Source organism: Lacerta agilis, chromosome 4, assembly GCF_009819535.1.
Source record: "Lacerta agilis isolate rLacAgi1 chromosome 4, rLacAgi1.pri, whole genome shotgun sequence".
Taxonomy (NCBI): Eukaryota; Metazoa; Chordata; class Lepidosauria; order Squamata; family Lacertidae; genus Lacerta; species Lacerta agilis.
Window position 1 is genome coordinate 21,644,084 of NC_046315.1, and position 144,179 is coordinate 21,788,262.

The window sequence follows — 144,179 nt, forward strand, 5'->3', positions numbered from 1 at the left end:
ATTCCCATAATCTCTGGCCACTGGTCCTGCTAGCTAGGCATGATGAGAGTTGTAGTCCAACATTGAGACTAACAAACTAAAATACATGACAAGAAGAAAATTGGATTGGGAGGGAGAAGGAAAAAGGCAAACGCAGGCAATAGTTCTTATTGGCTAGCTGGAATAGAAACAGTTCAAAGAGGAGAGCAGGCACACAGGTCACCTAGTGGTCACGATGGTATGGTGTATTTTATTTAATTTAGATAATAGCAAGTATTTCTAAATTCACACCTATACATACAAATTTGTATATGCAGATCTGTGTCTGTGATGATGCAGTTCCTTGGGTTTTTTTTGGCTGTGGTTTAATGTCAAGGTGGGTGTAGGGAGCAATTCAGCAATAATTCACAAGGTATCAGTGAAGTTAACTCTTTATTCAGAGAAACAAAATAGCCCAGGCCTAGTGTGCAAAGCAACTCTTCCCAGCAGATCTTGCCCCAATGAGGCAGTTATGAGGACTGAAGATCCCCACCTTCCCACAGCTCTCTAAGTCACCACCTCCCCTGGTTCCTTCCCATGCAATCTGAGGCTCTTTCGTCTTGCTTGTTGCTGTTCCACCATCTTCATACCTCCATAGGTTCTGGGCAACCAGGGTGAGGGGAGCTGGTCATCGCAGGAGAAAGAGACAGCCTTGCTTCCTCACTTGCCTGACTCATTGCTGCCTCTTAGCCCCTCTCCTCTCCAGCCTCTGCTTCTGCCTCTAATTATGGACTGCTACCTGCCACAGCTTCTTCCTGCTCACTTAATCTTCTTATCTCTTCAGCTTTTGACACCTCCTCCCTGTCTGTTCCCTCTTCTCTCCCTCTGACCACACAATACTGTCCCACCACCAATCCCCTGGCTCTGTGCCTTCTTCCCCTGGGGTTACCCAGCTGGAGTCTCCCACAATTTCTTTGCATCCAGCAAGTCCATGTCAGAGGAAGAAGCAAATTTTTTCTTGAGGAGATATCATAAAGCATTAGGAGGGGGAAATTGATGGGACAGCAGAGATACGAGAGAGGAACAAGAGAGTGACAAGGGAGAAACAGAGTAGATACAAGATGTTAATGACAGAGTAGAAATAAGGAGAAACTTTAAAATCATATACAGTGGAACCCCAGGTTACACACATGATCCATTCTGGGTCGCCGTGCGTAATGCAGGCATGTGTAACTCGAACGCACATAAAAAAAAACCCGAAAAGCCGGACGTTGCACGATTTGAGCGCTTCTGCGCATGCGCTCTCACGCAGAAACATTCTGCGCATCTGGCGGTCGCGCACGCTCTTACGCACTCCGGAAAACACTTCCGGGGGTGGGAGTGCATATCCCAAACATACGCAACATGGAGCGTACGCAACATGAGGTATGACTGTACTACATAACATATGGTTTATAATCGAAATAAAGGAATCGGAATCTGATGAGTTATGGATCTCAAAATTATTTCATGGAATGTCAATGGATTAAACAGCAAACTTAAAAGAAATGAGGTGAAAACCTACTCCAAAGAAATAAATGGGATATAATCTGTCTACAAGAGACACATGTTACAAGAAACCACAGAAGGGTGTTAATTAATAGAAATTTAGGTGAAGAATTTATATCCTCAGATATAGCTTTAAAAAGAGGGGTTATTATTTATGTGAATCCCAGACTAAATCCAGAATTTGTATTTAAAGATGAAAAGGGAGGATGATGGCAATCAGGATTAAAACCCAACAAGGAAAGATATTAATGGTAGGAATATATGTACCAAATAATAAGAAAGCTGAATTTTATATTTAAAAATTTGGAACATAAATTGCTAGATCATAGTGATGAAAAACTAATAATCATGGGTGACCTAAATGGAGTTATATCAACAGAAATGGACAGAGCAACACAGGAGAAAGAAAGTAAAGGAGGGAAATTACCAATAAGCTTCATGAATAATAGAAAACCTACATGATACATGGATATTTAAACATTTAAGTGAGAAGCAATACACATACCACTCTGAAGCCAAAAACTCCTTGGCAAGTATAGATGCAATATGGATTTCAAGAATATCATTAACTAATATTAAGAAAGCAGAAATACAAGTAAAAACAATATCCGACCATAATCCAACAACATTAGAAATAAAGGGAGAAGAGAGGAAAACTAGAAGATGGAGAATAAATGAAGCAATTCTAAATGATGATAAAATTCTGGAAAAGGCCAAATCAACGTTAAAAGAATATTTTGATAATAACTTAAATAAAGAGACAGATATAAATATAGTATGGGACACTAGTAAGGCGGAAATAAGAGGATTTTTCATCCAGCAAAATATAATTCGAAGGAAAGAAAGGGGGGGGGCTTAGAGAAACTTTTAAGAGATATAAGAGAAAATGAGAAAGATTTTGCCAAAAACCCAAGAAACAAAGTACCAAAAAACAACATCAAGACACTGCAGATGTAACTCTCCATGATCCTGAATTATGAAGTGGAACAAAAAATCAAGAGGATAAGACAAAATTCTTTTGAATTTGCCAATAAGCCAGGTAGGCTACTAGCATGGAAGCTAAAGAAGAGACAGAAGGAAACAATAATAGAAAAAAATAATGGAGGATGGGAAAATAATAGAAGACCCGAAGGAAATCAAGGGAAAATTTATAAAGTACTATAGTAACTTATATAAAGAAATGAAAGGGAATCAGGAGGATATGGGAAAATACCTAATAGAGAATAAAATCCAGACAATAAGAGCAGAGAAAAGGAAACGATTAAATCAGCCAATTGCAACAATGGAGGCGCACCAAGCAATTACAAAAGCAAAAGTAGGAAAAGCACATGGAACAGATGGTTTGACAGCAGCATATTATATAAGATCAGAGGAAATATTAATAACACCAATGAAATTGGTAATGAACAGAATTTTTAAAATGTGGAATAATACCGGGATCATGGGAAGAAGCCTTTGTTGTGTTGATACCAAAACAAGGACAAGACCTAATGCTACTTAAAAACTATAGGCCCATATCACTGCTGAACAATGATTACAAAATATTAGCTGGCATTCTAGCCAACAGATTAAAAAAATTACTAAATGAAACTATACATAAAGATCAAGCTGGCTTCCTGCCAGGTAGATACATACACAGCAACATGAGGAATATAATAGTTTTACTAGAATGCCTAGAAGAAAGATCAGACAAAAAGGCTGCTATAATATCAATAGATGCGGAAAAGGCATTCGACCAGGTGTCATGGGACTTCATGAAAAGGGTCAAAAAGGAAATGAAACTGGGGGAAGATTATATTAAAGCTATAGAGGCAATATATAGGAAACAAAAAGCCAAACTTATACTTAATAATAAAGTAACAGAAGATTTTAGTATAGAGAGGGGGACAAGACAAGGTTCCCCCTTGTCACCACTCCTTCCCAAGTCATGAGGCACCCTCGTTGCTATGCATTTGTTACCTGATGAAATCTGACCTATTCCCACAAGCTTTTAATGGCACTTAATTGATTTGTATGGCATTGCTTCTCCCCCTGAATTAGAGTAGATGTTATGAAGACTGCTTTTATTTTATTTTTTTAATAGTCTATTGCACGGACAAAGCAATCCAATTCTATAGTTGCAGCTGACATATCCTAAAAGTCTGGTTACTATAATAATTGCCTGTGTTAGCTGCTTCATACATTAAAAATAAATGTCTCAAACAAACTTAAGAATGAAAGGAAATGCAAACAGATACAACTAATTAAAAGCCCATTATTAAATGGCATACAATGCAAAAATCCTAAAATGCTCATTTAGAAATCCAATAACAAAAACAAGTCCTACCTCATCTCAGTAAAAGATGAGTACTGCAGTAGAAGCTAACTTAACCAACTGGGTAAATAGAATATAGTTTTGTGTTTGTTTTTTATCTATAACTGGAACCACTGCAAAACAGGAGGCTTAGCTGGGTCCCCTCCTCTGCTGTATGAGGGAAAACTGCAAAATATAACTTGAAGTAAATAGTATTTGTGAGCTTTACCCCTTGAGTGTGTAAAGAACATGATGATACATGTCAGAATGCAAGGTCTGCTAAACAGATGCTTCCTGAACCTATGGTGAATATGGCATGCTTCCTCTCAACATTTCAGATGGTGGTTATATGGGTCAATAGATTATGCATGATATTATGAGGTATTGACAATGTGTTGAGTGTGTTATACAACCACAACCATTACCTACAACCAATAAGCAGCAGTGTGTTGTCCTCTTTGACTTGGAAAGATTGTAAGTGTTATAGTCTAAGTGTTGTTGTTTTTACATTTTGAAGTAAGAAAGAGATGTAGTTGCAGTGTTCATTGACTACACAGGGGATGAAAAGTACTTTCGTTACTTTGATTGCCAGTATGCCTATTTCCTCTAGATAATATTGTCTGAATGTTCATTCACAGTTATTTTCAAGGACAAAAATGATGTAGACAGCCAACCAGAAAGGGGGAAAAAATAATAGTGACACATTAAAAAGCATCTATCCATTCAAAGATGTACCAATGTGACAACCACTAAGGACATTTAAGCACTCATAAGATGTCAAAGTACTCCCTAAAGACAAAGTAATCCCTAATCATGGATACAGGATACGAAAATACAACCATGTAAGCAGAAGCTTCAGTGATGTAGCTTCTTATGGAATATTGTCCATAAATATTATTATGCTTTGTAAGCCACTCACTAACATGAACCCAAGTTTTTGCAAACTATTATATCAGGGAATCTGGAACTCTGGTTGTCGTTACTGGGCAGACCCAAACTTAGTTCCATTTTATACCAGTTTACCAGTTATGGCTTCTGCAAATAGTCCTGAAAATTATAGTTTAGTGAGGATGCTTCGAATTCTTTTAGACATTCCATAGCTCCCAGAACTGGAGTTCCCGGGATATGTTGGAGAGAGTAAAACTCTTAAACAGTCAGTTGTATACATGCTCCTTTTGAATAACCCTCCACTTTAAAGTCAATGCCAATTTGTTTAGTCTTTGTATTTTATAGATAGCAGTTTCGGCTGCAAAATCATAATGGCCATGAATTATATCTGAGTAAAAGTAAGGTTTTATTTCTGCAGCTTTAAAACTGTTGTAGTTAAGACACCTGCTTTGTTCACTTATCCATGTCCTTGGAAAAGTATAATAGTTACAAAAGTTTCTGTCCTCATTTACTGTTATAACTTCCGATTCATAGTACTGGGAATAAAGAATTAAGACACTAATCTCTTTATTTTTTTAGAAAAGAAAAAGCTGATAGAAATCGTGAGATAATGAATAAACTCTAAATGCTGTCATCCTATATCCCACAATGTATTTTAGTTTAAGGAAATCTTAGCAAACTTGTTAAGTTTTTTGAAATTATTCAAAATAGTTGTCAGTGTTAAGTCTTTCTTGCAACAAACGTAATAGATTGCTAGTTGTACTTTTCATGAGAAATATTTTAATCTTAATACCATTAGTTGAGGTTTGATTAATTTATATTTCCAGGCAATAAATTTGGACATCATACTACACTTCCTGACACCAGGGCGACCCTGGAAAAAGGGTCAGCACATTGAATTGTGCTCAGAAATAAGCTAGTAGCCAGTGGAGTCGTTCTACCAAGGGATTTGTATGCTCCCTGTAACCAGACCCAGTCAACAATCTGGCTGCAACTTTTTGAGCCAGTTGAAGTTTCTGAGCCCTTTTCAAAGGCAGCCCCACGTAGAGCTTATTGCAGTAATCCAAATGGGATGTAAGAAGAAGAGTTTGGATTTGATATCCCGCTTTTCACTACCCGAAGGAGTCTCAAAGCGGCTAACATTCTCCTTTCCCTTCCTCCCCCACAACAAACACTCTGTGAGGTGAGTGGGGCTGAGAGACTTCAGAGAAGTGTGACTAGCCCAAGGTCACCCAGCAGCTGCATGTGGAGGAGCGGAGACGCGAACCCGGTTCCCCAGATTACGAGTCTACCACTCTTAACCACTACACCACTAAGTCATGTGACACTGTGGCCAAATCAGACATCTCAAGGAACGGGTGAAGCTGTTCCACTAGCTTTAACTGTGCAAATACACTCCTGGCTGCTGCAGAGACCTGAACATCCATGCTCACAGCTGAGTCCAGGAGCATGCCCAAACTCTGAGCCTCTATATTCAAGGGGAGTAATGTTACCCCATTCGACACAAGCTGAATGACTATTCCCTGTTCTGCCTTCCAATAGACCTAAAGCACCTCTGCCTTGTGTGGATTAAGTAGCAGTTTGTTCACTTATAATTAGTTGATAAAATTCATTGAAGTCAATTTATTTTAACACCCATAGGTAATGTAGATCCGTTTTAGATATTACTGTGTCTTGGGTGGCTATGTGTTCTACTTTACAGAAGGCAGACTTCCGTTTGTAGGTATCCTGCATTCAAAGGCCATCAAGTCGATGTTTGTTTGAAGATAAAGAGATAATAGAATCATAGAGTTGGAAGGGACCCAAAGTATCATCTGCTCTAACCCCCTGCAATACAGGAATCTCAGCTAAAACATCCATGACAGATGTTTAAAAACCTCCAAGGAAGAGATGGCTTGCACTCCCTATGTAGAAGTGTACTTAAAATGTTTGTTTTTGAGGCTTTCTTCTTCTTTCTTTGTTTTTATTTTATTTTTTTAGTTCTTTGTATATTGGATGTATATATATTTAAGCAATATAAAAACTAAAAAAACAAAAACAAACAACCTCCAAGGAAGGAGAGGCCACAACCTTGTAAGTCCACAACCACAGCTCTTACTATAGAAAGTTCTTCCTGATGTTTTGTTGGATCTCCTTTCTTGTAACATGAAGTGATTGGTTCATATCCTTGTCAGTTTGCATTTCTTGGTACAGAAAGTATTGATCTGATGTGTAGAGATCTTTCCTATTCTAGTTAATTCAAGAGGGTTCTGGAAGCTTCTCTGTGTGAAAGAAACTGGTGCAAGCTGGATTTTATAGCTGACAAGTAAGTTTCTATTCTGCCTAGAAACAAGCAGAAGGTTCACAATGTTTGGGTTATTCCTTCAAAGTAGCTGAGTACAGCTGGGTTAAACTGGTTCTCTTATCTCTTTCTGTCAAGGTCATCCTGACCATAACAATAAGGCCAGAAGGAGCCTGGGTTTCGCTTTCTATCTCTCTTTCCTTCCGGTGTGATAGCCCTTTAGATATTTGAAGATGATTATCATATCTCCTCTCAGTCTCCTCTTTTCTAGGCTAAACATACCCAGCTCTCTCCAGCGCTCCTCAAAAGGCTGTTTCCAGACCCTTGATCATCTTGGTTGCCCTCCTCTGTACATGTTCCAGCTTGTAAACATCCTTCTTAAATTGTGGTGCCCAGAACTGGACACAGTATTCCAGGTGTGGTCTGACCAAAGCAAAAAGAGTGTTACTATTACAGTCATACCTCGGGTTACAGATGCTTCAGGCAGGGGCGTCACTGGGGAGGGGCGGTGGGGGCGGTACGCCCCCTGTGACAGGGTGAGCAGCGGCGGGTGGGGGTGACAAGCGGCGGCCCCTCCCGCCACTCCGTGCTGCTGCTCCCTCCGTCACCCCAGGAGCAGCAGCACACGGATGGGGTGCTTCCGCCGCTTTTTTCGGCGGGGGGGGACCAGCGAGGGGGGGTGTCACGCTTGTCACCCCCTCATCGCTGGTCACCCCCCCCCCGCTGAAAAAAACCGCGGGGGGGGGCGGGAAAGGAAGCAGAGCAGGCGCGTTTAAGCGCCGCTCTGCTTCTTTTTCCCCTTTCCGCCGCTTTTTTCGGCGGGGGGGGTCGACCAGCGAGGGGGGGTGTCACGCTTGTCACCCCCTCCTCGCTGGTCACCCCCCGCCAAAAAAAAACTCGGGGGGGGGGCGGGGAAAGCCTGGAAAGGAAGCAGAGCAGGCGCGTTTAAGCGCCGCTCTGCTTCTTTTTCCCCTTTCCGCCGCTTTTTTTCGGCAGGGGGGGGCCGACCAGCGAGGGGGGGGTGTCACGCTTGTCACCCCCTCCTCGCTGGTCACCACCCCCCGGCGAAAAAACCGCGGGGTGGGGGTGGGGAAAGCCTGGAAAGGAAGCAGAGCAGGCGCGTTTAAGCGCAGCTCTGCTTCTTTTTCCCCTTTCCGCCGCTTTTTTTCGGCGGGGGGGCCCCGACCAGCGAGGGGGGTGTGTCACACTTGTCACCCCCTCCTCGCTGGTCACCACCCCCCGCCGAAAAAAAGCCTTGGAAAGGGGGGAATCCCCCCTTTCTGCATACACGTGCGTCGTGACGTCATGATGACGTCACGGCGCACGTGTCATGCCCCTCCCTCAGGGGGTGCCTCTGCGCTGCCGCCGCCCCCAGCAACGCAGAGGCTAGCGACACCACTGGCTTCAGGTTGCCTGTTTTCAGATTGCACACCGCGCCTAACCCGGAAGTACCGGAACGGGTTACTTCTGGGTTTCAGCAATCGCGCTTTGCGAACATGCCTCCCACACGGATCATGTTTGCAACCCGAGCGTCCACTGTACTTCCTTTAATCTGGACACTATAGTTCTGTTGAAGCAGCCTAGAATAGCATTAGCTTTTTTGCTGCTGCATCACACTGTTGACTCATGTTAAGCTTGTGGTCCAGTATAACCCCTAGATCTTTTTCACATGTACTGTACTACTAAGCCAGGTGTCCCTCATCTTACATTTGTGCATCTGGTTCATCTTGCCTAAGTGCAGAACCTTACATTTGTCTCTACTGAAATTCAGTTTGTTATCCAACTGTTATCCACAGTTCTCCAATCTGTTAAGGTCATTTTAAATCCTGATTCTGTCTTCTGTGGCATTAAGTGTCATCTGTAGCATTAGGTGTCATCTGCAAATTTGATTAGCATACCCTCAATTATTTCATCCAAGTCATTTATAAAGATGTTGAACAACAATGGGCCCAGGACACAACCTTGCAGCACCACACTTGTCATTTTTTCTTGGATGAGTAGTCTTTGGGTTCAGTCAGTCAACCAGCTACAAATCCACCTAACAGTTACCCTTGTTCAACCCACATTTTATCAGCTTCTCACAATAATGTCATGAGGGACTTTGTCAAAAGCCTTACTAAAGTCAATATACACTATGTCCACAGCATCCCCCTGATCCACCAAGCTTGTAACTCCATAAAAAGAGATTCATTTTGCATGACTTGTTTTCGAGGAAACCATGCTGGGTTTTACTAATCACAGCATCCTTTTCTAAGTGCTCACAGTCTGACAGTTGAATTATTTGTTCTAGGGCCGTTCCTTGTATTAATGTCAAGTTCACAGGTAGGTAATTACCTGGGTCTTTCCCCCCCCCCCATTTTTTTGAAGATGGGGATAACATTTGCCCACCTCCAGTCTGGAGAGACCTCCCCTGTCCTCCAAGAATTCTGAAAGATTATAGACAGAGGCTCTGAGATTACATCCACATGTTCCTTTAGTATCTTTGGATGCAGCTCATCAGGCCCTGGAGATTTGAATTCATATATCATAGCTAGGTGTGTAGGGACCTTGAAGTTGCCCATCAACATTCAGCACCTAGATAACAAAATGAGCAGGTACACAGGTCAGCTAGGGCAGTCTTTCCCACTATGTTGAGGTGTATTGTATCTCTATTTAAATTATTATTGGTTTTTTAAATTTGCACCTGGACATATAAATAAGAATATGCAAATTTTATGCAAACCTGTATCTGCTTTTCTGGTGATAATTTCCTCTTTTTTGGGGAGATGCATCTGGCCAACCTATGTCAGAAGTGGACAGAAATGCTTTAAGAAATGTCTGTATTTCTCAAATATACTTTTAGCTATAAGACTGATTTAATACATTTTGGATTTGCAGGCATTTAAGCATATTTACACTGAGTTCAATGGGCTTATGTCCTATGGACTGTCCATAGACTTACAATCTTTCTAAAATATATTTGTTTATTAGTTCATTTTCAAGAGTACAATGAACATAAACAAGAATTAAATTAATACACACTACCACCCAGACAATCCCTTGCCCTTCAGTGTCCAGATTTATTGTTACCTGTGTAAGTAAATATAAATTACTTATTTGTTTGGATGTTCATATAGTGTAACATAACTTATCCTATATCTAGCAAAACAGCGCTAAGAACAAAAGTCCCACTGGCAATGCATGAACAGTTTTTGGTGCATCAGTTAAGACAGGTGCGAGGAACCTTTGACCCTCCAAATGTTGCTGAACTACAACTCCCATCATCCCTGGCCACCTGCCAGACATGCTGGGGCTGATGGGACTGAAGGGCCAAAGGTTCCCCACACTTGCATTAACAAATCCAACCATAATTGTCACTGTGTTGCTGGTGAATCTTCTGTTCTTTCACTGCTTCGAATATACAAAGGAAATAGTACAGTTGTTCAATAAAATAACTGAAATCTGTGTTATTTGTTTTTAGCTGTTCTGTTAATTTTTCCAAAAGTGCTGTTTGCCACACTTTCTGCAGCTGCTGTTTAAGAGTCAATTTAGAATCACAGAACTGTAGAGTTGGACGGGACCACAAGGATCATACAGGAATCTTTTGCCCAATCATGACCCTAAAATTAAGAGCCTTTTGCTCTACTGAATGAACTATCCCTGGCAGTTTTGTGACCCTAACAGATGAACAGAGATGAGCAAAAAACAAAACAAAACAAAAAAAACCCTAATCAAGTCTTTACATAATAAAGCCTTATTTACAAATGGTTGATGTCAACACTCTGAAAGTATATAAAATGGGGAGAAAAAATATTTAAACTTTAAAGAAGCAGTATGTAAAAGAAAATGGTTAAGAATTAATTGCATTTCCATAAATGTAGTCTGGACAACAGAAAAAGATTTTAAATTGTTGAGGCTGTGAAACTATTTTGCTCAACCTAAAACAATTTTGTTATACTAATTCTGGTTGATGACACAGCTTTGGGTTGCATAAGTATTTTAAATGCCTAAATTGGTATGACCCCCTTTTAGTTTTATTTCTTTGGGGGAAGAGTTTTAGCTCAGCAGAAGAGCATTTGCCAATCGTACAGAAGGTCCAAGGTTCAGTCTCCAAGAAGGGGTGGGAATGGCCCTTGTTTGAAACTACCATCAATCAGAGTAGAGACAGTATTGACTTAGGTGGACCAATAGTCTGAATCAATATAAGGCAGCTTTGTATGGCAGTGGGTGATATCCAATATAGTTACAGAAGCCGATTGATTTCATTGGGCCTACCCTGAGTATGACTAACATTGTATAACACTCAATGTATTTATTTATAACTTTCCTCACACTAATTTACATCTTCTGTATGATAAATATAGCTATGGAGTTAATATATAGAATCATAGAGTTGGAAGAGACCACAAGGGCCATCCAGTCCAACCCCCTGCCAAGCAGGAAACACCATCAAAGCATTCCTGACAGATGGCTGTCAAGCCTCCGCTTAAAGACCTCCAAAGAAGGAGACTCCACCACACTCCTTGGTAGCAAATTCCACTGCCGAACAGCTCTCACTGTCAGGAAGTTCTTCCTAATGTTTAGGTGGAATCTTCTTTCTTGTAGTTTGAATCCATTGCTCCGTGTCCGCTTCTCTGGAGCAGCAGAAAACAACATTTCACCCTCCTCTATATGACATCCTTTTATATATTTGAACATGGCTATCATATCACCCTTTAACCTTCTCTTCTCCAGGCTAAACATACCCAGCTCCCTAAGCCGTTCCTCATAAGGCATTGTTTCCAGGCCTTTGACCATTTTGGTTGCCCTCTTCTGGACACGTTCCAGCTTGTCAGTATCCTTCTTGAACTGTGGTGCCCAGAACTGGACACAGTATTCCAGGTGAGGTCTGACCAGAGCAGAATATAGTGGTACTATTACTTCCCTTGATCTAGACGCTATACTCCTATTGATGCAGCCCAGAATTGCATTGGCTTTTTTAGCTGCTGCATCACACTGTTGACTCATGTCAAGTTTGTGGTCTACCAAGACTCCTAGATCCTTTTCACATGTACTGCTCTCAAGCCAGGTGTCACCCATCCTGTATTTGTGCCTTTCATTTTTTTGCCCAAGTGTAGTACTTTACATTTCTCCTTGTTAAAATTCATCTTGTTTGCTTTGGCCCAGTTGTCTAATCTGTTAAGGTCATTTTGAAGTGCGATCCTGTGCTCTGGGGTATTAGCCACCCCTCCCAATTTGGTGTCATCTGCAAATCAGGATGCCCTCAAGCCCATCGTCCAAGTCATTGATAAAGATGTTGAATAAGATGGGGCCCAAGACAGAACCCTGTGGCACCCCACTAGTCACTTCTCTCCAGGATGAAGAGGAGCCATTGATGAGCACCCTTTGGGTTCGGTCAGTCAGCCAGTTACAAATCCACTGAATGGTAGCATTGTCTAGCCCACATTTTACCAGCTTCTTTACAAGAATATCATGGGGCACCTTGTCAAAGGCCTTGCTGAAATCAAGATAGGCTATATCCACAGCATTCCCTTCAACCCTGATGTTTCGTTCTTTTGGTGTGATTGGTGGGCTACTTAAAAATGAGGCTGCAGTTTAGATTTAATTTTAATTGTATTTTAATCTGTATTTTAATGAACTGTTTTATGTTTTTGTTGTGATTTTATTGGTGTTAGCCACCCTGAGCCCGGTTTGGCGGGGAAGGGTGGGGTATAAATAAATTATTATTATTATTATTATTATTATTATTGTTGTTGTTATTATTATTATCTACCAGGCTTGTAATTCTGTCAAAAAATGAGATCAGGTTAGTCTGACATGACTTATTTTTCAGAAACCCATGCTGACTTAGTTATCACAGCATTCCTTTCTAGTTGCTCACAGACCGTTTGCTTAATGATCTGCTCTAAAATCTTTCCTGGTATTGATGTCAGGCTGACTGGGCGGTAATTGTTTGGGTTCTCTCTTTCCCCCTTTTTGAAAATAGGGACATTTGCCCTCCTCCAGTCTGCTGGCACTTCGCCTGTTCTCCAGGAATTCTCAAAAATTACTGCCAGTGGTTCTGAAATCACCTCTGCCAGTTCTTTTAATACTCTTGGATGTAGTTCATCTGGCCCTGGAGACTTGAATACATCTAAATTAGACAAGTATTCCTGTACTACCTCCTTACTTATTCTGGGCTGCGTTTCCCCTGCTGAATCATCTGCTCCATATTCTTCAGGTAGGGCATTGTTTTCTTTCTTGGAGAAGACTGAGGCAAAGAAGGCATTGAGGAGTTCTGCCCTTACTCTGTCCCCTGTTCGCATTTCACCATCTTCTCCTCTGAGTGACCCCACTGTTTCCTTGTTCTTCCTTTTGCTACGGACATACCCATAAAAGCCCTTTTTGTTGCTTTTAACCTCTCTAGCAAGCCTGAGTTCATTCTGTGCTTTAGCTTTTCTGACTTTGTTTCTACACGTGCTGGCTATTTGTTTGAATTCCTCTCTGGTGGTTTCCCCCCTTTTCCATTTTTTGTACATATCCCTTTTAAATCTTAACTCAATTTAAAGTTCTTTAGATAGCCACCCTGGCTTCTTTAGGCACCTTCCATGTTTCCGTCTCACTGGTATTGCCTGAAGTTGTGCTTTTAATGATTTAAAGGAATGGATTACTTAATTCCAATGTCACAGGTGCCATTTTTTGGGGGGGGGGAGCAAACTTCTATATATACACTTCAGCATCTCTAGACTTCACTGATGTGCATATGTGGAAGTTATTGGAGTTAATATGACAGTAAGACAAAGTTATTTCTTCCCATTCTCTTTTTGTATACAAAGACTCTTGTGGTAGATACTTCTTGTCCCAGTCTTGGTAAAGTTAAAAAAGGATTTCCTGTGGATGATGGAATGCAGCAATACTCAAGTGTGACTCTGAGAATGTTCAACCTCAGACTTAGAAAATGTGCAGCATTTTGAGTAATTTCAACTAGAATCACAATTTTTTCATAAAACTAGTCAACTTAAAAATACTCTAAATCACTGGTACCCATTGTGGGTGGTACCACCCCCTGGGGGTGGTGGGATTACCTAGGGGATGGTAAGAGGCAAGTGGGTGGCCAGGAGGTGCTGGAGATGTAAATGATTATCAGGCTTTGAAAAGCTGGTATCACTGGATCAAGTTCATCAATTTTGTTGAATTAATCAACTAAATATATTAGATCTTGAATAAATGTGCAATGAATTGTTACTGCTTTTAATTTTATTTTGTTATTATCTTCCTCAGTGGACCACTCTTCTGAATAATGCTTTTTATAGAAAAAGGGATGAGTTTATGGAACACCAAGGGAGCGGTGGCCCAAAAATGTTTGCGAACTATTTCTCTAAATTGTGGGATCCTACCCGTTTCTTCAGAAGTGCCTCTGAATCCCAAGTAATGACCCTTAAATAAAACTCAAGGTTTTCAGATTTCAGAGTATTTAGATTCCTATATGGAGAAAGCAATGGAAATGTTCTGTCTTTTAAAAAAAAACAACCCCCACAATACAACATAGTCCTGAAAGATGCTGTGGATAATGACTAAACCAACAAAACTTATTCCTTTACTGTCTCCACTATCAAACTCCAATTGAAAATAATGTAACAGGAAATGCAATTATCAAAGCAGATAATCTCATTGTCCAGCCTTTTAATATAGGCCATCAAGTGAAAAATTAAGTTCTCCCCTTCACTATCCATTAGTTTATAGACTTTCTGCGACGTTGTTTGCCCACCTAGAAATGCAAGCTTTCGCATTGCCCATTAAATCGGCAGCATCCTATTAATAGTTTCACATACGCATTTGGCTAGACCTGTTGGCTGTTGCCTGCGTCTCTGTTTAGGGCTGGTGGCAGGAGGGAACTAGATATGGTGCAGCGACAGCGCCGCGTTCAGAATGCTCGCGTCTGCAGCGCAGGAAAATTAGCCACCGAGGACAACCGAGCGAACTTAAAACTCTTCAAACTGAGCTCCCGCGCAAGTTACCCAGGGACTTGGCATCGCGAGAAGTTCTTACATACATGAGACAGAAATGGGGCCAACAGCTCTTGCCCGCTCCCTTTCCCGCGTTCATAATAAGCTTTTCTCCAGGGAATAAAATACCGTGCTGCTGCGTGTATGTTTGTGGAGTCACTGCAAGGTGGAGAAGACTGTGGCGTTGTTTCCCGCTTCTTTCTCCCCGTTTTTGTCGAGGAGAGAGAGGGACAGCCCACGGGGTAGTCGGTGGGTTAACCAACCAGGCAGAAGACTGAGCACGCCCCCATCCTCGAAGAAGCGGGCGTCAATCCCACGGCTGGGGAACGGGGAACCAACCGCGCAAGGGAAGTGCGCATCCTCCATTTTGGCTGAGGGAGGGTGGGGAACGTGGCTCTCGGTGCTTTGCCGCCTTGGCGGCTCTGGGTTCGATTTATCACTTTTAGGGCATTGCCAGAGGTGCCCCCCCGCGCTTTGCTGTGACCCTGAGGCGAGAGGCTCTGAAACCAGGCACCTCATAGAGCCCCATGTTGGTCTGAAGTGGTCCCAAGTTCCCTGCAGCAGCTTCCGACAAAATGGAGGACGTCACCACCATTACCAACCACCACCACCATCACCACCAGGAGCCGTGCTGGGCAGCTGCAAAGGACACAGCTTTCTTTCTCCGGAGTAGGCAGGGGGAGAAAAAAAGGGGGGTTACTCAATGGAGACAGGGATCTTTGCCCTTGGGAAAGAGCTGGGAGACTGTTTCCATTACTCTGCCCCCTTATGGAAATGGATCCAGGTTTCCCAGCCCTTCTGTGGGGGCGCTCGCGCCTGAAAATGTGGACGAAGCGTGGCAACCACCACCTCCCCACGGAACAGGGTGTTCAAACCCGAAGCCCCACCTCTCCGCTGCAATTATTGCCCAGAGGGACCGTGGAAGGCAAATTAATGCGTTAAACACACCACCTCCCTCCCTGGCAAATGTCATGCGGAGTAAAAGGGATGCCATCCCGCTTTCATGCAGTGGGGAAAACAGCACAAACTTCTGCAGGAAAGTACCCGGCAGCAGCAGCAGCAACCTCTGGGGCCCCAAACCCGCCCATCCACCAGGAGAAAGGCAGAGGTGCTGCAGCTGTTGGTGGGCAATGCGATTCGGGTTTAACCTGATGGAACCAAAGAGGGAGGGACCGTAGGCGTAAGTGAGAATCGGATTGACAGGAGCTCGGCCCAACCACCTGCGGCGGGGACGCTGATAGGCGGGAAGCCGCTCCAATAGGTTCAGCAGGCAACGAAGCCCTCCTCCTGGGAAGGCCAATAAGCGGGCGCACGAGGCGGCCTTTCCCCGAGCTCGGCTGGTGGGGTTGGTCCCTGCTCCTCCCCTCCGCCAAGCAGCAGCGCTTAGCCCGGGACTGGACCGAGTTAGAGTTGAGGAAGCGTTGGCGGAGCCGCGGAGGGTGCGTGTGACCCGCCGCCGCCGGGGCGAGCTAATTCCCCCTCCCGAGACTGGTGAGGGCCGTGAGAGGAAGCGGCTGAGGTAGAGGAGAGCCGGCTGGCTGGCTGGAGCCCAGCTTGCCCCTTCAGGGTGGGGATCGGAGCAGCCCAGCCGTGCCTCGCAGCAACCCGGGCTAAATGCCCCGCTGCGTGTCGCTCTCGCCTCAAGCCAGCAGGGATTGGAGGCGGGGGGAGGCAGCGAGGGGGGTAGGGGAGGCGGTTGGGGGGGAACAGGAGGAAGCCCCCCCTCACTGAGGTGCGCTGGGGGCAGAAATGCGAAGGGGGCTGCCTTGGGGGTATCTGGGGTGGCGGCGTGGGGAGAAGGGAAGGATCCATTTTATCACGGCTTCGTTTCCAACCGCCTCGCCCGCAGTTTTGTTTTCAATGCCCTCCACCCCCGCTGGCTCCCCTTCCCCTCCTTTCGCGGCGCCCTCCTTTGCGCCCAGCGCTGCGCTCCGCGGATCCCTCCCCCCCCCCCCAGCTCCCGCTTTCTCTCGCGCTCCCCTCCCGTATTGTTTGGCTGGGTCTCCTTAATGGCGGCCGACTGGAGGCGGCAGTGCTGCCGGCCGACTGCAGGGGGCCAAACCCGACACCCGGGGCAGTTGGCAGGGACGGGCGCCAGGGCAGATCTCGGCGCTGGAGGCGCGCGCGCGGGTTGTTGTTTTTGTTTTTGTGTGTGTGTGTATGCGCGTGTGTTCGTGTGTGTGTGTTTATTGGGGGGGGGGGTTTCAATCGACTTAACACTCGGTCCCCAGAGAGAGCTCTGAAGGGGGAAAGAAGAGGCGGCTTTGTGTATGTGTTGGGTGGGTGGGGAGAAAGTCTTCGCTATTGCCTCCTCCTCTCCCACCCCCGTGCCTGTCCAAACTGCCCCCCACCCGCTGCCCTCCAGCATAGGCTCCCATGGCTGGGCGCCCTTGGGGAGCAGCGATGGGGGACGGGGCCGACCCCCCCATCCGAGGTGGGACTGTGGGGGAGGCGCTGGGGCGGGTGGAGCCTGTCTCTGGGGCAATAGGTTTGCATCCCACTGGGAGAAGGGGGCTCTGCTGGAGGGCTGAAGGATTCAAAGTGGAGGGCCGTGCTGCCAACCCGTTTCTTTGCCCAGGAGGAAGGGCGTCTCCTGGAGGGGAAGATGAGGCGCGCCCACTACCTCGATTAACACCCGCTTCAAACCCCCCCCCCCACTCTCACGCTCCACCAGCACCTCTTCTCCCTAGGCTCCAGGCCAGTTTGGTGCAGCCTTGGCAAGAGCCTTGCAAGGAGAAGGAGCTCCATTGTGAGTGCTATTTATATGTTTTTCTGCCTTGGGGAGGAGCAGGAGGTAGATCATTCTTCTCCCCCCTTTTTTTGGCACGAGGAGTGGATGGGTGTGGGGGGGGGGTTAAGAGGAGGTGCTTCCAGGGTAAAAGGGGGGGTTGTTGGGTGCAGCAGCTGCTGCCCTGGAGCAAAGCCCCGGTAATGGCCGTGAGGCGACTCCTCCCCCCGGGGTGGGCTCTGCTGCAGACATCGCTCCTGCAATACCAACACCCGCAAGCAGACGACGGGCTCCTGCCGCTCGCCTTACCCGGCTCGGCCGCGCGGGGGAGGGGAATGAGGAGGGTATCTTTCGAGTGCCCTCTAGAGTTTTGGAGCGTATATTAAATCGCACATTTAACCAGATTTCGAATTAATTCCCTCGCAATTCCGAATCCCTGCAACCTTACCTGACTTCTCTGGCCGGCGAGAGGGAGGCGACTTAAAATAATCCAGTCCTGAGCGAAGTGTGTTCTGGATCACACGTTTTATTTCTCGTTCAGGCAGGTTTGCTTAGGCATGGAGGTGCGGAAGAAGATGCAATTGGACACAATTGACATTTTCATGTGTTTCTCTGCTAAGGACAAACGTCTTATTTGCCCCATTTCCCTTTAAATCCTGATGCTATCTGAGAATCCCATGGTTGTGTCTGGTTTGAGTGAATTTTTTTCAAGGCTATTGAAAAGTCAGGAAGAACTATCATTTTCTTACATTCTGAGATGACTGCAGTTAGCCCCCTTCTCTTCCCCTTAGTAATTTCAGCTCTTTACACTAAGTGGCGAAGTAGTTCTGTGAGGGCAAAATTAATAGAGCAGTTTATGCATGACCCATCATCTGGAGACTGAAAGTGATCAATAGTTGCTTGTTAAGGGTCTCTTACTAGAGGCCACTGCAGGAATCCATTGGTGGCATTTCACTTTTTAGCTTGTAGGAGGCAAACATGGGTATTGGATGATCCAAGATCAGCATTCCTTGACCATTATTCACATAGAAATTAGGGAGAAAGATCAGGAGGAGTATACTTCATGCAAGGTGCTAGTTTACTCAGAGGATAAGGGGGGTGCTGATTTTTAAGCTGTTTTTAGAGCGGCTGGTTTAAGCCTTAAACTTTAAGGGTGCAGATTGACTCAAAATTCTAATTTCTCAAGTTTTTCAAGAGCATGAGGAAGATTGTATGATAGCTTTCTGCAGACTTTAGTAGACTTGCTGAAATAACCTGTGACAAATTCACATAAATGTGGAAATGAGTGTGTATTAAATTGTAATGCCAAACAGGGTTGCAGCCCCCCACTCTTTTCTTGATTTGTGATCAGACAACTTCCAGCAGGATCATAGATACTAAAGGATGACTTGAAGAAATTATAAATGATTGATAAATACTTCCAAGCAACATAAAAGAAATACCAGAATTGAAGGTGAATGGAAACTTGTTTTGTACAAGTCTTCAGAGAGAAGGTTTGGTTGGCTCTGAAGGGTTTCAGCTGCAAAATTATGTAAACCATAGTACAGGTACATAGACTTCTATAAACTGGGGATCTAAGTATGCTTGCTTAAAAATCGGTTATATTGAAATAGAATAACTTGGATGTATTTCTAAGTAAAACATGTTTAGATGAGATGTGTCAACACACTGCTTACTTCAGAACAATAAAATAGGATAGCATATAGTAAAGGTCTAAAAATTCTAACAGGCAAGACTTGAGTCAATGCCATTTGGCATATGGGACCCATTCATATCTGAGGTGGCTTCTATGTGATCATCTTGTGATAGGTTTGCATAGAAGAGCCATTGGTGTATCTTCACATAGGTGTTGATGATGCAGACATCTTTATTGGTAAATTTTAAAGTATACTGTAAATGGTGTTGCATGAATTGGTGCAGTTACACATTCGCCACCAATTTATCTGAGCAAATCAAGTATAGACTGTCTCATGAAAGCTAGTCCTAAGTCTCACTGGGGCAAGCAAGCAAGTGATTGGTACTGGGACATTAAGTTTGCAATACTATACCTATTCTGTGACAGAAAGTCCAATTGAATTCAAGTCTTCTGCATTGACAGTTACTTGTGTAGTGCAGAGGTTCTTACACTGTAAGTGTATTGCGACTTAATTGTTTTGGTGCATTTGATTTTACTAGAATCTTCATTTGAAATGTAATAGATGGCACCACAAAACACGTTTTTGGTAGTTTTAAGATACTTCATTACTGTGTAGTGGGAAATTCCCAACAGGAGTAGTAGTATAAAGAGCTGGCTATATAAAATTAATAGTTGGATAAGGCACTGAATGAAGAAATGCTTGAGATGAATAACTTTGTGTATATAAAAGTAGCTCTTGGGAATAGTCTGCATTTTCACCACTCTATTTTATGCCCATTTCTAGTATAACATTTGGAGTTTAGAGATGGGGAATTAAAAGTACATGCAGTGGCATGTCTTTGTAGACATTTTATGTGGAACTGACATTTGCTGCATGCATCTAGATGTCTATTGGAATCTGTTAAGTTACAGCTCCTCAAAGTTGCATGGATGACAGTCATCCCTGTGAAGACTATAAACAACTTTACTGAAACATGTTTGACACACACCTTTTAATATGTAAACCACTTTGAGAACTTCTTGTGGGAAAGTGGTAATAAACAAGGGAGAGAGAGAAAAACTGATTTATGGAGGTGTTCAGGGTTATGCTGGAAGTGTATCCTGAGACATCTTGGTTGATAACTTCCATGTCACAGGATAACTACATCTATTTGCCTGGAGGTAACACTTTTTAAAAGGGCCACTTTCAGCTGATTTTGCCTTGTGTATCATTAGGTAATTAAATTTAAATTTGGGAGTGAATAATTATTGCCAATATTTCTAAAACAAGTGGCTAGTGATACTGGAGATAATGGGTGATCAAACAAGTTTTCTTGTTTTATTGAAAGTACAAATGTAATGGAGTGGTACAAATGTTTTGTGTTTTTTTCTGTCAATGAATTAACTAGGATTTGCCAGTGAAATCCATTATTTATTTATTTATTTATTTAATTCTTATCTTACTCTTACTCCAAGGACTTCATGCATAGGTCAGTGGTAGGGCACATGCTTTGCACCCAGAAAATTCCAAGTTCTGTTTCTGGCATCTTTGATTTAAAAGAGTCAGGTAGCAGGTGATGTCTACCCTGAGACCCTGGAGAAATGGCAGCAAGTCAAAATGGACAGAATAATCTGATGTGTAAGATAGATACTTATATTCTGTTTTATCCTCTAGCACTGTGAGGTAGGTTAGACTGAGGGACACTGACGAGCCCAAGGTCTCTCAGTTAGCATCATCATTAGCAGGTATTTGAAGACTGCTGGGGATTGAAGGCAGGACTAAAGCCAATTTTCTTTCCACTATGCCACACTGACTGTCTGAAACTTACTGTCACCATATTGTATCGTAGTAGCTGTAGGTATGAAAAGTTGTGTGTTAATAAGTAGCAGAAATTACACCTCTGGCCACATGAAGCATGTTATGTTTCTTCAAAAATTTAACTTGGCTATATACTCATTCCTAAAAACACAAATCTGCTTGGTCATCACTTACAACATAAGGCTGAAACTACATTCTAATTTTAAAACAGTACAATTGTTCCACTGATTACAGTGTAAAAAGTAGACTTTGTTTTTTTAATCAACAAATTGCTCTCTCAGGCTTCATGAACATGAATGCTTAACTTGTAGGAAGTTGCTTAACATTTAAATTCTCACACTTAAATACAGCTTTATCCCTGCACTGTATTTCAAGATCATATGTAAACTAAATGTATTGGGTGGTTTGCACAAAGATTAAACCTTTTGTGCCATTTCATTTCAACATTTAATCATAATCATGTACAGTTAAGATAGTTGGGCAGACTTAATTTTAGTTGGGCAACTAATTTTACTTTTTAAAAAAACCAGAGCTGCAGTCACAAAATGGCAATTTAGGGAAGGTTGAACCTGGTAGAGTGGGTGAGGAAGGTTGCAGAACATGCTATTGGATGGATTTAAGTATCTTGTAACCAAGAAGAACTGTTCACACCTAACAGGCTGCATCAGCACAACATAATACTTCGTAGAATGAAACTGTCACAAGCACAAAGTGGATACTGAAAGTGAGCCTACCTGTGGACATCACAAGTTGTATGTACAGCATGTGGAATATTGACATGATAGAAAACACTTTGAGATTAGCAGGGAGTGCCTGGCGCTGCCTAAGAATTCAAAGAAACAACAAAACAAAATCATGGTTTTTAAATGGATGGTGTAACGGCATGATTTATGGGTGTGTGCATCCACTCGCCCAATTCAGGGAACACCTCACTTGACCCTGAATCCATGTATGGGGTGGTGAAGACACACCAAAGTGACATTTTAGTCTGCCATCTTGATTCAAAATGGTGGCTGCTGACTAAACATTGACAAAGACTGCTGGCTCCGCCTTGGGAACCCTCACGCCAAATTTGGTGATGACTGAGGATAGATACAAACTATTTTCCAAAATATATAATAGATGGTGGGCAGTAAAGCTTAAACAAGGACAGTTGGTCAATCCAGGGTACCCATTGACACACAAAACAGATAATTCAAGAAAATGAGCTAAGCTGTAAACTGCTAGTCAAATCTTTCACATGGTAGCATTACTAGTTCCATTTTACAGCTATAACACAAGGATTAAAAAAGGAATTAAACCCAATGACCACTCCTACTTCTCTTCAAAAATACACATGAAAAACAAAGCATCCAATTGAAATGACCAAAAAGGAGACTCAATCTCAAACATGTTGAAGCATGATACTTTTTTATTAATGCCTAACATGTTTCCCACTCAAAAAGACTTTCCATGGGGGCTCTTCTATTAAAAGATAGGACAACAATTAATAAACCATGCTTAAAATATTTTTAAAATGTGAAGCCAAACATTAGATATTTGGGAGCACAGTGCTAGCAGCACGCTGATGGCACATAGCTCTATTTCTTTATAACATTTGAATTAAGAGGCTGCAAGCTGTGGACCAGTGCCTTAATGCAGTGGTGGACTGGATGACTGCCAGCAAACAGCTGTGGGAAGACTGAGGCTTTGGGTGGTTCCATTGTCCAGATGATAGGAGAATTACCTGTTCTGGGTTGGGTTGCACTCCCTAAGGAACAGATGCATGGCTTGAGGGGTACTCGTAAATATGTATTTCTCATTCAGGGCCCAAGTGACCCTTTGTTTGGTGCACCAGCCATGGCTGTAACTAGGTTGGCATAGCTTTGCTTTAGTCATCTCAAGACTGGATTACTGCAATGTGCTTTGTGTTAGGGCCTTGTCTGGAAGCTCTCCAGCTGGTTCAGAATTCAGCGACTAGACCAATGTTTCCCAAACAGGTCCCTGGCTGTTTTTGGACTACATACAACTATCATTCCTAGCTAGCACCAGGGGTCATGGGAACTGTAGTCCAAAACAGGTGGAGACTCAAGTTTGGGAAATGCTGGGCTAGCTAGACAGTTGATGGGGGCAGGTGGCCAGCAGCAGGTGGCACCTAAAAATGTTTGCACTGATTGCCCATATACTGCTTGGATATGTTCAAGGTTTTTGTATTGATGTACAAAACAACTTGAGCCCAAGGTACCTTAGGGACCACCTGACTTCTTATATCCCATCTTGATCCCCGAGATCACATGGAGGAGTGCTGCTTGTTGCCTCCCATTTTACAGAGGTCCTGTCTGCCTCAACTAGAAGTTGCATTTAGTGTTGTGGGTCCCATGCTGTGGAACATTTCCAGCAAAGGTTCAGCAGACACCTTTACTTTTGACTTTTGAAGAGTTTTTTTGTGCTGTCAGGTCTTGGGAGGCTTTGATTAGTCAATTCACTTGAAGGACTATGCTTTTATTCATTTATTTTTTAGTTTTAAATGATGTTTTAAAGTGTACACTTTGCTATATTTTATGATATAGTGGCATAGAAATATAAAATATTTATAATTTTCTCATTAATAAAAAGCAACACTCTCCAGCATCTTTGTGATAGATTCTCCTATCTTGCCATGTCTTCTTCAAAGTGATCATGCTAATGAATAAATACCAGTAAAAAGTATCCAGTCCCATCATATATACCCAGTGTAAGCCCTGTTAAACATAGTAATACTGACTTCTGAACATGCATAGGAGTGGAATTCATGAATATAAAATTGTAGGCTGCTTTCCGCTAAGGTACAGGTAGAAAATTTGAAGTATAAACCCAAATGTATGCTGTTCATCAGCTTTAGCTGATAGCCCAGTGTGCCCCTATTTGGGCAGGGATAGCCTAACTTCTGTCGTCTATGCTCTGGCAACATCTAGGTTAGTTTACTGCAATGCATTATATGTGAGGCTACCAAATGATATCTAGGCCCAAATCAAAGTGCTCATTTTGACCTGTAAAGCATTAAACGGCTTAGGATTCTATCTAGAAGAGTACAGTATAGCAATAATTGGCACTTGTTTTAATGTTTTGGAAGGTTAAGGCACCTAGGTATTACCACATTTTCTGGTACTACCAATATTTGGGAGATAAAGCTATATGGTGCCGATGTTTTGATGGTTTTCTTTATGTAAATTCCTAGCTGAGTCAAAATTGTGCAGTGTCCCATGTTTATGTCCTGTTTTTTGTGTCCTTTTCTGATGGGAAAAGGTAGATACTGACTACTTTGAAAAACAACCTGATAGCTGCTTACCGCTTCTGTGTTTTAGTTGCAAATATTAAGTAAGAATGTCTTGATACAGATGGTTGGCACACATTTCTATAATGTGCTTGCAGTGGGGGCGGGGAAGAGATTGAATTCAGCTTTCGGTGTGTGTATTTGGTGGGGGGATGTGTGTATTGTTGGAACAAGTATAAGTTCTGAGCAATTCTAATGGTTCTTGAAACATTCTAGATAGCTAGGTGACTGGTAGCTTTCTAAATGTGCCATCATTATAATACGATATTCCTTTTTTAACTCTTGAAATGAGTGAATAGGGATCTAAATTTGTATTCTAGAATAGATTAGTGACATTAAAATTATTTTTTCTAGAGCGATAGTACAAAGGAACGATGAAGGACAAATCTTGTTTGTGATTTCATTGCCCTGCTTAATTTGGTGCAAAGCTTCATTTAGCAGGAAGAGGAAAAAAATAACTTGGTGCTAAGAGAGTACTTGGACAATGTTGTATTTGCTCTTACTTTAATGTAGCTGTAGTGACCTCTAAAGAGAATGGACTTTAAAAATGGGGATGTGAAAGGAATTATATTTTTAGTTACTCACATCCATGTTTTGGGTATCTTAAGTTGGTGAAAGTTTGATAATAGTGCAAAAGTATGTACGTAGTTAACCTGTTTTTGACCCAATAGGTCAAAAAATTCTTCTATCTTGGAGTTGCGTATGAATCTGTATTTCATTATAGAAGTTTTTCTTAACTATAGACAACAGTGGATTTAAGTGCTTTGGGGCGGACATGGCATGGGCTATGTGTTTGTGAGTAGGGGGAAATCCCCTTGAGCTACCACAGAAAGGTTATTAAATGCTTCCCATAATCACAACCATTCAAAATCTGGAAAATTCATCACGGAATTTTAAGGGCCATTATGTTGGAAGGATTATGCATTAATGTTAGTATGTCCTCTGCTTTTCTAGGACTCCTTAAGATATCTGTTATTAGAAGTATAGTTTGAAATCTGTGGCTGTTCGTAAATGTTGCTATCATGTTTTCTTTCTACACAACTGGTGGTACAAACCAAGCAATTTATCAGCAATGTGAATGTTACTTGAGTTTTGTCAAGTAATACATTTCCCATTTGCTTTAGTGAACATGACACAATTCCTGATGGAACTGGCTGTATTTTTAAGTTTAGGTTAGTTTTTGGTTTAGGACTGACATATTGTATGTTTTCTGAATAATAAACATTCTTAACATTGATCTAATCTGTTTCAGGATACACATTTTCAGGGATCTCCAGTCTCTCTGGAAGAGAGAGCCAGGTTTCCAGCACAAACAAGCACTGGAGCAACTTTTTAAGCTTTACCTTACTGCTACACATTCTTGAATGGGTAAGTGTTTCAGAAGATAATACCTAATCCTCTATAGAAGTGGTATTCAGGATGGTGATTTTAGGCAGACTATACAAAGCAGGGATCAGCAAACTTTTTCAGCAGGGGTCCGGTCCACCGTCCCTCAGATCTTGTGGGGGGCCGGACTATATTTTGGAAAAAAAAAAATGAACGAATTCCTATGCCACACAAATAACCCAGAGATGCATTTTAAATAAAAGGACACATTCTACTCATGTAAAAACACGTTGATTCCCAGACCATCCGTGGGTCAGATTTAGAAGGCAATTGGGCCACATCCAGCCCCCGGGCCTTAGTTTGGGGACCCCTGCTATAAAGTGTTTCAAAAAGATCACTCCAGTGTAGATGAATGGACTACAAATTGGCAGATGAATTTAATGTAAATGCTCATTGGGAGACAAAAACATACACTTATCTGGTCCAAGCTGGCTGTAAACACTCAGAAAAATATTTTTTGATAAGGGAATGTGCATGAAAGAAAGCTCATCAAAATCAAGTTGTGTGCTGTAGTAAGAAAAAAGGCACTCTCACTGTTGAATATTTCATAGAAAAATAACAGTGACTGGTATCTTAATATCATTAAAAATCTATTGCACATTGTGTTTAGAATATGATGAACATTATGACTTGAAGTTGCTTTACAGTAGAAGCAGGATTGACTGAAGGTGAATTGCTGAACGTTGTTAGATGGAAGTAAGATCAATTTATCTCTGAGACTTATTTTCTAGTACAGCCTGATTAAATTCACACTGCACTGGAAGTTTACTTCACACATTTGTTCATATTGTTGGTGGATTTCTTACTACTGTTTGAACAGACGTTTTGCAGATTTCTAATGACAAAATGACTCCTGCCTTTTAATTTCCCTTCTGTTAAACACTGAAATGATCCTAATTAACAGAAAACCGCAGAAATTAACAGAAAACCTCTACAATATGATTGAACATTAAGAGACTTCTTTAGTTGCCCATACTGGGTAGAATTCAACATCACACTCTTCCAGTTGCTCTGTCTGCACATGCAGTTCAGCTCACCAGATGAAATGATATTCCCCTTTCTACCACTGCATGCTGTTATGGGGGTTCTTCCGACCCCATCTGAGCCAATGTCATGTGGGGGGAAGAGTGAAGAAGTCCCATTGTGGAAGCAAAAGTCCTTGTGCAGGGCTTCTGCTGCTGAGGCTGGTTAAGTGAATCCTGCCAATTCCTTTTACTGTTTTTATTTCTATGCTGATTTAATTGGGAATAAAGTAAGGTATTCCAGTGATACTTTTTCTCTTTTTTTGTTCAACATTTTATTGGTTATGAATAGAATGACTCATTCAACAGCAGATTCTTTTAAAAAAGAAGAACCAAAAATCTTACCCCCAAAGTGAATATAATGGATTTATGAGGGAGGGAAATTGTAAAAATAAAGCAAAGTACATGACAGATGAAAAGGGACTTTGGAAGGACAACCTTGCATATGGGTGAAAATGAAACAAAATATTAATATTTGTTTAAAGAACTGTTAAAGAAATCATTGGCAAATCTCATTGAATATCTCAGAATTCTCTTTTTTATGTGGTTCATAAATATGTTTAATGGACACTGCTAGAAAATCTCCAGTCCAGTTCTCAGCATCTTTGCTAATCCAGGAGAATAAGGACATTTGACTAAATTTCAATGTCAAACACTTTCTATTGAGGAAGCCTCATAATCAAGCAAATTAAAGTTGTACTGTATAGAGGATATTACTGTTATATATCATACATTATTTTTTGTATGTTATAAAACTTGAATAAAGTTTTTTTATTAAAAAAATCCCTGAAAGTGACATTTTGGTACCCAAATATTTTTGTAGCCCCTTCAGCTATCTGTTGTAAGATAAATCTTATTCTTATATCATAATAAGTCATATAACCACAGAACCAGATTCTGAATTCGAAAATGCTAATGTTACTACATTGAAAGAGGTATGAGCTCTGTGCGTGTTGGCTGTTTAGTAAATACCTAAAGGTGTGATACTAACTCAAAGATTAGGCATGTAACATCTACCTAGTGGCCTGCAGCGACACATGGGTCTTTGCTGTTTGCAACAGATTTATATAGCTACCCCTATGGTTTTGTGTATGTTCACCTTGAGTCAAGACCTCATTTTTCAAATATTGAAATCTGATGCTTAGATCTAGATTGAGTCTTAACTTAGAAAGTATCTTGATAAATTTAGAGGCCCACATACATAATAAGAGCTTAAAGTTGAATTGCCAATTACCACATGTTCAGCAGAGGAATTTTGCCCCATTTTCTTTTTTCTGACCTGCTTTAGAGGTTTAACATGAAAAAGTCCTAGCAAACCTTGGGTTGGTACCCTCCCCCACAAAAATGCATGTTACCTGCATATTGAAAGCTTCCACTTCAGATTTTGAAGCACCAATTTTATTTTCTGTTCAAATTTGGTAAACAGTGGTTTATTCTAAAAGTGTCTAGTTCAAAACTAATTGCAATTAGAATTGTTTCTGAAGTTTTGATGTAATGGGAAACTGCTTTATGCAAAATGAAAAGTGCAAGCCTTTGGTTTCCTGCCATTGTGTGAATAGAGGGGATGGAAATCATCCTGGTTTGAGGCTTGCTGGAACTAGTGGTAAATCATGATTTCATATTATAGGCCATTAGATTGCTTTCCATAAGTCCTTTAATGTGTGATTTCTCTTACAACCTGTTGGTCACTGAATAGCTGTCATCCCTATAAAGAAGAATTTATTTAAAACACTTGTCAAAACTGTTGAAAGGATTTTGACATCTATATGTATTCATGAAATGAGTGCATGACTAAAACAAAGGGATCTCTTGCTTCAGTGGAACGGAGATACTGGTCTCATACATGGAATCTGGAAATTTCTAGATCTAACTGATAAAGGGAGGGAGGGAGGGAGGGAGAGAACATACACATACCAGCCATGAAAAGAAAACAATTGGAAGTATGCTGCCTTTGGAAAACACTTTCTGAATTAAACAACCAGAACATTGTATTATAGTAAAACTGCTTTTTTTTCTTTTATAACAGTTTTTCTGGAAGGTCCACAAGCTGTCTGAAAACTGGTGCTGTCTGAACACCCATCTGAGTTATTGGGGCCTACCACAATGGCAACTGGCCTAGCCAATGTAGGAAACTCTTTCGGCTGTCCATCTAACTCTCTGGTTTCTAGATCTAAGTTCCAGAGTCCTTCCGTAGAAGACGATGATGATGTTGTATTTGTTGAACCTGTGCAACCTCCACAGATTTCTGCAGGGTTGATAACGGATCCTAGAAATGTGGCTTTTAGTTCACCTAGTAATGAAGAGCATCACGGAAATGACCCCAAAGCAGTGGTTCCAACAAAGGACCTGAGTTCTCAAAAGGGAAGTATAACTGAAACTATTATTATTGACGATGAAGAAGATACTGAAGCAAATCAGGGGCAAGAGAGAAATGATTCCAGTTTCAGTGAAAGAAGATTTCCAGAGCCTAAAAACAGAGCCACTGAGATGGAATTTTCACCACCCAGTTTTTCAAGAAGTAAGGTAAATGCAGGAATAGGTAGTAGTGGTATAACCACAGAACCAGACTCTGAAATTCAAATTGCTAATGTTACTACATTAGAAAGAGGTATGAGCTCTGTGAGTGTTGGCCGTTTAGAAAATACTGAAGGGCGTGACATGAACTTAATGATTACACATGTAACATCACTACAGAATACCAACTTGGGAGATGTATCTAACGGACTGCAGTCAAGTAATTTTGGTGTTAATATACAAACATACACCCCATCTTTAACTTCACAGACCAAGACTGGTGTAGGACCTTTCAATCCTGGTAGAATGAACGTAGCTGGAGATGTCTTTCAGAATGGAGAATCTGCGACTCATCATAACCCTGGTAGGTTGTACATTTTTATGCAAATATATATTTCTTCTACGAGTGGCACAACTAATAATACCAGTTACATTGTGGATTATTTTTTCCATTTTTGGGCCATGGTACAGGTTTACAAATCAGGCTGCATTTATTTAATCAAGGTTATTTAAATGGAGTTTTCCACTGTAATTAGTATGTTTGCTGAACAAGTGTGCATAATAGCTGGTTACTATAACAATTAAAGCATATTCTCCTTGGACCATGCAGCCCACATACCTTCTGTGCTACAGAAATATATCTCAATTTGAGACCAAGGTGAGTAGCTGTTGAAGTGTAAGGCCCATTGTTTGGTGTGGCTTGTTTATGATTGAACATAGTGTGAAGCTGTACTTCCCGGAAGGGATTGTTAGTTACTGGACAGAATAATTATTCACTATGATAAAAAGGGAAATATTTTTTCAGTTACTGGAGAAAAATATATTTCATTTGTTAAGAATATTTATTTATTTATTTAAATTTGTATACCACCCTTCCTCCAAAGATCACAGGGCGGTTCAGAACATAAAAATACACAATGAGAACACAAAGTACATAATAAAAACAAGAACAAAAACAGACCAACAACCTCACTCCTTTTCAGAGCTGTAAAACAATAATGTGATTAATGAAGAAGGAGCAGTCAAAGCATAAAATTGGCACCTGTTCATAATACGAGATACTTTAACATAAAACTAATACAATACAGACATAATAAGGTTTAAAAATGCATCTCAAATCCTATAGCGATGTAGTTTCATGGTATCTCTCAGAAATTTTGCTACATTATCCATAATGGCAGGCCTACAGCTGTTTAGTAGAAAGGAAACCCTGGAGAAGTCAGGGCAATTTAACCTTCCTTTCAGCATGGGGTTTATATATTTATTGCAGATTTTCTGTGTAAAATGGGCAGTAAAATAAAACATGTGCAATGGTTTTGACTTGTTTATACCACAAGGGCCATATCTTTCTGAATAAGGAATTTTCTAGAATCTTCCTTACAGTTGCAGATGGCATGATGTTAAATCTTGCAAAGAAAAAAGCTCTGCATTGGTGGGGATTCTGGTTCTTGTTCTCTGGGGCACTCAACACCAACACCAAAGACCTGAGTGGCCCCCAATCTAACCTGCATAATAGAATGGGAATATGAATAGAGCTAAGCTTCAGGCAGGTGCGCACCAACCCCACATAAACAGAGAACAAGGTCATATGGAAAATGATTGAATAAGAAGGGGGCTAAGATGCAACCCTGTTTCCTCTCCTTTGTTGGCAATAATTTTTTAGGATTTGCCTGCCTAGTTGGGAGCATTTCACTGGCAGCTCATGGAGGTGTATAATTTCCTAATAATAAAAAGGTCCAGAAAGATCATATAGTAAGGTTACCAGATTTTTTTTCAATGAATCCGGGGACACTTCAACTTCAATGGATTTTGTATGATAACTGATTTGTATATCCGGGGACTGTCCCCGGAAAACGGGGACGTCTTGTAACCTTATCGTATATAGCTTTGACTTGGATGCCTTAGAATATGTATCAACAGGGGACTCAGCTATACAGTTGCAAATAAAATGTTTTAAGTATGCTTTATACAATGTGACACTAGATGATGATGGTGAGCCTTAGGGAAAATTCAATGTATTTTTAAAAACACTTTAACAAAAAGCATTTTCAGAGCGGTTTTTGTGTCTAGATTCTATCTGGGTGAGATAGGATGACACAGTGGTCCAGAGTAGTTTACCCTGGCAAAAGACCACCTGCTCCAGGCCTGGTATTGCAAGTTGAGACATCCAAAGTGTAAGTTTACCTAATAGATGTTTAGCATATAACTTCCCCACTATAGGGAAAAGACTTATTGATCTATAGTTATATGGTATTATATGGTCTCCCTTTATATATTGGGACTGTTATTGCCCTTGTCCATGCCTCTGGCATGGATCCAGTGTTATTCACCCATGTGAACAGGTTAGCCAGCAAAGGGGTTCACCAGTCACGTCTAATTTTAGTACTTTGCAGCCTATCACATCTGGACCAGGTGCCCTTCCCTTGCTTTAGCTGGACTATTAGCATTTTTATTTCATCAGGTGAGATTGGGAGCATAGAATGGTGACATCCCACTCCATCTAGTCGTTCCTTGTGCAAGACACTTGCAAAGTAATGATACCAACTACTAAGCGAAATGGATGGAGTGGGGAGGTCTTTGGTGTTGAGTTCCTCAGAGACCAAGAACCAGAATTTCCTAGAGCTATTTGAAGTTATGAAGCAGATTTTCCCATTGCTTGTTAGTATATTCAGTTCTCTCTCTCTCTCTCTCTCTCTTTTAGTAAGATACCACAGTAGATTTTTAGAACTAAAATATTCTGGAAGTAGGCAGCACCTTCTTCCTTCCAGTATTGTCAATAAATATTCTGGATATGAGATTTTAGAGCTCTACATTCCTTGTCAAACCAATTGTTAGTAAAAGACTCCCTGGATTGTTTCCACACCTTAAATTGTTGTTTTGAAAAATCGGTTAGAGGTGTTAATAGATTCCCATATGCTTTGATAGCTTCTTGGGGGTATTCTGGGTTAATTATAGAAACTGCACTCCAGTGTGGACTTGGTTTTAAATAATTGATGGAATTTATGCAGTTCAAGGAATTCTTGGCAAAATGTCTTATGTTTTCATCAGGAGTTGGGCAGGAAAGGTGCGAGCACAGGACAATTAAGTTCTACGGCCAAGGTCAAAAATAAGTGGTCACTTAGTGCAATCGCCCACCATGACTCAATCCCCTGATACTGAGGAAACTAGGAAATAACCCCTTCTTGATAGATAGGTGAACTCTCCGGAATTATCAAAACTCACTAAATAATTGAGCAAGACTTTATGCAAAAATTGGTGAGGCATATGCCTGCATTGTTCAAGATGTCCTTAGAACAGTAGACAGTTAAAGGCAGGTAGAGCATTACCTTGGTCAAGTCCAAGCACTCTGAGAAGTGCAGAGTCATCATTGCCCACCCTCTTGTTAAAGTCACCTGCTATTGCAAACTGCTTAGATGGCTCCAGTGAAGAAATGGGGAGGGCCTCTCTGCAGGGAGGTATATCTGCATAGATTTTGGCATGTGTGCCTTGATTCTAATCAAACTTGAAGGCTTAGATCAGGCATAGGCAAACTCAGCCCTCCAGATGTTTTGGGACTACAACTCCTAACATCCCTGACCACTGGTCTTGTTAGCTAGGGATGATGGGAGTTGTAGTCCCAAAACAACTGGAGGGCCGTGTTTGCCTGCCTGGCTTAGATAGTAGAGCTACAGGCTTGAAGGGGTGTCAGGTTTAAATCTAAACTTAGAGCAGTAAGAATGGCTAAACTGGCTGGAATCTACCTTTTGGGTTTAGTTTGAAGGCTGGCAGTGAATAGGCCTTTAAAGCCTTCAATTACTATTGGGGTTTGAGATCAGGTCTCCTGGAGCATAACTACATCAAAGTTCCTTAGATACTCTAGGAACTCAGTCATTTGCCTTATTTCTCCAGCCCGCAATGTTTCATGACAAGAATTTAATATCTAAGGGTGGAGGAGACTTAAAAGACTTAAAGAGTCAGTCAGCCTTGATAGGTTGCCATATAGAGTTGTTATCGTCATGGCATATACAGCCATTTCCCAAGCCCTCATGCTTACCTCCTGATACTGAGGTCCTCATTCCCCTTGGGACTCAGGGTGTTGTGAGGTGCACTTATGCACATCCACATTCATTCACTTATCTGTAACATGTTCAAAGGAGCATCTTCTATTACCATTACTTAACATCAAAGGAGTTTCTGGACTGATGGGGATCAAGATGTTTTTAAGTAAACAGGTTTTGACCACTTCTAATCTGTCTATAATCAGGTGCTGTTCAGAAGTTGGTTATTTCTTAAAGGATTCTTAAATTGTTATCCATGGAGAACTCCCCTAAAGGTACTTCCGCCTAAGATGTTCAGTTCTCGGATGGCAAATTGTTAGCTACCTTTTTAGATTTTTGAGTGGAGGGTGGCGAAGTTCTCACACACTGGGGTGTCTTCAAGTTAGTAGGATTGGGCAGTAGTGGAACTTTAGCTGTCATTGAAGATACAAGCTAGAAATATCCAGGGATATAGGATAATGTCTCATGAGTGAATAGTGTCACTGGTGGCTTTATGAATACTGGGTGTTGTAGAAACCACACAGCAATAAATACAATATGTGATCTTTTTTGTTTAGCTTCAAAATGCATTCTCTCCTTCCCTCCCCATTTTCTTTATATGTTGAGTTGAACATGTTTGAATTTTCAAGAGAGCTGCTACACACCCTGCTCAGATTAAGAGTGTTAAGCTTAGCTACTTTAGTTATCCATGGGAAAAAACAGTTTTTGCAGCCTTGTAAAGTTGATAATTTGTTCATTTGTGTATGATAAATAGAGAGGGAGGCCTGGTTGCTTTTAACAAGATCTGCTAATGGTTCAACCAGCAGACCTTTGTCCTTTTGCTCTGGCATCTCAACCAAACTTTTGTGGGGCTTGGTTTTGAGAGTTGTCTGGGTTCTGGTCACTGTTTTTTTATATGTGTGTCCATTTAAATGGGATGGGATAGGTCCAAACCATGTTTTGTTAAGAGAAGTGAAAATAAGAAACCTTAAGCAGAAACCAGCTCATTTCTGTAAGGAAAGTGTTGGATGCAGTTTTGAGCATAGATACAAGTAACTTGGAACACATGAGAAGGGTCAAAAGGGGTGGGGAGAACAAAATTTTGCTCCCAGAAGCAAAGAGTGAGGATCCATCTATTTATTTATTTAACAAATTATATATCTCTAAGTGGTTTACAGAAAATAAAACAAACATTAATATTGTCACCAAAACATTAAATTTAAAAACCAAACAGTAGAAGACTACAGAAGAATTGTATATACAATGTGTTAAAAGAAAGATATAAACCTGTGGCCACAAGATCCCTAAGTTACACATGTAGAACAAAACGTGCACAGTGGCATTTAAGTGTTGTTGTTGTTGTTGTTGTTGTTATTATTAAATAATTTTTATTTGTACCCCGCCCATCTGGCTGAATTTCCCCAGCCACTCTGGGCAGCTAATAATTCTTCTGCTAACTTTTGAATAGGGGAAAAGGGTTGCCTGCTAAAAACTCTAACCTCCAGATCTGCTCAGCCGCTTTTTTAGTTCTTGAGATTTCACCAATCAAGTTTTGTTACTCTCTAAGAAAGATCTGAAACTAATGAAAACTTGAGTTTCTGAAGGTGCTTAATTTTTGCACCTGATACACAGTTTCAGACATAAAAGACAAATACAGCTCTGGTCAAAAGAGGTTGCTTGAATATGTTATCGACACCACTGTAAGTGACTGGTGTTTCAGAACTTTATGAAGCTTAGCCATAGAGCTTCATGTATAAACTGCTTTACAACCATGTGATGTAGGTCTCCATCACTTCTATATTGTAGACAAATCTGAGTTTGCCTTGTTACCCAATGAGAGAGACACCAATTATCACTACCGGGTTTCTGTATATTAATTTTCTGTAGCAATTGACCAGAAACCTGCTTGTGGATTTTAGCATGTCACAATTCCATGCACAAATTTCTTGCAGTATGTATGTGCACTGGGGTACTTAATAGCACATTCTTCAGTCCATGGATGAACAGGAGCTTATATATGTGATTTACAGGTGTCAAATGCTATTCTATCTTACCCACTGAAATGGTGAATTATTTTAACTTTAGATGCTATTAGATTTAAACACGGAGGTTCATTCAAAGGTTCATTTCATAGTGCCTTTGAGCCAACATTAAACATTTTAACATGCTCCCAGACCGCTACCCCAACCTTTAAACATTTTGTGCTAAACTCAAGACTGCAGTATTCTACTGAAGTCATTTTGACCAAACAAAGAGATTTTCCATATTAAATATCATACACAGTCATTTCTACATAGGAGTAAATTAAATAAATTAAAATGAGATATTTTTCATTGTGTTTTATTTTTACAGTCAGGAACTGTGGCTAATACGTAAAGATAACCAATTATAGTTTGGTTAATGAAGGACCCATCTCCCACACGTGTCTCATTGTTTGGAAGAGCTAGCTAGTCTTCTCTCAAGTAGCAGTTTTTGTATTTTTTTCTCTAGAAAAAGTAATCTTATGAAAATACAGTCAGGCTGGTTGTATATCCACAGCAGTGACCAGAGGATGAATGACTGCTGGGAGCAGCACAGAGAGAAGCAGTGTCATGGTGCACCTAGAGCAACAAAACTGGATGCCTACATCTGCCTCCCCTGCAATAAAACATGCCTCTCATATCAATCTCTATAGCCATAGCGGGAGCTGTAACTCTCCAACAGTTCGACTTTACCCCCAAAGGCACACACCTCCAATGTCTCCCAAGTCAGACTGATGCCTACAACCACAGTGAAAATACTGCAGATTCAGTATTTCAGTTCTCGTTCCTTACCTCCTTTTTCTGTGGATGGTTTTCCTCCATTCTAATCATGGTTTATGTAATATCCAGGTTGGCAAGTGTTATTAGTGCTTGCACTTGAAACCAGAATGGAAAACCCATAGTTTTTGATTTGGAGGACAAGCTCCCTTCCTCATTGTCCAATTTCACCATTTAAGTTCACTCTGGGGTTTTTAATTAATTAATTACTATACTGTCTTCATACTGCAGTGTGCAACTTTCCAGATTCCATTGTGGTAATAGACATTGCTTGAACAGTGTTGGGTGGTTGACAGACTTTACTTACGGTTATGTACTAGACATTAATGGTGCTGTAGGAGACTTGAGAGTCCCAGGGACTGCAAGAAGATCAAACCTATCCATTCTGAAGGAAAGCAGCCCTGAGTGCTCACTGGAAGGACAGATCCTGAAGCTGAGGCTCCAATACTTTGGCCACCTCATGAGAAGAAAAGACTCCCTGGAAAATACCCCGATGTTGGGAAAGATTATGGGCACAAGGAGAAGGGGACGACAGAGGACGAGATGGCTGGACAGTGTTCTTGAAGATACAACGTGGGTTTTACCAAACTGCAGGAGGCAGTGGAAGACAGGAGTGCCTGGTGTGCTCTGGTCCATGGGGTCACGAAGAGTCGGACATGACTAAACAACAACAACAACTACACCTTAAAAGCCATATTAGGAGAACCTGCTTATAAAAGTGCAAATCTGCATCTAAACGTAATTACAGATAGGGGATTTTAAGTTTTTAATGTTTCATGCTTTATTATGTTTTATATATTCTGTAAGCCGCCCAGAGTGTCTTGGGAAACCCAGCCAGATGGGTGGGGTGGTATTATTGTTATTATTATTATTATTATTATTAATTTCTGAACTTCCAGGAAGATTTCCCACCATTATGTGGCCAAAATAGCCCCCCCCCCCATATAAAAAACTTCATTAGGTGTCAGTAATACTCAGTGTTGGGACACAGAGGCTTGGCTCACATATAGCCATGGTTAAGTTTCTCCCAATGTTGGGTTTTTCAGTTGTTCTTATCTCGTGACTTTGTAGACTAGTCAGCGTTTTAGAGGAGTGGTCACAAACCATGGTTAAGAAAGGATGCTGGGATTATTTGTACTGCCAAACAATAGTTGAAAACAAGGCAGGTTTTTCAAACCAAGATTTCTAAGCCAGTAGCAAAACATTTGGTTTCAAAAATGGGTGCTGTGCATATGCAGATCATTGCTCAGAACTTTCTAAGACGTCCTTGCTCTCTAGCAAACTTTGTCCTTGTTTTCTTCTCTCTTACCTATTTCTTAAGTAGTTTGTTGTCTTTATTGTCTTGGTTTTGTTGTTTGCTGTTTGTTTCAGGGTGCTTCCAGAGCCATTCACTGATTAATGTGATGTGTGTCTAAAAAGGTTTTCATCCACACTGCAGAATATAGGTTTTGTTTCACCCAGGACAATCTACAGAGATTGTTTTCATGTCACAGGTTAATGATAGAAGAGATGAGTTAGGGTTCTATGATAATGTCCAAAGTTAAGTGTTGAAGTGTGTTATTAAACAAATACTGATCTATTTGTATATGAGAAGTTTCAGTTCCTTAAGATAGTGAAAAGTAATTAGCAGAAATCAGTAGCTTTCTCTGTTCTTTCCTCTACATTTTGCAGAATATTTGTCATTTCTGCAGCTGACGACTACTACTTTTTCCAAATTTGATACTTGGATATTGATACCTGAGTATGAAATGTAGACACATGCCACTCTGATCTGCTTTACAGCACAATGTGGCCTAGATACCAATGTGCTATAAAATCTCTGCCTGTGTGTGTGTTTATTTTATTTCTGTTGGGTTTCTCTGTTTATTGCTACGGTGTTGTGTTTAGCTAATATTCCTACTAAAAAGACAACTTTAGAAATGTCTTAGCTGCCATGGAAGCCTCAAATGAAAGTGTGGAAAGATTTTTTTAAAACAATTGCCACTTGGCATCTAAAACACATGGAATCAGGGCTTTGTTCCATTCATATCTGACACTTACCTGCTCATGTGTATTACACCCTGGTAATGACAATGAGTACAAATCTTAACTAAGGGCACACTTTGGAGAATCCTAATAGCTGACTATTTTTTTGCTGCCTGAACTGCACTTAGTGCAGTTAATTGAGTCAAATGGTTTTCCAGGTTTTGCTCATACTGTAAATACAATTCTGCAAGCTGAGTTACTGTACTCACTAAGTTCAGTTGCTGAAGTTACAGTTCAGACAGTCAAACAGCAACTGTCAGGACTGAGCTGTTAGTTTGTTTAGTACAAGAAAAATAGATCATATTTCTGAATTGGAGTGTCCCCCTATCTTTGTTTGCTTAGGTACGGTAACTTGCCTTGCTCAATGAAGAAGTGTACTAACTTCGATAGTTTTTAAAATGATTTATTTGAGTTTCTCAAAAAAATGTGGAGTTATATAGCGTACTGCACGGGTCAGGAACCTTTTTCAGCTGTGGGCCAGTCCACCGTCCCTCAGAACATGTGGTGGGCCGGACTATATTTTGAAAAAAATAATGAATGAATTTCTATGCCCCACAAATAACCCAGAGATGCATTTTTAATAAAAGCACACATTCTACTCATGTAAAAACACCAGGCAGGCCCCACAAACAACCCAGAGATGCATTTTAAATAAAAGGGCACATTCTACTCATGTAAAAACACGCTGATTCCCGGACCGTCTGCAGGCCGGATTGAGAAGGCGATTGGGCCGCATCTGGCCCCCGGGCTTTAGGTTGCCTACCCCTGATGACATAAACTGCTAACTCCCTGTTCAAAACTAGTTCCTTACTAGAAAGTTGCCAACCCATGTCCTGATAGCTGAAATTCAAACTGAAAGCTTTTTGCTTCCTCCTTGAAAGTGAGGCATACAGCAAAATTGCTTTAAATCTGGAGTGGGGAACCTGAGGCCTGGGTGCTGAATGTGACCCTTTAGGCCTTTCCATCTGGCCCTTGAAACTCCTCAAGCTATACCCCTCACTGACCCTGCTTTAAACCCCAAGTGTATGTGCCTGGCTGGAATATGCTCTTGAACTCTGATAATAGTTTTCTGATGGAGGATAAAGAGGTGTGTGTAGAAACCAATGTACTGTACATTTGTTGATCCGTTCAGTGTGGCCCTGCCTACCACTGGAATTTGGTCCTCAGAAGTGAATGCTGAAAAAAGTTTTCCCAACTCTGATATCGTCTTCCCCACCCCCTTTGATCCATCTTCAAAGTTGGTTATCACAGAGCAGGGAAATGTCTTCACGTTCACTGAACTGTCCTGAGCATTGTGTTGGAATTTTGAAGACAAGGGCATTCTATTGCTATTCTCATGACTAACAGATGGTGATCTATAAATATTTATTATGTGGTATAGGCGTTGTTGCATACCAACATCATTTTATGTTACTGACACTATTTTGCCTTTTTGGAAAAACTGAGTGGGTCTCCTCTTAGAATTCTTCACTGTCAAATTGCTTGTCATATTGAGAAGTAATTTTTAAATTTTAACTTTATATATTTTGTCTCTTTAAGATTCCTGGATATCTCAGTCAGCTTCATTTCCAAGGAATCAGAAACAACCAGGTGTGGATTCTCTGTCACCGGTGGCATCCCTCCCAAAACAAGTCTTCCAACCTCCTACACAACAGCAGCCTTCTAAGCAGGTTAAAGTCACATGTGCTAACTGCAAGAAACCTTTGCAGAAGGGCCAGACTGCATATCAGCGGAAAGGATCAGTTCACCTTTTTTGTTCCACTACCTGCCTTTCATCATTCTCGCATAAACCAGCTCCAAAGAAACTCTGTGTTATGTGCAAAAAGTAAGGGTTAGATCTTAGTGCTTGATCCTTGTCAATGTGATCAGTATTCCTGTTCAGTGTTCCAAGAACTCAGTAAAATATTTTATTTTTATTCATTCATTTATTTATTTTATAAAATACACTGCTTGATAGTTGTTTTTTAATATATATATAAACCCTCCTCAAAGCAGTTTATCCAGGACATGAATGAGCTACCTTCTTTCAACTTACTCTTCTTCATACTTGTCATGAAAACTGATAGGCATAGCTGTCAACCCTCCCTGCTGTTCCCCACTGCTATATACATAGCTGTCAACCCTCCCTGCTGTTTCCCAATGCTATAATAAGGGAATTTCCCGCAAAAAAGGGAAAGGTTGACAGCTATGCTGATAGGCATTGAGTTGGGTCAGATATAATGACCAAATCATTAGCCCATTTTGAAGGGTCTTCTTGCTAGAAGCAAACTATAGTTAAGCACAAACCATGATTTGCTCACAGTGGGAGATTGGAAATTGTTGACTTGAGTGCCCATTCACATTGAGCTAACCATGGATCAGTCATTATTTAGCTAAAAAAAATTATACAATGCTTAATCAGCAAAGGCCTCTAAGCAATTAACATTAAACAATATAAAATAACTAAAATGAAGGTGGTTTGTATAAAAGGTTTTTTCCTTATCACACATTTAGTCCTTTCTCTGTATAAAATAATCCTATGCTAATACTGAGACTTAGAAAGAGGAACAAACCTAGTTAAATTTTGTACTACTTAGCACCTTAGTTTTGTTCACTGTTTCCTCTTCTGGAATCCATGAAGAACGCTGTTTGGCACTAATGATGTGGGTGTACTAACAGTTCTGAAAAAGCAAAATATAAAATTAAGCTGAGACTTGTGGGAAGCAATGGGTGGAGCATTTTGGCCTAATTTGTACACATTTGTTGAGTGCTAGCAGTGAGGTTGTGGGTGGTGCCAAGTCCTGCTTTGCTTTGTTAATGAAACATGATTAAATCCAGTGTATTAATATTCTTGAAACCCTTTTAAGTTACCCATCTACACAATATTAACTGCTGCATCGAGACATGTTGGACAGTTAGATATCTTAGATAAATTGATTTTGACATCAACTTGTCTATTTTCTCCATTGCATTTTCACCACTGTTGAGCACTGATATAGATATAAGACTAATTCCTTTTAAATTGCAGTTGTCAGCCCCCCAAAGCAAATTATCCCTCTTTCCTGCCACAAGTCGTGGCTTTACGTTACAGCTGCATCTATGGCAAAATAATTTCATAAACAGATTGAACTATGTTTTCACACTCTAATTTACAAAGAAATAGGATTTGTTATCCATAGTTTGCATTAGGTGTCCATGATATAGGAAAATATGTTTTCACAGCAAGATGAGAAGGGGTGTACATAGCTCCTGATACTCAAGGAGAAAAGACTGACTTTTGATATGCAAACCATTATTTGCACTGCTCCTTAGTCTACAGCAGAGGCTATAGCCAATGTGGTACCCTCCAGCAGTTTTGTACATGAACTGTCTGCTCCAGCCAGCATGGCCAGTGATCGGGGTGGTGGAAGTTGTTGTCAAAAACATCTGGAGGGCACCAGGTTGGGGAATACATGTTTAACAAGCAGGAATGAGCTGGAGTAAACCTTGGGCTTGCATGCTCCTCCCTATTCTCCCTCTCAGCCTAGAAGAACTTAAACGATTCCACTTTTACTTGCAATCTGTCAGGTCAGCCATGATAAAAAAACAGGTTAACATGAACTGTTGTTGGCTTGTTTTAAATTAACTTCAAACCACGTTTTCTGAAGCTGGCTTTTTAAAAACAAAGCATAGTTAATGCTAACCACAAGCAGGGATTTGGATGACACCAAAGTTGTGTTTAACTGAAGAAGTGAAAGTGTTGTCTTTGGTTGCACAGCTTGTTCCTTCTTGTGTGTGTCACATTAAACAATTTTTAGCACGATGTTCAAATGCAGCCAATGGGATGTCCCCTCCCATTTTGGGGGTGGGTGGGAGGGAGGGGGCTCTTGATAATATATTGTTCCCAGTTTTTTGTTCAGACTTTTAAGTCTTGTACTATCTGTGACTATTGTACTTTGTGGTGGCTCCTAATATTTAGAGGACGTTCCCTTCTTATCTTTCAGAGACATAACAACAATGAAAGGTACCATTGTTGCTCAGGTTGATTCAAGTGAGTCCTTTCAGGAGTTTTGCAGTACGTCATGCTTGTCCTTCTATGAAGACAAACAGAATCCCTCAAAAGGAATCTTAAATAAGTCTAGATGCACTATTTGTGGAAAACTAACAGAGGTTTGTTTCTCCCATCCCTCATTTATACACTAATATAACATTTGAGTTTCTCAGGAAATTACTTAGGTAATATTTCTCACCAATATTTATTTGGGCAGAATTTTCACTTCAGCCACTTGTCATGCTCTTCAGTCTTCTGGCAGCATACAATTCTCATGATAGCTAGGAAATGAAAATTATTTACCTAGCTTTTTCAGGTTGGTTGGTTGCATTTCTGCATCCTTCAGACTTGAATTTTCTTAGATTAAATATTCTTTGATTCTTTTTAGTTACGACTTGTGGTAGTCTCTACCTTTGTCATTACCATTAGTCTCTGTCATTTTCCTTCTTTGCAAAGATAGAAATAATGCATGTAATGCGTGGTTCTGAGGCAGGGAGGAAATTTGGTGCATTTTGCTCTTCCTTTGTGCTTTTAATACACACCTAAAACTCATTTTTCCTCACATTTGCCCATAGTGCAGCTTATTCTGTGAATATTAGTTCTATGGAAAATGGGATATTTCTTTTAGAATAGGGTATTTGTTTCCAATCTTTGAAAATTAACTTTTTGAGAGTTACTAAATTTCTGTGGTGATTGAATACCTTGTAAAACAGAATATATTTTGCCTTACATGTGAAAGTTTACTAAACACATTTTACCGTATTTTTTGCTCCATAGGGTGCACCGGACCATAGGGCGCACCTCGTTTTTAGAGGAGGAAACAAGAAAAAAAATATTTTTCTGGTTTTCCTCCTCTAAAAGCCCTGGTTTTTTGAGGATCAGCTAAAAGTTTTGCACCTTTTTTTGCAAAGGGAAAACCCTGGTTTTTTGAGGATCAGCTAAAAGTTTTGCAGCTTTTTTTGCAAAGGGAAAAACCCTGGTTTTTTGAGGATCAGCTAAAAGTTTTGCAGTTTTTTTTGCAAAGGGGGAAAAGCAAAGCTCCTTTTGCTAAGGGGGAAATGCAAAGAGGACAAGCTCTGTTTTTATGGGGTTCAACTCACATTTCTGCAGCTTCTAAAGGAAAGGGAGCCTTTTCTACAGTTTCCAGACAGATAATCTAATCTGCCAGTCACATGTAGCTGAGGAAACAAACAACCTCCCTCTGCAGCACATTCAACAAAGGAGGGTGGGGCTGAAAGGGAGCCGGGACTCTTATCTCTCTCCCGATCTCTTGCTGATCAGCTGCTGAGAGGGGTCCTTTCAACACTCCCTTTTCTCTTTGTAAAATAAAAAGTATGATTCTCTTTTGGCCCCTGGGCAATTCAGCTCCAGGGACCACCATTCGCTCCATAAGACGCACATATATTTCCCCTTACTTTTTAGGAGGGAAAAAGTGTGTCTTATGGAGCGAAAAATATGGCATTTCATTCTGGGTTTTTTATACTCAGTCAAGTACTGAATACTTACCAATATTTACCAGTCAGATATTTTACAGTCAAATTGTATTTAATGTAGCATCTTCAGCTCCTGTTTCGTTTTTGTTTTTTAAGTTTCAAAAGTACTAAATGCAGCTTGCCTTTCTGAAATTGCGTTTTCCAAATTTTTCAAAATAGTTTAATCCAAAGTTATGTTTAAAAGCTGTTATCTGGCTAATTATAACTCATTACAGTAAAATTGATTTCCCCCCTTTTAGATCCGTCATGAGGTTAGCTTTAAAAATATGACACATAAGCTGTGTAGTGACCACTGCTTCAATCGATACCGAATGGCAAATGGCTTAATAATGAATTGTTGTGAGCATTGTGGGGAATACCTGCCAAGTAAAGGAGCAGCAAACAATATCCTTATGGTTGATGGAGAGCCGAAAAGATTCTGTTGCCAAAACTGCGTTAGTGAATATAAACAGGTAACTCTTTTATCTTCCATTGTCATTTATTTAAAATTGTTTAACTGGTTTATTTTGAAACCATACTTGGTATTACAAGTAGTGTACATTTTTTCATCTAGATGAAGCATATTCTTTATTTTAAAAGTGAAATTGAGGACACAAAACTTCCATGTTGGCTGAAGTAGCACCTCCACAATCAACCTTGGCCTTTTTTCATTCATTTGGAGGCATGTCTAGGATATGGCAAACATATTTCCACAATAAAGCTATATTTAATGTGTTCATCTTAACATACAGGTTTTGGCCCTGTATGTTAGATTTCCACTTGTTTTTTAAAAAATTAAGAAAAGATCAGCCAACAAAATATGCCTTCTTGCATATGTTTCTCATTAAGGATCCTTAAAGCACTTGCTGTAACTACCGGTAGCTGTAGCTAGCTGGTTCTTCAGAAGGAGTGGGGTGGTTGTTGTTTTTTGTCCCATCCCTCCAGTTACTGCATATGTGACTGTGATAGCAGACTCTTTGAAGCAACATGAAAACTGACAGTTTTGTCCAAAGAGCATCAGAGGTAGTGCATATGGGATTTTTCATTTCTTTCTCACAACAATTCAGAGTGCCTCCACACTATTTCTCCCAAACCTCTCCCACTGTAGTCTCCAGTCCCGAAGCTCAGGTCTTGAATGCCCTTCGACCTTCTGGAGGGGCTTGAGAGGGGCAGGGTGTTCTCCTTATGCAACTATTCTTGTGCATGTTCTACACTGGATCCAGGCCAGTGTATTGTTTCATCAAGGTGCTTTTTAGGTTGATTCTAAACCCTGTGGAAGAATTTTCTATTCCTTTCTTGGATCAAGGTAACTTTATTAGTCTCTTAAAGTGGAGAGGCTTTATACTGAATAAAAAATACTCTATATTCTATCTCATTTTGTATTAGCCTGTCCTGTTCATAATGTTAAGATGCTACTTATATATATTTTATAATATGTAAACAGCACTTCTAGAAACATAACATGGGCCTTGTTGTTTTATTATGCAGCAAAACAAAAGGGTCAAAATAGGTTATTCAAGATACTAAAAATGATAGGCACACACTGAAGCCACGGAGAAACTTGGAGAAGCCTTGAATAAGATTTCATGAAGGAACCCAAAAGATACAAGAATAACATGGGAGTTTCCCACACAATCAATAATGCATTGCTGAAATTCCAAGTGAACATGGAATTGTGATCAAATAACAACTCTGTATCTTATCAGTTTATTGTGACATGTACATTATTTCACCTGTATAGATACTTCATGCTATTTTTGACATATCATCCCATATGTTTTTTTTAAGATGGTGAGGTGGTGTGATATATGTAGAGGAAATTACAAAATAATATTTGAATCGTTGAAGTTTTTGTTTTTGGGACCTATATTTTAGAATTTATTTGGGGATGGATGAACCCTTTAGAATATCAGCTTAACTTTATGTAGAAGGCTGTGGGGGCAAATATTTAGGTGCATATAAAACTTGGAACCTGATAAATCCCTCTCCTGTTATGTGCTTGGCCATTAATCTATAATTAAAGGCCCTTGAATGAGTCTAGTGGTTTCAGTCTTCCTTGGGGCCACTCATAAGCTGTTTGTTGTCCAAGAGTGAGTAGCTTGCATGGGAAGATGATTCTCTGGCTATGGGAGATATTTACAGTCTTCCCATTGCGGGTAAAATGCCTTGGCATTTTGTAGTATGCCTGGCTCCATATGCAGTAGTGCAAGGCCCAGGTGGGGGAGAGTGTATTGGTGGTGTATTGGGGACCCTTCCCATGTGTAGGAAAGGGATGGATCATTCTGTTGGATTGTAAATGGTTTGTTATGGAGAAAGCTAAGATACTTCTATACTTTAAAAAAATAAACGAGATTGGTGCTTTGGCTTTAAATTCATAGTTTAGAATGGTTGATAAATTGGTGGCTTTGGGGGCCTATATAAGCATAACCTACATATTATTATGTAGAAGGATGGAACCATAGTAGTGGACCCTCTGTCTAGCATTTTGTAAAATAGCTTTATTCTGATTTTAAATTACTATAAAGGAATGTAAACTGATTGCATCTTAAGTATTTTAACTTTCTTGACTTAAAAATCAACACAACTATACCTTATATTAGAAAACAACTATGGGCACTATAAGTGAGTATTATTAAATATGTTTTAAATATTTTCACAATTAATATTAAAGCAGCACAATCGTTTGGAAACATTTGTTTTGAAATTTTTGGTCTGGGCCTAAAGCTTAGCTTGAATACCGCCTAAACGCAATAGGCTATGCAAAACTGCCTTTGCTTTTTGCTACTATAAAAGTTGTATTAACAAATATTTGGTTTTTATGTAGTAGGAAAACTGATAGACATAATATTTGTACCTACTTAACATTTTGTTTAAATAAATAATTTTTTCCACAAATAACTTTTTTGAAGTAGTTGTTTCAGTTCCCACTCGTTCTGGTCTCTCTCAACATTTTCCTGTGCAATTTTATTATGGTAGTCTTTAGTAACACAGAATTAATGGATAAATAGCTTGAAAGTGCTATTGAAAGTGGACTTTAGAGACCATTATTTTAGTTTGGTTGTGCATTGAGGACTGACATATTTTCCCACATCATGGATGCCATGTGAGAAAAGTGCTTGGAAGATGAAGGCATACTTCCTTCCATGTGTTCACAGGGTTGTACTGGAATGCATGAGAAGAAGGGACAAGTTGCTATGTGGTAGTAGATTTGCATTGGTTACATATTATTTCAAACTGTCATGGAACATCTAGGAATGCCAATTTGCTGCTTAGCAAACTTTTCCTTTCACCTTGTGCTTTCAGTATAGCCACATCAAAGTGCAGAAGCGAGCAGAATCTTAACATGCTTCTGCCACTATATTTGCTTTAGGAAAGTCCTCCAATACTTTGCTTTATATTCTGTATGGTCTCAGGGACCATCTGAAAATGCAGTAGTCCACAGATAAGGGCTTATTTACTTACTGCTCTTCCTCTCTCTTGAGCCCAGAACGATGCTGGCTTACATGGAGTCAGAACTTTAACTCTTAGTACAGTGTTTTCTGACTGTCATAGGCAAACTAAGGCCCGGGGCCCAGATCTGGCCCACTCGCCTTCTAAATCCGGCCCGCAGACAGTCCAGGAATCAGCGTGTTTTTACATGAGTAGAATGTGTCCTTTTATTTAAAATGAATCTCTGGGTTATTTGTGGGGCATAGGGATTCTTTCATTACTATTTTTTCAAAATATAGTCTGGCCCCCCACAAGGTCTGAGGGACAGTGGACCAGCCCCCTGCTGAAAAAGTTTGCTGACCCCTGGTCTAGAACTCTCTGTGGTCTGTCAGAGGTCTTGCACTACCAGGCTGCCCAAGATCTCAGAACATTAAATCTTGGATGGGACCTTTTATTTTAAAAATCTGAAGAAACAAATGAAGGTTAAATGTGGAAGACAACACAGTATTTAAGAAGATATGAAATGAAGCAAATAAATAAATAAATGAAAGAAGCTCAATTATGATAACATGAGTTCAACTGGCCAACCATTTGTATCGTTGATGTCCAGCTATTGTAGGCCCGAAAGCACTGCTGCAACGTAACAGAAACCTAGGGCTGCGTTGGTCTTGCACTATGCAGGGTTTTTTTTTTCTGTGCTACTTTGCTGGAGAACTTTGCCAGGTACATTTTGTCTTGATTCCTTTTCCCCATATTTGTCCTTGAGAAGAAGCCATGCAGTTGTTAAAGGTCCAGGAGTCTGTTCAGAATCCAGCAGGCCTAGAGGAAAGTAATAATCAAGTTTATCTCCAAAACACAAACACACGGCACATGCAGACTGCTTCCTTAGCCCTTGAATCTAAAAGGAGCATAAAACATGGGGGGTGCGTGGGGGTGGAGAAAAAGGAAATACAGAAAGTGCCTAAAAATACCAGGTCATTAGGTGATGGGTTGGAGAGGCAGTTCCTCCAAGAAGTCCAGGACCTGCATGTGCTGCAGAAGTGGTGCTATAAAGATGATTCAACATGTCTTGTAGAATTATAGAGAAGGCAGTGAGTGTGCCTTGCTGAATGCATTTTTATAACACAAGGAACATGTTGCCATTTTATTTCAATCACTGTGAGGGTTTTGCTGAGTTCGCCCATAGATACTATCGCAATACAGCTGAGAATGAGCATTTACTCTGTACACTTCAGCTGCTAACCAGTCACTCTTGATGGACGTTACGGCTATGTGTTAATACATGTGTCAGTAAAGGTGTCTGCACTAGATAAGTGAGTGAAGCAGTTTACATATTTTATTCTGGTATGTGTTTCCAGAATCCAGTCGCATGATCTTTTTGTGTATTTGGAATGAAAAAGGTACTCCATCATCACACAAACTACAGTGCACATGGGTTTTCTAATACAAATATTTTTAATACTGTATCTGGCAAAGTAATTCATGAAACAGCACATAGACCACAAACAGAATATGGCAGTTTAGGCTGCTGTCTGTAATTGACTCATAATGTTTTGTTTGCATTGCTTTATGGTAGCTAAACCTCAATTATTTCTGTCTCTTTTTCTTTGGTGGTTGATAATTCAGGGCATGTCCTTTTAGTTTTTGCTCCTTACTTTCTTTGCTGCTACTTTAACTGTCAGTGCTTACCTGTCATGCTTTTCAGAAGAGGTAGTGGTATAGCATCAAACAAGTAAACTGTTGCCAAAAGGTAGGCTTCTCATTTTGAGCAAAGGAACATGTAGCAACAGTGAAGTGTGGTAAAAGAAGGAATGCTCTAATGAACATGTCATGTGTCTGCTTGAATGAGTAAATAATATTAATCTTCAAGGCACACGAAACAGTAATGTAACAGAGATGAAACAGCCTAATGCCTTAAAATTCAAATACATAGATTAGAGTAGGTATCTTCTGTAGTCAGATGCTTCTAAAGATGTCAAAATGAGTCTTGCAGGAGAGTAGTAACTTTATTTGCTGTTTAGATCTGTGAACCCTAAAAGTAACACCTGAATTCTTAATTCATATTCTGTTTGTAGGCTTTTTTCCTACCTTAAGGCATCCCCTTACTTACAAAACTGCTTGTACCCCCCCTTTTTTCTTTTGTTCCTTTAGTAAGCAACTTTCCCCCTTTAATCTTCTCACTACGGCTAACTGTTTCTCCTTCCAAAAGCTCTTCTGTGTATAAAATACATTGCTATATCGATCTAAACTTTCATATGCTTTTTTTGATGTATTTATAAGATTTCTTATCCACCTTTTACCACAAGATTGCAGTGCAGGTTACAACAATACAGTTATGAAAACAAGTAAAATTGTTCAAACAAAAAAAGGGGAACATAGATTCAACAAAGGAGGTGGGTTCCACAAAACAAATTAAGTTAACTGTGAAAAGGCCATGGGAAAGTGTTACTTTCACACAAAGTTATCTGGTACTTTTTACTACATGTTCCCTATACTATTTAACATCTAAGTGGCTGGGAGATCATCTGGGGAGTGTGAGCTGATTGGTGATTAGGTGTCTGGGTGTCACCAATACTTTGATGATTCCTAGTTTTACATCTCCTTTTCATCTAATCCAGGTGAGGCAGCGGAAATTGTGAGCAGTGCTTGGGTTTGTAGTGGATGAGGGCCAGTAAACTGAGACTTGGTACAGGGAAGACATGAGTATTGTTGGGGGTTGGTTTGCCCAGCTAGGTGGTGCTCAGTCTGGTTTGGATGAGGTTTCACTCCCCTCTATATCACAGACAGCCAAGAACCCTCATCCAGCCTTTCAGAAGTGTGCTTAAATGTAAGGTGGTTTACACCAGAAAGGGGCATGCCATATCATTGGGGGGGGGGGGGAGGGAATTTCCTGATTCTGAAGCCACCACACTAAATACTGTGTTTCTTATAGATGTCAACCTAATGTCAGCAACCACTGGCATAAGGGGCAGTGCTTCCTTAGCCAGTCTTAATTATGGTTGATGATGGGTTGTTCAAAAAGGGAAAAGTTGCCCGTGAGATTCATACTATTATGGATACTAAAGGTCACCAGCACCTTAAATTTGTGTCAGAAACATCATGGTAACCAATGAAGTTGTTTCAAAATAAGTGTTATAATCATAGTGGCGCAAATCCATCAATGTACGGACCTATTGAAGTTTCTGGACTGTCTTTGCAGTTCGCCTACCAGCCCAGACTGTTAAAAAGCATTTTGGGCCACTTCCACATCCCAGGTATCCTGGAACTGAGGAGGACTCAGGTGCATTCCAAACTGCAAACTTGAGTGATTTGAACTGCTTGTTCAAATTTCCAACCATCATTTCTGTTGTGGCTAGATGGAACTTCAGTTTATTCACCCGCATCCTATCCCATTACAAATTGAAGATGCTCCCATGTTTTATTCAGATAAAAAGAAGTGGACCTGGGTGTTATCCCCATACTGATGGCTCAGCAGTCCGAATGAAAAGATGACTTGTAGCCATTTCATGAAGATAAAAAGTTTAGAGGAAACAACTGAACGAAGGATGCACATTGGTTATTTTCCATGAGGAGAGATTCTGTTGTGCCAGCAGTGTATTTTACAGTGGAGTCCATTGGGCAGAGAAAGGGAGAAACAGACTTGACTGCAACAGTTGCAGTAGCTGACCAATATGTTTCTCCTTCCCCTCTGCATGACCTACTTCCACCCCACCTCTATTTGGGTTATCAAAAACATCTTCACCCTCATTCCCTTGGAGTGATGGATCCTGAAACTGATGCTTCACAGCTCCTGTTGGTTTTCCCCAAGGGGTCAGTATAAAAAACTGCTTTGCCACATTATTGATGTTAAGCACTAGCATTCTGATTCAATCCACAGTTTTGGTTGTAGCAAAATGTTCCCTAGTGGCTAACAAGTCTAAACTCCCTATACAAGCAGTTACTATCCCATGGCCCACCAGAGGTTGCTGAGTTGCAATTCCCATCATTCCTGGCCATTGGTTATAGTTTAGCATTCCTGGCCATGAGGGTTATAGTTTAGCAATATCTGGAGGGCTACGGGTCAGTCACCCATGCCCTATGCCACTGTCTCATTTACATATTTCAGACAGTTTGGCTTTCCTAGCTGGCCCTGCATGTGGGACAGGTACTATCTCAGAGAAGACTGCTGGAGGCCCTGACTTTCAGTCTCCTGCCTTGCAACTTAAGTTTGACTTCCAGGACCATATGACTACATCCCCTGTGTCAGTGGTGACAATGTGGACCATTGGTTCCCACCCAGTATACTCTGCCAGACTCTGTGATATCTGCAACCTTCATACCAGGGAGACAAGTCACTGTATCCACAAGAAATCTAGGTATCTTGGTCTCTAATGATTGAATTGCCTACAACAAGGAGCCTGCCCCCATAGGGATTTTCTCACTGTGACAGGATATAGGTTAGCCCCTCAGGAATGAGTCACTTCTATTGGAACATTTCCTCTTAGAGTGCTGTCCTCCTGCCCCAAGACTCTCTAGGATTGCAGAGGAGCTTTCGCCTTGAGAATGAAAAGCTGCTCTGTCCCTGAAGGCCTCGTCCACCAACCTCTCTGCTTCCCTTTGCTTCTCCAGATCTCAAGAGATCTTGCCCCTTCTTTTTAGTGAAAAACTTGATTTTCAGCTAGAGGATGTACTGTTTAAGGAATGATTATGGAAATACCCTTTGCACATTTCAAAGCTGTGTTTCTGTACAAAACACAGTTAAATTCCTATCTTAATCCAAAGAAACCACTTGTCTAGCAAGCAGACATTTTCCTCCAGACTATTTAGGCAGCTTCTGTAAATCGACTTTCAGATGGCAAGGCTGCCAGCAGATGGCCTTGTGAGACTGCGTCAGAACATCCTCAGTACAGATATGAAACCATAGCTGTTCTAGCTAGATTCCTTATTAATCACCAGCAGTACTACAGTGACAGACTAATCTTAAAGGAAAACTTTCTCTTTCATGGGTTGCCTAAACAAGCACAAACTCATGCAGGCATTAAATGAGTTTGAAACTTTGCTGTGTTTTGTAGAAGAAAGTCTAGAACATGTTAATTGGTATTTAAAGAAGACTCAAATAAGATCATATTTTCCACTGATCAAGTTAAGGTTTAGGTTTGATTGTTCCCTGTCATTTCTCTTGGTGGGAAAAACTTCTTGGGTGGTTTCAGAGTGAAAGCAGGTTTTAGACTCTCCTGTTGCAGAGGCAGAAATGGTGCTGTGAGTTGCTCCCATAGTACTTGATAGGATGAGGCAGGGTACCCAACATGGTGCCTTCAAGATGTAGCTGGGCTGTAATTTCCACTGGCCCCAACCAGCATGATTAGTGGTCAGGGATGGGAGCTTTAGTCCAGGAACATCTGGCAGGGGCACCATCTTGGCTACCCCATGATAGGAAAATGAAGCATGTCTGTTGTCCCCTCTAGACATTATTCCCTTACATGCAAGTCAGTCACTTCATATTGGGTTATAACTCAATTTCCTCCTAAATAAATTAACTGCCTTTGATCATTTCCTACCTAATTAGCCAGTGGTTATAGTAAATGTTAACTCAGTGTATGACAGTTGTGAAAAGGGCAAATTATGTTAAAGAGATTAGATAGGTGATTAAAAATATATATAATTTTTAAAAACTGCAATCTTGCCTGGGAAGCTATGCATAGTTCCTCTCTTTGTATCTCACAAAGGGTATTATCTAGCTAGAAAAAGGGCAGGCAAGGGCACCCAAAATAATTAGGAAGTAGTGCCCCGTCCTTGTGAGGATAGGCCACATTGTTTCAGACTTTTTAGTTTCAAAAAAATGAGTAGGAGAGGGGCATGATCAAGGTTTACACAGCCGTATTTGGTGTGCAGATTGGATAGTTTTCTCTGTCTCCGTATTAGAAGTCAGGGTCATCCAATTAAAGTTGACTGGAAGGAATTTCAGGACTGACAAAACTACTTTTTCACACACTTTGCAATTTATGAAATTTGCTACCACAAGATGTGATGGCCGTTAGCTGTGATGACTTTAAAAAGCACATGGCAGAATTGTGGAAGATAGGGCCATCGCTGCAGGGAGTTGAACTTGATGACCCTTTGGGTCCCTTCCAACTGTGCGCTTTTGTGATTCTATGAATCTTGGTGTCTTTTTCTTCCTCCTTACTAGTCCAAAACATAATAGGCAGTATCCAGCTTTCCTGTTTTGCTAGCACAGTAGACTTCTGTTTGTGGAACAGAACTCTCCTTTCCCCTGTAGCCTCACACACACCTGTAAAATCGGCTTTCAGAGGCAAATTGGGCCAGGGGGTGGGAATGAAAGAAAGGTGAACCTGTTGCAGAAGTGGAATTCTGCTCACAGAGCATCAGACACGGTGCAGTGTGTTGACAAAGTCAGATGTTAAGCAGCATTAAAGGGTTACACTTGCAACTTTTTGACATCAGCACTAAAGGCACCAGTTGCATCATCTTTTTTATGTAGAAAATTGATTTCAAGGTCATAAAGGAGTGTAAAATCACTACCCCATATTAAGGAGGAAAGCTTAGTTCTTATATTTTCTGTGAGAAAGTAAATATTGCTTACTGCCTGAGAACGACTGCATGGTAACCCTTTGCTCAGGTCATATTAGGAGGCTTCGGGTAATTTTGCAGATGCTGTTGCATGTTAATCTTTTCCCCATACTGTCTCCTTCAGATACTTCTTCACGAAAGGTAGAACTGATTTTTCAGTCTGCCATAAATGTATCATATGCGAAAAGGCAGGATATAAAGTAGCTAATAACCTTTTGTACTTTTGGCCAGTTTAGAACCATATACTTGTGGGCGGCTTCCAACAAAATATAAAAATACAAAAAAAAATCAGACATTAACAACTTCCCTGAACAGGGCTGCCTTCAGATGTCTTCTAAAAGTCAGATAGTTGTTTATTTCCTTGACATCTGATGGGAGGGTGTTCCACAAGGCAGGCTGCATTACCTAGAAGGCCCTCTGCCTGGTTCCCTGTAACCTCACTTCTCGCAGTGAGGGAACCACCAGAAGGCCCTTGGAGCTGGACCTCAGTGTCTGGGCTGAACGATGGGGGTGGAGATGCTCCTTCAGGTATATTGGACTGAGGCCATTTAGGGCAGGGATCAGCAACCTAAGGCCCACGGGCCGGCAGCAGCCCACGGAGGCCATTTAACCAGCCCACGAGCTGCCCCCAAACAGAGCCACCCGCTCGGTGAGTCCCCGTGCACTGTGCTAAACCAGCGCAGCACAGGGACTCTCTTCTGCAGCTCCAGAAATTCCTTCTGCACATGCCCAGATGCCGAAAATGCAGCTGCACATGTCCGTGGTGCCAGAAATCACTTCTGCACATGCCCAGATGCCAAAAACAGCATCTGTGCAGGTGTAATTTTCGGTGTCTGGGCATGCGCAGAAGCGATTTTCGGTGCCACAGACATGCACAGACGCTATTTCCAGCATTGCGCTGCGCCGGTCTGGCCCACGGAGGATCATCGCGGGAGTGATCTGGCCCATGCCCGGTAAGCCTTGCCGACCCCTGGTTTAGGGCTTTAAAGGTCAGCACCAACACTTTGAATTGTGCTCAGAAACGTACTGGGAGCCATTGTAGGTCTTTCAGAACCAGTGTTATGTGGTCTCGGCAGCCACTCCCAGTCACCAGTCTAGCTGCTGCATTCTGAATTAGTTGTAGTTTCTGGGTCACCTTCAAAGGTAGCTCCACGTAGAGCGTGTTGCAGTAGTCCAAATGGGAGATAACCAGAGCATGCACCACTCTGGCGAGACAGTCCACGGGCAGATAGGGTCTCAGCCAGCGTACCAGATGGAGCTGGTAGATAGTTGTCCTGGATACAGAATTCACCTACGCCTGCATAGACAGCTGTGAGTCCAAAATGACTCCCAGGCTGCGCACCTGCTCCTTAAGGGGCACAGTTGGCCCATTCAGGACCATGGAGTCCCCCACACCTCTCCGCCCCATCCCCCCAAAACAGTACTTCTGTCTTGTCAGGATTCAGCCTGACACACAATCATATATAAGGCATGGTTTACAGGACACTTATTTATTGTTGCAGAAAGTATGGCCCTTCTTTATTTGTCCACTTTTTTGTTCCTTCCTACACTAGGATATTTTTCATCTTCTTTTTCCGACATTCAGACTTAAGTCTTCTGCCCCCCATCTAAGTCCCACCAGCTGATCGCCCATGTGGGCAAAAATGGGTCAATTTGCTTCATTGTGACTTTTCACATTTGGCTTACGGTGGGTGGAGAATGTACGGATCCAGCCTGTGCTAAGGATTTCTTCTAGGACTTAAAATTCTCTTGTAAAAATTGATTTAATGTGTTTTCTTTAAATGCCAACATTAGATGAACCTCAAGTTCACATGGACCTCAGACGTATATAGAATCCATCACCAACACTTAAACCAACACTCAAAACACTCCCCAGGACCAACTCTCTTTATCTCTAAACCTGCTTTGCATTCACATGGAGACTGCACACATGAACCCAAGTCCTGTCACCCTTGCCCATGAAAATTCTGGAATAAAAATAGCATGGGCAAGCTATGTTCCACATAAGCAGACACAATTTGCAGATTATGTTGAATGCATGTTCATGAGGTGGAACTGGCATAGACGGGTGGGTGCTATCGGTTGTATGTGGGTTCTACATTCTGTAAAATACATGTCGATAGGGATCCTGTGTGTGGTGACTTGCCCTTGCTGTAACAGTAGCTGAGCTTTAGAGAGGATACTAGAAAATTCCTGTATGCCTATTGTAATAAGACAATCTGATTGAGTCGTAACTAATGTTATTTTTACTTTTTTCATTATTTGCTTTTTAGAAATTTGGCAAATTAACAGCTTGTACTGGTTGCAGAGTTCAGTGCAGGTTTTTTGACATGACACAGTGCATAGGACCTAATGGACATATGGAGCCATACTGCTCAACTGCATGCATGAACACACACAAATCAAAACATGCAAAATCAGAAAGTAAGTGAAAAGGTTGGCGTGTTTTCATCCATGATGATAAAATAATTTTTCAAAGTAGGAGACTCTTGTTTCACTTATGCTTCCCATCTGATTTTCCTTTGGGGGGGAATTATTTTAAATTAGTTGATGCCTAGATTACATCTAGCATGTAAAATAACATTAACTATGCTTATCGGTCACATACAAAATCTATAAAGATTGATGCCTTTAGACTTTTAATATTTAGCTACAACTTTTTTATAATGAAAAAATGTACTCTTAATTCTTCCATTGCATCTATTTTTGTCTTAAGTTCATTGCGAAGCTTTTATTTTATGACAGAGGAATATTGTTAGAGTCATGATCAAAGAACACACATTGCTTGCAAAAGTGCAGTCTCTGTTCTTCCTTGCAAAATAGATGGAGATAGTTAAAAATAGGTTGAATTTATCTGAAAAAGTGCAAGTAATTTTTTTGTAACCCCACCAAAATAATACACAACTTATATACACGACTTACACAAAAAGTGTTTGTAATTATATCTGTATTTAAAAACAAACTATTTAAGTAGAGCTTTCACATTGGCCTGGTTCAGATGATTATCTGATCATCTTACAATGCCATGATATGAACAAGATGATACATGGCTCATTTGTTCCTCCTTCAACACTGTGAGTAAACTAGGAAGCCTGTAATTAACCATAGATTCTGTTTTCATCTGAACCAAGAAACTATAGTTTCTAACTTCAGAACACCTGGTGTCTTCCAAAGCTGGTAACCATGGTCTCCTGGTTAAAGTAAAGTGGGAAAATAGAGATTTCCTGGATTGATTGCTTGAGTAGCAAAGAGGCTGCATTCCTAGCTAAAATACTCAGTTTATTAAGCCTAGATAAGATGATATGAACACAGCCATTGATGCAGATTTTGAGAAATGCCAACTTGTTATTCATAATCTTGTACATTTGCATTTATTTTATTTGTAAACTACATTTTTCTTTTAGGTATGGGGATTGTTTGCCACTTTTGTAAGCGAAACTGTTTACCTCAATATCAAGCCACAATGCCTGATGGAATACTGTACACCTTTTGCAGTTCGAGTTGTGTAGCTAAATTTCAGGTTAGCTGTTGTGTTAAATCTCTTCCTCCCTGGATATGTATTTTTCTGTGCATGCCTGTTAGGTGCTCTTAGTATGTTCATATTAAATAATTCGCTACCTACTCATTGTTAAAAACTGCTCTTTATGAATATATGTTTAAACAAGTGGGGCTTCTAATGTACCTGGTCAAATTTTGGCACTTCTCAGTAATTTCCAGAGTTATAGTGAGAGTTGTTTGAATGTCCTTTCCCCTGCACTAAGAAAAGTGGGATTGTAAGCAGGTCACCACTTGCATTGGGACAACCCATGGTTACTTGAACACAAGATCTCCTTTGACCCTGTGTATTAAACTTAAGTTTCAGATAACCACAGGAATTCCTGGGTCATTTCTGCATACTGTAATAGGAGCTGGTAGGAAGCAGTTATATCATCCCATGTTTAGAAGTTGGTGAGGGGCAGGGAGTGTTTTAATATCTTATCTCAATGTGAGTGAAGGGTGGGCTTAAGTTCTCCTTTGGGCTGCAAGAAAAACTCAGTGTTTAATTTGGCAACGACTGGCAATCATGCTGCTTTTAGAGATTAAGAATTACACTGCACAGAGCAATTGGATTGGTTTCCAGTGCACTGTTTGCTGGGTGTTCATTCCATATGAGTGACATTTGAAGCCTTACGAAGATAATCCGTTCCGAAGGCGCCCTCGCAAGTCGAAATCTTCGTAAGTCGAAGGCGCCATCTCGGAACGGGGGAAAACTTCGCAAGTCGAAAAAACCGCATTGAAAACCTCGTAAGTCGAGGTATCGTGCCGCCGCTTCCCCTTCGCAACTCGAAAATTTCAGAAGTGGCGGCCATTTTTTCACTTCCGGAACTGATTCGGATGTCGAAAACATCATAAGTCGAGTCGCTCGTAAGTCGAGGTACCACTGTAAGTGTTTTTAAATAAGAAAAAGAGGGAGCAATTGTTTATGCTACTTGGTAGTGGCCTCCAAGTGGCCTGCTGCTTATTCTTGAATGTTATGCCAGTTTTATTTAAAAGAACCAAATGTGCTTGTATTTACATCATCCAGATTTGATACAAGCCAGTGAGACTTGATGTTGAATGGGCCTCGAGCCTGTGTTGCTTTCCTGACCTTTTGCCAATTTTGTTTTCTGTAAATGAAGTAGAAATTGTAAATTCAGAGGATGGTGAAATCATCATTGCAAGATGGTGTCTTAACCCTGATGACCCTTTGTGCCCTGGGATTATTAGTCTAAGTAGGCAATTGTTAGCTATGAATGCTTAAAAAAATAAAAGGTAAAAGGTAATGAAACTCCCACAAATTGACATAAAGCTACAGCTGGAAGACATCAAGGATCAAGATTACTGCCTGAATATTAGGGCCAGGGGGAACCCACGAGGAAGCTGGAGAGCAAAGTTGCAAGAAGCTTTTATAGCACAGATCTGTCAGCTGCTTCTGAGGTGAATCTTTAACTTGGGGATATAGAAAACCTACACAGTTCACTTTGTTCCAAACAAAAAAAGGCAAGAACCCTAGGGATGTTGTAGTGTGTTTTTCCAAATACTTGGTAAAAAATGAATTAATTCAGAGATTTAGGGTTACCCTTGTAAATTAATAGTAATCCAGAATGGAATCTAGAAAGCTTTTACAGCATTTGGAATTGCAGCCTAAATTGGAGCAGTGAACACAAGAAGCTGATGAAGAAAGCAGGAATCCAGATCAAGAGAGCTTTGACCTAGTGGCAAAGAGACAAAAATGTTTCCCCAAAGAAGAAATGGCCAGAACTTATCTGAGATGGATCCTGCTCAGCTTGGGATTTTATGTGACTGTTCTGTTGACATTCCATAAACAATCATTTTAACTTCAGCATAAAACTGCAGCGCCAACTTCTTTACTGTTAGACCCGTGGAGTGGGGATTTTTTCCTCCCCTTTGATTCCCACTGCATTTGGAAGGGGGATTTCAGGGGGAAGGGGAAGTTGTGGGTGGTGGGTTGTTACTTGTATGGGACAAATGGGTACATGCCAACAGTTGTGGGAAGTGGTTAACTACAGGTTCAGTGTATTGCTCCGATAAACATCAAATACTCTTTTTGAAAAGTACACTTTTTCACAGCAAGAATCCTTTAAACAGGAATGGATGGTCATCGGAGACAATCTTAATTTCATACTAAATGAATATTTTGACAGAAGTAAAAAAAAAAATACTTAAAGGGGGAAAATACATCACCCTCTACTGAAACACTGCTATGTTAAATATTGGGGGGAAATACACTTTTATATGATGCATACAATTCCACCAAGAGAAACATGATTGCACTTGTTTTTCCATTTAACATGATTACACTTGTTTTTCCAGTTAATAGGACACTTTCTTATAGCCTACCTTATGATCTCAGATATGTGGTCCACTCCTCCAATATTGGGAAGATGCACACTTTGATCATATTCCTTTGTTCACTTCTTTGATCTGGGAAAATAATCCACTGGAAATGGATTCAGGATTACTACAAGTCAATAGTTGTTGAAAGGCCACCAAAGGAAATTCTTAAGGCAATGGCCAGTGAAGCATTAATTAATTTAAATTATAGATAAAATATCTCTTCCACAGTTAATCATAGAAAAATGTTAAACCAACTCCTCTCTATTGAAGAACCTCAAGTGGGCATTAATAAAACTAAATGTATTTAAACCACCTGTGCCAGATGGCTAAACTTGTCTTCTCTAAAACCTTCCAAGACCAATTGGCTTCTTTATTGTTAACATTATTTTAAAACAAATAAAGCAACAGGCAAATACCAGATACTTTGAAAATTGTTTCGATTCCTAAACTTTTGAATGATTTTGAATCCATTGAACCACATCACCCTGTACTTTAAATAAATGCCTGTACTAAACATTCTGGTAAAGATACGGGTTGTGATCATACCTAACTGTATTCATCATTATCAAAGAATTCACCTGACAACACTCACAGTTGCCTAATGTTGAATGGAATTAATTTTCGACAAAATCAACCAATGCCTATAGCCATTTTAGTCCTGGATGCCACCAAGGGGTTTGTTCACTGGGAGTGGAAATTTTTATTCATTACTTGAATAAAATGGCAAGTGAAAAGCTTAGCAAGCAATTAAATAAATGGGCAAAACTCAGCTGTTTTTCTTCACACAACTAAAACTCTCTGAGATTCCATATACCAGTAATCGGATTAACATCCATCAGGTTCTACATGTTTCTTTATCTGACCTATGACAATATTTGAAACTTGATTTATACCACAGATCATTTAGATAAAGGCCTTCTGTCAAAAATGTTGAATATTTTGGTCCAGACCTCAACGAAACCTCTAACTTCCTTAAAGGCTCTTTGGGATTGTGTCCTGGGTGCAATAATAGGCAGTACTCATTGGGAACACATTCAAGGTAAATCTCGGTTTCTCTTGTCATCTGCTCAAACACTTAAAAATGCATTAAAAACTTCTGCACTGCTGGTATATGCACCCACTTCTGTTAAGTTGGATTGCTGAAATGAATGCAGTCAACTTTCAAAGTATCGGCGATCAAGGTTCCCTGTTCTATATTTGGTCATTCTGTCCAGAGTTCTAGCAATTTTTGGATAAAAATGTTTCATATCGCTAAACTGATTACTCACCCGATGGCAGCAGTAAGATTAACTATAACTAAAATTTGGAGATAGCTAAACACAAGCTTAATGGAAATTGGTTTCAATAATTATGAGGCCTGCAGATGGAAAAATTAACCAACTACAGTGATAAGACATAACAAGAAGACTGACAAGTTTTTTGCTGTTTGATTCAGCTATAGCAAAAAGAACATGAGTAAAGAGTACCAGCCTCTCATGACGATCTATGGAAAGGTGCTTTATTTGATGGGCATTTTTATTGGAGAATTGAGTTTGTTCAGACACGATATGCTGTATTTATCTGGGGGGGGGGTATTTGTTGTTTATACTTGAAATTTAATAAAATAAGTTCAGAAAAGGAAAAGGTCCTGTTGATTTTGGTGGGAAAGATTCAGGCATCTTTAGCAGGAGAGTGACTTGATCTTAAAACAGCTTAACTTTGACTAGATTGTATCCATTTCTTTTTAAAACTTTGTCCAAATTAATAATAAAATGTGTAAGGAGCCACCTGATTTCATCTCCAGATTTGACATTGGCCTATTAACATATAAACTGGTTGTGTGTCCTGGAAGGTTCTTAGAATATTCCAGAAAGAAGTTCCATCAAGTGGAATATACTTTGCTTGTAATACTTAGAATCAGGCAAACTCTTGCTTTTCTGGGTCACCAAGGCTGAAGCCTCCACAGTGGTACCTCTGGTTACGTACTTAATTCATTCCGGAGGTCCGTTCTTAACCTGAAACTGTTCTTAACCTGAAGCACCACTTTAGCTAATGGGACCTCCCGCTGCTGCTGCACCGCCAGAGCACGATTTCTGTTCTTAACCTGAAGCGTTATTTCTGGGTTAGCGGAGTATGTAACCTGAAGCGTATGTAACCTGAAGCGTATGTAACCCGAGGTACCACTGTATTTGCAAATCTGTATTGGTATCTACATACACACTGTTAGTTCATTTCAAAATGGCTAGAATATGTTTGACCTACAACTCTCACTGTACCTGTAACCCTGGCTGCTTCCTTTTTCATGTAAACCAGATGCATCTTTTATCTGAAAACTGAGCAAAACAGTAAAAAGAAACAAACTAGTTTGTGTTCTTGGCCTTCTTGCATGCTATCTGTACCTACTAGAATCACCTTTTAGCTGTGCTTTACTTACTACTTTTTATTTTTTTAACAATTCTTGCCTACATTTCAGTCTACCTCTAAGGGCTCAAGGTAGATTAATTCCCCCTCCCCACATTTGATCCTAACTGTGTATGTGGGTTAGTCTACTCAACTTCTTTTGCTGCTTGCGTTGTTGTCCTAACACGGTTCATTTCATGGGGTGACCTTGTTATGTATACGAAGAAGGAAGAATTGGACAGCTCTCATGTGATGTAGCTGGCAAATAATACTGCGTCTTATCCGATGGAAAGGGAAGGCAATCTGCAGATCTGGACTGCCCTCATTTTCACTGGATGGATGGATGGAAAATTTACAGGTCAGATATATTTTCCCAAGTTAGCCAACATTATGTCACAGAAGTAGTAGCTAACAATTAGTTTTCTCATGTTTTACCTCCGAAGTGAGTAACTTAAGCCAGATCTGCTACACACAAGTATGAGAACTACACATACAGCATTCACTTAATATAGCTGGTTATGCAAGAAACAAAATAGGCAATTTTGCCATTGGTTTTAATTACATCCTCAGTACACTGTATTAAAACTATTGAGTGCATATAAATGATTCCCATATAGTGTAAACTATGGAACCCGATAGCGTTTTGTGGTGTTCTGACATGCTTGCTTCCTTTTGACTCCATTGTTCCACAATTTGGGATAACTGGGTGCTGCAGGTATGTGCACTATGTTGAGTTTACCATATCCGTAAGACTAGAAGATATGTCAGAATCACATGAATACACATAAAACTAGACTTGTAGACAAATCAGACATGTACCCCAAGAAGCCTATCTTTCCAATGGCTTTGTGTATCCCACATTCTCCCAGTGAAAATGTTGTGTTAACCTGTGTAGCTACACAGCACTTTTCAGCTTTATTAACACCTCTCTGCAATCTAAAGCTACCTGTATATATGTGTAGGTGATATCCACAAGGCTTCAGAGATTCTGTGGTCCCAAAGGTCCTATCCATGTGGCTTACAGTTTGGTTCAAAGATTCAAGCTTCCTGTAGCTCTTCAGTTAAATACACATCCCATTCTGCCATTGATAACACCCACCCCACCCCGCACCATTCCCTCGCCACAGTCCAAGTTGATATAATATTAAAATAGTAGGTTTTGAGTGGCACCTGAAAGTTAAATCACAAACAGAACTACTTCCGGAAAGAACGTGAGCTTTAGTGGTACTCTGTTTGGATTTTAAAAAGATGTGCTGAATGAAAATTAATTGGGAGTTGGAGCTGAAGACTGAGTCAAAGGAATACACAGACTGCAGAGACAAATGACATACATTGATTCTGCTGCTCACTATCACCACCACCCATCAAATACAGTCTTTATTTGCTCTTATCAGTTGGGATGGTCTGAAGACCTTGGGGTAGCCTGTTCTGGAAGATTTGACTTATCGAGATGCTTACTGTGGAAAGGGTTTCTCACTGTTGCTTCTACCTGTACTTGTGGGTGGTTCTGCTCAACCTCTCTCTCCCTTTGTTTTGTCGGCTTTTGAAGGGATGTGGGATGCAGATTGACTACAGACCAGGCAGGGTCCAGAAAGCCTTTTGCTACCTCTCCAGGGGCAGGAGTCATCTTGTCCTCCAGCTAACTCTCCCTGCCTGTGGTTGAAGACAGTTGGGCTCCTTTAGGGTTCTAAATCAACCCTGTGTTTTTCATTAGCCTGCCTTCCCTTTTTGTGAGCTGTTCTCTTCCTGGTCCTCCTCTCCTCTTTGTTGGACGTTGTGCTGATAGGGAGCATGTGTGCGCTTGTGTTGTTGGTCTCTCCCTTCACCTCAGCTGTAAGACATCAGGCGGAGGGGCTGTGGCTGGGGGAAGAAGCACCTCACGGGCCAAATTAGGCCCTTTGGCAGGCCTAACTGTGGTTAGCTCAACCACAGGTTTCATATCTGCTTCTGCACCAGCTGAATTTTCTTCTCTTTACTTCAAGGCCATGTGCTCTTTGGAAAACGTTACAGGAGAAAGAGGTTAGCTAGGCAAAGGATTCATCAGGACCACTCAGATTGCCCCCAACCCAGAGGGCCTTCTGCCACCAAGTGCCCCGTGTGAAGGGTCTCCAGGAAGTGTTATATTTTAATATTGTTAATGTGGCTTTTAGTAATCTTTCCTTATGTTTCTTGTAAACTTGCTTGGAAGGAATTATGTCCTGAAAGGCAGGATGTAAATAATTGTAATAATTAAGTGCATAGACCTGTCTAGTATCTCATTGGCATCTTGTCATAAAGACCTCTGGCTTGACAGTAGTGATTATGCTTTTAATGCCTGCCTGTGTGTGTGTGTGTGTGTGTGTATCTCGGTGTTTGTGTGGCAGTGCAGCCAAACTGCTCCTGTAGGCTGACCACAGTGAACAGTTGAGAATGCAGTGACATAGTGAGAGGGAGTTAGATCATGAGACGTCACACACTCTTTCTCCACCTTTCTCCATGGGCCTGCCCAGGGCCGTCTTAGAGGGATCGGCCACCGTGGCGCGGCTATCCCTCAGTGCCCCCGGCATGCCGCCTCTCCGCCCGCCTCCCTCCCACGCTGACCGCCCCTCGGGAGGGGGGGTTGGGCAAGCGGGGGATGAGGGGCATGGTTCTGGAGCGGCACGGGGCTTTGCGCGCCCTTCCAGTGCTCCAGCTGGGGCTCCGGGAGGCGAGGGCGCCCGGTATGCCGGAGGGCTCGCGGGGGCGCCCCTGGGGGCCCCGGCGCCCTGGCGCACCGCGCCACCAGCCCCTATGGACAAGACGGCCCTGGGCCTGCCCCTCCTCATCTGTCTACTGTTATCCATCTCCTGATATGTTTCTACTAGAGAATGTTGTTCGTCCATCACCACCTGCTGCCTAAAGTTCTCTCTTGCACAGCTTCACTCATTCTCCTGTGCTTCCCCTTACACCTTTCTCTCCCTTCTTTGCAAAGCCTTGGGTTTAACCTTCCCCAGCTGGAATGAAGCCAAAGAGCACTTGGTGTTCATATTTATCATTGCTTCCTCCATCCCTCTTGTCCCTTTTTGTTGTTGTTGTTGTTTTGGAGGCTCTTTTGATGCCTGCTTCTCTATGTAGCTCTGAGTTGTTATGTCCATTGATGACTGTATAAACAGTAAATGTAAGCCTCAGAAACGTGAATGATCCTATATAGAGGATGTGAAATTTAGCAGAAACCGTTTCAAGGAAAATCCTCTTCATAATAATGCATATTCTCACTAATGCTTTTTAACAAATGCAGTAATGCACTTCCAGTTCTACAATGCTATGATTCTCACTTCTTTATTGTGTCTTTAACAGTGGAGGAATTTGATCTGTATATTTCAAAAATATTTTTCAGACTCTTAGTGTACAGTCTTCAACCAATGGCCAGTTTGTGGCTCCGAGTGATATTCAGTTGAAATGCAATTATTGCAAAAATACTTTCTGCTCAAAGCCTGAAGTACTGGAATGGGAAGTAAGTAAATTATATCAAAATGGGATGTGTACCTCTTGTATTGAACACAAAATGTAGTTGATACTTTATTTATGTATTTAAAATCTTTATAGCCCACCCACCCTACCACCCAAGTTGCTGTTTAATATTTCTTCAATAACCCTAGTTGAATGTTACCAGCCTATTCATGCTTTAAGATCTTCAAGAGAGACTCTGTTCAAAATTCACTCGTTAGTAGAGATACACTATGATACCTACCAAGGAAAGGGCATTTTCTATAGTGGTGCTTCAGCTATGAAAAACCCTCCCTAAGAAGGCAGACCTAGCATTGCAGACATTTCAGCTCCAGACCTTCCATCCCAATTTTATTTTATTGTTTATATGTAAATTGTTGGATTCATGGGGAAACTGTTCAGTTCCAGTTACTGCCAGTTCTTTCTCTCAGGGACCAGTATGATTAAACACAGTGTCTTGTTTTCTAGTATCTGTTTCTTATAAGTTGTAAATCGCCCATGTATTCTAAATTATTAGATGTATGGGAGAAAAACCCAATGTAGGAAACAATGCCGTGCTCACATTGCAGCCTTTGGTTTTCCTCGCATGAAAATGTTGTTTGTGGTATTCTGAGAGGAGTGTGGAGAACCATTTATCCTGCTCCTAGGAAATGGGGTGGAATGGACAAAGGCAGCCTAGTTCTTCTAAGCAGCCGGAGCTCTTGCTGCTGCTGGAACTTGTGGCTGTGCAAAGTCTGCTTTGCAAGTTAGCTGCAGAACATTAATTTGAAAATACATAGAAACAGCTCTGCCCTCTGTACAGTGGTACCTTGGGTTACGTACTTAATTGGTTCCTGGGTGCCGTTCATAACCCGAAAAGTACGTAACCTGAACGGCAATATAGTGCATGCGCGAAAGTGTGATATTGCACTTTGCGCAGACCGCGCAGAATGCTTCTGCGCATGTGCGGAGAAAAACACTTCCAAGTTACAGGAGTACATAACCCAAAGCGGACGTAACCTGAGGTATGACTGTATTCCTATAGAATGGCTTTGCTGATCTGGCAACTGTGCCCAGCAAGCAACATTGCCCAATCTTTGGTTTAAAAACCCACAGTTCTTACTTTTATTAGTCAAAATATAAAAGCCTTAATATGTCATACTGTTTATATTGTTGGATGATTTGACATTTTAAAGAACTAATAGACAAGCGGATTCTCCTTTGCTTTAAAAAACAAACACATAGCCTTTTCCCTGAAGGGTAGAGTTTCTCGTGAATAAGGATTTCTTTTCTTTGGATAAAATGTCTTAAGCTAATGTAACTTTTTGCCTTTTTTGTTTGAAGTCTTCTAACTTACCCATTGATCTTCTGTGGTATTTTTCCCCCATTAGAACAAAGTGTATCAGTTCTGCAGTAAAATTTGTTCTGATGATTATAAGAAACTACATTGTATAGTAACATACTGTGAATACTGTCAAGAGGAGAAGACTCTGCATGAAACGGTGAAATTTTCTGGTATCAAGAGACCATTCTGTAGTGAAGGTGTGTTGTGTCTCTCTGGTGCATATTGCTACCAATATTGTAATGTGTAAACGTAGTATTTTAAGTATTTCAACACTACAAAAACACGTGAACCAGTTTTGGATATGTCTGGGGCCTAACTGAAGGAGCCAGTAGGCTGTAGCCTGCCATTTATTTGATCTGAGGTAGTTTTTTTCATCTGATACCTAGATAGACTCATGGCTGAGTAATATCAACATACAATATCCAATGCTGTCCGCATGGAAGCCAAATGGACTTCCAAGGTTTCGCCTTCTTGTCCTTCCCCCTGCAGCCTTTTGCTTGCCCTCAAAATATGCTGTGGAGAGTCCTTAGGGGGTGTTGCAAGGAGGACGAGAGAAAGGGGGGGCTCCTTGTGTGAGCATGAGTCCATTTGTGCAGTGTTAGATTCCACCCCCCACTGTACCACTGCTTGAATCAATTTTAGATTTTGCAAGTCTAGTACATTGCAAAATCTATTATAGACCAGCAAATTGCATCACATGCTACAAAAATGCCTTAAACTCTTATGCACTGCATGTCCACACACACATACTACTGTAGAAACAGAGCTTCTTTCTGATACAGGAAACCTGAGCCTATGTTTTCCCCACATTTGTTCCCCCACCTGCTAGCGTTATCTGGGAAACTGGGAAAAGAGCAGAGGACAAGACAGGGCTTGCCATTAGGCAGAGTCAGGTGGCAAATGTTTAAGGTACAGTGGCAGGATATTCCCCCTGAGCTCCTGGCTGTAGCTTGGAGGACAGAACTGTTTATGCTACATGAACTGTCCTTCACCTCAATAGGATTAATTGCTAGTCCAGTCAGCTTCTGTGCATGGCATGGTAGGAGCATCATTCTGACTTCAGCCTCAGGCAGCAAATATCTTGGGGTGGCCCTGGGGGTTTGTGAATCTTTGCCACAGTGCAAAAAAGCTGGCCTTTCTCTGTTTGGGGTGGAGGACAGCAAGATCAAGGTGGCCTTTAAAAAGTAAGTAATGTGTGGATTTGTTCACGACATCTCCACTAGATGGAGCAGTGAACTGCAGAAAAATAAAATAAAAAGTTATATACTGGTACTTCAACTTCAGTTGAAAGCAGATGGACATCTAGAATATGAAATAATGAGCCAGGCAATTTTGTTTTCTGTGATAAAACCCCTATTTATACAAATCCACTCCAGCCAGGGGCATGGCTAAATTTTGTTTCTTAAGGAAGTATTATGCTGGAAGAAAATGTTATATAGACACGTTTAGATAAATTCAATGTAAAAAAAAAAGTCTTATTGAGCAAAAGCTTTTCAGTGTTTATTAGTATTTGATCAATATATTTTATCTTGTATTATTAATTATTCATTTTTCAATCCCCTTTCACATCTCAAAGCTATACAGAATCATACAAAAAAAGAGAATAATGAAAAATAGATTTAAAAATAATCCAAGCAGCAACTAAAGATAGGTTTAAATACAGTGCACATGGACACCCAAGGCAGAGGCCCATAACATATAGGTTTCATCAACTGTCTGTGCCGTTTTTCTTCCAGGTTGCAAGCTGCTGTACAAACAAGATTTTGCAAGACGGTTAGGATTACGATGCGTCACTTGCAATTATTGCTCTCAGCTCTGTAAAAAAGGAGCAACTAAGGAACTTGATGGAGTAGTAAGAGATTTCTGCAGTGAAGAGTGTTGTAAAAAATTTCAAGACTGGTACTATAAGGTAATGCAGTATTCAATAAGTATTCAAAAGCTTGAGAAGAAATGAAGATTGAGAGATAAACTATCCAAAATATTGTTGATCCAAATGCCGCATATAAATAAAGAAGTGCAGTCATATAACATGCTATGACTTAGTATGCATGATACAGAAAGCCAAACTACGGCTTCCTAAAGATGTGCCAACATGCAGGCTCCTGGAGAAATGCTCCCAGGCACTTTGCTTTTGCCCGGTCCTTTTTATTGTAGTAGTAGTAGCAGTAGTAGCAGTAGTAGTAGTAGTAGTAATAATTAATAATAATAATATTTCTGTATCACCCTTCATCCAAAGATTACAGGGTTGTTTACAATATAAAACACAAAAATACATACCTTAATAACAAACAAACAAAATAGCTTTCCCCCCTCCACACACACACACGCAGAGAGAAAGAGTTTAAAAAAGCCATCAATTGTTTAATTAGCCCATAGCCTGGGAGAAGAGGAATGTTTTTGCCTGGTTCCTAAAGATATGTAATGAAGGCTCCAGATGAGCCTCCCTGGAAAGGAATTTCACAGTAGAACTGCGTTGCTTAAAAATATTTCAAAGGAATTACTGTTACTTATTTTCCCTTTTCAGCTGCCCAGTCTAAACACCTTTTAGAATAGTATTTATATCACATGCATGGTAGTAATTCTTTCTCAGGTTAACAACATTGAAATTGTTTTTAAGGCCGCAAGGTGTGACTGTTGCAAAACTCAAGGAACTCTTAAAGAGAAAGTCCAGTGGAGAGGAGAGATGAAACATTTCTGCGATCAGCACTGTCTTCTACGTTTCTACTGTCAACAAAATGAACCTGATATGGCAACACAGAAAGGACCAGAAAATTTACAGTATGGTATGATATTTCCCATAACTAACAACACAGAATAAAAAAAAAAATGATGTACTTTCAGGAAAGTCAAGGAATATGAATTTCCAAAAGAGATCTTTTAAGATAAAGCACTGGAGCCGTCTATACTATAACGTAGTGCACACAGATAAGCAGGGATCACGCTAGAGTTCAGCATGTCAGCCTGCATGTTGAGTGGACAAAAATGGACAGTCTTTTCAAAAAATGATAGCAGACTCACAGTTTTCTCCATTCTTAGGAGGATGCTCTGCTCCTTGATAATCAGTTAATTGGCTTAACAGTGTTAAGGATATAAGAAAAGCCTGCTGGATCAGTCCAGTGGCCCATCTTTGTCCAGCATCCTGTTCTTATCATGGCTTACCATGGGAAGCCTCAGTGCAACAGCTCTTTCCTGCTTGTGAGTCCAGCAGCTGGCATTCAGACACATAGTGCCTCCAACCATAAAGGCAGAACAACGGTAATCATGGCTGGTAGACATTATTGCTGTAGTAGTGCAACCAGGTTGAAAACGTTTTACCTTCTGTAACAACTGCGTATGGAAAATGGCACGACTGTATATTAATTTTCTCTTCTCTCATTCATAGATCAGGGCTGTCAAACCCCGCGAACAAAAACCACAGTAAGTAAATTGCAGCTTGTATAGCTGGGTGCATTGTACTTGTATTCCACAAAATATAGGTAGGGATTTGTTTCGGTATTTTGGCTCACAATAAAACAAACTTAGTTGGTCTCTAAGGTGCTACAGGAAGGAGTTTTTTTTTATTTTTTATTTTGTTTTAATAAAACTCCTGATAGGCTTATATTGGCCATCTGCCAGTTCAGAGAATCGAGGTCTGTTTTCTGTAGCACAACTACTATGGCATGACACTTCTGGGAAGTGTCTTGGGTGGGCCAAGCTGCTGCGGGTTAATGATTATATAGGAAAACTTGTGATGATCCTGCAAACTCAGCAGCAATTTAATCCGTACTTGGTTGTATCCAACAATGTTGTTCTGCTTGCAGAACGGAACTTCCTTTTCCTCTCCCCTGCAGCCCCTCAGGCACCCTCAAAATCTGCTCCAGAAGATTGGAGGAGAGGACTTTTGAGCAGTTTTGGGGGGTGCTTGGGAAGAAGGGAGGAAAGAGTAGTCTCACTGCGTGAGTGGAACTCCTCAGGCCCTGTGCAGGATACCACAGATTGATTTTAGAGATTTAATGATGTAAAAGATTTTAGGGTGTTCTCCCTACTTGTTGCCAGTTGTCTAGAACACTGAATACTCTCCTCCACGTCCACTAGAATGCAGGCTTTATGCTAAAAGAAAAGACCCTTCAAGGCTTGGACTTTGTGGTACCTCCCACTTCCGTCCCTTAGACTTGTTACATCTCTTACATCGCTATAGAAAATCCGTTTTGAGCTCTCGGAAGCAGCCATTTATAGCTTTATCCTGTATTAAAGAAACTTCAGTGTCAGCTGAGTGGGCTATTGCCCCAATCTTGTTAGGGGTCTTTTGTTTCGGGGGTGCTAATATTGACTGATGTCCTTATTCGCAGGGATCGGCACCACCTCCTTCCCCAACACCAAATAAAGAAATGAAGAACAAAGCCGTTCTTTGCAAACCTCTGACAATGACTAAAGCAACATACTGTAAACCTCACATGCAAACGAAATCTTGTCAGACAGGTAAACTGTTGAGTCAAAGCACTGGCTGTCCAGTCGTCTTCTTTTGCAATATTGTTTGTGAGGAATACAATTATAATCTGATGATTGTATGCTACCCTTCTCATGCTAGTCTATAACAGTATATTGTCTTTTGTTTCAGATGATGGCTGGGAAAAAGAATACATCCCTGTACCTGTTCCAGTTCCTGTGTATGTACCTGTTCCTATGCACATGTGTAGTCAAAATGTTCCAGTTCCTACAACGGTTCCTGTTCCAGTAAGCCAGATTTCAGCCTTGTTTTAAAATTTGTAGTACTTTGCATGCCAGGAATATAGTTGAGTAATCCTAAATTTTCTTACTGGAAATCATCTGTTAAGAAGAGTTGATTGTGCCTCTTAAGAGATGTCATATGCAGCTGCTAGGCTTCAACAGATCACTCTCTTAAACATGCTTATCTCTGCTGGCATCTGTTCTATTGCTGAAATGCATTTATCATTTCAATAAATTGTACCATGCCTTTCTAAAGAAAGCTGTGCCCCTCTTATTGCATGCCCATAAACCAGCAGGCTGGTCAAACATGGAGATAAGTGAGGCATACAAGGGTAGGAAGGTAATAAGGAAGCCCTAACCTAATCACGGACACGGGTGGCACTGTGGGTTAAACCACAGAGCCTAGGGCTTGTCAATCAGAAGGTCGGTGGTTCGAATCCCCGCGACGGGGTGAGCTCCTGTTGCTCAGTCCCTGCTCCTGCCCACCTAGCAGTTCAAAAGCATGTCAAAGTGCAAGTAGATAAATAGGTACCGCTCTGGCGGGAAGGTAAACGGTGTTTCCATGCGCTGCTCTGGTTCGCCAGAAGTGGCTTAGTCGTGCTGGCCACATGACCCAGAAGCTGTACACTGGATCCCTCGGCCAGTAAAGCGAGATGAGCGCTGCAACCCCAGAGTCATCCGCGACTGGACCTAATGGTCAGGGGCCCCTTTACCTTTAGCCTAACCACAGAGCTAGGGCTTGCCAATCAGAAGGTCGGCAGTTTGAATCCCCGCAACAGGTTAAGCTTCCGTTGCTCAGTCCCTGCTCCTTCCCATCTAGCAGTTCGAAAGCATGTCAAAGTGCAAGTAGATAAATAGGTACCACTCTGGTGGGAAGATAAATGGCGTTTCCGTGCGCTGCTCTGGTTCGCCAGAAGTGGCTTAGTCATGCTGGCCACATGACCTGGATGCTGTACGCCAGCTCCCTCGTCCAGTAAAGCGAGATGAGCGCTGCAACCCCAGAATCGTCCGTGACTGGACCTGACGGTCAGGGGTCCCTTTTCCTTTACCTAAACTGTTTATGGAAATAAACCAATTAATGCAGAGCGTTCATATCTTTTCCACCACCCTAACATTATAATAATTTAATAATAATAATTTATTATTTATTCCCCGCCCATCTGGCTGGGTTTGATATACTGAAATGTATTCTTGTGTTACCCCTCTAGATGGGGATAACCCATTTTTATAGGAGCGGTTGAGATTCCGGAGACCGTAGGGTTGTATCCAGTTGTGTCCAGTGGAGGCATCTGTGAGTGGGGAAGTAACATTGAACCAGCAGAGCTAATCCAGTGTTACCACTGGTGCATTTGCACTGTGGCCTCCCCCCCCCCCTGCATTTTTTGCAGAGCTTTTGGCTGGAATAGCATGGGAGGCTATAGAAGAAAGGGGGAATTTGCAAAACCACATCCTCCCCCGCCCCCTTGTGCTCATGGAAGCATGTGGGATTAAAGAGCCCACCCACTGTAAGTGAAGTGGGAGACAGAATTAAGCCTTGGGGCTTTTTTATTTTTAATGCTGTGCCTTTACATGTATTATTCAGCCTGTTTTCGTGGCCTTCTGCTTATAGTCCCCTGGGTGCATATGCAGTAAGTGAGTTACTTCTCCTTTTCTGTTTGTCCCTACATTTATATGCCACTGGTTGTTTCTTCTTCGGAAAAATGGCTATGAGGACTTACTCCAGTTCTGCTTTCTTGGTGTTAGCGGTTCTTTCTTCACTAGCGACATTAATGATTTAATCATTCCTATACTAGGTACCAGTTCCTGTTTTTCTGCCCACCACACTGGAGAGCAGCGAGAAGATACTTGAAGCAATAGAAGAACTAAATAAAAAAACAAATTCCAGTCCTGTGGAGGCTGAGGAGGAGTCACTTGCTGTAGCAGAAGAGATCCCTGAAAAAGAGGAGAAAGTAGAACCTCAAGAGCTTAAAAGTATGTCTTGGTAACAGGTTTTTTATTATTGGTTTGGCAAATTTGAATCTGTCCTCAGTGCTTATGTGGTGAACCCACTCCCACTGCAAGTTCAGAGGGGTAAAAAAAAAAAGCCAGGATGGTGTAGACAGTTCTATTCCCTGCCCTCCTCTCCATTTGGGGTTTGTGGCCGATATGGCTGGCTGTATCAATTGTGGTGATCTGGATGGGAATAAAATGGTATTATGCAAAGGGCCATGGAAGGTGGACATCAATAGTGCAACTATACCTAGACTTCGGGTGGTTTCCCTCCCTTAGTGACATGAGACTATTTCAACAGGGTTGGGTCCCCTTCTGGAAAAGAGGATGCATTGCACTAGAGCATGGGTAAGCAAACTGAGGCCCAGGGCCGGATCCGGCCCAATCGCCTTCTAAATCCAGCCCGCGGACAGTCTGGGAATCAGCGTGTTTTTACATGAGTAGAATGTGTCCTTTTTAAAAAAATGCATCTCTGGGTTATTTGTGGGGCCTGCCTGGTGTTTTTACGTGAGTAGAATGTGTGCTTTTATTTAAAACGCATCTCTGGGTTATTTGTGGGGCATAGGAATTCATTAATTTCCCCACAAAAAATATAGTCCGGCCCCCCACAAGGTCTGAGGGACAGTGGACCGACCCCCTGCTGAAAATGTTTGCTGACCCCTACACTAGAGGCAGGAACAATGGCAGGGTTTGGAGTGCTTATCTGACGTCCCCTCACCACCATTGCTGTGGCTTACCGAGAGAGGGAGAGTGGAGGTGGTAGCGATCTCAGTGCGGTGTCAGTGCACCAGCAGAACTAATCCAGTGCTCCCGCTGGTGCATTTGCGCTGTGCCAACCTCACTGCTTGCCCCCCTAAGTAAGCTACAGCAACAGTGGTGACATGATGTCAGAAAAGTAGCCCTGTCCTGCCCTGCCCTGCCCTCCTGACTACTATTGACTGCAGGAGAGTGCACATGCACTAGGATTTGAGTGACAGCTGACTTGCACTGGCCCTGCTGCTTCTTCTTCACCCTCTTGAGATGACAGCCTCTCTCTCTTTCCTCAATGGACTGTGTGAGCAAAGAGTGATTGTTGTGCAGGGCTGTCTTAAGCATATCCAGCGCCGTGGTGCAAAGATCCCTCCGGCAAAGAAAATGTCCTCTGCTTCCCCCACCGCCCTGATCCCCGGCGTGGTGGCGGCGATCAAGCAGGAAAAGGTGCTGGAGGACATGCTGTCCGGCATTGGGGCGCCTGGGAAGGCTGTGCGCTGCCTTTCGCCATGAAGCAGGAGGACGACAACCGGGAGCAGGGCCGTCTTTAGCAGATGCAGAGGCTTGGGAAGGAAGCTGCACGCCTGCCAGTTGGCGGGGCGCAGCTGCTGGGCATGCAGGGAAAGGGGAGGCTGCTGGCAAAGCCGCGCAGCTCCCCCACTCGCTAGGGCGCCCTTGAGAGGCTGGCGCCCTGGCGCAACGAACCACTAAGACCAATGGGAAAGACGGCTCTGTTGTTATGTGTTCCTTTTTCCAGACGCAATGCTTTTTCCTGATGAATGCTATATTCTGGAGCTACGTTTCTAGTCTCAGGCCCTAGGACAGGGTTATGCTAGGTCACTTCAACCTGCACCACTGCCACTTTAAAAAGTGCCGCATAAGGTTCATTCCACACATCCAAGTCTTTCAGTGTAGCAGTATCAGCTCTGTGTAACTCACTGCCCTTTGGTATTAAGCAGGTGCCTTATCCTGTCTTATTCTCTGTGCCTCTTACAAACTTTTTTGTTTAGGCAAATCCAGGCATTCCATTGTATTTCTTTCCCCCCAAGTTGCTGGGTTTATTTACTGTTTGATAAATTTCATGTTTTTGTTTTTAAAGTTTGGTTTGATTGGTATTTTCGATGAATAATTTATATAATTTTTGGATAATCCTGTTAAATAAAATAAAACCAATATACTGGGTGGTATTCAACTACGTTTTACTCAGAGTAGACCCATTGTTCATGTTCATACATTAGTTACATTGCCTTTCTTTAATTGCAGGTGTAATAACTGAGACAGGTGTAATAACTGAGACAGAATTGCCCGACTGTAAAACAGAAACACAGGAAAGCTTGCCTGATATTTCATATGAGCCAGACCTTGACATTGAGGTTGATTTTCCTAGAGGTTTGTACACTCACTTTTAAAATGGTTAGTGTTAATGCCAACATGGGGCCAACTTCTTTAACACTTGTTTTCATCCCTTCCTCCCCGCATGGATGTCTTAGTTTTATTAATGTGTTAACTGTTTCTGACTCAAAGCCTTTACATTGGCTTAGAGAAATCTACAAACATTTTGATAATTTTATCTTTTTAAAAGAGAGCATGAGTGCACCTGAATGCCTGGATCAGGCCATTGTCTATCTGGTTCAGCATTCTTTGACATTCTAGTCATCTGGTGTCCCTTGGAAGTTCTCAAGCAAGACATGATGGTGAAAGGTGCCACCTGTTTTTGTCCCTTAATCTGGAATTCAGAGACATCCTTTCCTTGAAAATGGGTGCAACTATTACTCTCTTCTTACTGTTCTGGCTATATGCCATTGCTATCCTCTAATTCAGGGATGTCCAACAGGTCGATCGTGATCTACTGGTAGATCCCAGGACGTTTTGGTAGATCGCAGTTGATTGCTGGGTCCCTTTCCTTAGCATGGTAAAATCTGATCTCGCCCCACCCTCATTGTTGCATGATCTGCAGAACGGAGGACAGAGTTTAGTCAGTCAGGTTGTTTGTTTCCCTAGTGATTTGTTGTTGAGTGGCTGTTCCTCTTTCTCCCCCCCTAAAAGCTCAACCACATCGACCTGAACCTCTCTTGGGAGTTGGCCATATAAAAGCCATATTTCATGGTAACCACATCTTGTTACTATGAGTTCTGCACTGCAGGAAGATACATTTTGTTTGCCTCTTGACCCTATTGGCCATCAAACTTGGTTCCAGAATTTTATATCTACATGAGGAGGGACTAGATATCACTGTCAACTCACATGCCTTCAGCTTGGAAGGTCTCATTATACTAACGAACCAATGCTAGACCCCATTTCCTGCACCCCAACTGCACTGCACACTCTCTCTCATACCAAAAAACAAAGGGAGTAGAAATGAAGTGATAAATTGTTGTCTTACTCAAGCACTACTGAAGCAACCACTTTTGCAGAAAGCAATAAATGTTACGCTACCAGTGCTTATCAGAATACGGTCTTCTGCAGGTTTTTCTAGAATAGGGACCAGCATTGATAGCATTGATGAATAACGTGTAAAACACATTGCACAATAATTAAGGCTTCTGTCAGTTATATGCACCCAATACAACAGTTTTAGGTTATATGACATTTAACTGCATTAATACCCTTCCAATATATGTACAGCAACAGAGGAACTTGACACAGAAAGTGAATTTTTGCTGCCACTTGTCTTTGGAGAGGAATACGAGGAACAGCCAAGACCTCGAACTAAGAAGAAGGTACACATACAGTTTTTGTGACTGAAATGTATTCCAAACTAATATGCGTTGCATGGGAAATGGAGGATATGACTGTGACCTTTTGTATAATAGGAGCCTGAAATAGCCCTACCACGAATGAAGGTGAAGCATTTCATTAGGTGACAGTCGTGTGCTATTAAAGTTTTTTTTTGGGGGGGGCGCACTGAGAAGGTCTCTTGAACCAAACCTACTGAAATGAAAGGGAACTGTGTAAACAGCACAATAGTCCTTTTATGCCACTTCCTTTGATACAATGGAGCTTCCTTAAGATAATGCCTTTCTAAATGGACCATACTTCAAATTAAATCAGGGAAGATCTCCATTTAGATTTTCCTCCTCAAACAACAACACCGCTGAGAGTAATTCTTAAAGTAACACAAATGTTTGGATTTGTCACATATGTCTTACCTACCTTTCCAAAGGGCTGGTAACAATTATTTAACAATCTAAAATTTTAAGGCTGCCTTTTAGACATAATGTTGAATAAAATTATTCCCAAATCCAGAATGTAGTTTACCTTTCTCAAGCTTGTTGCCTCTGAAAACAATACTGTAAAGTGCCTTTACAGTAGCAGCCCTAATTAAACAATGATATTATTATTATTATTATTATTATTATTATTATTATTATTATTATTATTATTTGCATAATTAAAACCAACTTTGGATCTTAGTGCAGAACAGTTATTGAAAGGGATTATATTATAGGGAATCATTATTGCTGATTTGAGCTCAGTAAAGTGCAAGTATTACTTGGGTGTTTTTGTTTTTGTTTTTAAAAAAAGGCTTGATGGCCGGTATTTATTACTTTCTTGGCTTTCATTTGCCCATAGTAGAGTGCAGAAGTGGTGTAAATTCAATGTTAATAAGCAGTAATGTTTACAGATCTGTTTTAATGGCAGGGAGCGAAGAGAAAAGCAGTGTCAGAGTACCACTCTCAGGATGATAGCTCTGAGAATTCAGAGTGCAGTTTTCCCTTCAAGTATGCATATGGTGTAAATGCGTGGAAACACTGGGTAAAAACTAGGAATCTAGATGAAGATCTGCCAGTATTAGATGAGCTGAATTCAAGTAAGTATTTCCTACTTAGCTATAAGTCTCAGGTCTGGCAGGCAGTGGGTTGAACTTAGACAGTGGGTTGAGATTAGCTTGGGGTTCCAGTTCTGCTTTACCATGTGTTGTTGGGCTGGCTTTGGGCAAGTTGCTGTCAGCTTGAGTGCCTGATCTGTGAAACAGGGTCATAGCAAGACATTACAAATAATAATTACGAGTACCAAATAGTTGAGCGTTATAGTGTTAATGGAAATTGCCAGTTTTAGTGAAAAAATTCTCTTGTCAGAGATGGGCTTCTTTGATAGTGTTTGCATTTGTTTTTGTATGCATTTTATCTATTTCCTGTATTCTGCTAGGTGCTTTGTTTTATGACATGGAGTTTGCATTACATGATTCTCAATATTTTGCGCTACAGCTAAAACAGTGAAATTGAAAGAAGATATCGTGTCGCATACGTCTGCTGAGCTAAACTTCGGGTTGGCACGCTTTGTTAATGAAATCCGAAGACCAAATGGGGAAAACTATGCACCTGACAGCATCTATTATTTGTGTCTTGGGATTCAGGAAGTGAGTCATTTTAACAACGGTGCAATCTTTATGGGAGAAATATCATGATAAGCTTGAATAAAAGACTGGCAATGGCAAAATAAGGAATGATCTGCTGAAATACTTTCTAAAAGAAAACGTGGCCAAAATGGAACTAGCTGAAGTGGAAAACAAATACTTTTTGCTTTCTTTCAACCCAAAACCGTTCCCTTCCCCTCCTGAGTCTCCCTCCACACACCCCACGATTAAAAATGTTTTTTTGTAACTAATACTACTAGGCGTCTTGGTCTGTAGAATAAATTGGTTGTTGTATCCAAAGCTTCCATGAGTGCAATTCTAGTCACAGAAAACATGCTCCTAGCACCCAGTAACAGAAGTCCAGAGTGTCAAGGCTGGTCGATTCCTCTTCACATTACCACACAAACTTCTCTTGGTCTTTTATAATTTTTATTAAGAATTCACAAACAGTATTAATAAATAGTTCTTAACTTCAACTATCACTCCACACAGTCATTCAGTTCAGATACCTTCTGAGCTCTGCTTCTCCCCTGACCAGCAACTCTCAAAAGGCTTTTCCCGCTCTTTTTCTAACCTCCTAGTGAGGACTGGATTGTACCTCCCCTCCCCCGAGTTGGAGTCATAACTTAAACCTTGCCTCTGTGAACATTCTAACTCTTTTTCTAACTCTACCCTGACACAGAGAATAATTATCTCTTAGTTCAAAGGCCTTTGCATTCCTGGAAGAACCTCTGTGAATGGAAGGGAACAGAAGCTTTTAATCCAACCCAATATTTAACAAGCCTGTTATTTACTAAACTGAGACAAATGTGTTAAACTGAGATGCTATCATATGCAAGACGGCTTAAAGGGTTGGCATAAAATACAGCAGCTTAAAATATATAAAAAATATTCAGACCGTCAAACACCTTTAACCGTATCCTTTTCTGTAATTTTAAATTACTTTGTGTAATACCCCGGAATTCATTTTTGGAGGAAGAATGGTTTGTAAAAACGAATAAATGGCCTGCTTTTATATGTATACAAAAGGAATAGTTTTTGCTTCTGGTTTTTTGTCTTGGTCTACTAAATATTTTGCTTTTCCTCTTTTCCTGTAGTATTTGAATGGAAGCAATAGAAAAGATAATATCTTCTTGGATCCAGATTATCATACATTTGAGCAGGAAATAAATAAAATTCTCAGAAACTGGCAACCAAGCATACTTCCAGACGGTAACTGTTCTTGTCTTGGTCATTACCCCCTTTTCTTTCTGAATTCATGCTCCTTAAGCAAGTTCAGTGCAATTAAAACTCTGTGTTTTAAGTTCCTTGAAGCTGATTGTCAATCATAGAGTTGATTTGTTAGACTGAAGAGGTGGGATTGAATTTTTAATTTGTAGCAGATATTTCTGAGAGCTATAACTGATAATTCAGTTTAGCACATTTTTCTTTTGTTAAATTCCATAGGTTCATTTACAGAATACTCATCTCCCCACCCCTCTTTCTCCTGCCAGGTTCAATTTTTTCTCGGGTTGAAGAAGACTATCTGTGGAGGATAAAACAGTTAGGATCCCACTCTCCAGTTGCTCTTCTAAATACACTGTTCTACTTCAACACCAAGTATTTTGGCCTGAAAACAGTGGAGCAGCACTTAAGACTTTCCTTTGGCACCGTTTATAGGCACTGGAAGAAAAATCCTCTAACAATGGATAGCAAAGCTTGTCTGAGATACCAGGTTTCCTCTTTATGTGGAACAGATAATGAAGGTACCATAACATTCTGAAGTGAATATAGTGGCAGCATCCATATTTGGCCCAATCGAAAGGGCCACTGGGCTACTTACTTGGCTCTATAAATTTCTACAGGCTTCTAAATTTCCATAACCTGCCCTGGGACCCTGTGGTGGAGGGTGGGTAAGAAATCAGCAGCAACAGCGCCATCTCTCTCAGACAGACCTGAAGCAGTGGCTGACTTCTAGCTAAAGGGGAGAGGTCTGCCTCTGGAAAGAGGGCAAATTGCACATTCAGCTGCCATAAGCAGTCAGGCCAATAGTGTAACTAGCTCTGCATTGTCTCCACTGGTTAGCACTGCATCTCCAGAATTTCTGACCAGGTGTCTTTCTCAGTTGTGCCTCCTTGAAGCCAAACCATGTGCTCTACCCTTGGAGCTGTGGCACTCCCACAAAGCTGTGGCAAAGAAACCACAGCCACACTTAAAGGACAGATGTTATGGATTTTATTCAAGGCAGGTTCATTGCATTGTGTTTTCTCTTTTATATTCTACCCCGTCGTGTATCACATAGAACACCTCGCTCTTCCCCATTCTTTGCATAGAATTGAGAAAGAGCTGCTGTAAACTGAGGGCTGCTCAATCACTACTTACCGGCTGAGGAGATGTAGCTATGATTCCTTATGGCAGGTGTGGGGTACCACCAGCCCACACTGCTTTGGGATCCATCCCCTGGCCTTCCCTCTGCAGCTTCACCCCTTCAAGAGAAAGTTAGAGTTACCAATTTATTGGGGGGGGGAGGATAATGTGTGGGGTGGCAGCTGGGGAGGGAATGCTTAACCCTAACCTACTCACTCTCCACATACCTCCACCTTCCAAATCACACAGCCATGCAGGGGGTAGGTAGGGTGCGGGGCTGTTAGGTTTAGATGGAAAGGTTCGACTTTCCAGGACTGTAGCCTTTGGGCTTGCACTCCATTCATTTCCATTCTGATATTCTTTTGTCTCTTCTCCCTCCCCCCTTCTGTTCTAGAAGATAAAATTACTACTGGAAAAAGGAAGCATGAAGATGATGAGCCAGTATTTGAACAAACTGAGAACACAGCGGATCCCTCTAGATGCCCTGTGAAAATGTTTGAATGCTACTTATCTAAGAGGTATTGAAATAACAGTAGCGGTGAAACCTGTGTATATGTAAATCTGTTTCTTATTGCTTCTGTTAACAGATATAATTATGCTTTCTCATAAGAAAGATACAACATAATGCAAACATAATCCTTCCTTATTTCTTTAAAAGCAATATGATCTGTAATGGCAGTGGCCTCTTGGTCTGCATGAATGTTTGGACTATTTCCATTTGGGTTGTCTCACAAGACCCCCTCTTTTTTCCAGGTCTTTGCCCTCTGCTTATTTTGAGTTGGTGGGCTACACCAAAATAGTTTTATTTGTACCTATGTCTGCCTTGCTTCTGCTAAAAAGCCAATAGGGGGAGCACTAGGCATGTATCTAAACATTCATGATAAGATTAAGATCATTAAAGGAAGAAAGGACAATACCAACAGTAGAAAAGTCTGAATATGATCATCCTTGGGCTGTTTGCAGTACTAAACCTCAGTTGCTTGTTTATCAGCAGGTTTGGGGGTGATAAATACTGATTTTATGAACTTTTCCATAGTATGACTTGCGTTAAGGTACTAGCTTTTGCATGTTACATGAAGTCACTACTTAACTAGGTGCTCTTCTGCTCTAACAGAAGTTTATGGAAAACCGTAGTTGTACCCTGACAGCATATGAATGAATGTCTATGTGGATAGGCTGCGCTGTTGTTGTTGTTGTTGTTGTTGTTGTTTTAAGCTTGTCCTCTTCTCACCTTTCAGCCCGCCCAATCTCAGTCAGAGAATGGATGTGTTCTATTTGCAGCCTGCCTACCCGGTTCCCTCAGACAGCATGGTCTGGTACACCTCCACCTCAGTGGATCGCAATACTTTGGAAAACATGCTCGTACGGGTTCTTTTAGTAAAAGATATTTATGATAAAGACAATTACGAACTGGATGAAGACATAGATTAAACACTTTCCAAACTCTCTGTGGGGGAAAAGGAAAACACAACAGCATTAGCTAGTCAAGCTGCTAGACTTTTATTATGGAAAAAAGTAAAACATTTCAAGTTTACTCTTTGTTTAACATGTTTTGTAGCAGTGTACCCTCAGCTGGGTATTACCATGTAAATAATCTGTGAGAGAATGTGGCCATTATTATTCATAGTGGTTTTAGGATACTTAACAAACACATTCATCTTTTTTTTAATTATTATTTATTTGGATAGGTATGTTTGTAACTTTTTACATTGCAAAACATGAATGAGAATGTGCCATGTGTATTTCTTTCTCTCTTTTATTCTTTTTTAGTCATAGTAAGCAACATCCATATTGCACAACTTCACTGCTGCAGAGCTTCCTTGAAAAAGACGTTTGGGCTCTTACTGGGTTCTGAAATCAGGTAGTTGTGTATGGGTAGCACTACTAAAGTTTAGAACTTGCTGTGTCTTTCAGAATTTTTTAAAGAAATTGTAAACTAATAGGTTTTTTACTCTTAGTTACTGAAGCCTTACGAGGTTATGTAGAGAGATTCCATCTTATGTACCAAAAATAGACAAAAGAGAATGCTGTCGATGTTGATGTACTGTAATGTGAATCTATCCTGGTGAAACAACTTCTTTTCTTTTGGTTGCCCTTATTAAAAAGATCTTAGTATCCTTTCCTTATCTGCGACTCTGAATTTGCCCTTACAATTGCAGTACATCTTGCATAAGAGCACAAGGTGAAAACATATAGGCCGTTTAGACATACCTTGCCGTTGGGGAATATATGCAGTTCAACAACTTTCCTGTTCATTCTTTCCTAACTTGGCTGCATTTTATTTTAAAAACAAATTTGCCAGGGTAACCCAAGTGTTCCCTTCAGATTCTCCTGTAGTGAAGGAAGGGGATCCTGTCACTGCCCGCATCCACTGGCAGGAAGTCAAATTTTTGAGAGTGTACAGGGCAATTCTTCACCAGTTCAGCTTCCTGCCAGCTCCTTTGCAGGTTGCTCTTGCTGGCAGCTCCAGACGCATCAAAAGAGAGAGAAAGCAGGGTTGCCCTGCCCCCTGGTTTACCCTCTTGAAAGTTTGACCTCCTGCCAGTGGAGAGGTAGGCGGGGATAACCCACACAGGAGCCTCTTCCTCCCTACAAAGAAGGAACTTATCACGGTAAGTACCAATGCTTGCTTTTGTTAGACTACATTTCCCATCTTCCCTGGCCATTGGCCTTGCTGGCTGGGTGTGATGGCAACTGTACTACAGCAACATCTGGAGGACACCTCATTGGCTAGCCATGATCCTTGCCGTCCTTCGGTGTAAATATTCTCAGGGTAGATTGCGTAATAATAAAGAAAACAAACACAACAAGATAGTACCAAAATTTAAAAAGCATAAACAGCAGATTTAAAACTGACAGCAATACAAATATTGCTGTTAAACCATCAAAATCCTGGGAAAATAAAATATTGTTGGCACCAGAAGGATAGCAAAGGAGGTGTCAGACAAGGGTCTGGAGTGTGAACTACGTAAACAGCAACACCACAGAGCTGGTGGTTGTACTTTACTAGATGAGATTGTTGCATACTGTGTTCAAAAACCTTTGCTTTTTGTATTTGCAAATCCATTATTTCCAGCCTGTACAAATAATGGGCCTAATCAATTTGATTTTTTCTTGCTCATGTGCAAGTTATACAGGTCACTGTTGTATAATTCTAGGTTCTTCTGCACGCTGTACAGCAGTGCAGTTTGGCTTTGGCAAGGATCTACACAGAAGCATCTTGCATGAGCCAAAAGCACTGCTGAATTTTCAGAGGTTGGTAGGTGTGATAATTTGGAAGTTCTGGCTACATCCTGTGGCACAGTGTTGAACCCCTCTCTGGAAGATCCAGGGGTGGCTTTTCAGTCAGCATAAAGTGCTGCAATGGGATGGGATGGATCCCACTGCACATCTGACATTGTGTGCAGCCCTTTGGTTCCTTGTCTTTGTATGATATTCCTGCAAATACCTTTTCAATAAAGAGACCTTGATATTCCACCTGTATGCAAGTAGATTTTAATGAATGCTTTGCTTTGGGTTGGAATAACGACTGGTTCCACCTTCTCAAAATGGTGTGTCTTACCGGAGGTTTGCTTTGGTGCAAAAGGAGCACATACCATGCAAAGGAAAAGAGTATTATCCTGCTGTACTTGTCCTACAAGGTACAATGGCTCATGTAACTTGAAGGTATTCTTTATTGCACTTTTGAATGCCTGGAAATACAGTATCCCAAGTACAGAATCACAGCCTTTAGGTAAGAGGTGTACGCTGTGTACAATAACTGTACACAGTACTGTTAATTAGCCTTAAGTGGACGAACTTTAATGATTTGTTTGTTTCCTCAGTTGGCCCTTGTTGGCCCTTAAGTTATTCCTTAAGTTATTCCTAAGGCTTAAAATAAATCATAGGATCACAGAATTGTAGAGTTGGAAGGGACCACGAGAGTCATCTAGTCCAACCCCCTGCAATGCAGGAATCTTTTGCCCAATGTTCTTCAAAGCAGAGTAGACATACACGCCCAGTAACAGGTGGTGAGTCTTTATACATGACTTCGATGAAGGAATTGCGGGGATGCTCATCACGTTTGCAGATGACACCAAACTAGGAGGTGTAACTAATGCCTCAGAAGAGAGAATCAACATTCAAAATGATCTTAACATACTGGTGAACTGGGCACAAGCTAACAAAATGAATTTCAATAGGGACAAATGTAAGGTTCTGTACTTAGGCAGGAAGAACCAGATGCACAACTATAGGATGGGGGACACCTGGCTTACTAGCAGTACATGTGAAAAGGGTCTTGGTGGACCACAAGCTTAACATGAGTCACTGTCAGCACTGTGATGCAGCAGCAAAAAAAAGCTAATGCTAATCTAGGCTGCATCAACAGAAATATAGTGTCCAGATCAAGGGAAGTAATAGTACCACTCTATTTTGCCTTGGTCAAACCACACTTGGAATACTATGTCCAATTCGGGGCATCACAATTTAAGAAGGATATTGACAAGCTGAAACATGTGCAGAGGAGGGCAACCCAGATGATCACGGGTCTGGAAACCAAGCTTTATGAAGAGCGGTTGAAGGAGATGGTTTTGTTTAGCCTGGAAAAGAGGAGACTGAGAGGAGATATAACAGCCATCTTCAAATATCTTAAGGGAGGGAGCATGCTCGTTTTCTCCTGTTCTGGAGGGTAGGACTCGAAAAAATGGCTTCCAGTTACAAGAAGGGAGATTCCGACTAAACATTTGGAAAAACTTTCTAACAGTAAGAGATGTTTGACTTGACAGTGGAACATCCTCCCTTGGGAGGTTGTGGACTCTCCTTCCTTGGAGGTTTTTAAGCAGAGGCTAGATGACTATCTGCCATGGATGCTTTAGCTGAGATTCCTGCATTGCAGGCAGTTGGACTAAATGACCCTTGAGCCCCTTAAGTTTCTATGAGAGCAAGGAAGAGGTGTTTGTTAAAGCAGAGAAGACATACAGATTCAGTAGCAGGTGGTGAGTCACAGCATCTGCTATGCTCAGGCTAGCTGACAGGAAAGGATAGGTTAGTCAAGCTGGAAGCAGTGGTCCAGGTTTAAGGAGTCCAAGATCAGGGCAAGGAGTTCAGAACTGCAAGGAAGCAACAAAATTGTCGCAGTGGGTTGGCACACCCATTCACCAAGCTTTCAAAGATTGGCAAGGTGTTCTTATTCGTGAGACTTGTGCCTTGCAAGACTGCTGAATATGCAGATGGTCACTGTGTCTACCAGGTCCTGGGCAACCTCCCCTAAGAGTGGGCTGACTCCTCCCCCCCGGCACGGATTCTGTTTCTGTGTCCATCAGAGAGGAGAGATGGGGGTCCTGCTTCCCCAGCCAGTGCAGCTGCATCCTGGAAGGGGGAAGTGCTCCCCTTCAACCTCAGTTCTCCAACCCCAGCCCCATTCCTCACACTGTCATCTACTTGTTCCCCCTCCTCTCCCCCCCCCCCTCCTTGTCCATCTTAGGCCAGCCAATTCACTCCTGAGCCCAACAACACTTTGGGACTTAAAAATATATTCAGACCAAACCTCATAAACCATTGCAATACCATTGTAATGGAAGAGTTTTTCTTTTCTTTTCAAAATACAACCTTGCAATAAGCTCAGGGACACCCTTCATTCTAGAAGTTAATATTGCCAGTAATAAGCTGTACAGTTACTATTGCTTGACAGCGGCAGGCAGCATGCTTTTTGTTATGTCTGCATCATCTACGGTCTTGTTTATGTAAAGAAACAAGTGAGAAACTCTGTTTGCAACTTTTTCTCTAGGGTGGCTGTGCTTTGGCTAGATGTTTGTGTCAAACTCCAATTGAGGCAGTGTGAGCTAAAATACAGATGGAACGAAGTATTCATGGTTATAAGTTGCCCATTATCCTGTGCTGGTTTGCTACAAACCATATGTATATACTGCTTTTAAACATTGGTTTGATATGCATATGCTTGATTAGGGACCCATTGTTCCTGATTAACAGTGGTATAGATGCCTTATGAAAACCTGCATTCAGATGTATGAAGATGCCCTATAGAAACCTACAAAGAGATGCAGCTCTATACATAGCGACATCAATAGAGAGCCTTCCAAAACTAACTTTCAGCAACATCTACGTGTTATTTTTGTGGTTTTTGTTTTTAAAGATACCTAGGCTCAATTGTGCAGATTTTTATTGGCTGAATCTTCTGTTGCACTCTAAAGACTGGATCCTACATTTAGGTCTGAGTGTTTAAATAAACCGAAAGCATAGGAGTTGTGCACCTTTTATGGCATGCTTCCTAAAGCAGTTCAGCAGTATGTCAGTCTTAGAAGTCATGTGCCTAAACACGCCCCTTTTTTGTTTTTAGATATGGGAATACTTGGTTGGGAGAACACTCCATTGTCTTGAACACACACATAGCTTCCTTCTGATACAGTTGCAATGTTCCTGATCTCATAACCACAGCCTCTCCCTCTCCCTCTCCTGTCTTTTATTTGCTTTAGGCATGGCGTGGTGTTAGATCTGCATCAACACTAACCAATTTCATAACCAGGGTTTGCAGATCCAGTTCAAACCCTGGTTTCATACTGGTTACACAGGAAAATCTGGTTGGTATTAGCCATGGTTGGTGATGATGCAGACATAATCCTTCACCGTGGTTACAATAAAGGCAGTGAAGGATTCATGAGAGGGAATGGGAAGGGAACATGTTAAACCAGCAGCATGGTCAGGAGATCAGGAATGTGATATACATATACATTAATTTATACTTAATAATTGGTTAAGTTATCAGTCTGAAAGTTGCTAGGTTTGGAAAATAGGAAGGCTGACCAAAATAAATAACTTTGATGATGAAGTGATTGTGCTATACAGGATAATCAGGACTATTGCTGATACACAGATTTCTGCTTATAACTGCTCATGTGTATAATATTAAGGTGTCTTTTTCTCTCCACTGTCATCAAATCTTGCCTGTGTTTCTTTATTCCAGTTTTATTGTCTAATTTTTTAAATAAAATTTATTTTGCTCCTCGAAAGAAGGCTTGGCGACTTAATGATTGCAATGAAATTAATATTCGGTTCCATAAAATGCCTCAAAAGATTTTAAAACCAATTTGATCCTACCCTTATATTAAAACTGGTTATCACACCAACACACTCTAGAGCCCAGAGGTGGAAAATGTGTGGCCCTCCAGATGTTGAACTACAACTCCCATCATCCCTGACCATGGGCCATGCTGCCTGGGGCTGATGGGAGCTAGAGCCACAAGAACATCTGGAGTTCAGCAGTTTCTCTGCTGCTCTAGCACCTATTTGATACCTCAAAAGTATCTGCTTTCTGTGCTATTTAGAAAGCCTTTGAGTGATTGTGCTTACATGAGTCAAGCCATGTTGCTGCCAGTTTCCGTGCTATGGAAGTGCTCTCCATATACCAGAGATGGGGAAGCTGTGGCCCTCTATGTGTTGTTGGACTGAAATCCCCACCATTCCCTGACCATTGGCTATGCTAGGTGGGGCAGATGGGAACTGGGAATCCAATAATATCTAGAGGGCCAACAGGGAGCGGTGGTGCTCTGCCCTTGAACTTCTGGCAGTGGCGTTGCGACTGCTTGCCCAGTGCATGTGGCATGGGGTGGTGGTGAGGTCTGGGCTGGTCTAATGCTGGATTGGCTCTGCTGGCATGCACATACACTGTCCAAGCCCCACCACTGCCCTACTAAGAGGCAGGGATGCTGCTGCCAGGAAGCCAGGTTCATAGCTCCCCTCCCTGCCAGTTGCTCCTGGTGTTCCCGTTTCCTGCCTATACTACGGTATGCTGCTGCATCTCACCAAGGCATCTGCTGCCACAAGCCCAAAGTGGCGAGAGACAGCAGCAGGGTAGATACACGTGTCCCACTCTGTGGCATCTGACTCTGCCAGCAGACAATTCCAGGCTTGGGGTTCTTTCCTCCATGAGACCCTCCTGCATGACCCAGAGATTCCACAGCAGAGCAGCTAAGACTGGTGGGGAGAGAGTTTGCCGCCACCCCTTGTAACTCCTGTCCGTTTTCTTCCTTGGTTGAAATATTTGTTCAGTCAGCAGGATATCCAAATAAAAAAAAAGAAATGGTTTAATGGCTAATTAAAGCAAATATAGCAGCTGTTGTCAGAGCTGCGCTATTCTGAGTCACTGGCTCTTACTGAGAGTGGAGGTGCAGGGAGCTCAGCCTAGTGTGGTGTGTCAAGGCAGGAGCGTTGGAATGGCTCTGTGGCCCCACACCACACCTGGCCAAGCCCCAAGAGCAAAGCTGGCCTCCACCCTGACCCTGGGCTGCCTCACCAGCTGCTACTCTCCGGATCAATAAGGAGGCCCATGAGAGTGTTTAGGTGGTCCCTCCCTGACATTTTCTCCTGGCCAGCCATTGCCAGGTCAGAACCCATTCTGTGGAATTGGAGCATTTTGCCAAAATATGCATCACTTAAAACTTGCTGACGTTTGCCATTTTACTTCCCATTCACCCAGCTTAGAAAAGTCCTGTTAGACCCCCTTGCGATCCATTTTGGCACATGTATTGTGTCAGTTTGTTGTGAGCCTTTAAACATAAAATTTAAAAAGGCTTTCCGTTCTAGGCTTGTGCAATCAATGGTACAACAAAGTACAAAGTCACCTGCTTACGCTTTTCTCTCCCACAAAAAACACGAAGCGACTTGAACTTAGCACTACATTGGCTGCACAATCCCATTAAGTAGCTTCCTTCATTGCACAAAGGTAAATTGCACAGCTCTTTGGATCCTGGCCATAGCATATGCTAAATTATTGTCCTAAGCTTTTGAAAATTCAATTTATTGATTGGGTTAATTCAAAAGCCATCAGGGGGATGGAGGGAAGAAAAAGGGGTCCTGGAGGTAGACGGTATGGGGAGATTGGAGATCCCTATCAAGTGGTGCTGACTAGACTCCCATTTCCCCCCACTATTCATGTGGAGCTGGGATGGTACTCTGAGCACACAGCTGTGAGTGTGACAGCAATTTGCTCCCCTGCATTCTTTTGTCTTTGTTCAATCCTTGTCCTTTGGGCTAGTATAATAAAAGTGCTTTAGTAAGCAGGGTCAAATGGGATGTGCCAGTTGCAAACGTGAAATGGGACTATAGGCTGTGATTATGGGCTCTAATGTCTGATGAATCCTCCTTAATCACATGATATGAACTAATGTCACCATTTTATTATAAAACAACAATTGTGCTCAGCCACAGGAGGGAATAGAATGGATGACAGCTGCATTTTTAAATGTTTTGTTTAAGCAAGTACAGCGTGGCTGGTTTAGACAACAAGGAAAAATGAAGTTGAAATAACTGCAGATATTTTTAGTTGAAGGTTCATATTTTTAGGGCTGCTTTTTGTGTCTGTTGCTGTGGACCAAAACTCCTTTTACAGCTTTTTGATTAGGAACTGTGGGGTTGCGAAAAGTATTAAAATGTCTTGCTGGTTTGCTTAACTTGTCTGTTCAAAACATTTCTGCATACAGTGTTGCTTTGGTTTTGTGGTGCTACACTATAGATCATGTTGCTTTGCTTTTGTGCTGTGTATTTTTAAGACAGCAAATATATGTGAACTGCAATTTTTGCTGTCCGGTTGACATGGCTTCCTTTATCCCAGCCACTGTCTTTTTTGAGAACCAGTTAACCCATTTTCACGACTCACCAATTGATAGGGTGAGGGACAATTCCCATTCAATTAGCATTTAAAGGTGAATTTACAAAATTCGCATTTTCTGAAACAGTATGTGAACAGAAACACAGCTATTTTGCAAAATTCTCACCTGTATTTCACAATGCAGTTCTCCAGACAAGTAATGTGTAAACAGTGATAAAGTGTGCATATAAATGCATGTATTGGAGAAAAGAGCAAACAAATATGCATTTTGGGGTGAATTCATTTGCGGAAATGTATGCACCATGCAAAATTGCATCTAGAAATGTGTACGGTGGGAGCAATTCACAAAAATGCTGATTACTTTTCATTAAGAAATAGCCAAGTGATTTAGAAATGTGAAGTTTGGAAAAATGAGAAATGGGGAGAACAGAAACTGGCATATCTGCTTTTTCCTACCTGCGGATGAGCTGAATCAAGTGAGGCTTTGCATGTTAGCTAACATGATAAGTCATAAATTATGACGCAATAAACGTTGCATATGAGCTGGCTATGTATCTCTAGTGGTGCATTTAGCCTCACTAGAAGGTAAACCTGCTAATCAGATAAGTAAATGGTAATTGTGTTCACAGTCTAAGGCTGGAAGTGACCCCCCCCACTAGAAGGGGGGGGGGAAATAGCTAGTTCAGTTTCATCCTTCTGCCCACCTGTAGTGTGCTTTAAATCCCCTATCCTATCCCTCATTTATAGGGAATCAGCAAGGCAAAAACTAGGTTGTTTCACCATAATGTCTGTTGTGTTAGGGATTGCCAGTCTTTTGGGCAATGGGAGGTTCTGGCAGGCGCCCTTGAGTTATGCCCTAGAAAACATGACCATGCATAAACTTAAAAAATAATCACAACTAAGATGTATTTAGCTTTATTTGATGCCTGGTTGTTTTTGTAAACTTTTGATTTAGTTTTTGGAAACAAAACAACACACAAGTAGAAGAAAACCAGTAGTTATTGTGGCTTAGCCCTAAACTATCCTGGTTTGGATACGACAAGTACAAATCCTAGTTTGCTGATTTGGATGAAATAACCACCTATAGTCTACGGAAAATGAAGCAGTAACTAAACTTCTCTGAAAGACCCGGAGAAGGAGGAAGAGCATACAAGTTGAAAGTTGCTTCCATTCTCCCTCTTGTAGGTTTTCCCATTCCTGCAAATTAATTATGCTGCTAAAATGCCTAAGAAGGTCAATTAAAATAACAGGGTTTCATTTTCTGTCCCAGCCAACTCTACAATTCTCTGGCTCATACTATTCTGCCTGGTTAAGGTGGATTATTTCAAAGCATCATCACTGACGTACTTCCAGGGGTGGCCAGGAGTTGTAGTCCAGCAACATCTGGAGAACATCAGGGTGAAGAAGGCTACATTATGCCTTTCATTCCAACAGCTAGCCGAGAGAGAGGGAAGTGGTACATTTGTTTCAGTGGATCCCTTCTATTATTCAGAAATTAAGTGGGAGATGCTTTCTACCTCCATTTTGTCCTAAGGAAAAGCTTAACCTGTTATATGTTGTGCATTGCAGGCTGCTGTTAAGGAGGAAAGAGCAGGGCTGGGGAAGAACCATAACTCAGCGGTAGAGCACCTGCCTTGCATGGAGAAGGCCTCAGGTTCAATCCCCATCATGTCCAGCCAGGTAGGACTGGCAATTCCCACTGCCTGAAGACCTCTGAAGAGCTGTTGCCAGTCAGTATATCAGGGCCGACCTACCTATGAGGCAAGGTGAGCTGACCGTCTCAGGTGGCACAATCCAAAGGAGTAGCAGATCTAGCCTCCAAGGAATGCATCATTGGCTGCTGCTGCAACAACAACAACTGTGGTGCACTCCTTGGAAGCCAGATCTTCCACCTCCTTAGCAGCAGCCCACCCCCACCCCCAATACCATCTCTATAGCACCCTCTTGGCAAATGGGAAGCACTGCTGGTTTCCTCCCACCTTTGCTCCTGGTGTAAATCTTTATTCCCACCCACCCCTGTTTCTGATGTAGATCTTCACCCACACCTTTGTTGGGGGGGGTGGCACAAGCATTTTGTGGTTCCCCTCAGCTCATAGCTGTCAACTTTTCCCTTTTCTTGCGAGGAATCCTATTCGGAATAAGGGAATTCCCCTTAAAAAAAAAGGGGAAAGTTGACAGCTATGCCTTAGGTGCCAGAATGTCTTGGGCAGTATAGACAGAAGTGAGCTAGATGAAACAATGGTGTGCAAGGCAGATTTATGTGTTGCTAAAAAGCTGGCAACCTTATTCAAAATTCCTCCTATATATTGATTTTTTTAAAAAAAATGATTACATCCCTGCTAACAACAACGCTATATACATAGCTGTCAACCTTCCTTTTTCTTGCACTGGGAAACGGCCATAGCTGTCAACCTTTCCCCCCCCCCCTTTTTTGCAGTGGGAAATGGTGCTGGAATAAGGGAATTTCCCGCAAAAAAGGGAAAGTTGGCAGCTATGGCTATATATAGGAAAGCAGATGTGGAAAACTTATTGTAAAAATATTTCATCATCTATGCAGAGTTAGGGTCCAGTTGGATGTGCAACCAAAGACCCATCTGTCTCCATTCACATATAAAGCAGGGTATGCGGTTTTTAATTGGGGAGAAGGGCTGTGAGGATGGAGAGGAGCTAAACTAAGGTGGGAAACATATTTCAGCCAAACGGCTGCCTGTACTTGTGGGAAGGCCAGAGGGGACAGTGGGTGGAGCAATGGATGGGACTCTTACGTTTGCACATTAGGCTAAATCTCAACCACACAAAAGTCACACATGTCCTCTATTTTTCATCCAGGCAAGCAGGAGGCTTTTGCACAGTCCAAAGAAACATTCCTGGCAGGGCTAGAGTACTGAGGGAGGATGTGAAGTATAATCAATGCTAGGTTTGACCAGGGGAGAGTCCTGAGGGCTGGGCATAGAGGCCTGGGGGCCATCTGTAGCCCCTGGAGCTGAGGTTCCCCGTCCTTGAGCTAAACCTCTGTCCTTACCCCCACCAGTTTCATTGGATTCTTTTCCTCCATGTCTGACTTAGTTGGGGTAGCAGACCTAAGGCTAGTATCTGAAGCAAAGGGGCAAAGGGGAAATAAGGTAGGGGCTGGTCCAGGGCTCCTCACCTGTGCAATCTTGTTGATTTAACTTTAGTCCCCCACCTCTTCTGGCCTACTTTACACAGGACAATCCTCTGTTTGAAGGAGTCCTCTCTTTGAAGGGCTGTCTGGTCCAAGTCCAGTTTAAAGAGCAAGTTCTGTAATAAGGGAGACCTGTAAGTGCCTCGAAGTTGCCCATCAACAATTGGTGCCTGAACAGCAGGCTGTGTGTGCACACAGCACACCTTCCCCATTAGGTACTAAGTGATAGTATTCCCCCCACACACAAAAATTGTAGCTACATACACAAATTAGCATACTGTATGTGCTTTTTATGCAAATGTGTCTCCTCTTCTGTCCTCTTCTTCGGCATTGCGCACAAAAAACCAATACAGCCCTTTAATTTGTAACATTTCTTGGACTGCTTTCAATGATGTTTGACTTTTAAGAACTGTCTGAGATATGATGTACACTCTGCACATCAAACAATGTTTTATTGTTTTCTCATTGAAGGCCAGATTGAGAGACAGAGAGAGAGAATATGTATGTGCCCGTGCACACCCAAATATTGTTTGGCACTGAAGTTGTTTCAGTTAGTGTTAAATGACTTAAGCTGTGTCTTTTTGGCCCTATGCATATTGGAGAAAGGATGATGCCTTTAGAATAACTAAAGTATGCATAGACTTTGCATTCATTATTTTTTGCACAGGACAAAATGTTGCACTCTGAACAGGGCCTGTACTGTGGCAAAATGAACGTCAGCTGCGAGGCATGTGATAGGGCTACATTTTGAAGAAAAGATAATGCAAGGAAATTTCAACCTCTCTTTCTTAGTAGTGTGTGTTTGTGTGTCAGTGCGGGTGGAAAAGTGAAGTGGCTTGTATAAAGAAGAAGAAGAAGAAGAAGAAGAAGAAGAAGAAGAAGAAGAAGAAGAAGAAGAAGAAGAAGAAGAAGAAGAAGAAAGCCACTGAATGAAAAAATGTGTTTCCTGTACTTCTAATGAGGAATAATCCATGCTGAATTCATAATAAAAACAATAATTGATAATTATTAGTGTTTGTGTAGACCAACATGCACAGCATCGTGCATAAGAACACAAGCAGAGCAGTGCTGGATCAGGCCAATGGCCCATCTAATCCAGCATCCTGCTCTCTCAGTGGCCAGCCAGTTGCCTGTGGGAAACAACTGACATTCTGAAGCACTACTGCCTCTGACTGTGACATCATGGCTGGTAGCAATTGATAGCCTTATCCTCTGTAAAATTGTCCATTCCTCTATTGAAGCCATCTAATTTGGTTATTTCTATATTTGTAATTGCATATAAAATTCAAAAGCATTAGTTTTGAAACAGGGACTAAGGAAGTGCAGACAGAAAGTTCTCAGAAGTCTAGAAATGAAGATAATTCCCTTCTGCCAGGTGGAGGCAGGCATAATATGAATTCCTTTTTCAGGGTAATGTGTTCATTTAATGTTGCATGAACTGAAGAATGTAGCATAATTCTTTTAAGCTGCCGTGGTTCTGACATCTCCCAGCCTGTGAAAATATCTAGCTAACACAAATATTTTCAGTTGAGTTGGCCTGTCATTTCCCACAACTTTTCACAGCTATGACTTTCCCCAGATGATGCCCAGTTGAGCTCTGGTTGCTGACGTCTGCGGTTTGTGCAAAATACAGTCCGCTATCACAACACATACACCCTCCAGGTCCATGGCAATTCAAACACATTCGCCTTTAGTCTTTGCTCAAAGCAGCAAAACATTATTTCTGCTTTTAATTCTATTTGAACATCTCACACTACATAGCATGGACTCATAGTTCCTGTGTGTGCTGTTTTTTCTTATTTTGCTTGGGGTGACTTTTCTCATGGGCATCTTGAAAATGGGTTTATTTCAGAACGTTTTCATTACTTCTAAAGAGAAGAACTGAATCTGTAAAATTGTGCAGCTTTTAAAACAACAACAACCACGTCCCACATAATTTGTGACTCTTAATATGTGATGCTGTCCAACACAAGGAATGGTTTTTGTTTGTTTGAAAGGACACAAGTTAATGGGTGCAAGTTAAGACTCATTTTCCCGGGATTTAGCTGTGGGTGAAGTGGAAAATCCAGGCTGTACTGAAGCTGAAAATTAGTTCTCCCCTGCCAGCTCTTGTTTTGTTCTGCAGGGTAAAACATTTCCAACACTGCTGTTTCTTTAAAAGATTTGTCTTTGGAAACCTGTTTTGCTCAAAGCTTTGGACTGGACAAAGTTCAGGACAAAAAGCTTCCTTAAATGTGAATTGTGAACCCACCTGTCATCATCCTCTGTCTGGTTCTTTCTAGCAGATTCAGAATGAAATGTCTCCCCAACAGTTGTCTTCAATTACCGGTACTTTCTTTTGACCCCAAGTGCTCAGAAAAATCTGCCAAAATCTTCAATCATTTGAAAACTAGGGAGCTAAATAAAAAATTAACACCAGGGAGTACCTTTCATGCGGTTAATGAGTATATTTCGCAAAATTACAAAGAGCACAGATTTTTCCATTTTATTTTAAAAATCTTTGGATTTGCTTAAAACCTTTTCAGCATTTCCTTCTCAATTTCATCCTTCCCCCCCCCATGCATTTTTTTTCTGTGCACAACTCAGTTAGCTTGGCCCATTTGGATGCTCCCCTGTCACTGTCAACCTTAGGCAGGTCTTCACTCTCTGCAAGGTACTGAATGATTGCTCTACTGGTGCATGGCTGAGCAAGAGAGATGGAGCAGAGCCTTTTTTGTGGTGAGTTTAAGATTTTTGTTTATTTAGTTGATTTAAGGGGGGGCAGCCCATGGTCTTAGCACAGACTCTTTGGCCTGCACAAGGGGACTGCATGCCCCCACAAATGCTCTGGAGCAGGCATAGGCAAACTCGGCCCTCCAGATGTTTTGGGACTACAATTCCCATCATCCCTGACCACTGGATCTGCTAGCTAGGGATCATAGGAGTTGTAAGCCAAAAACATCTGGAGGGCCGAGTTTGCCTATGCCTGCTCTGGAGGGTTGAGGAGGAAACCAATGATAGATTGAGGTCGGGGTGACAAGGGACAAAAAGTCCCGTTGTGCAGATTGAAATCCTTTTGCTAACAGAACAACTTGGTTGGATAGAACCCTACGTATTGTTTGGCAGTAGTTTTTGTACAGGGTACGAGACCTGAGTGGCTCCCTACCATTCACATGCCATTGGAAGTGCCATTGGGATTCCTTCCAGGCAGTGGCATTGTATGCAGTCCTTTCCTGGTGTGTGCAAGAATGCAGCTATCCTAGACCACCACATGGCAGCTGAGAGGAATGGGGATTTTGCTTTGCCCCTAAGAACCATGTTATGAACTTGTAATCTCAGAGGACCCCTTGTACATCAAGGAAGGGGGAAATTGTGGCCCGCCAATGTTGGTGGACTTAACTTCCATCAGCACCAGGCAGCCTGGTCAATAGTCAGGAATACAGGAGTTGGAGTCCAATAGTATCTGGAGGGCCGCACGATGCCCATTCCTGATATTTATTTATTTAATTTGTGTACCGCCTGTCAGGCTTCAGGGAATCTGACCCCCCTCCCTCATGGCCAGCTGCCAGTAAATGAAGGACAATAAGCTCTTACCAAGGTCTTTTATTCAATATTCACAGAGAGACGTAGAAATGCCATCTCTCTTGGATAACGGTGTTGCTCCAACTAAAGCCACATCCCCTCCATCTCTCCTGTGTTATGTCATCCCTATGTTGGCTGATCTGTGATTTCTGCCTCTGAGCTTTCTGCTCTCCTACTTTCAATGCCTGCTGGGTCCTGGAATGCTTTCTAAAGACACTGAGTCTGTCAGCTGTCCCTCCCCTGGTGCTTCTTCTTCTTCCTGCTGCTCTCCCAGTATTTCCCAGCTTCTCCCCTCTGTGGCCCTTCTTCAAACCACTGTTGTAAATCTATACTGTCTTCTCTTGGAAGTGCAGGAGGAGGAAGGCGGTCTCCACCATTCCAACCTCAGTCCAGTCCCTGACAGCAGGTAGCAGGAGCGCTACATCCCAGCTCCCCACTACCAGGTCTTTTGCAAATCTGACCAGGGACTGGGTGCTGTACATAAACCCCTTCTCCAGGATCTGTTTCAAGTCATGTGGTGACTCCTCTTCAAAGTCTCCTCCTCTTACCATGTCTTCGTCGACTTCTGCATCTTAAGCCATTGGTTTCCAAAAGGGTCTGCTTCCAAAGACTTGTGCCTAGCTAAACTCACTGGCCCTTTCATAGAGTGGTTGTGCGTCCGCTTTTTACAGAGTGCAGTCCTCTATTTGAAGGGCTGCCTCCTCCAAGTCCGGTTTGAAGATAATCGGAAGAGGGGAGGGAGCAGAGGACTCCAAGTTGCTCAGTAGCTATCAAAAATATAAGGAGACCTTGCAGGCATGTGAAGGCTCTCCCAGGCTATTGCTATTTTCATTTGGGATTCAATCACATGCCAGCAAGCTCAGCTTGTACAATTATACCTCGATGTTAGGAGACACAGTTGCTATGGAAAATGGTGTGCTTGTTTGCCCTTTATTATATGTAAGTGGTTGCCCTATGTTCTGACATAACTTTTGCAGTCTGGGGGAACCCTGTGCAACATGTCTTTTCTGCATTCTGGGAATTCATTGGGGAGGCAATTGCAGTTTAGTTCTTTTCCATGCCTGTATCATGGAAAGTGAGGGAAGGAAATTCTTTGTGGGTTCCTCTCACACGTTCTGACTTCTGGTTTGTGGTGTGGGAATAAATGATACTGCAATAGCTCCCACACAATAAAGGTAACCTCAGAGCAGGCCCTTTTATTGTCTTCCTGCACTGGAAGCAACAACAGTAAGTTACTTCCTAGAGTTGGAGGTAAGCGTTCTCTCTCTGTCAGACAAATGCAACCTGAGAGGAGTAGTTGGTCACAGCCATACAGCACATGACTGAGAGCTGTAGTTTAGGGGTGCTGGGAGTTGTAGCTAGCCCTGTGAAGGATAAACTATGGCTCCCGAGATTTTCTGGAGGAAGCTATCTGCTTTAAATGTGCTTTAAATGTATGCTGTAGAGGTGACCATGATGTAAACCTCTAGGGGAGTTGTTTGTGCTACTTTAAGAAGAAGAAACAGCAGCTGCAGCGACCAATGGGATGGGTGTGTGGAAATGCCATTTATAAGAGACAGCGTCATGGTACAAAAGTTTATTTAGTAACAGTTTTGTAAACATTTGAGGTAAATGAACATGGACACCAACTGGTTCTCACATAATTAATCCACAAGGCACTTCTTCAAAGACAGCACTCGGAACAGTTTGATGCTTTTTTTGCGTGATTACAAGTCCCTGACTGCCCAGAAAACTCTCTCCTTCCTTGTTGGGAGGTTCAGTGATGTCGAAGGATACGTGTACTTCGAGCGACATAAATGAGTAAACCTTCTGATGCAATCCGATTCTCCAGTAGAAATACATTGTGTTAAGAGGGAATATATCTTCTGCTTCAAAATTGCACACACTTATTTCAAATGCAGTAAGCCCGCAATTTAAACAGGGGTTACATTCTGGAGATTGCACCTAAAGCCAGAATTACATATAGTCAAAACTCATTGGAGTCAATGATGAGTGGGATTTCTAAAAGTCTTCCCCTCCCCCGGATGCCCACCCCCTTTTTTACTTTTTTCCCCAGTGCATAAAGCTGAATGTGTTAACCATGCATAAATTGTGGGCTTACTGTATACCAACAGTTGTGAAATGCCAGAAATCAAAGAGTATCATAACTAAACATTTTTTTTAAAAAAAATCCAAACCTGCATAGCGGTGTCCGTCTCATGGGAATAATTTATACTTATGCAAAAGGTTTCACAAGAAATATCTCTGTGAGTGAATAAAACTGGCATGTTGTTCGTAGCAAGGAAACAAAATCTTCTACATGGGGCAATGCAGAGATTCTAAAACAAAAACAAAAACCCAGGAGGGGGCTGTTGCTTCAAATAATGGTGGCAACTTGTCCCCGAACAGCTGGACCCGGAACATACATATACGTTCCATTAATTGCAAATAAACTTTTACATATGGGCTTCAACACTTATCATGGGATTCCCACACAGGGGACTTGTGAGAAGGCACGTGTAAATCACAACTTGAGATGCATGCATCCTAACTTTAACATAGCTTTATTGGTGCTATAGAGATGTGCATAGGCAAGAGAAAGACAGCCCCTGCTTCCAAGGAGCTTACAATCTAAAATAATGGGGAAGCGGAGGTGGGGGGTGGGGAGCAGACAAGAAGGGAGAGACAAAGGTAGGAATTATGTTATGCTCTACATGAGATATCCCCGTTATGGTCTGCTTGTGGAATTAACATAAATTCCTTCAGGAAAATTAAATGTCTGGATTTCATCCTGTTAGGCTGTGATCCTGAGCACACTGATACCCCAGCTACACATGTCCATTCAAAGGCAGCATTCAGACACAACCAGGCCCTATAACCAGGCCTTTGCCCTTTAACTATCCGTGGCCTTTTAGAAGTGGGTGGGGTGCTTTTAATGCATTTCTAGCCCCCCCCCGGGTTTTAATGTATCTATCGTGGGTTTGTTTGTTTGTTGGTTTGTTTGCAAGTCATGTTGGGTTGCCTTGTGCAACATAAAGCGACCCACACACTTAATACAATAAATAAAATAAACGGATAATGACCTACATGTTACAGAGGTGAATCTATGCTCTAAATAACAGATAGCCCTGAACAACTGTAGTATGACATGAAGGGGCAGAGGCAACTTCAAGGGGAGAAGTAGCAGGAGGGGTGGGGTGGGGTGGGTGAGTGCTGAACATTCCTCTACATGTTCTGCCCCCCTCATCTCCCCTATTCACTTATTCCCAACCAGGCTTATCTCTTGTCTTGGAGCCTAGCTGGGAGGGATGGGGACTGGTGCACTTACTTGGGAGCACCTGCTTGGCATGCAGAAGATTCCAGGCTCAATCCCTGACATCTCCAGGTATGACAGGGAATGTCCCCTTTCTGAAAACCTGGACACTGCTCCTGCCAATCAGTGTAGACAATACTGAGCTAGATGGAAGGAAGCTTCCTATGCCGCCATCTTTCCTAACTTGAATCTGCCCCCATCTTGCTACTTTACCTATGTTGGGTGCAACCAATCTTCTAAAACACAGCTCTGCTTCTGTTGTGAATAGTTTGACCTAAGAACCGCTTCACATGGGATTCCCATTAGCCTATTGCTCAAATTGTAGGCAGCTTACGATGGCAACTGGTGGTGGCTCTGGTAGGGCTGTGCATCCCCATTTACACCAAATGACACATACAGATGGTTCAATAGGGCTGATGAACACCATAATATGGATAGAGTTGTCTATCCAGCTACACATTCCCATGAACAACACACTGAAAAGAATTTCCTTGCACAAATATCTCGCTGCTTAGGGCAATGAAGTTTCTCTCAGACAGTTACCATCCCCAACACATCTGTATGTGGGAAAACATATGTAACGATGTACATGTTTGAAAAAAAACACTCTTTATGAATACCCATGATTGGAGGGGCAGCTTCCTGCTGTGAAACAAACACATGTGAGATACAGTTTTTGTACATGACTCTTCTATTTAGGGCGGGGAAACCCACTGTGTGAAGGGGCAATAATTTAATGTAAACTTCAGGAAACTGAATGATGAACAGAGCACACATTTCACAAGAGAATCCAGAGTACCTAAAAATATGTATATTTAAATACCCACCAGGATTTAAAATTCAATAACATAATCAGCACACTAATAAGCAAAAAGAGATCAAACTGAAAAAGGTCCTAAAATACTGTTTCTATATCTATCTATCTATCTATCTATCTATCTATCTATCTATCTATCTGTTACTGGCCATTTTTAAGGCTAATATGCTCCAAATCTCCCTTTCCTCTTTATAGTTTTGCCAAAACATTTTACAAGATATTTCAGTGACCTGAATTAACTTGTGTCTTACAAGATGTTAAAATGGGCTGCATATTTTTATTTTCCTTTTTCCACGTGTAGCTTCATTAACTTTGTGGGTAGCCTGGTGCTGATGTAAGGACTCCCTTTGCTTCTGATCAAAGCAGGCACAACTTTTTTGTCTCTCCACTACAAAATTGGGTAGGGGGAGGGCTGTATGCTGATTAAGGGCTCCCTTGGAGGGAGATATTCCCACTGTTGTCCATAGCAATTCTTAAGCATCCTGCTGCTGTTGGTGAACTAAAACAAACAAACCCAAACCCTTCTACATATTATTACATTGCTTTTCCCATGCTTGATCACCCAGGAGAAATGTCCCAGTGGGGAAATCCTACCAATATATGGAGTGCCAAGATGTTTCTTAGCATAACTCGCAAGAGCGAGTAGGGAGTAGGGGATTTCCTAGATTTCTTTGACAGGAAGGGGAGCATGGTGTGAGAAATTTGGCAGTGGCAAAGACATGAACCAATGTTGCATATACTTCCAGTCATGGGATATTTTTAAGTCTTACAGCTTCACTCTATGTCTGAGTATGTTGGTTTGCATTCTGTGGAAATTACCTGCAGGAAGGTCTACAAAGCTTGGTAGCGGAATAACAAAATTTTTAGACCAGGGATGGGCAACCTGTGGCCCTGCAGATGTTGTTTGACTCCAACAACCATCATTCCCGGTTCCTGGCCCTATTGGCTTGCGGCTGATGGGAGTCGGGAATCCAAAAACATCTGGAGCGACAGAGGTTTCCCAAGCCCTGTTCCAGCACAGAGCAGTGCAGTTATATATAATTTAAGTTCCACTGAAGTAGATACAGTTTAAGGAAAGCAAAATCTGTGCAGGATCGTGGCCTGTGCCTCCGGTATGCTGCTTATGAATGCTGTACTTGTCTGTGGGATTTAAAAAGCTAGAGAGAGACAGTTTCAAAACAACATATGAGCATATGAACGTCACTTTTTCATTTGATTAATTGGAACACTCAGCTTCTTAAAAGTCACATGTGAAAACACCCTTATATACATACTACTTTGAGAAACCTCTTCCAATATTGAGCCCCCCCAAAAAAGCTACAAGAGTTAATTGTCACCATACTCTCTGTTTTGTTTTAATGACAAAAAAACAAGGTAAATGAACATATTTACAACAGGATGTGTTGTTTTTCCCAGCAGATGTTTCTTGAACTAATTGCTTTCTAAGTTGGTTGAAAGATATTAATTGAGGTGTTTTCTTGGTATTCATGAACTGAACCCTTGCTCCTATTCTGCTTTTGGTTCTTAGTTGTGCTAATACTCTATGGCCTATGTAGATGTTATCTCAGTAAAAAGTAATAAATACTGGTATCTGATGCCTAAGTATTTCTCTGTATCCTTCCAAGAGAGGTTGAATTTATTTAAGTGAATTTAGAACAAGGCCTAGTTTGCAGTCCTACAACACTCCCCTGGGAGAAAGTCATATTGAACTCAATGGGTCTTACTTTTGAGTTGGAATGCATAGGAGATAGCATATTAAAAAGCCTGGCATACAACGCAATCTTTTAAGTAAGGCTTGGGCCATGTGGCCAAAGCAATAATAAATGATGCTATAACAAGTTTATTATTATTATTATTATTATTATTATTATTATTATTATTATTATTATTATAGTATTATTATTTGGCTGATACCTTTAACATTGCTTGGAATGTGGGCAGCGCAGGTTGTGGGGGGGGGGTTGCATTATCAGGGAGCCTAGGGAATTGTGAGTCAAATTCCATTCCAAGCTGTTAGTTTACTCCTTTCCTGGGTGCCTTCCTGGATCAGGAACAGCACTCATTAAATAGAAAACCAGACTAACTTTGGAGTGCAGCGTGTACAAAGAACATGGAAGCAACTATCTTTCCCCCTTATTTATTTATTTATTTATTGAGATAAGATATCTGGTGCTACCTTGGCAATCTGTTTTGAGTTACATTTCAAACAATATAGTATAAAGAGAAAAGATGAGGCAAACGGAGTACAATTCTGTTCTCATTTCTGCTTATACAAGCCTGTTGGCTTAATGCTGCCGTCAGCGACACTACTGCATATGCAACCCTGAGAGCAGAATGTCATCTATCATGATATGTTAAGGCACTGCTTAGATGCCTTTAAAAGGGGATTAGACAAATCCATGCAGAATGGACCTATCAATGGCTATTAGTCATGATGGCTATAGGGGTACATCCAGATTCAGAGGCATCAGGGAATGCAATTTGATTGTGGACCAACAATGATTGGTTGCTTTGGGAAGCAGCATGCAAGACTAGATAAAACTTTTGGTCTGATCCAGACGTTCCGGGCCGTATCCAATGCTGCCGTTCCACTAGCACAGCAGAATTCCAAGTCTGCAAAAGATCACACACACCCTCCTCTCCCCTGCAGCCCCCTCTGAAGAAGAAGAGTTTGGATTTGATATCCCGCTTTATCACTACCTGAAGGAGTCTCAAAGCGGCCAACATTCTCCTTTCCCTTCCTCCTCCACAACAAACACTCTGTGAGGTGAGTGGGGCTGAGAGACTTCAGAGAAGTGTGACTAGCCCAAGGTCACCCAGCAGCTGCATGTGGAGGAGCGGAGACGCGAACCCGGTTCACCACATTACGAGTCCACCACTCTTAACCACTACACCACACTGGCTCTCTAGAACCCTCCAGAGCACTTTTGGGAACAGGCAGAGAGAGGAGTGGAAGGGGAAATCCCATGTGAGCAGAACTCCCCCCTCCCCCCCCACTTTTGGATACAACCTACTGTCTTTAAATCTTCCTCTGGTTTAGGTTGAAATCATATATTGTCTTACTTGGAAATAAGCCTCATTGAACTCAGTGAGGCTTACTTCTGAGTAGGCGTGTGGCACGTTGCACTGTTAATTGATAGTGCAGTGCACTTCACTTTATGACTTCAAAAAATGACATCTTTAGTCTAGAATGAATAGATTCAGATAGTGGAAGACAAGTTGCCGCTTAGTCAAATAGACATCAACATTTCTAGACAATAAAGTAGTTGAATGTGATTTACATATCCTGTATGAGAAAAGCAAACATGTACTTAAGAAATACCAGATAAAACAGTTTTACACTGTACATTAGGCTTTGATCCAGAAAAAGTCAGTTGCACTTAGGTCCTGTTGAGATCGATGAGGCTAGTTGCAAATAACAAGACCAATGGATTTCAAAGGTACTTAAGCACAATCAACTTTTTGTGGTACAGGGCCTAATTTTTTTCATTTTTGACATATTTTTAATGCTGGAAATCAAACAGAAGCCAATTCCCATTTGTGAAAATGACCAGAGTCAATACAGAGAGAGAATAAAGATAAAACGAAAGAGCTAAGTGCACTGCCACATTAATTTGAAATACATGGGTTATTTTAAAAATCTTCAGGTGTGCACTGTAGTTTTAGTCTTTCAGTTTCACTGTTTATTACTTTTGCCAAATACATTCTATAACAGCAGACCCAACCCCCCCCCCCCAAAATCTATTTTTAGGTTGAGATTGTAATCTGCTGCTTATTTTACTCACTCCATGAAATCAAGTGTTTATGCCTTTTTTAAGCTCAGTTGTGCCCTCATTATTTTCCCCAACTAGCTCAAAAATATTTAGCCACCTAAAATGCACAGTCCTAGTTCATCCTATAGTTTTGTTCACAATAAGCATAAAATACTGGAATGGTTTCTTTGCTTTTTCTGGGTTAAAAGCCAAAGTGTGCCATATCTTAAGATGTGTGTGCTTTACGTTCTTGTTATTGCATTTATAGTTTCAGAAGTAATTTCAAGAAAGGTAACCAATGGTTTAAAAATACATAGATTTAAAAATGTGTCTTCATGGTTTGGAAACACTTGTGTAGAATTTCAAGCTTGACACTTCCTCACAGATTAAGAGCCAAAAAGAAAAGAATGGAAATAAATGAAAAATGAACACTTCAGTCTACAGCAGGGGGGTCAGTCCAGACCCATTAGAAACTGACAATTTGTGAAAAGCCTAAAGCTGCCTTAAATTAACTGAAGACACCTAAACCTGCTTTTGTTTCAATTGTGGCTCTTTGACCATGAAGGGGAAAGATGATCAGCAGTTACCTTCAGGGCTGACCCTATCATTAGGCAGAGTGGGGCAACAGCCTCAGGTGGCCAATGCTGAGGAGCAGAAGGGCCTTCTATTGGAGGTCAGAGATGTGTGTGCCACACAGTCTTTCCTGCATCCCTTAAAGTAGTTTGCTGCCCTAAGATGTTGGGGAGGATGCTACCCCATTGGCACCATTTTAGTAACATTCAACTGCTAGTCTAGTCAACTTCTGTATGTGGAGTGGGAGATGGACACCATCTTGTCCTTTGCCTCAGGCAGCAAAATGGCTTGGACTGGCTTTGGTTAGCTTCAGGTTTATGGAAGTGAGGTGAACAGGAAGAAGAATCCCTCTGCTTACTAGAACTAAATGTGAGCCTGTGAAAGGAACTGTAACTGTAATGAGGGGCAGAATGATATGACAGATGACAACAAGGACTAAGCATTGCTTGTTGGGATATGTCATTACAACAGCATGTTCTCATTTGCTGCTACCACCTATAATGTACAAAGGCCTCTTTTCCTCTCACATGATCTGGCTGCTATTGGTCCCTTGGCCGGTGGGCTGCACTTTTGCCACCCCCCGACCTATTAGAAAAAGTTGGTGTTTGTCCCGCCCCCGCCCTCACCACCACTACAACCCACAGAGTGCAAGAACTGCAAGCTTCAAAGTTTGGGATCTTGGCCTCCCCTTATCCCCTTGTCCTGGGGTTAAGCCTCCCTACCCCCATAATAGTTCCCCTTTACACTTTGCTACCTTCATCTTCTTATTCCTCCCGGCGTAGGGGATCCAGTTACACGGTCAAGTCGTCAGACCTGGCTCTGCTGCTGCTCGATTTACTAGCCCTGCTCAAGCGACGCGTGTCTATGAGCAGCGGCGGGTCGTGCATCTCCACCAAGGTGCAGGCAGCTGACATTGAGGACCCGTCCTCTTCACCTTCTCCATCCCACTTGCTGCCGCTTCCCCCACTCAGGCTGGTACTGAGGCTGCTGCTGTTGGCGGCAGCCACAGGTGACAGAGAAGGTGGAGGCGGGGGGTGCTCTCTGGGCTCCCCTTGAGATTGTCGGAGGCTACTGGGGGTGGAGGAGGCAGCTGAGCTGGAGCCTGCGAGTTTCCTCTGCTGCTCGACGGCCAAATTGGCCCAGTTGTGCTCATCAGCCAATGCTTGGCTACTGAAGTAGGAGTTGTTGACAGGCGAAGGTGAAGGGATAGACGACGTGGTTGCTACTGGGGTGGAGACTGCCGTGTGCCTGATGGCTTTGTGCCTGTCCTCACCGGCTGGAGGTCCCCCAGGGTAGCCAGCCAGAGAGGTTCCAACAGAGGCTGGCTGTGGCCTGGAGGTAACGTCCGCATAGTGTGGCAACCCAGCTTGTTGAAAAACCAGCGGGGTGATAGCACGAGTTTCAGGCATGGTGATGGAGGCCACGGTTGGTGGTGCTGCAGGTAGCGGCAAGGCTGAGTGGGAGGCTGGTTTGGAGTCCTCCACTTCTGAGGCTGGCGCGATGGGGGTGAAGGTGGGTGCTGCATGGCTGTGTCTACTGGTCATACCCTGCTTGAATTTTTTCCATCCCAAGTGGTACATCTCAAACATGTTGAGTAGCAGAGAGAGGCAGGCCACCGCCAGCATGAAGATGATAAAGATGGTCTTCTCCGTGGGTCGTGAAATGAAACAATCTACAATGTTCGGGCAGGGCCAGCGGCCACAACGGTAGAGTGGCTTCAACTCAAAGCCGTAAAGGAAGTACTGGCCCAAGATAAAGGCTATTTCAAATAGAGTTTTGAAGATAATATTGAAAACGTAGGTGCGCAATAGTGCACCTGCTATGCGAATCCTGCCATGCTCATCACGGACAGGTAATTTCTCCTCTTTCTGCAGTGGCGGATGCTTGTCGTTGCTGCTGCTGCTGTTCTCGCCGCTGCCAACTTCTGCTTTTGATCCTTGCAGGAGACTGCTTGCTTCCCTGCTGTTTCCAGTTTGCCTAATCTCTTCTTCCTTCTCTTTTTTCTTTTCCTCCATGCGCACAATGTGGAGCACGTGGCCCAGGTAGATGAGGGTCGGAGTGGAGACAAAGATGATCTGCAGCACCCAGAAGCGGATATGGGAGATGGGGAAGGCTTCGTCATAGCAGACATTCTCACAACCAGGTTGCTGGGTGTTGCATGTAAAATCTGATTGTTCATCTCCCCAGACCTCCTCAGCAGCCGCCCCCAGCACCAAGATCCTGAAGATAAACAGTACCGTCAGCCAAACTTTGCCAATAACTGTGGAGTGCTCTTGCGCATTCTCTAATAGTCTCCCCAGAAAGTTCCAGTCACCCATTGTTTCAGCTCTCTAACCTACAATAAGAACATTATAGCAGCATTATTACCAAAAATTAAATAAAAAAAATCCCCGAGAAACTGGTAAGCAATCACCCCTCAAACCAAACTTAAGCATTTCTGTGCAAGGCAATGTTTTCACAATAATACATTATTATCGTCAGTAAGAGTGGGAACATATAATCTAGGATATTAGGTTGAAAAACAATAAATTCATGATTTGTAGCTTTCCATTACAAAGGGTCCATAGCACAGAAGATATGTAAACATATAACGAAGGGCAAATAATCACTCATAGTAGCTCAGGAAGTGGGTGGTAGTTGTGGTGGTAATTGGAAATCACTACGGCTGAACATTCACATATAAAAGTAACTCTGAAAATGCTTTTTTAAAAAAAAAAAAAAAAGACAAATATATATTGAATTTGCAATTAGCTCACCATTGCCGTCTGGTGTCACATTTGTATAGTGCACTTAAAACGTTATATTTGCAGCTGTACAGCCGAGTCCTATGTACACAGTAACTAATATGGGCCTGTAGTGCACAGACAGGCACATTTTACCAGAGTGATCTTAACAGGACAATTCTCAGTATCAAAGCATTTTAACTTGAGTGCACCCCCCCACACACACACACACTTGTAGTCAGTAGTACATTCCAGAAACATTTTTACCATGTGGTCAGCTGTAGGTCTAGATGGAAGTCTTTTGGGAACTACACTGGGGAAGCAGTTGCAGGTTGGAGCTCTTCATTGAATTACATCTTTGAACTTGCACATGAGCCCTTCAGATCTCCTGATTAAGCCCTGGAACACATGAGCTAACTGTGGGCTATACTCAGAATGCTGTTTCGCTAACAGTAGGTTCTGTACTCAACTCAACAATTTGTTTCAAACAAGAAGGGCCTGCAATAAAAGGTTGCTGTGTAGAGCAGTGGTTTTCAACCAGTGTGCCATGAATGATGGTCAGGGGTGCCGCGGGCAACACTGGCCTCTGTCCCTCTTTCCTCCCCTCCCTCCTCTGATGCTCTCTTGTGTCTCTGCCTCCCAAAGGCTTGCATAGCTGTTTGTTGCAGCAGCCCTCGCTACGAGCTCCCCAGACGAATGGTGCCTCTGGGGCTGGCCAGGGGGTGCTGGTTGCCAGGAGCTGAAGTGGCCTCAGAGTAAGCAAACAAGGGAGCCAAGTCAGCCAGTCCACCAGCCCTTGCTGTTGGGAATGGACAGACAAGTCCTAGGCCCCTGTGGGGCAGTGTGAGGAGGCACTTCTATTTGGGGCGGGGGGGGCAGCTCAGAGACCAGGAGCGGCAGCAGTGGCTGCCCAGAGGACTCCAAAGGAGAGGAAGCTGAGGGAACGCTTCACAAGGGAGGGTGTTCGAAAAGGGGTGAGGGGCTGCCAGCTCTGCAGGCAAGGGGTGACATAACTGGGCTCCTGAGCCCCACAGGGGTGCCGCAGAAAGAATGTAGCTGGTCAAGGGAGCCATGGACTCGAGGTTGAAAACCTCTGGTGTAGAGTGTTCATGGTTCCAGCCAACCCTTTCCAGAATACTGCATTCCACCATCCCTAAATTTCTGTTTCCCACCCCAACAGTCAGTCAGCTTTTCATTGGCACTGAAAGTGTTGCATCCTTATTTAGCTTTTGGGGCGGTTCTCTTCCCTCACTGCAGATTTCTTTTAAGTTGGGTAGTGGGTTGTTGTTGTTGTTGTTGTTTTGTAGTTCTGCAAACTTTCGTGTTCCTCCAATCCTCTTGTGTATTTTTGGCTGCATGAGCTAAATGAGCTCACTATCAGCATACAGGATTACTATTGCAGCAAAAATGGTGATCAGCACAATATGTCTGTAAATCTTTAGATAATGCCCACTTCATTCCATCACAGCTGTCTCAGACATAAAGGCTGCTCTTCTCTTGACATGGAAAGCACTTTATTTGCCTTCGGTTCCAATTTCCAGCAGTAGACATTCCTGCTTCCCTTCCTGCTTCCCTGTTGCCCCCCCCCCCACAAGTCAGTCCTGAGTGCTGGGGGAACCAGTGCTGGCCAGAGCTGATGGGAGTTGCCATTGTAGGTTGGCCAGAACCTGCATCAGCAAAGGGACAATGAAGGACCATCCTTTGTATAAGCAGGTGGCACCTCTGCTCACACAACAGCATATAAATAATAGCACAAAACCTACACATAGATATGATGAGCCCACCCACATTTCTTTGTTACTCTATATCAGGGGTCAGCAAACTTTTTCAGCAGGGGGCCGGTCCACTGTCCCTCAGACCTTGTGGGGGGGCCGGACTATGTTTTGGGAAAAAAATATGAACGAATTCCTATGCTGCACAAATAACCCAGAGATGCAGTTTAAATAAAAGGACACATTCTACTCATGTAAAAACACAATGATGCCCGGACCGTCCACGGGCCGGATTTAGAAGGCGATTGGGCCGCATCCGGCCCCGGGCCTTAGTTTGGGGACCCCTGCTGTATATGCTAGGAAACCACTGACTAGCTTCAGCTTTTTTTACAGGTAAATTTATTTATATTTCACATTTACACCTTATCCTTCCTTCACAGAGCAGGGTCCACAAGGTTAGCCAATTTTATCTTTACTACAGACTTGTGAAGTAAGCTGAACTGAGAGATAGTTGAGGTGCCCAAATGTTCTCTGAGTGAGCAAGGATTTGAACCTTGTCTTCCTAGTCCAATACTCTGCCCCCGTGTGTGTGTGTGTGTGTGTGTGTGTGTGTGTACACTGTAAAAAAAAAACAACCCACACATGTGGAATCAGTACAGTACACGGGGATTGCCTGCTAACTCTGCTCAGATCGCCTGCTCTGACTGCAGCTAGCCAAAATGCTTTCCTTGTGGGAAGGTTGCAGTGCACAAAACATCCAAGCCTAACTTCCAAACTTGTCAACCTGGTGCCTTCCAGTGTAATCCAAAACATTGGGAGGCCAGCACCTTGATTAATTTGCTGCCAATCCTCTGCTGCTGTTTCAGCTGAACCATGATCACAAAACGGTCAGATTTAAACGGGGGAAAGCCTATGTGGACATCACACCTGGAGGGGTTATATCGTAGCTGACTCTTGACAGTAGTCAGAGCAGCTTGAATTGTCAACTGATTAAAGAGAAATACATTTATGTATTGCAGAATGCCAATGAGGGTTGAAGATCCTAAGAGGAATAACTACAAGAAAGCTCATAACTTGATAAGCAAAAGCTACCACTTGTTGTTAGTTTATCTGTTTCATAAAATGTATACACTGTCATCCTCAAAGCATTTTACAAAAAGATAAAATAATAATTAAAAAATATGAGACTTTGAAACATAAAAAGTTAAACTACTAAAACATTAAAATGCACATCAGGATTTCTAAACATCTGGATAAGCTTGCCTAAACGATAATGTTTTTAAGAGGGCTGTTTTAAATATTTTCGTTTTTCATGACTCTGGATATATGTGATTTTAAAATATTCCGCACTAAAGAGCGCATCAGAGGCAAAAAAAATTCAAACATAAACAAAGTTCCAGGCACATCAGTTCTGCAGGCAATCCTGGTTTGAAAAATGTATTTGTATTAATTTCAGCAGAACACTGCTTCAACTATTTATTATTGTTAAAAGAGAAAACATATCAATCTCATTCAAAATACATAAACGGGAAAGAAAAGTCGTTGTTTAGTTTCTTTATCATAGCATTTTTTAGAGAAGAGGAAGCTGGCTCAGAACAAATTGCACTCCAGGAGTACCGGTACTTCATCTTTGCTTATTATAATCCCTAATATTTAATTGGGGAACTTAAAAAAACCTTGCAATTAAAGCTTTGCTTAAAGAATCAATTAGACAATCAAATCTTTATTAATTTTACATGTATCAAAATGATAGGACTTTCTTTGGAAGAAATCTACAACAATGTATATATTCAAAACAAAATAAAAAATAAAAAAATCCTTCCAGTAGCACCTTAGAGACCAACTAAGTTTGTTCTTGGTATGAGCTTTCGTGTGCATGCACACTTCTTCAATGTATATATTATTCTTTTAAATGTTTAATATCATTTAGTCAAAACAGGTTTTCTCTCCAAATACATTAAATAATTGTTTTGAGCTGTGAAATGAGCTTGAAAGTATGCCTCATATTAATGTTTAACAGCACGATCTTAACCATGTCTACTTAGAAGTAAGTCCTATTGATTTCTGTGGGGCTTACTCCCAGGTAAACGGGGTAAGGAATGCAGTGGCACAATCTGTATCAGTTCCATGACACTTGTTCAGTTATTATTTCCTCTCTATAACGTCCAGGAAGCAGGATCGGAACAAAAACAGGCGCAATGTGACCAAATGTTCTTCAGTATCCTCTCTCAGATCCCTCTCTAGGAAATCTAGAGGGAATAAAGTGGTTCTTTTGGTAGAGACTGGCTTCAATTCAAAACGAATACTATATAGAGATGGGGAAAATATGTGACTCTGCAGATGCTTCTGGACTTCCTCGCCCCAGCCAGCACAGCCGGTGGCCAGGGATAATGGGATTTGTAGTCCATCTATATCTGGAGGGCCACAGGGTATCCAATTCTGGTGCTATGGAAATCTCAGAGCTTATAGAGGAAATATAGAGGAAATACCAGGGGCTAACTAGACCTCCTCCGTGTGCATCTTCTTGTAACAGTATCAATAGTCTCTCTATGATGATTGGTGACTTCTGTTTCAGGGTATCTGAAGAAGTGTGCATGCACACGAAAGCTCATACCAAGAACAAACTTAGTTGGTTTCTAAGGTGCTACTGGAAGGAATTTTTTAAAAAAATTATTTTGTTTTGACTATGGCAGACCAACACGGCTACCTACCTGTAAACAGTCTCTATGAAGTTAGTGATGGTGGATGACCCACTAACTCATTTATAGACTTCAGCCTGTTTGTTCTCATGAGCCCCCCGGTGAGAACTGCCACCAACACCTTCAGGGGTTTAGCTTTGGGAGGAGAAAGACGCCTGCCTGTCCCGAGGTCCGAAACATTTAAATATGTTCAAATGGCAAGATTGTTGTGGTTTAAACTCACAGGGGCAGCCTCCTCTGAAGTCCTGCCGAAGTGAAATTTAAACCAATCTAAAACTGACTCGATTTTACAGGCTCCGTCAAACCAAATCATTTAAAATTATGGTATTTTAAAGTCGGCGGTGGATTCGGGTTGCTTAAGAGCCAAATTGTTAATAGTCAAAATGTTATTACTTCATCTTGTATTTAACGTCAAGTGCTGGAGAGACGATTGAAAACATCGATTCCCTGACTCCCTCCAACGCCTTAAAAGTATACAAACTCGTCCTATCTTAATCCGGAATTAGAAAATCGGATTTCACAAATATTCCGCACCAACTAGTATTCATGACACCGGAAAAGTGGGCGGGGGAGCCCTAACGGAGACGGCAATTTAACTTATGCTGGGAAAGGAAACGCGCAAGTCACGCGCAGGCGGATCCACGCATGTTTACAGTACTTCAGAATAAGTCCCACGGAGTGAAGGGGCTGGAGTGTGAGTTCGAGGAGACAATCCCAAACACGCTCCTTTGCAAGAACGGCCACTGCTTCCGTGGAACTTGCTGCCAAGTAGATGCGTTTAGGATCGCACGTAATGATTTTGCACCTTGACATCGTTAGAGGGAAGATGCGCTGCATCCAACGGAGCTCATGACGCCAGCCTAATAACCTCAACTTTTGGATACTCTGAAATAAGCCCGACGGATTTTTTTACTGGGGCTTTTTTACTTAGTAAAATGTGCGGAGGATTGTCCCCAAGGACTTACCTCCCGAGGAACCGAGACCTCACGACTAGTTGAATTCCTGGCATTTCTCGGGTTCCCCGAGAAGGTAGTTCCTGTTCCAACAAACATTGACACGCGGTTCCATGTTTCCCTACATTACACTGAGCGCCGATGGGGTGCACATTTGGTTTGCAACTTCAGCTCATGTGAACAAGGCTTCTAAATTCTAACTGATATTTTTTTAAAAAAATATGTGCCGATTCTAATTGCAGGTTCGTTTCCTAGAGATACTTCAAACAACTCCCGGTGGTTAAAAGGCTTTCCCACTGCATTTTAGCAATAATTTTGGGATGGCACATAAAACTGGTTTGGGGTGGGGGTGGGGGGTGCGATCAGGCGGACGATAGGATTCTGGAGGAAAATTAACTCCCAGTCCTGTGTGATCTCGGAATATTCCCTGCTATTTCACACACACCCGTGTATAAAAGTGCAAAGCAACTCGATTTCCCCTGCCCGATCTGCTGAACTATCCACGCAGTCCTATATTTGTGTGCTCAGAAGCAAGACCTGCTGAGTTCAGTGGTACTTATCCCGAAGTAAGTGTGCCCAGGATTGCAGCGAAGCCCGTGAACCAGCAAAAACTCTGAACCACGGTGCCACGATTTACCTCTATGGTGCCCTTTTCTTGCAAACTGGGAGCAACAGGACAAGCCTCGCTCCTCATCCTCCGGTCTCCCTTTCACACGATCCGAAGAATCCACTACGTACATTGTTTGGGCTTCGAGTCTGCTTGGGTATCTCTGACCTTAGGAAGCCTCTTTCCGTGGCATCTTATCCTCTGCCAACTAGTCGCAAATAAGCGAAGCAAATTAATTAGCAGGGCTTAATTCCGCAAAGGGTAGACTCCTGTTTCGTACATATTCATGAGCCTTATTTCCGGGTGGACAATTCTATTTACTTATTTCTGAATTCATGCTGAGCAGGATTGAACCCTTGGCGCGAGTAGCCTACTACGGGCAACACCTTAAAGTAACGGAAACGTTTTACCGTCTGCCCTTGCACTGATAAACAACACGCCATCCTGAAGAGTATTTAGCACGTCCACAAAATAAAAAGTGCACATTTTAAAGGAAACGTTAAGTCGCAGTTAAAAATCAGAATTCCATGCCAGACTTGAATTTTAAAATTATGGTGCACATTGTCTTCCTCCCCCCTTAAACTCATAATAATAATAATAAATTAATTTACTACTACTACTAGTGTCCCGACACAGAACAATAGAAGGAAAAGACGCAGCTCCCTGCCTCGAGGAATATTACAAATTTCTACAGTGAGGAAAACAATTAACGGGGACAAAGAAGGGTAACGGGGTGAATCACTGATGACCCTGGAAAACTCTTCTTACATGTTGCGTTTCGTTCGCTATACTGTATACTTTTAAGCAAGGCAAAGCAGGAAAAAAACTCGATATTCATGAGGTTGTCATTATCACACCAAGGGAAAGCAAATTACACAACTTTGGACCAACAGCATCACTACTGCTACGCAACCCGCCGCCTGCCAACCTGCCAATATATGTGTGCGGTGTGTGACAGACAGACACACACACACACACACACACACACACTGAGACTGCAGTGTTACAAAAATGTCAATATTATCGGTGGGATATTCATTTAGTCATGGTACGATTTCTTAATCAAATAAGACACAGCAAAGCAAGCACCTGTCTTATCTAGTGGTTAAAGAAGCGACGGTACACGACTGTCAGTGCAACACACACACACACACACACACACACACACACACACTAAAGCACTTAAGCGCTTGCAAACAAAACAAAGAATAAACGAAGAGCAGCTTTAAGCAATCAAACAGGAAAAGGATACAAATCAAATCCTCTCGCCTTACCCACCCACCCCCATGAGCTACGGGAGAAGGCTGAACCGCTCCTACGAATCAGCGGCCGCGCCTGCCTTGGAGGCGACCCGAGCGCATCTCCTAACCCCAAAGCAGGCGCAGCGCAGCTCAAGCGGAGCTCCCAGCAGCAAAGCGTGCGCTCCTCCCAGAGCTGCCACACACAATGGTCGCAACGGAGCCCCTTATTATAAGCGGCTGAGTACAGATTTGCGCCCCCCAAAGCGGGATAGCACTCCCCCCCCTTCCATTTGTAGCAGCAGAGGGAAGAAGTCCACGTTGCTAGTCCTCAAGGAGGTGGCCAGGCCAGGCTGAACTTCGGAGCCGGCTTCGCTGCAGGAGAGGCTGCGGCGCGGAACAGGTCCCTTCCCTTCCCTTCCCTTCCCTCCCCTGCCCCCCCCTCTCTCCCGCACCCGCGCGCGCCCACCTTCTTCCCCTCTGCCCCCCGGCGCTTACCCCAAATTGAGCGCAGCCGGCGGGCCAAGCTCACCAAAGTCCTTCTCGGCACATGGGAGTCAAAGGGCAGCCTGGCTCGAGGAAAGAGAGGAAGAAGAGCCAGAAGGGGAGGGAAGAAGGGGGAAAGGCAGAAGTCCTGTTATTCTCTCTCTCTTCCCCCCTCCCCCTAAAAATATTTAATAATAAGAATAACCACGACAATAATAATAATGATAATAAAATAAAAAGAACGCTTAAAAAAAGGGTGGGAAATCTGTCCGGTGTGGAAGTTTAATGGCGCTTGGTAACGTGGGGCTCCCAGAGAGAGGGAGAGAGACCAGGGTCTCCCCCTCAGCCATCGCCGCTGTCACGTCGGATGAGCAAGGCCTGGCTGAACCCGCCAAGTTAGCGCCGGGGGGAGAGGCTGGGCCCCGACGAAGCCACGCCTCTCCGCCGGCCGAAGCGCGGCCCTTGTGGGCGCGGGTTGGGCGAGGCGTCGCTCGGCAGCTCTAGCTAGGCCTCGGAGGCTCCCGCCAAAGAGGAGCAGGCCCACGGTTTCAGGGCTAAGTCTGTCCGGAGCAAGAGGCAAGGGAGGGCTAGGTTTCATGTCTGTGAGGGGAAGGGATTCCGTGGTTGTAAGTTTTTCTGTAGGTTTATTTCATTTTATATCATTTATTTATTGAGCTAGTTATTGCGTTTCTGTGGGGTGCTTATGGAAGGGTGTGGGACCTCTGGTGTGGGGCACGTGGGGCACCTGCAGAGGTAGTTTGCCCACCTTTTGTTCCCCACTCTGCCACTTGGCTGTCACCTGTGACTCCTAGAAGCTGTGACAGCGGCCTCGCTCTGGGAAGCGGCTTCGGCTGGGTGAGGGGAGCCGCGATGGGTCTCAAAACCCTCGGGGAGTTAGGGACTTCCCCTGCGTGTGAAGACAGGCTCCGGTGGATTGAGCAGATGAGACCAGTGGTGCGTCCCATGGTCAAGAAGGCGGTTTCTGCACACACATGCTGTAGAGGGAAGTGAGGGGCAGATGGGGCTCATCCACCTGGGAATCCAAGGAGAAGGAAAACTCTCACCCTAAACATCCGCTGCTTCTTTGGGAGAAGAAAAATCTAAGCAGCAAACCCTATGGCAAATCCAGAGTGGAGTCCCTAAGGCAGTTGGATGGCACCTTGTACGCCTCCCTCTGGCAATTCCTGCAGCCAAGCTGGTGCCAAGCCTATTGTTCTGCTTTCCTTTGGACCACATCAGTGAGAATGAGACTTCACCCTTGAAGGCGCACTCCATCGTCTCTTGAGACAGACGGATGTCAACAATACATTTCTATACCACCCAATATCCAAGGATCACAGGGCGCTTTACAATCTAAAAGCACAAAAATATATAACATAGTAACAAACAATAATAATACTAACCCCCCAGTTTAAAAGGCCATAGACCAGGCACCCCCAAACTCAGTCCTCCAGATGTTTTGGGACTACAACTCCCACCATCCCTAGTTAACAGGACCAGTGGTCAGGGATGATGGGACTTGTAGTCCCAAAACATCTGGAGAGCCGTGTTTGGGGATGCCTGCCATAGACTGTTTAATTAGCCAGAGGCCTGGGAGAAGAGGGATGTTTTTCACTGGCACTTAAAAATATGCAGCAAAGGCGCCAGGCAAGCCTCCCTGGGGAGAGCATGTCGCAAGCGGGGAGCCACCACAGAAAAGACCTGGTAAAGGAGTCCACCCTAAGCAGTTCATTCCCAGGTAGGGATTAAATAACAAGTGAGGCCAATGATATGAGAATCAAGGCACGTCTTTATTTCTCTTCAGGAACTGGAGATCTCCCTGCCCCCAGCACAGCATAAAGTTTTTATATATGTTTCAAACAAAGAGCTTTAAGCTAAGCTAACTGATTACAATATGCTGCAACATGAGTCTGCATATTATACCCATGTCCAATTATAAACACAACACACTTGTCTAGTTTAGTTATCTGGCTTTTTTGTTACTTTTCCTTTCATTACACTTTGCTTCTTGCTATATCTCTTAGCAACCCCCTGCTTTTATCCAACCTCTCCCATTCATCTTGTGAATGTCAAGTCATATAAACAGTGACAGGCGTTTTACACGCCCTGACTTCTTTTGCTTCCATAGAATTGTTAGTTGTATGGGACTTCGGGGGTCATCTAGTCCAATCCCCTGCAATGCAATGTTTAAATTTAGAGCACAGTTTCAAAACTACTGGTATTCCTCCACAGCCCCATTTCCATGTTGGTACCCTCCGAACCTCTTGTGGAAGATACACACAAAGAAGGACCTCAGCGGATGATCTCAAAGTCCGGGTAGGTTCATATCGGGAGAGGCGGTCTTTGAGGTATTGTGATGCTGAGCCATTTGGCATTATAGGTCAATTGAATTGGGCCCAGAAACTAATTTTCAGCAGTGCAGTCACTGTGTAAGCGGTGGGATTGAGAAAGCTAGAAAGGAAGTGTCTTAATCACTTATCTGAGTGCTCATTTGGTTTGGTCAGCCTTATCCAGAGTTCATTGTAGTGGCAACAGCTTTGCTGTGACCCACCTGTGGGTCCTGATGCACTGGTTGAAGACCTATGATCTAGATGCTGCTAGATTGGGAGGCACAAATGACCCTAGATACATTCTACAGGGACATGTGCTCCCCTGACTGCTCCTGCTTCTGCTTCTGGAGAGTGTCCCTCGAGATAAGGTAAGAAGGCAGGAGCCACATGCTCAACCCTTGCCTTGTCTCTGGTGGGGTTTTTGTTTTTTTGGTCACAAGGGCCTTTTGTATGTTGGTGGACCGTCCTCAACACATCACCTTCCACTTTGATGAGATATCTCACTTCCGTCTTGTGGAATGAAGACCCAAAGGAGGGTTTAACCACAGTGGCGGTTTCTTTATGTAGATGGGGAAAACCGTTAGTCAACATGAGGCTGTCTGGACAGGGTTGGGAAGGTGAGGAGAAGTGAATCAGAACCTTGTCAGAAGTAGTACTGAAGAGAGGAGTATGAGTCCCACCTCATTCCCAACTTTTTCCAGAGTGTATTGGGAGCCCAGCCATGGATGGCATCTGATGTCCAGCCTTGGGTGTGTTCTAGTAAGCCCCCTCTGTTCAGTGAGTCTTCATCCCTAGTGTGTTTGACACTGAAGCCTATGGCTTTTGGAATTAGTATAGACTGCGAATGGTGCTGATAAACGGCAGGTGGCAGTATGACAATTCAAAACACTTAAGCCGTGTTTTAAAAGTTGCAAAACTGTCAGAACCAGAACTCAATAGCTGGAAGAAAAACATAGCCAGATGTTTAAAGAAGTGTGATGTTATAATTTTGAAATGGGAAAAGACTTGGTAAAACTACATGTGTTAATCTGTGGCAAAAGAAATAAGTGAGTATGTAAGTAAGTTGTGGTTATGATTGATTTGGGTTGTCGGACTACCCCACCTACAAATTGCAAACAATTTCTTTTACAAATGCAGACAAAGTTCAATTGTTGAGAAAGACATAGAGCAGAGGAATAATAAGAACTTTTCCATATTATTAATTTTAGTGCATTAATTGTACAGTTTTAACTCAATTGAGTCTCTCTCACCTCTTTTAAAATAATAGGATTGAGGGAGGGATATCACATTACCCATGCCTCACATAGTTTGGAGTGATACTTCATCAGTTTCACCCTAACATGGACAGCTATTACAATTGTCAATACTGTCTTTTGGCTAGAAATAGTTAACAATGGTGCTAATTGATATTTGTGTAGCATGTTGAAGGCATTTCACATGCATGAAAACCATGTGAAAGGATCATTAAAAAAAATTGTTCAAGGCACACTATGTAGTCTTTGTGGATAAGTAAGCAGAGCATATGCATAGCAAGTTTGGGTGGTTTCTGCAAGTTTACATAAGATGTTTGTACAGAATGAAATCCGATCTTTGAAACAAGAGGTGGCAAGTCAGCTCAGTGCAACTCACTAAGGGCTGTAAGAATCTTGAGATTCAGTTTCCTTTTTTTATTTTTTTTTAAAAGCAACTTTCTATTCCTTGTGATTGTGGCAACAATGTGTAATGATTGCATGTTTGAAAGGTTCAAACAAAAAGTCCTGTTTCAAATGTCACAGATTCTAAGTGTCAATATATTCTTATCATGAATAAATGTTGTAGCTGTTGTTGCACGCCACCCCAGTCTCCTAGTAGTGCGAGATTCCAGGGGTTCCAGGCGTTCACCCAGGGATTGTGTTTCCTTTAGGAAATGAAACAGTGGAGATTGTGGTGTCTTTATGATATATGGTTTATTTACACATATAAAGAACCTGAGCCTATGATTGAGAGGTTCACAGCATCAGCACCCCAAAAGGGTATTGTTTCTCCTATAGCCACAGCCTTGGGTTAAAACAGAAATCAACCACCGTACTTAGACCCTCTCTCTTTAGCAAGCTGCAACCTTTTCCCCCTCTAGGTCACACTACAGCCAACCCTAAAGACTCTGCTTCAAACTCTCACTTTGTCTTCTAACTCATAGCTGGAAAAGGCCCCCCATCCCATTTTCTTAATGGTCCATCGTCTTTCCCTTTGTTCTTTCTTAATGGCTCATCTCCCAGGCGATTACTTCAAGAGAAAGCCAGCCTCAATCCAGGGGTTCAGGAGGCTTGATTAATTTCTAAAACTTACTGGGTCCAGGACTTTATAGGAGTCTTGCACTTAGTTCTTGGCATCTCCAGTTTAAAATTACTTAGGGGGCAGGGAAGGGAAAGCCTAAGCACCTAGAGAACTCCTGCCCGACAGAGTAGATGATACAAGACTAAATGGAGCATTGGTCTGACTCCCTATAAAGGTCACAAGCCAAGTTCCAAGGTGTGTTCTGGTCACTCCTCTGATTGTAGGTCAGATTATGTCATAGCTGTCAACTTTTCCCTTTTTTAAGGGAAATTCCCTTATTCCGAATAGGATTCCTCAGAAGAAAAGGGAGAAGTTGATAGCTATGGATTATGTGGGTGTTTTTGAGGGTATTGTTTAAGGCAGCATTTCAGCAGAATTTAGCTTACAGGAACTGGGGCAGCTCAAATATTTGGTTGCATGCCCTTGCCAGTCTATTGATCCATATTTCCCCAGTACTTAACACCTGGCATGCTATATATAGAATGCTGATCAAGAAAGTCCCTGGAAAGGTCACATAATCAGGGGTGGAGCAAGGGGGTGGGGTGGTGGTGGACCGCCTTGGGTACCGCCCTGGGGGGTGACACTCGGGGCAGTGCCCCACCCCCATGATCGGCGCCGCTGGCGCGCAGCAAGTTTTAAGGCTGCAGCGTGCAAATAGCAGCACAGCGTCTGTGCTGCTGTTCGTGCGCTGCAGCCTTAAAACTTGCAGTGCCGGAAGGGGTGCTGGCGGCTCGCTCCCACCATCTTGGGTGGACTGCACAATTGCACATGTCTGCACATGCGCAGTCCACCTGGGATGCTGCGCGTGCGCCATGACGTCAGGGCGCACGCACTAGGGAGCGGCACCCCGCCCCCAGGGGGGTGCCCCCGCGTTTACCACCCTGGGCGGCAAAGCGGTTCCCTACGCCCCTGCCATAATTTCATAGTTTATATGATACTGAGGCACAGTGAGGCAGGGTTAGGGGGTAAACATGCCCTATGATACCTTTTCTGTGCTTTAAATACTTTAAAAATGAAGGCAAAGCCCACTGATCCACCCACCCCAGCAAATTTTTCCAACCCCTCAAGACCTTGCTGGGGTGTACAAAGCCTGAAACTCTGAAAGGAGTGTCAACTGCCCACTCCTCAGTCATCATTTGATTAGCAAAAGGCAGCATTGACCATGCATCAGCTGAGCAGAGGGGTTGTGTGCCTGTTTCCATTGGCCTGTGTGTGTGCATGTGAGAATATGCATGAGAGAGTATGGGGTGACCACATTTTCCCCTTGAAATAATGAGAGTGTTTAAGCGATTCATTTAAACTACCGTATTTACAAAACTAGTGACCTATTTATAAATTTGAAATTTCCATATTTGCAGGAGTTTTGCACTGCAAATGTGGCACTATATTTTCCATTCACTTTTGGTATAAACATAGCGTACCCACAAACCCTTCAAGTAACAAAACTGAAGGCATGGCAAATGTGATTTATTTATGAGTAAAGGATAATTAGGAAAAAAGTGTCATTCATACAAACAATATATTTTGTAATACTGACCATTAAATAGCAGAATGTTATTTTGGCAGTCAATCATTCAATTACGCATTCAACAAGCAGAAGCATGAAATGCACCAAAGTTCCTATTTGTCATAGTTGGATTAAGGATGTTCTCAGGGAGACAGAATTACTTGTTCTAGCTAATCCTGATATATCTTTGTGCTTTCCTGAAACTGCTCATAATAGCAGTACAAAAATGTCTTCCAAAACCGTGTCACTATCAGAACTTCTATATTTTCAGAACTTTTTAAAGTACAGAATTGGCTTTCTTCCTACATCAAGTGAAAGGCACATTTTAAATAGTAACAAAGTAGTGGCAGAACTCGACTATAGTTTCTCCACAATTTATTCATGTAGGCAGCTCTTATGTGGTATGCCCAGTTCTATTGCCACCAGATTAATAAAAACCAAGAATATTATAGCACATTAAAGATTAACGGACTTTATCATACCACAAGTTTTCACAGACTAGAGTCCATTTAATCAGAGGCATGGAACTGTGTGCATTTGAAGCACACACTAGTCCACCAAAACTAATGCCAAGCGTGATGATCAAAACTGTTACAGAGCAATTTGATGGCATTTATATCCCAACAAAGGGAAATGCATATTAAATATATGATTTTTAGAGCATCAAGTCAACCTTAAACCCTGGTAAGGATTATGTAAGGCAGCCAGAGTTTGCACAGCATGTTCAAGGTTGGCTGCTTGCAGACGTAACATGGCTAAACTGTGGTTTAGGGTGCTGTGTAAGAGCAAATGAGAAGAACTCTCTTGTACCAGACTAAAGGCTTATGTAGCTCTGCGTCCTGTTTCTAGATACCTATGTGAAGCACACAAGTTGGGCATGAGCACCATAGCCCTGTCCCACTGTTCCCCCACAAATGGTATTCAGAGGAGGTGGGCTGCCTCTGATTATGGAAATGAGTGAGCCTTGAGTTTGCTCTCCTCCTCTGGAAGGAAATTGGAAGCATTCAGTATTGTTTTCAACTAACCATGGTCTGTTGTTAAATTTAGACTAGGACAAACTGGTTGGCTTTAACTATGGTTTGTCTAAACATGCCAACTTCAAACCATGATTTATCTGAATAAACCAGGTTTGTAAATCATAGTTAAAACTAACTGCAGTAAGTTGAGGGGGTAAAGTAATTAAGGAAAGAATTGTTACTTATCCTGAGTCCTGAGAATAAAACACCTGATAAATAATCATGATGTTTGAGGGCTGTGCACTCTTCTCGCCCGAAGTAGCAAAAAAAGAGCTGTTTAATAATCAAAATACTAGCCTTTTGCACAATTGTAACTAGATGTATTTGGATATTATCAGCCTGTACTGACAAAAGAATTTCTGAACTGTGGGTTAAATAAGAAGATGGACTCCCACTATTTAGAATGTGTGTAATTTACTATAGTTTAATTAAAAACAGATGAGCTTTTAAGCAATGCAAAATAGACAAATGGCATACAAACATCTAATGATTGGGCAGTGGTTTCTTGGTCTGAGACTTCTTCATGCAAGACTTCAGTATCAAATAAGACAACTCAAGTACATTTAGGAGCATGCAAATGCCTGACACAGCCAGCATAAAAATAGTAAATACAGTTTTCTCAGTGGGACGAGAAATAAAGCAATCTACTGTATTTGGGCAAGGAAAATCAGTGCATTTCACTACACGAGGCATACGGTACCCATCGTACATGTAATAAAATATGTACATGAAAGTCGCTTCAAAGATAATTCGGAAGAAGAGGCTGCTGGTGTATGTCCACCATAGGGGTCCTTCGATATGAAACTTTTGGGTTTTCAGACTTTCAAGGTCAATTTTCTCCCCATGTCGGTATTTCCGTTTCTTCTCGTGCCTTCTGTAGGCAACATGCATTGCCACCAGAAGGGCAGGGGTAGACACAAAGATAAGTTGGAGAGCCCAAAGTCTAATATGAGAAACTGGGAAATAATCATCATAGCAGGTATTTTTGCACCCAGGTTGCAGAGTGTTACAAGTGAAATCTGACTGTTCGTCTCCCCAGACTTTTTCTGCAGCCACCACAAGGATCATGACACGGAAAATGAAGAGGACAGTGAGCCATATCTTCCCAATGCTGGTTGAGTGTTTGTTTACACCTCCTAAAATGGATTGGAGCGTTCCCCACATGGTGGCTTGTGTGTTCTTTAGCCTATTAAGACAAAGGAAAAGAAAAAAGAAAAAGCCAAATGATTAATTATGCTATTCCTTCACAAATGAGGAGGTCCTCTGATGCTAGTACAGACAAGTGTAAGCAGATGGGCAGAACAATTCTGAGATGTTTGGGCTTCTTTCTCTCCCACCCATTCTGGAAAATGAATGTTAAAACTTGATATACATCTATCCATTCAAAGGAGCACAATGACATTAAAACACTGAGATAATTAGAGGGGTGATTAAACCAGAGTTCCTTATGCAGAGACTTCTTTTGGCATGGTACTATGTTGATGGTACGCATCGAGTTTATACAACTAGGATTCACATATAAATTAAGCCCATATATATATAAATTAAGCCCAGCATATTCTTCTGTTCTGCCCTTATAGAAATAGCCTTTAAAGGAGGTGCTGTTAAAGGCTAGTTAGGTTATAGTTAAACTAAAACACTGGCATTTTATCACTTTTCCAAATGCTATCCTATGGCAACTTTAGTTTACAAGATGACTTACCGGTAAGATGTATGTACAGAAAGCCCACTACTTGTGTGCATTTAACTTGTACGCATTCAGGGGAAGAGAGGGGAAGGGAGTGGGGAAACCTGTGGTCACTGCAACTCATTCTTATTAAACTAAACTATGGTTTGACATTATATCTGAACTGGGTCAGAGGGAGAGGTGCAGCTATTTGGCAATGGAAGTTATTGTTATCATTAAAAAAACCCAAAAACAATTTGTGGAGATGCTCCATTGTGGGAAAATTACACAAAGGTAATGGAGAAATACGTGTTCCAAGATACTACATTTTAATGGCATGAAATAATCTTGCTGTAACTGCAATCGCTGTATCATCACTTATCAATGATTACCATTCTCTGCTATTAGCGCAGATCTAGACCACAGATGTAAACAGATTTAGTAATCATCCTTTCCTCAGAAAACCCAAGAAACTTAAGCTGTGATGGGGAATAGGGGGTGTCAAGATATGTAACAGTGCCGTCAACAAACCTTGATTGCCAAGATTCCTTGATGGAAGAACCCCAAGCAGCAGCAGGAGAGGAGTATCCAGAACAACGGCAAAACAGGTAAAACTTCTGCCACTAGCTCCCTGCTTTGCTTGGCTTTGCTTCCCCCTGAAGGAACGTGATAGATGCCAGACCCTGGACCATAGCTGTCAACTTTCTCCCTTTTTTAAAGGGAAATTCCCTTATTCTGAATAGGATTCCTCGCAAGAAAAGGGAAAAGTTGACAGCTATGCCCTGGACCCATTCACCATTGATTTGCAGGAAGCAACATGCCTTCTGGGTGGAGTGAGCACCTTGAATTGGGCCCAGAAATGAACTGGTAACTAGTGGGGGAGCTGTTGACTCCATGTGAATTGTCATTTGGGCTAGGGAAGAGGGTTGAATTTTTGTTTATCTTTTGGTTAGTGGGTGGGAATATTGCCTTGGTTTTGTTTGTTTTTTGTTTCAGTATTTCAAATGTTTTTTTATTACTATGTAGGGGGCTGGTTTGTTGTTTTTGTTTTCCCATATGTTGAATGAAATATTAACATATTGTATGTTTGACAGGCATATATAATTTTATAGTTAGATATGCCTGTCAAACAGCACCTTTGGGTTCATTTCTGGTGACCCTCAATTCTAATTTTTGTTGATTTTGCTAATTAAGGTCAAACTCATTTTTAATCTTCATTTTCATTGGAGATGCCTGCATGCTGGTTTTGACATTTCACAAATAGAAATCAATCCAAATGAGTGTGTTCAATTATGCAGTGTGTTGGCATAGTACTATACAAACAAATACTGTAATGTGGTTTAGTAAAGCCTTAACAAGCAAGGCCAAGCTGACTTGCAAGAAGACAGCATGTTATAACATGACCCTTGACATGGTAGCTTTCATTACACCCACTAACCCTAAGAAAAAAGATGATAGATTTTGATGATGTAATGAGGAGTTGCAGAATCAAGATGAAAAGATTGATAAAATTATTTCTTTTCCTACTAATCACCCTCCTCCCTGTAGGATTTGATTTGAAAGCTGCACGGATATATTTGTTTAAAATAAATCATTTATATGTTTTCCAATAACCAAGGTCTCGGGTTTTCCTTTAACTAAGAAACCACACCAGACTCTGTGACCCCAAATCAAATTCACTTCTGCTAACCATTAAACAAGATGAAGACTTTCACCCCTATTCATTCAATTCAAACAAAGCATTAAACCAAAAGAAAACAGGATAAATATCAAATGTCTTGCTCTTCTGTTATATAGATCAGTGGTTCCTAATTGGTGGCCCCTGGCCCCAAGGGAATCTACACCCCATTCACATAGCAAAAACTACCATAGAGGTATCAACATTTTCAAAGGAAGGGGGTCCATGCCTTGCCTTTGGAAAAACAGGGAGTCCACAGGACTTAATTAATTGGGAACCACTGATATATATATATCATTTTGCCAGGATTGCAAAATGTGAACTGACACACAACAAATTCCATCCATAGTGTAAGCCTAGTCTAAAGTGTAACTGATGTAGACTCTTAAGGTTGCATTCAACTGAGACAAGACTAAGTAGGGTAGACTCACTGAAAATGAACCCATGTTAATTATGCCCATTGATTTCAATGGCTCTGCTTTGAGTAGGGCCAACATTGGATAGAACTCTTACCTATGAAGATTAAGGTTGCAATCCTGTATAAATTTACATGAGATTAAACATCATTGAGCTCAATTGCTTTTTAGTGAAATGCATAGAGCTGCATTGTAAAACAGTCCTGCACATACTGGAAAATACTCATTTGACAGACACGGTCCTATGTATATCTACTCAGAAGATAGGTAAAGGTAAAAGGACCCCTGACCATCAGGTCCAGTCGTGTCCGACTCTGGGGTTGCGGTGCTCATCTCGCTCTATAGGCCGAGGGAGCCGGCGTTTGTCCGCAGACAGCTTCCGGGTCATGTGGCCAGCATGACAAAGCTGCTTCTGGTGAACCAGAGCAGCGCACGGAAATGTCGTTTACCTTCCCGCTGGAGCGGTCCCTATTTATCTACTTGCACTTTGATGTGCTTTCGAACTGCTAGGTGGGTAGGAGCTGGGACCGAGCAACAAGAGCTCACCTCGTGGCAGGGATTCGAACCGCCGACCTGATCAGCAAGCCCTAGACTCTGTGGTTTAACCCACAGCGCCTTTGAGTAAATCATTTTCTCAATTCATCTACCGTTCTAGAAACCTTAAGGTGAAAGGTTAGGTATATTAATACTAATACTACTAATGAATATTGCATCTTAAAGGTAATAAAAATTAATCTGGCAACTGCAGCATCCCCCATGCAGAATTCTGCATCTACATGGATCACTGTGAATGAAGGGGCAAATGGTTATCCAGGAATCCACATCAAATCCATTTCTTCCTCCACTATATGGAGAGGTTATATTGCAGGTATTAAATATGTCATTCTTTCTGCATAAACTGTTAGATATCATTTTTACATTACATATACATTACATTACATTGGTATAAAATACCAATGGTTAGCATATGGAAATCACAGAATGTTTCTCTGTCTACATCTCTCACCCTTTCTGTCTTCAGTGGTATTATTTACACTAGAATAATATGACAGGGGAAAGATAACAGAAGAAAAACACATGTAAACACGAGGATAGAAGCATATGAAAATTTCAACCACAGCTTTTTTAAACTGGAGAGATGTTTCATGTGTTTTGATTTCAGGGATCACTTTCTTGCCCCAGGAGGAAGAAAAAATGGGCGTTCCCAGTTCCGTGAGAATTTTACAGGCATTTTCATGACTTAATATTAAGGGCAGTTGTTGAAGCATGTTAACACTTTAGTCACCCAAGAAAGAAATCACAGATTGTATTTAAGAGAGCTATTGAGAAGCAATATATCCCAAACATTCACTGAATAGTGAATGAAAGTAGTTCTTAGTTACTTCAATGTGAAATGATTTCAGTGGGCCACCTCTGAGTATGACAAACGTTTGGTTATCACACTTCATATTTAAGGTGCCACAGGATGTCTTGAAAAACTAGTCCTCCTTTTTTGTAATAAAGTCTCTTAGAAGATGAAAATAAGCATCTTACAGGACAAATCCGACCCTTTCCCCACATGTTACGATTGTACCAGAAGACCAAAACTATTATTTTAAAATCAACATTACAAAAATCCCCGAGTTACATGGCTTGACCATGTTGCTAACTTTGTATGATAATGTTTTACCCTAATGGTGGGGACGCTGGACTTCACAGCTGGTTAGTAAAAGACAACATGTGGCTATTAACTCCCAGCTGTAAGTTGTAGACCTTGGCCTTAACATGATGATGGGTCTTTCAAGAGAAAGACCTTTTTCCTGGCAGAACCTAAGCAATGGGAACCCAGCGGCGAAGAATATGGACTACAGCCAACATCCTGGCAAAAGAAAGATCGTAACATCTTGTGCATCTCACAAAACCGAATGGGGAAAAAACATTTGTGGAGGGACTTGTTTCCCCAATTTTGTCTGTATTTCTGCTTTATCTCTCACACACAAACAAAGGCGCGAGCGGTCAGACTTTCTCTTTGGCACCGCATGGTATTCAGCCGCTAATTTCACTTGAACCCCTCACAGAAATCCTGTAGAGCTGAAAGGGACACCCATGGTCATCTAGTCCAACCCCCCTGCAGTGCAGGAATATTGCCCATAGCGAGACGGACCCCTTTCATACGTCCTATAAGCCTAGCAAGCCGAATACACCAAAGTCCGGACTCTTCTGCCCTGCGAAACGCAACCTTCTGATTTCTTTTGATCTTTTAAAACGCTCCACAGCGTTTTAATCCCAATCCCTCTCCACCCCATGGAAGTACCAGGCGCGGACATTTCCATTCACATCGGCTGGAGACTTCCATCTCGTTTCAAGAAGCTCAACCTAAATCTTCCCTTCCCGCAAGTGGGGAGAGAGCATCGCCCCTGCAACAGCAGCAGCCCCATCACCTCGCTCAGCTCCGCGCGCGGGAGAAGAAACCGGTCCAGCTGCCGCGTCCCCCCGCGGGGCTCCGTTCCGCTTCGTGGCGAGGTCCAGATAGCGCCACTTGCTCGTAGGCTGCCTAGTTTCGTCGCCGACGCCTCGGCAGCTTTGAGGGAGGCTCCTTCCTGTTCCCGGACAGATGCTCTTTAGCGACGCCTTCGGCAGGCGCGGCTGCAAGGAAAGAGGCGGGAAAAGCCCGTGCCGACAAGACGGGGGGAGGCGCCACCGTCGAAGAAATGGTTGCGAGCGACCCGGCCCCTTCCCGCCCTCCGACGACGCCTCCGCAGCGCTTTCACTTCTTCTCCTTCGCTTCAGCAGCACGGCAGGTAGAAATTCAACATGTGTTGAGCATTGCCATTCAAATAGTGTGTGCGCGCACCGTGTCATGTGGTTGATTATGTGGGGCGAGGGTTACCTGACACCCCTTCCCCTCAACATTTTATTCACCGTGGGGTGTGTAATAATGGGGAAAGCATCTACTGATGAAATTCCACTGTCACAGTGCTATTACAGCCACTGGGGTCAGAGACAGATTGAGGGGGGAGCACAACTGGTTTGGGTGCCAAGGATGCCAACTTGAATAAAATGGGGGGTAAGCCCCGCCCCACACAATCGATCACATGACGCAATGCGCACACACCATTAGAATGGCTATGCCCATCAACTGGCCTCAAATATTTTATTTGGGGGGGGGAGAAGGGACCTCAGCCCCTAGGAGTTGGGCTGGGCACGGAGCCTCAGTGGGTGCCACCAGGGTCAGGGCGCCACAGCTATGCTTTAGAATGGAGCACGAGAGGTAGGGGGTGCTGAAGCTTGGCGTTGCACAAGGTGCTGCTGAATTTTGAGACCCCAAGATCCGCCGTTGTTGGGGTGGGTCAGGAGTGGGAGACCTTTGGCACCTTTGGTCCTGAAGATGTTGCTGAACTACAACTGCCATTAGCTGGTTACAGGGGAAACATCAGAACAGGTACAGAATAAATGCTGCTGTTGTTGTTGGCATAGGTGCCACTTTCCAAAACGGCAATGAGAGTGCACTAGACGCAAAGCAAACTGGAGTGTGTAGCCTAGGTAACACCCTCAGACGTTGGGAGGAATTTAATCAAGGACAGGGTGGTGGTTCGTGAGTCGAAATGGCTACAGTCTGCTGTGCATACATTTAGGGAAATGCTAGCAAGTGGAAAGAGACCTGAATGGCTAGCCAACGAGACAATAAGGATGTTTAACTTTTCATACACAAGTATTTGCTTCAATTGGTGTGCAACATGAAAGAAAGACTTCCATATACAATCGATTTTTCTAGTCACAAATGGGCATAAACATTGTTGTGTGACTCCAAGGCACATTTAAACCTAGCATGAAAAAACGCCCAAACTCAGGTTCAGACAGATTTTAGACTTTCAGGTTCCATTTTGTTTTGCTTTTTTTTTCTAGGATGTTAAGGCCCACTAACCAGAGCCTCATGCCAGATTGGGGCTGGTGGAGCAGAACCAGATGTTAAATAGTGATTCAGGGGCAAACCCTTCTGCACTCATACCAACATGACCGTAATATAAAAATATAAATCAGCGCCTGAGTTACAGCAAATATAATCTGGGGCTGGAGGAAGTTAGCATTTTTGTTACTGCCATTGTTAAAAACTGGGAGTCAGGAACCTTTGATATTAACTACTGCAGAATATCCAGCAATTTACCAATAGAACTCAGTCCACCTTCTGTCCACCCCTCTCTTAATTGTTAGTCCTTATGATACATGTTGCACATGGATGATAAATGCAACACACACACATCTTGTATCAATTATATACAAGTTGATCACATCAATATTAAAGGGTTTTCTTGTCAATACACTTCAAAGCAATGTCGTTGAATGTGTGGTTTCACCAGTTTTGAAGCCATATTCGGCTTCATGTCTGGTTAGCTTTTCCACATGGAACGTGGGCACTAGGGCAAAGTACACATTAGTGGACTAAAACACAGCGAGGTCATCCCCCCCCATGTGTTTCAAGTCACATTTGCATATTGCTGTACACAACAGAGAAGGGGTAGATATGTTTTCAATCAATGTGTGTTACCACCAACTCCTATTCATGAAATTATCATTTGTGCATGCTCTGCAATCTGCACATGTACAACAGCTGCTTCAAATGTGCACGTCTCATCTTAACTGCATTGCAATGTGAAATGCATCTTATGGGTTTTTTGCCAAGTTGAACAGAAACTGAGAGAATAATAGAGAGCTTCAAACGGTAACAGTCAGTATTTAACTTATAAAACGAAAGAGGCTGAAGCTGTGTTTTTGTTTCTGGATTCCTTAACCCTCTCAATTGCATAAAATCAGGGACTTTTGTGTCTCCTTGGTATCCTAGCAGAAGCGTGGAAAAAAAAGTTCCCGGGCAAGTAATGGTGAATCCTGACACACATTACACATCTGAAGCGCCAGCCTCTCTTTCAATGTTAAACGAAGCTTTCTGGTTAAAAGGCTATACAGTGGTACCTCGGGTTACATATGCTTCAGGTTACAGATGCTTCAGGTTACAAACTCTGCTAACCCAGAAATAACGCTTCAGGTTAAGAACTTTGCTTCAGGATAAGAACAGAAATCGTGCTCTGGCGGCGCAGCGGCAGCGGGAGGCCCCATTAGCTAAAGTGGTGCTTCAGGTTAAGAACAGTTTCAGGCTAAGAATGGAGCTCCGGAACGAAATAAGTTCTTAACCTGAGGTACCACTGTAGTTGTCTCTGTACTTAAAGTGTCATTCCTCACATGGTGTTCTGTTCAATATTATTCTGTGCCAACCAATGAGGCACTCTACTGACACTGTCCTGATATCCTGCAGGAAATAAGTGAACAAAAAACCTCCAGCTAATACACAAAAACAAACAATGCTCATTTGTATCCTCCCTGCCACTGTCTCTTTCCAAAACAACAAGGATGCTACACCATCACCAGTCTCGCTTGCCTGAAGTGAGACCTCCAATCTTATCTCAAAAATGAAAGATTCCTAGCAAGTCCTGTGGAAGAAGGGGCTCCTGTCTGGGAAGAAATTGCCTTAAGGACCCTTTCTGTTATTATTCACTGGCAAAGAAGCCCTCTAGGATGTGCCCTTGTCGGGGGGGAAATGGACATTACCACCACCACTATGGCCCATTGATGTGCTTTAGCACGATAAACTACACTGTTTGGTAAGACTCGAGTTCATTCCCCATCTATCACCAGTGTTTACAGCAAGAACACTGCGATTTAATTTTAAAATAGTAAAAGTAAATATGCATTTCAGTGCTATGCAGTTTTAGAGCAGGTGGATAATAAAAAATGGAATTTCATTATTTATCGGTGGACGAAAGGGTCAAAGTGCCTTTGTTAGAATTTTTGTTGTTTAGTCGTTTAGTCATGTCTGACTCTTCGTGACCCCATGGACCAGAGCACGCCAGGCACTCCTGTCTTCCACTGCCTCCTGCAGTTTGGTAAAACTCACGTTGTAGCTTCGAGAACACTGTCCAACCATCTCGTCCTCTGTCGTCCCCTTCTCCTTGTGCCCTCAGCATCAGGGTCTTTTCCAGGGATTACTCAACAGCATTAACAGAACTTTTCTGGCTCATTTGCTCCTAGTGTAGGGTATAGTTAGATTAAATCCAATTTTGTGCCTTTTAATTCTACTAATTTTTGATTCCCCCATTGACTGGGTGCCACCTTCCTGTTTTGGTATGTTTTCAGAGTAAACAAACAAAGGCAAATAATGCAACCATGATAATGAGGCTTAACTATTAGGCATTGGCATTTTAAAATGTATCCCTCCTGAGTGCTGCTTCCCAAGTTACCAAATCCATAAATGGAAGTCATATTCATGTATGAAACTATAAAATTCATGGACATGGGTGTGCACAGCACATTTCATTAAGGCGTGCACCCATAAATGATGATGGTGATGATTTATTTCAGTGAAGGAAGGTGGGGGAATGAGGAAACAAACAAATAAGGACAAGGAAGAAGTAAAGGGGCAGAAAGCTAACAAAACAACCGCAACAAGAGGGTAAAGAAGCCAAAACAAAATATTTTTTCCTGCAGAGAGCTGACCCCAAGGCATGGCAGACCCAGAGGGCCAAGGGTAGGGTGGCTGCTCCTCTTCCTTGCTTGAGCAACAGCAAAAACAGGTCTTCACTTTTATTGAAACAATTTTTATTAATAATGGGCATGCATGTTTTTGAGTCTCACAAAAAACCCCACTAGTAACCAAAGGGTGCAGTGAGACTTGCAAGTTGTGCTTTGTGCCTGCAATGTAGGCAACCTTTTGAGGGGTAAGTAATCTAGCAATGCATGCCAGCAGGAAGAGATTGCAGATTCTGAATATTGTCATTATGAATCCAAAAAGGATCTTCAGGGCAATTCCCATAGCTTAGTTATTCCACCTATTTATTCATCATATTTGCCTGCAGATATGAGCAGCAGTGTTTTTGCTTTTTAAATTATGGAGCAACAGAGAAATAGAATCTCGAAGTTCAATTTGTAAGTGTGTTTGTAATTCCACAAGACCCATGTGGCTAACCTAAGGAGGGCCTGTCATGTAGCCTTCTGAAGTGATTAACATAAAACTTGAGTATTTGCAAAAAAGATAATATAAAATTGATTTTGTAATTGTAAGGCTACTTATAATAATTGGGAAAAACAAGGTTTGAGGGAAAACATCTCCATTTTCAACTCAACAGAACATGAGATGAGCCTTTCTCTACTTAAAATTTTGTGATTAAGAAATTCTGTTTGCAGCACGTCAAGTTTTTCAGTAGTATACTTTACTTTCATTTACAAGCCATCATTTTTCCTTGTACCTGATGACATATTTTTCTTCTCTTGCATAATTGTGGCATTATTGCACATTCCTTCTATGGGATTGTGGTTCTGATTCATCAAGGCACTTAAGTGCAGATGGATACATACTGTGATTTCCCTCAAATAATAATACGTGCGCAGACATGTTTTTGAAATGTGTCTGTGAGCCAATATTCTCTGTATTTAGTGCACCTACATTGCTATATTATGCAAATATAGTGTCTAATAAAGCCAATAGTAGAATATTTTTCCAGAGCTCAGTCAGTAGAGCATGAGACTCTTAATCTAAAGGTCATGGGTTTGAGCCCCACGTTGGGCAAAAAGATTCCTGCATTGCAGGGGGTTAGACCAGATGACCCCTGTGGTCCCTTCCAACTCTACAATTCTATGGTGTGGGAGCATACAGGGATGCTGTTGAAGTCCAAGTTGGGAGGCACTCCTGCAGAGGTCCAGTTGAATGAATTGGTTCTTCTGAATTGAACTGGTAGTGTTTTATTGAACTGTTGTAATCACACAGATCACAGGGGCTGTGTTTATGGGCTCCATGCAGAGGAACCAACTGGTTTAATAGCATCCCTTCATGCACCAGTCCTAGCTGCAAGTTCTATGTTCATCTGGTGTAGCATGTGATTGAGGGGCCACTGGCTAGTGATGCCAAGAAATGTTCTTTATACAGTGATACCTCGGTTTATGAACTTAATCCGTTCCGAAAGTCCATTCTTAAACCAAAGTGTTCTTAAACCAAGGTGTGCTTTCCCATAGAAAGTAATGGAAAATGGATTAATCTGTTCCAGACGATGAAAAACAACCCCTAAAACAGAAATTTAACATGAATTTTACTATCTAATGAGACCATTGATCCATAAAATGAAGGCAATAATCAATGTACTGTACTATAAAACAAGTAAAACAGTATTGTAGATGCTAAAAATTAAAATTCTTTTTTTTTCTTATGTGCACTGATGATAGTCATTGTTTGGATGGGGGGCTTTTATCTATTTCTGCAGTCACACAATCAACCAGTAGCTGAACTGGGTTCCACACAGTCACAAAAACAAGTCTCAAGCCACAGTCACAAGTCAGTCCCAAAAAATTAAGAACAAGTCACAGTAAAAAAAAAATGAAGAAGCCACACAAACAAAAACAGAAGCTCCAAATGTCACCTCTGTGTTGCATGGGTGCTTGGGACTCAACAGCCGACAAACTCAAAAGGAAGCCTCTGATTAGCAGTGGGGGACTCAATTTACAAATAGAACACACTCAACAGGAAGCGAAACATGTCCTGCTTCCAAGGCAAAGTTTACAAACAGTGGCGTAGGAAGGGTGGGGTGGAGGGGGCACTCTGCCCCCGGTTCCAGGGGGGGTGACACTCCCCAGCCCCTCCCCTGCCGCCCAGCACCCTATCCGTGCTACTTTACAGATGGGGCTGCCCGACCTGCTGCTCGCTCGCCGGCTTGCAGAAGCGCCGGCCAGATCCACTACGCATGCCTAGAAATTCTGGGCATGCACAGTGCATCCAACACGTCGTGGCGTCACGATGCACGTGTCGTGACGCCCCACCCCCAGGGGGGTGCCTCCGCACCGCTGCCCCGGGCAGTGAAGAGGCTTCCTCCGCCACTGTTTACAAACCAAAAGACCTACTTCCAGGTTTGCAGCGTTCTTATTCCAAGTTGTTCATAAACTAAGCTGTTCTTAAACCACGGTACCACTGTACTGAGAAAAGGGTCTTCAGGGTGATTATAAGGGATCAAGTGGTAAACCTGGGTTCATGTGGACTCTTCGTGCCCCAAATGTTGTCCTTATCCAATCGGACCAATGCGTGGGAAAGACAGCCCCAAGTTGCTTTTCATGCTCTTTACTTTCCAGGTTTGGCAGGCTTCCAGGAAAACATTACTTAGCAATGAAAGGTGGTAAGTGGAGCAATTATGTCCCCAACCTTCCTGGTACTCTGCTTCTCCCCTACCCTCCAAACCTAATATTTGATTGCAGATTAAAAATGGGGACATGTCCCTTTTGCACCACAGATTAAGTATAAAAAGTAACGTTCAATATTCACAGAATCTCACGTTTCTCCTGTTGAACTGCCACCATGTGTGTAAACTTCTGAGCATGCGTTTTAGGAAATTAGAAGGGAGGCTTGCTGGGGGTGGGTGGGGGCTAGCTGCAAAGCTAAATGGTGGCATAATTTTATGTCACTGAGCATGACAATGGGGGGGGTCGCTTTGAGGCACAACCATACGCTTTGGAACTGCAGAAATTTCACACACCAGGAATGGTAATGATTCGAGGAATTTGGGGCTCCAAATAAAGTTTGCACATTTAGATATAAAAGAACAAATCACAGGGGTTTGACCTTTAGGAGCCCCAGGGTCCCTTCCAACTCTACAGCTCTATGATTCTATGATCCACCTCAATAGGGACACTCATCAAGGCTGCTCCCTGTTGCCACTGCTTTTCGCAGAGAAGTCGCTCTTACACATTGGATTAGCCATACTTGACAAGCTTTCACAGAGACTCTGACAATGCAAAGAGAAAGGGAGATCTCAGCCTTGCCAGTGAATGGGTGACTACGTGAGAGACAACGCAAACCCTTTGTGTTCATTTCACCATACTAATTAATGTGAATGTTTCCTGAATGTGGGTTGGTTACTTTCTTATCTGTACTATTTTCTCTGTGCTCAGTTAGCATCCTTCCCTGTCTTGCATCACCTCTAGGATTATTGAGCAGTGACAACATCGTACTCTAGATGGTGTATTTGAGTAGATTTCCACCACCACCCCTTTGAACCAAACTACAGCCATACCTCATGTTACGGACACTTCAGGTTACGTGTTTTTGGGTTGCAGACTGCCGGAAACCTGGAAGTACTGGAATGGGTTACTTCTGGGTTTCGTCACTCGTGCATGCGCAGAAGTGCCAAATCACGCTGGCGCCTGTGTAGGCGTGGCACTTCAGGATGCAAACACTGCGGGTTGCGGACATGCCTCTGTCATGGATTACGTCCACAACCTGAGGTTCCACTGTACACATTATGTCGGCTACTATATGTGCTTTTAAGTGCATATTAGTATTAAGCAATATGGGTGTACTTACTCTGAAACCAACTGGTTGTGCTGGAATAACGCCATGAAATGTTCACGAGCATTTTGTTACCCAGACAAAGCTGCAAAGTTAAAACTGTTGAAATAGAGGTTCAGTGCTGTCCCCTGTGGTGCCAAGATCTCTGTGTTACGGTATCTCCCAAAATATATCTTCCAAAAGTTTCTTTTGGGAATTATAGGGACAGAACTACCTAAATTGTATAGAAAATTTTTTATGTCTGCTACTACAGCAGCAAGAATGCTACTTGTCCAAATGTGGAAAGAAGCAGAAGTCCCAGTAAAGGAAGAATGGATACAAAAACTCTTGGAATTTGCAGAAATGGCAAAATTTACCAGAAGACTAAGAAACCAAGATAACAAACTTTTTATAAAAGAATGGGAATGGTTTATTGAATATTTACAGATAGATTGTAAACAGATAAAAACATTAGCAGAATTATTGTAATAACCTGCAGTTTCACAAGAGTATATATTTACAGTAGATAATCAAATGAGCAAGTGAAATGAATTTGGATATGCAGAAGGTATTTTAAAAAAAATATGGAACTGCAGAAAGAGGGGGGAAGGAAGTCAAATTTTGAAATGGTAAATTGATTGTAAAACTAATGAAATGTATAAACTTGAAAAGTATAAATAAAAACTTAAAAAAAGAAAAAAAAGTCTGTGTTATCAGCACAACAGGTGATTTTTTTAAATGAATGTCCACTGCTAATAATGTAATGATAATCACCTGTCCTTTTCTGCATTTCCTTTTCTTCTGACCTCGCAATTCCCTACTCACCCAACTCAGGATAACACTTCATGCATCTGATGGGGCGAAGTTAATGAATGCCATAATTAATTTGTTACGGTGAGCTTCTGATATAGTGCAAACAGGTGTCTGCTTATGCAATAAGGCTTTGTGTTCCTCACCTCCTCCGTGCAGAACCCTGCATGCTTCTCCAAATCTCCTTTTGAGGGTTGGGGGGGACCCTCCAGCGGATATTTTGTGGGTGCATGGGGTGGCTGGAGGTGACAGAAGAGGAACCAGGCACCCATTGCACAAATGGGCGAACTTCCTTGTATGCCACCTCCGGTCTTTAAGATGCCCCAAGTCTCTTTGTTATCATAATGTTTGCAACCCAAGGAATGCTGTTAGCCTAGAAACAATGTGGCTGAAGGACAGGTGAGGATTAGACAACAGATAGAAAAACAAGAATGTGTGTGACTAACACTGGGTATTGCTCTATGTACCATATTTTGCATTTATTGGTAAAAAGAGTATCTTTATTTTGATGGGGTGACATGCTAAAAAAAAGTAATTGAGGCCTCTACAATTTAAGAAAAGCCACTAGTTTAACCACCATATGCAAATTGGAGAAGTAAAATTAAGTTAGTTTATTCAACTAAAATCCAAGCAATTCTCATCTTGCGAAGGAAATAACTAAAAAGAAGTTATGGGCTTTTAATTTTTCTGTAACAATGTATGGACCTAGTGTGAACTTTCTGTAGAGACGTACTGGTAGACCTCTTTTCTGCCTCTTCTCATTACGTTGACGAAAGAACCAGAATTAAAAGTTGCACTTGATGGTTCATGATTGCTGTTCATTTTCTAGCACTTAATTCTGCAATGTCCTGCAGCATTTTATGGAGGGCGGGGGATGCTACATAAACATTTTACTGTATCTCTTTGTGTGTTTTTAAAGTCTCTGAAAGACCTTAATTACTGACTGGTGCTGAATAAGGGACTGGTGAGTCACAGGCAAAGTGGATGATATTTGTATTGCAAAACTGGTCAAGCCCAGTGAAGCCTGGGCCAGAGCCCAGAGATGTGCCAACTTTTGATCCAAGATCAGCATTTGATGCCAGTGCTTGGCCCTTAAATGTAATAGCGGCATTTATTCATTATCTCCATGTTTTATTTATTTGACAGGTCAACAGCACATAACAATTGGGGTCCAGGATATGTCAAGGACTTCCTAATCCCACATATCCCTGCCCAACAGCAGAGGTTTGGTGGGGAAGTGACTGTTAGTTGTCCCCCATAGATGTACGGTATGGTTCATATCCACCAGGAGCCATGTGTTTAGCACTGCAGGCCCAATTTAATGGAACTTCCAGCAAAGGTCAGTTAAGCTCCCTCCCTAATGAACTTCTGGCACCTACTGAAAACATAAAAACCCAGCAGGGATTTTAAATGAAGTATGATTTTATAAAATAGAAAATTATTTCCAGTAGCACCTTAGAGACCAACTGAGTTTGTTCTTGGTATGAGCTTTCGTGTGCATGCACACTTCTTCAGATAGAAAGAATTTTCTATTTTGTTTCGACTATGGCAGACCAACACGGCTACCCACCTGTAACTGTAACTATTATTTTATAGTTTAAACTGATTTTTACCTTTTGTACCGAACCCTTGTGAACCACTTAGAGACTATTGTAGTTAAAGCAGTATATAAATTGTGCAAATAATAATAATAATAATAATGATGATGATGATGATGATGTCAGAATGGCAAGTCACATGCATAACATCTTTCACTGAATGCAGTGTTTTTAAAAAGGCCGTAAGGGTTTCTATCAGTTGTCTAACTTCCTCCAAATCTAACCATCAGAGCAGTTGAATTCAGTAACACATTTCAAGGAGTCATCGTTTAGTTAAGATGGCTGCTTCCTGTATCACATGCCGCATTCACAATAGTTACATGGATAAATCACAGTTAAAGGTATGTCATTAGAGTCAGTGGTGAAAGTTGTCCTGGATCTCTATAGCCTTGGATAGCAAAGAAGCTTGGGAACTCTGTAGTAGTGGACCATTATACAGTATATAGACATTTATTGCAGGTATATGCATGTGTTATTTCTGGTTGGTAATTCATTTAAACTTGAAACCATACTTTGGACTGAGGAAGGGGCAAAGGTCAGCAACCGCAGTTCACACCTGCACAAGCCAAGACACAGGTCAAGGGATTTTCAACCTCCTTTCCTTTTTTGAATAGCAACCGAAGCCTACTTTGTGCATCTTGGCTGCTCAAGTAGAGCTTCCATTGCCATTCACATGGGGGAAGAATTAAACAGCCTATTGCGGTTGCCCTAGTTTTGCAGAGGAAATGCATAATAGATGGGATTGCTGGGGTAAACTGTCATGTAAAGGGCAAATAACAAGAGTCTGGGGAGTGAATGGAGCTCTGGGGCGCCAGCTGGCTAACCAAAGTTATTCCTTGGAAGAGATCTATATCTCAGCAACTTGTACACTCAGTCTTTGGCAAACGCTTGTTGAAACTGAAGCCCACATTAAAGACAGCAGGGAAATCACCTGTCATTAATGTGAGGTCTAGTCTTCACAACGGATTGGGCTGTTAAGTAAACACGCATTCCGGAGGTCAGATAATTAAATACCTTCCATGGTGTAACAAGTTCTCCAGAGTTTGCAACATGTCTCTTTGACTTAGCTGGAAAACCAACTCCTGTCGATTGTCAAGCTACATGGTCTTGCATTACTGACACTGGTATGCAATTCTGCTTCCTGGGAACTGGAAAAAGCCCCACCTGATGTGCTGATGTCTGACTGTTACAGGAAGCCTCTGGTGTATGACTGTCTTCTATGGGGCAAAAACCCCCAAATTTATAGGATGATGCAAGAGAGGGCAGGAGGAGTTCATTCCTTCATAGAATTGCTAAAGCTCACTGCAATACATAGCATCTGAAAGAGAAGCACTGTTGCCAAAGAGCTTGTGCCAGTCCAGATCTGTGCCCAGGATGATGACGATGATTAGTTTAATTTACCACCCACCTTTCAGCCTAAGGTCCCAGGGCAGGTTACATCAATTTAAAATGCAACATTAAAAACAGTTTAAAACAAACTTAAAATCACAAAAATAGGGTGGGTCCTAGTAATATGCATCTTAGGTGTCAAAAGCCAAGGTAAGGAGGTGTGTCTTCAGCATTCACCAAAAGCTGTGGAGTTAAGTTGGATGGAGTTTTTGTGCTGCTGAGGATGCCATTGTGAAATTGCTTGGATTGCAGTCTGATTCACTGGCATCTCTGAAAGTATCTCTGCCCAAAGCATCCACTTCAATTTTCCGCAATCTTGTTGGGTTGAATCACCTTTCCTTGAACTGCTTATATAGGGTCATCATTACCAGGAACCAATTGATATATGGGCCTGGTAACCTGTGATAAGGATATCGCTTCATTGCCAAAAGGATGTCTCTTCGTCCTTTCTACCACCTTCTCCGGCAGTCTCCTTGAAGGACTGTAGTTCAGTGGCAGAGCATCTTCTTTGCACGCAGAAGGTCCCAGGTTTGATCCCTGACATCTCAAGGTAGGGCTCAGAGAGACCCCTATCCTGGAGAACTGCTATTAATCAGCATCAACTAAACATCCCCCCCCCCATAAAACCTTTGCAAAGACAACTACCTAGGAAAGGGGAGTGTGAATCACTTCAGGTTCTCAGCTTCTTGTTCCTTTAAGTTCATTGGGTTCATTCACTCCAACAAGTGTGTCAACACAAAATAAAAAATAAAAAATTCCTTCCAGTAGCACCTTAGAGACCAACTACCGTATTTTTCGCTCCATAAGACGCACCTAGTTTTTAGAGGAGGAAAGCTCTGTTTTTTTGAGGATCAGCTCAAAGTGGTGCAGCTTTTTTTGCAAAGGGAAAAGCCCTGCTTTTTTGAGGATCAGCTCAAAGTGGTGCAGCTTCTTTTGCAAAGGGAAAAGCCCTGTTTTGTTGAGGATCAGCTGAAAGTGGTGCAACTTCTTTTTCAAATAGGAAAAGCCCAGTTTTTATGGGGTTCAACTCACAGTTCTGCAGCTTCTAGTCCTACAGCCATTTCTACAGTTTCCAGACAGATAATCTAATCAGCCAGTCACATGTCACTGGGGTAACAAACAGCCTCCCTCTGCATTCAACAATGGAGGCCTGGGCAAGGGGGCGGGGCTGGAAAGGGAGCCTTATTTCTCTCCCAATCACTTGCTGAACAGCTGTTCAGCGGCTTCCTTTCAGCACCCCCTTCTCTCTTTGTAAAAAAAAAGAGCATGATCTGCTTTTGGCCCTCTAGGCAATTCGGCTCTAGGGACCATGCACTCGCTCCATAAGACGCACAGACATTTCCCCTTACTTTTTAGGAGGAAAAAAGTGTGTCTTATGGAGCGAAAAATATGGTAAGTTTGTTCTTGGTATGAGCTTTTGTGTGCATGCACACTTCTTCAGATACACTGAAACAGAAGTCACCAGACCCTTATATATAGTGAGAGAGTGAGGAGGGGTATTACTCAGAAGGGTGGTGGGAATGGGTGATTGGCTGATGGGTGTGGAAAACCTGTTGATGACTGTTAACGACTGCAATTAGTCCTAAAAGAAAAAGCAAGGGGTGAGATGGCTAAATATAGCTTTGTCATGTATAATGAGATAAGAATCCAATGTCTTTGTTCAGACCAGGTCTCTCCATGGTTTTGAGTTTGGTAATGAGTTGCAATTCAGCAACTTCTCTTTCCAGTCTATTTCTGAAATTCCTTTGTATTAAGACAGCTACTTTGAGATCTTGTATAGAAGGTCCTAGGAGACTGAAGTGTTCTCCTACTGGTTTCTCTGTCTTGTGATTCCTGATATCAGATTTATGTCCATTTATCCTTTGGCGTAGGGTTTGGCCTGTTTGTCCAATATAGAGAGCTGAAGGGCACTGTTGGCATTTGATTGCATACACAATGTTAGATGATGAGCAATTAAATAGTCCTGAGATGGTATGTTTGATGTTGTTGGGGCCAGTAATGGTGTTGTCCGGGTTATGTTGCAGCAAAGTTGGCATCTGGGTTTATTGCAGGCTCTGGTACCAGTGTCCATGTTGTGTCCTGTTGTTGTATTATTGTGGGTGAGGAGTTGTTTAAGATTGGGTGGCTGTCTGTAGGCGATGAAAGGTCTTCCTCCCAGAGCTTGAGAAAGAGAACTGTCATTGTCTAGTGTGTCAACGTTATTGAGCTAGATCAACCAATGGTCTGACTCAGTAGTGTGTGAGGCAGCTTCTTATTGTTACAGATCTGGGGTGACAGAGTTTGGAGGTGCAAGGGCACTTATCACTGCTAGAGCTAGTGAATGTTAGAAATTAATAAACGGTAGAATTTGAATAATATTTGGAGTACTGAAGGGAAGACGCCAGGCGTCAGATTTGAAATACAGGCTGAACCAGTTCTGCTGTTCAGGAGATCACTGATAGTGATGCCATTAAGGAGAATTAAATGCCATAAAATCATAGAATTGTAGAGTTGGAAGGGACCTTGAGGGTCATCTAATCCAACCCCCTGCAGTGCAGGAATGCCGGACCATTAAAGGACAATTGACCAGTCAAGTGCTGTCCTTCCTCCAGCTGTGTGTTAGTTAGCAGAAGAAATAGCAGAGTATGGGAGGTTACAGAAGGCGTGATATCACTCAGGAGAAGTGTTGTCCTTTTGAAAAACAAGAGGTCTGGATAAGGGGTGTGTGTGTGAGTAGACGGATGGGGAGGAGTTCCTTGGAGCAAGGGTTCTTGGGAAGGAGAGAGGATGTGGGCAGAACTCCATGCAGGTGAAGGCAGAACTATGGAAGGCTGGGACAGAGGCATAGAGATAGCTCCAGTGCTGCGCTGCTGTGGGGAACGAGCCCCTCTTGAGATGCAATGCTGTGAACTCTCTCCTAAGCAGACCCAGGTGTAAATATGTGTACAATAATCCTCCGCTGTGCCCAGTCTTCCCCAGCCTGGCTACCTGAGGTTGCTTGCAGAACGAGCTCTTCTACCACAAACCAGTTAATCAGATCTAATCTTTGTGTGTATTGGTTTGCAATGATAGTTCTTCCACATCATCCTGGTTGTTGCTGTTGTTGTTTTAGCCCTGGATATCCATTGCTGCTCCTCCACCCAACC

At 42.1% G+C, this 144,179-nt stretch overlaps 3 protein-coding genes across 8 annotated transcripts; 1 reads left to right on the forward strand and 2 right to left on the reverse strand.

The window, feature by feature from the left end:
- Positions 1–16,246: 16,246 nt before the first annotated feature.
- ZMYM2 (zinc finger MYM-type containing 2) lies at positions 16,247–82,944 on the forward strand. 6 transcript variants are annotated; one of them, XM_033146289.1, is made up of 25 exons: positions 16,249–16,451; positions 25,639–25,754; positions 28,821–29,317; positions 29,579–29,672; positions 39,687–39,972; positions 42,110–42,275; positions 43,889–44,101; positions 55,898–56,048; positions 57,029–57,144; positions 65,236–65,352; positions 66,716–66,866; positions 68,406–68,578; positions 69,287–69,452; positions 70,052–70,086; positions 70,998–71,127; positions 71,267–71,382; positions 73,170–73,347; positions 75,379–75,504; positions 76,741–76,835; positions 77,758–77,926; positions 78,324–78,475; positions 79,570–79,684; positions 79,966–80,217; positions 81,213–81,336; positions 82,057–82,944. In XM_033146289.1, exons 3-25 carry the CDS (start codon positions 28,898–28,900, stop codon positions 82,247–82,249), a joined length of 3,738 nt encoding a protein of 1,245 aa, XP_033002180.1. In that variant the 5' UTR covers positions 16,249–16,451; positions 25,639–25,754; positions 28,821–28,897; the 3' UTR covers positions 82,250–82,944. The 6 variants fall into 6 exon arrangements, with proteins under 6 accessions (XP_033002177.1, XP_033002178.1, XP_033002179.1 ...); XM_033146286.1 differs by having other exon boundaries at positions 16,247–16,451; positions 28,821–29,672; XM_033146287.1 differs by having other exon boundaries at positions 16,247–16,423; positions 28,821–29,672.
- A 23,196-nt stretch (positions 82,945–106,140) lies between these two features.
- On the reverse strand, positions 106,141–107,940 carry GJA3 (gap junction protein alpha 3). Its single transcript, XM_033146293.1, has one exon. The coding sequence runs from the start codon at positions 107,896–107,898 to the stop codon at positions 106,372–106,374; it is 1,527 nt and encodes a 508-aa protein (XP_033002184.1). The 5' UTR covers positions 107,899–107,940; the 3' UTR covers positions 106,141–106,371.
- Positions 107,941–122,129: 14,189 nt separating this feature from the next.
- GJB2 (gap junction protein beta 2) lies at positions 122,130–129,505 on the reverse strand. Its single transcript, XM_033146294.1, has 2 exons — positions 129,345–129,505; positions 122,130–124,350 (listed from the first exon to the last, which is right to left on the reverse strand). Exon 2 carries the CDS (start codon positions 124,326–124,328, stop codon positions 123,648–123,650), a length of 681 nt encoding a protein of 226 aa, XP_033002185.1. The 5' UTR covers positions 124,329–124,350; positions 129,345–129,505; the 3' UTR covers positions 122,130–123,647.
- Between the last annotated feature and the right edge of the window lie 14,674 nt (positions 129,506–144,179).

Bases quoted from the DNA above. Each gene is read 5' to 3' on its own strand.
- GJA3 (XM_033146293.1), bottom strand. From the start codon at position 107,898: ATGGGTGACTGGAACTTTCTGGGGAGACTATTAGAGAATGCGCAAGAG.
- GJB2 (XM_033146294.1), bottom strand. From the start codon at position 124,328: ATGTGGGGAACGCTCCAATCCATTTTAGGAGGTGTAAACAAACACTCA.
- ZMYM2 (XM_033146286.1), top strand. From the start codon at position 28,898: ATGGCAACTGGCCTAGCCAATGTAGGAAACTCTTTCGGCTGTCCATCT. The intron at 42,276-43,888 runs GTTTGTTTCTCC...CCCCCCTTTTAG, and splicing joins TTTGTGGAAAACTAACAGAG to ATCCGTCATGAGGTTAGCTT. The intron at 44,102-55,897 runs GTAACTCTTTTA...TTTGCTTTTTAG, and splicing joins GCGTTAGTGAATATAAACAG to AAATTTGGCAAATTAACAGC.